This window comes from Diceros bicornis, chromosome 23 (genome assembly GCF_020826845.1).
Source record: "Diceros bicornis minor isolate mBicDic1 chromosome 23, mDicBic1.mat.cur, whole genome shotgun sequence".
Taxonomy (NCBI): Eukaryota; Metazoa; Chordata; class Mammalia; order Perissodactyla; family Rhinocerotidae; genus Diceros; species Diceros bicornis.
In genome coordinates, this window is record NC_080762.1 from 22,314,722 (window position 1) to 22,454,965 (window position 140,244).

The 140,244-nt window shown below is 38.0% G+C and overlaps 1 long non-coding RNA gene across 1 annotated transcript; it reads left to right on the top strand.

The window, feature by feature from the left end:
- Positions 1–10,229: 10,229 nt before the first annotated feature.
- On the top strand, positions 10,230–105,049 carry LOC131420441 (uncharacterized). The gene is made up of 7 exons (XR_009223532.1): positions 10,230–10,263; positions 12,250–12,394; positions 42,018–42,128; positions 43,099–43,302; positions 46,757–46,892; positions 77,076–77,152; positions 104,708–105,049. It is a non-coding gene; the product is annotated as an uncharacterized LOC131420441 (long non-coding RNA).
- The last annotated feature ends 35,195 nt before the right edge of the window (positions 105,050–140,244 follow it).

Consider the following 140,244-nt stretch of genomic DNA (forward strand, 5'->3'; position numbering starts at 1 on the left):
CCAACCTCTTGCCTACATCAGATATATTCATAGGATGTTTTGAAATAGAGGAGGCCAGAACAAAATTGGAGTTGTGAACAGGTGAAAAGAGTATATTTTATAACTTTTACTTGCATAATGACCTTAAGTGACAGACAAAGCAAAGTTAAATTCAGAAATATTACAGTAACTTTGATCTAGGATTTTAAAATCTCTGAATAAAAGAGTAATTTGTTGGATTGAGTGAGTAATCATAGTACGTTATTTTCAAATAACAACTTTACACTTCCTTTGTGTATGTGTGTTTTTTCATATAGTTGAGTAATCACATCCCTTGTTTCCAGGTAGCCTATAGATATTTTCATAATTTAATACTAAAATATGGCTTTCAGAGATCTCTATTTTTATCAGGATTTATTCTTAACTTCTGAAAAGAATTGCTTTAATTTACAATTATCTAATTCAGGTTGTCGTGCCTATATCAATCTATATTTGTTGGGATCCACTGTTGGATTTTTAAGTCACTGCCAATGCAATCATTTTTTAGGAAATGATGGAATATTTTTGTAAGAATGCCATCCTATGGTGACAAAGCTTGGTGAGGTTTTCCTTCCACTCTTTTTCTGATCTGATCTTAAAGTCTCCATTCTTATTAACCTAATGCTGTTATAATTGCCATGAAAAAGATAGTAGAGGAAAAGACCACCATGCATAATTAAGATAGATAATAGCATGGAGGAATAAGTATCTCCTATGAAGTTTGAAAATGCCAACAAATGTTTTATTCACCAGTTAACTGACCCTTTGTATATCAAGATTTCTGAAAATGGAGCTGAGGTTAATTGAGAATAGGCTTTTAGATACGAGTTCTCTGAAAATGATTCTTAAGCCTCAACTCGCTGCTAATTTCATGATTTTGAATAGTATTTGTGCCAGTTGAGGATAATTCAAGTCTACTGTTTATGAGTGTTTGCCATAAAATGTGTACTAAATGAGTAATTTGGATCAACTATTACTATGCATTGTGATTTTTCTCCATGATTTAATTTTTTTTTTTTTTTTTTGTGAGGAAGACTGCCTCTGAGCTAACATCCATTGCCAATCCTCCTCTTTTTGCTAAGGAAGATTAGCTCTGAGCTAACATCTGTGCCAATCTTCCTTTGTTTTGTATATGACATGCCGCCTCAACATGGCTTGATGGACGGTGCATTGGTCTGCGCCCAGGATGCCAACTTGTGAACCCTGGGCCACTGAAGCAAAGTGTGCGAACTTAACCACTATGCCATCGGGCCTGCCCCTTCCATGATTTAATTTTTTAAGCTACTGTGGTATGTGCACTTATTTTGAATGAAATCATAAACATGGATAAGCATTCCACTTACACAGGCTGCTTTAATTCAAGACTCGAGAATATCCATCTGCTGTAAACATTTACATTGTTAAACAGGCCTCCCCCAACATTTGAGAGGCAAGAACAAGAATAAAATTGTATAATAGACATATACCATTATGTTTAAATATTTAAAAGGCACAAACTAAAATATCAAACTTTCAATTAAATTTGTTCAGCCCTACTACTTTGTCAAATACACTTTCATACCAAAAGAGAATTTACGCAAAGCTATGATTTTTATATATTAAAAGTTGAAAGATATCAAAGACAACTGAATTTGTTATTGCACATTTTGGGTATTATATTTATGAACCAGGTATGTTTGATGTGTAATAATAATAATACATAAGTTATTTATTTCAGAACATTTCTGCTCTAATTATGTTGCTATAATTAAAATTCTTACATTATTTTTGTGTATTGAGAGTAATGATCTAAAGAATTAAAAGTACACACATTGAATACATTTTTATCAAGATGTAAATTAAAGTAAATGTAAAATATTAAAAGTAGTTTTCAAGAAAGTGTATTTTTCTTCTAAAATATTAAATTTATCTATTGAAATTAAAGGCAAAATGCAAATTTTAATTTACATGCACCAAATGTTTTAACAAAATTATTTAAATATTTTTAAAATTTATTTTTTAAATTTAATTGAAACTTTAAAAATATTTTTTGTTAAAATAGTCTAGCATTTAGTATCCATCTAGTTGCCAACATAAAGAATCAGTATCATGCCTTAGGCATGTTACTTGACTACATATATACAAATGTAAGAGTAATAGAAATTGTTTATACAAAATGTTCATTAGTTGCCACTTGCAACTTTTGTGTAAAGGAGCCAATTTGCAAGTACTTTCAGAACCACAAACTGAGACACAAAGAGAAGTATAAAAATGGATGCTCTCAGCAGTACTGGGAAATCATATTTCATTATGCAAAAATTTGTTGCATCATGCTATCTGAGAGGAAAGATTTGGTAAGTTAAGTCATTTGTCTATTTTCTTATTTAATGTGTTTGCCTCCCACATTTTCTCTGCCCTTTGAAGCAGTGTCCATCTCCAATGTTGGCAAGGCACAGCTCACAGACGTTTGAGCACAGTGCCCTTTTGTTTTGAGGATATAGGGTGAAAGATGTTATGAAGTGTTTCCCTGGGGCTTGAATGTTGTTGGGCAGGAAAGCAGATGTTTAGGGTTTCAGGTGTAGCTCAGGTTCTAGAACTGAGCTCTGCATCTTAAGTGACATAGGCACCTATATTTTCTTTAATACAGTTTTTTTTTTTTTCTGTTTGTGATAGGCAGAGTCCTTTAAAATACAGGACCCAGGACAGGGGCCCTTCTTGCCCAGGTTTCAGCGCAGATTTTGTTTTTTTCTTGTTTTGTTTTTTATGATGCAAAGCGCTTAAGAAATCGGTTTGGGAATTCAATGTACAACCATATTCAGTCAAGACATATTTTAATCATGCAAAAGCTCGAACTCACTTAAACTTGGATTTCTTTAAAGGAAAAAAAAATTTTGGTCTGCTTCATAGGTATATATTGTATAATTTGCATTTATATAAAGTATAATTTACGTTATTTTGGAGGTAAATGGGGCTCGAGCATAGAACATGTATATTTACAATTAATATTTCTATATCAATACCAGTCACCTTCCCATTAGAGATTACCCTATGTGATCTCAAGAAAATTCTCCTGAAAGAATTCCATGTGTTTTGCAAAATATTTTTACAAAGTCATGTTTCAGTTTAATTATTGATAATTAATATGATACTAATTATATCTATAAATTATAGTTCTGCTGAGGAGAATATATATTTTTATGTAAAGGACAAAAAAAAAAAAGGAAAGTGAAAAGAAAAAAAAAAAAAAGAGAGAAACATGCTAGCGAGCCAATGGCAAAAGCCTGGCAATTTATAATATAAATCTGCCAAATCCATCCTGCTGATTAGCAGTGTGGCCACCTGCCAAATCGCTCTGCATTGCATCCTCAATAGGTTTGACAAGAGGAAGTGAAAAGGGTCTCCACTGTAATGCTATGGCTCAATTAATAAACACTCGTTCAGAACACCTTTAATTGTTTGAGTTGAGTATCCTGTCTGGTAGAACGTGCAGGCTTGTAGCTAACAAGAACAGAGCTAATTCTGATTAGACATTTTAAAATACATGTTTTAAGAACATCTCTTATTTATTAATTATGTGCTTAGGATCCATCTTTTAGATAAAGGGCAAATGAAGTACATGTCCTAGAGGGTTGAGTTAATAATAAATAGAACATAAATATAAACTCCTCCTCTTTTCCACATTTAAAAATTTATGATTTGGGTTTAAACCAAATGAATTTCCCAGGAGTAATGCTTCCATCAGAGTCTAGTGCTCCCATTATTCCTTAAATAAGTTATATATAAAATTGTCTAAATGTCCAAAGTAAACATACCATTCTGTTTTTTTTCATATTCATAAGTTAAGAGAAATGCTAAGTGAGGGGGAATAAAAGCTTTATAGAATTAGGCATTGAAGAAAAACACTCTGCAGAAATAATGCAAAGTATCCAAAGAAATAAGTAGGACAATAGAAATATTTAACCTAGAATTATGGAATATTTGTGATGGATGTTACCTTAGAGATGATCTAATCCAACTGTTAATTTTGTATATGAAGTGAATGAGGGCTTAGTGATTCCAGTCTAGTGCTATTCTTGGGGTAGTTTATAAACTTTGATGCTCATTAGAAACATCTAGAAAGCATGTTAAAATGCTGATTTAGAGTCCCAGTGATTCATGTGTTTGGAGTGGAGAAGCAGAAAGCCATATTTTAAACAGATATCCTAGGTGAACCTCAGGCATGTGGGCCATGGACCTCACTTTTAGAAACCCTTCATGACCCATGTAACTCCTTTGCATAAAAGATAGTACTGAGGGTCATGCAGGCTAGCAGGAAGATGGCTGACTAGCAAAATGATAGAAATGCAAGAAAATAAGCATATTAAGTTTTCTCAATTGCCACAACCCTGGGAAACAGGAGTGAAGGGCAGTAACTCCAAATACGACACTAGTGTTTCCATTTTGACCCTTGAGGTGGGACACTTCCATTTCCAATTTGCATCCAGCATCATTCCCCATTCTCTCCTTTATTTATCACTTGTTTGTGTGTTTGTGAGTGTGTGTTAACATCTGTCTCTCCCTCAACGCCATGAACTCCTTTGAAGGAAGGAACTGTCTCATGTTTTCACTTGCTCTCCACCTCTCCCCCTTCACTCCTAGAACTATTCACATAAAGGTGTTGCATAGACAAAGTACTATGGAGAAAACATGCTCCCAGAATTTGTCTCTGAGAATGTCTTTTTATCAAAAAAATCTTAACATATGCAAGTATCAGATACCTTTTACACTAGAATTCAGCAGAACTAAATACACCCACATTCTGGTGGGAGATAGTTCTAAAAACAAGGATTCATACTTGAAAAGACATCAGTGAGTACTGAGGTAGATGGTCAAGGCTGGAATTACTTGTAGTTGGAGTAAATGCCGCCAGGTAGGACTTGAGGGCAACTGGTGAGGGCTTCTGTCCAAATGTGTAGCCTCTTGCACATTTGCTAGTGCCTAATGCTCATTACGTTGAAGTAAGGCAGTTGTTAAAATCCAAATATGTAGTCTTGGGAGAGAACATACCAAGTCATACTAGTATCACCAGTGATAACAAGATTCCTGTTAGTTCACCAACAGTAGGTAGTCAATAAATATATGCCAAATGAATGATTGAATAAACAAACAAATATTTGCTGAGGGTAATTGAACTTACCCAAGTTATAGAAGACTAAAGATCAAATCCAACAGGCTAGTAAGTTCTTTGGACTCTGTGCCGTAGCCTAAGGGAGTAGATGTTTCAGGAGAGAGAAGTGGAGAAAGGGTTTAGCAAGATGGCATAGAGGAGGGAGTGTGCTGCTCTCAGCACTTGTTCTGCTGGCAAAGAATGAGTGGCATTTACCCAGTTAAGAATATAGATAAATGAATGAAGTCAATTTTGGCTCTTATGTACATTATCTTTGGCAAAATGTCACCCACACAGCAGGTACCTGCACGGTGCTTCCATGGCCTCTAGTAGGAGCCCCAGGTGAGTGTAATTAAGGAGGATGGGTGGCTTTCAATGAAAACAGCTCTGCATTCATTTGAATATCTGCGACTGTGATTTATTTATAGCACCACATCCCTCAGTCATCAGGAAAAGAGCTGACTTAATGCTACTTTTTTTAGGGTAACAGAGAGAGACAACAACAAGAGCAGATATGTTTATATTTTCCTTTTTGTAAAAGTATTCCATTGATGGAATGACCACAGTAAATGATCTCTCTTTACCTAGTTACCACCAAAAATCAATTCTCCATGTATAAAATGTGGATAATGATACTCTCCTAATAGGATTCTTGAGAGAATTAAATGAGGTAATATCTGTAATATTAGCACAGTCCCTGGTCAAGGTAAGGGCTTAATTCATGGTCACTGTGGTTGCAATATATATGCATTGTTAGGAATAAACAATAGCAAAAGCAATACTGGTTGCCCACATTCCATGATGCTTTATTGAGTTCTTTAGACAATAAATGAGGGAAACATGCTTTGGATTCTCTATATGGACAAGATTCTTAGGATTTTCAAATATGTGGGTAATTAAAATATTTGCATTTTAAGCAAACAAAGAATAGAACACGCGAGTATTTGTGTATTTTAAGTGCTATCTAATTAATAGCCGTACTGGGAAAGTGGAAGGCTATGTAAAGAATTCAAACAGCCTTCAGTTGGAATTGCATCTTTAAGTCCACGGGTCATAAGCTGAACCTGAACTCTGCTTTTGGTGGGCAATGAAAACAACTTCTGTTCATCGTCAGGACATGTAATACACGAATACATAAAGTAGACATTTGAATTAAAAATACGTATTCTAAGATAAATATATAGTTAAAATAATTATTATGCAAACCAAAAGAATTATATGTCTTACTTTTAGCTGAGTTTGTTTTTCCCCCCTATAATCAGTAATTAAAAATTTTACAGATAGATCTCATAAATACACTTATTCTTTTCCATAAGCCTTACTTCAATGGAACATATCCATCAAAATCATTACTGTATAATTCCTGAAGCCGGGAAATTTTTTTATTACGTTTGCTATGGTGGGAAGTGCTCTGAGCTCAGGATCACAAAGCTTGTTTTCATTATCATTCTACATCTAATACCAGAAGGCACCAGGTAAGCTTTTTACACTGACTCAATTTTCTTATTTTTAAAATGAAATATATGGTTCCTACCTACTTTGCACAGTCAAATAAGATCATAAATGTGGAATGCTTTGAAAAACCTGCAAATTGTGGTAAAAGGAAAAGTTTACATGAGTGTTGCTATGCTCTTGCTCTGCTCCTGCTGCTTCAACTACTGTTCCAAAAAAACCTAATTAGGCAGAATCATTGCCACCTAATACTCAGGAACTGATTCCTCCAAGCCTAACAAATGTGCCTCAAAGCACAACTCACATTGGGACTCTTGCTGTGCGTTCCACTGAAGAGAGTATTATTTGGTCCGAAGGCTGATTACTGTCGTCTTCTTACCTATCAAAATCTGACCCAGCCAATGAAGGCTTCAATGTGTATTCCAGCCTCAATTATCCCATTTTTCTCTAAGTTCTCTTCACATTACCTAGTGTGACCTGAGAACTAAATTGTTTATCCATTTCTTTGTGTCCAAGCAGACTTCAGATCCTAAGGGTAAAAGATCCGTAACTGATCTAAAATTTTACACCCAACAGAATTGAGCAGAGCGCTAGCGTAGGCACAGCGTAGGCAGGCTATAGTAGTGAGCACGTATTTATTGATCAATGAGGATGTGTTACTGGATTGAAATCTCACCCAGAATACAACTTTTGGTAGCAGCTCGGGAAGCAAGGTAAGGTTGGGGCAATTAGAAGACAGGAGAAGAGCAAAAGGTCAATCGAGAAAACTAGGTTTAGACAAGATGAATGAGAGAGAACTGAAATGGAGGATTAATTTACATCCACAGGTCAAATTCTCAGAAATGTATTGAATAGGAGATTTTTAACCATGAAATAATTATAATTTTATTAAACTTCAATTTAAATCAGTTATCTAGCAATAATATATCACAGATGCAGCAAGATATGTGAAAAAGATGAAGGGAAGGGAATTATTATTTCGCGTGCCTATTATGTGTCAGGGTCTGGAAAAATGCTATATGTAAACTCCAATTTAAGTGAACAGATGTAGTTTTCTGTTAAGCTATAGATAATGTAAGGATAAAAACAACTGTAATGATGATAGATTAGAAAGACGGGGCAATTCTGGGATTTAAGTTTTGTGGTGTTTTTCCTCTCTCAATATAAGCAGTTATAATGGAGGACAAACATATTTGCCAAAGCTCCTTAAAAGAAAGCTTGAGAGTGCTGAAAAGAATGGGCAGTGACAGGGGCCGGCCTGGTGGTGCAGTGGTTAAGTGTGCGCCCTCCACTTCAGGAGTTCACAGGCCCGGATCCTGGGCGCCCCACCGACGCACAACTTGTCAAGCCATGCTGTGGCGGCATCCCATGTAAAGTAGAGGAAGATGGGCACAGATGTTAGCCCAGGGCCAACCTTCCTCAGCAAAAAGAGGAGGATTGGCATCAGATGTTAGCTCAGGGCTAGTCTTCCATAAAAAAAAAAAAAGAAGGGACAGTGACAGTTTCCAGGACATATTTTCTATGATATTGTTGTGAAATTTGCGAGGCATGTGCACAATCTCTGCAACTCATAACAAGTGCAAGTTCTTTTACTTTCTATCAAGTTCATCAGAGAAAGTAGAACAAAATGAATTGCAAAGACATATTTTGGAGATGTTTAAACAATATAGTGAGAAAACAGAACGAAAGTGAAGTTAACAGCCATGATATATTTTTTAGGAAGGGGGAATCAAATAAACAGTCTTTTGTTTTGCTTCTAAGAAAAACTGGAATTCTAATGGATCTGAGACTACATGTCACCTTTTGGGGGCTATTATTTTTTGTACAGAGTGGTTGATAGAATGACATTTCCCTACTGAATCTAGATAAGAATAGGCCAAAACTGTAATTGTTTTCAGAAGTTTGAAGTCACCAAAAACACATTTCAGTAGAGAATGTAAAAGAAAAAGTATGTTTAAGCCGTGGGAACAAAGATACAGAAGCGACATTTTGAAAGGGAATGGGGTGTCATTAAACGTTATTTCATGATAGCGGAAAATTCCATTGGCTTTGATTCTTGTAGCAGATTCTCTTTTTCCTACCAAAGTTAGTATTATCATTGGGTTAGATAATATGCAGGTAAATTCTTGCTGTTTTCGTACTTGAGTTCCAACCAATCTCAGGATTTGTTGTTACATGTACTATAAATCAGTAGAGTAAAAGACACACATTAATAAATAACTTGAACTCTTGGAGATTTGAGCCAGCTTTAAAAAAATGCATAAACCAGTCCAAACTTGGTGGATAGCTCTTTCATTTCCTTAAGTAAATTTTGTCAACTGCCAAATAAAAAAATTCTAATTTATTAATGCTTGAAGGAATAATTCACTCTCAGACATCGAATGAGCCAAAACAAACAAGCTGGTTTGTATATTTAGTTATATGAACTTTTGAATGTATTGCTTCATAAATCTAATACTTTACTGAACTAAAAAAAAAGTGTTGACTCCTAAACGCCCCACCATTAATTATCTCCCCCTGCAGATACTGTGCTTTCCCTTTATTCTTTAGGATTTTTTTCCTCCTTATGGTACTGTAAATATTTTATCTATTTTTTTCCCCATTATGTCTGTGGTGTTTCTCAGTAGGCATCTGATTGACCTTTGGTATGGTCTCAGTAAGTTTTCCTAAGATATTCTGTGGTTTGTGTAAAGATGTTAGTTATTTATTTTCTAATATAAATCTGTGGTGGGTATTAATATATTCACCTCTACTAATGAGAAGATTGAGCTTCAAGCAGGTTGATTCATGGACAACATCATTTTAATCCTGAGTGCTGCACTATTTTGGGGGAGGGAGGGTGCTGTAAGCCCTATTATTTCCCACTGAGAACTCCTTTACTCGGTGAGCATCTAGCAGGCCTGATGATATTCCCTCTGGCTTCTGCCTTAGAGATGACTTGCATGACTCCCCAGTCTAAACTGGGACCTCTTTATGTTCTCTTCTTCACCTTATAGTTTCCCCTCAGTGTTTATAACAATCTGGGATTTTGCATTTGTATGATTACTAATATGCGTCACAGACTATCCTATAAGCTCCATGAGGGAAGGGATTGTCTCTCTTTTACTCTCACTGCTACACCACAAGTGCCCACCCCAGAAACTGATGCAGAGTGGATGCTCAGTAAATATTGTTGAAAGAATGACTTAAGGTGAGATTCCAACCCAAGTCTGTATGACTCTCGAGTCATGGATTTACCCACTGCAGGAGTGGTTGCAGGGTTCCCACGACCAATCCTTGCACATGAGTTTTTAGTCTTGGTGCCTACATGTGCACTATCGTGTATTCTATATCCTATGCTGTCGTATTGAAATGAGATTGGAAACTCACTGAGGGCAGGTTCCATAGGTTACCTTTACAGGAAGTGAAGCATATAGTTGATTGTTCCTCAATGAATACTTACTAGTTGATCAGGAACTGATCCCAAAGCTTAATCTATTACAGAGCACTCTCTATTTCACTAAAGCCATATTCCTATCACAGTTCCCTAGCATGCTTTGTTCTTCTGTTATAATGACTGACAATCATAATCATGATTATGTCAACAGGCTATGCTTGGTGTTAACGTTTAATTATTTCTCCTTTATTCCCACACAGTTGAAGTGATCAGCTTTCAAATCCTTGAAAAGGTGAGCCGTGCTGTCTGTGACAGGCTCCATATTTTTATTATGTACAATTCTAAAAGCTATACAGAAATTCAGGGCACTCAGATTGAAAAACGAACGCTTTCCACATTTAAAAGAGAAAGAGTTGCATATTTTTGGAGTTACGTACGTTCTTCATCCCATTTATAAGATCCAGAACCCATGGCTGGGCACAAGGCAGGAGATTTAATACCATTCTGCTTGTGGGTCTTTGTGGTTTTTTCTCTCCCCTGGTCCTTTTGTTCTTCATAGTTTTGTGCTAACTTCAGAGCTGCAGACACGTCATAGATCAGAGATTTATATATATGAACTAAGAGCAGGAATGCTAAAATAATTTCTTTCTCAGGCCTTAAAGATAGATGGTAGGTCAAGACACTTGAGTTCATAGCCAAACATACAAAGGCACAGAGCAACATGGCAGCAATTTGAGTTGTGAATGCCAAAAGTGCTTGTTCAGCACTAACAAGAAATAGGAGAACAGGATCAGTCTAATCTCATGTTCTTATTAAATAAAAAAAAAAGGCAGAGTAACGCCAAGGTTATGACATGAACTGACAAGATCAAAAAAAAAAAAAAACCCAAAAAACAAAACATACACAACTCAGAGTTTTTCTGTTGGTTCATCCTCTGCTTGCAAGCATATGAAAGAATAAAAATAAGCCCCATGGTATGAGTTACAGATGAAGTATCTGCCTTTAGCTTGGAATTTCCTGGCATTTTTCAGCTTGTGACACAGACTTCATGTGATTAAACAAGGGCTTTTCTCCAAATTTAAAGTTCCTTTTTTTCAAACCTGAATCTAATATGCTCTAACTTTTTTTTTTTAAATGGGAGCAGATGCCTCTGTTCTTTGAGCTGGCTACCAGATTCTGAGAAATCATTGAAGAGTGGAGGCCAGTTCTGGTGGAGGCTAAGAAAACAGTCTGCCATATTTGCCCTTCAGAACCGCGTATTATCCCTGAGCTCCCCAGAGGCAGAGCCCACCTACCTCCACAAGATGAGGCTGTGGCAGCAAGTGGCTTCTCTTGGATTGGATTTCCCTTGGACTCACTTGGAGGAGTCCCCTGAAGAAGCACAGCTTGGGGCCAAACTCACCCACTGAGCCACAGCAACACTCTCCCCGAGAGAAGAAAGAAAGAGGGTCGGGGGCACCTCTAGTAGAGGAGTACAGGGTTGTCACAATTACTATTGTAAGGCGAGCTAGAGAAATGGGGTGAGTTGAACTGAGTAAAGCAGTAAACTGTCCCGGTGATCTCTTGGGTATGCCTGGGTGTGTGTCCTAGGGCACAGGCAGTCAGGATTCTCTGCATCCTTGGTATTTTTGTGGGATGGGTCAGGTAGGGATGGGATACAGGGTTAGCCCCTGGTAAGCCCAACCACCTACCCCTAAGGTAGTGGTTGTCACCATCGCTGAGGGGCAAGAATCGGACTAGGACACCAGGGCCCAAGCAACCAACCACAAATAGTGGGGGGGGGAGGTGAGGATCAGAGACACACCTTCCCCAAGTCCTTCCTTCTGTAGGGAGAGTGAAGGAAGCTGAGGAATTCTCCTTGCTTTCCCTTCAACTGCTGTGGTCTGGAAGTCAGGGTGCGGGGGCTTGAGGAACTTGGGTATTGAGAACTACAGTAAGCTCTCCCCACAGGCAGAGGCTTCATTTCCTCTAGTTGAGGGGAGTCTCTTACCTTGATATTACAGAATTGGTGGTTCTCAGAGGACACATCAGTGTCCTCAGAGAACATAGGCAGTGAAGGTAAGCATGTGGTTTAAATGGCTCTGGAAAAGATCCCCTTCCCCTAAAACTATCCCATTTCTGAAATATCACCACTTAGAGACATATTTGCAATAGTAAATAATTCTTTAATAATAATTAATTAAATATAAATTCAGTAAATAATTCTCGTGAGGATTGGAGAAAGGGGATTCAATCTCAGAGTGGATTCCTTTAATAAAATTATTTTCTCTACCTGTAGATCAACTCTACAAAGGAAGTAAAATATTAATTGATGGAAGGATTGAGGATTTATTTCAGTGGCTTATGGCTGGGAACTTGAAGAATTCTCATCCCAGTGATGTGATATCACCAAACTTCTTGGGGCTGATTTTTTTGTGTGTAAAGTAAGTATGTGCACACGAGTGGATGTGGTGGCCGACTTGGATGCTCTCTGAGGTTCTTTATAGACCCAACATTCTATGATGCTGTAATGGGGAAGTGATTCTGGAGAAGGAGGTAGAGCAGAGGACATCAGGGCCAGCAGGGAAGCTTTGAAACGGCTCTGAGTGTTTAAAATAAGTGGTTTTCTATTGAAAAAGACATTTCCCTAAAAAGATTTTTTGATCGGAATCTATACTTAGTTATCTATGACACATGTTCCTTTGGACTTATTATTTACAAAGAAATACCATCCACACTTTAGGGGGGTTGTGTGTGTGTGTATATGTTGTGTTATTTGGTCATTATCTTGTTGTGGGTCTCCTAACACCTATCCCACTCATGATGTAAATTTTTACTAGTTAGTTCACAGATTCTTGACTTCATATGCTGTAATGGCTACAGTTAAATACATATTAAGTCACGTTAAAACCCTATGTTAAGAAAAGCACAAGGAATTGAAAATTGTTTTGCACAAAAATAATTTTTTTGTAATTGGTTTCACCATTCACTCACTTTTCTGAGTACTTATAAACCATCCGTTCAATAAAGAAATTATGTATAAAAATGTTACATCAGGAACTGCAGGTACTCTGAGAATTTGAGCACCAAAGATCATATGGTCCTTGACACTTACAGTTCCAACAGAATAGTGTGACTGTTGTGCTAAACAGTGCTAAAATTGATTTAAGGCTGTGCTCTAGTATTTGACCTGCGAAAGCATTCAAAAGCCCCTAAAATAAGAAACCTGAAGTCCTCGGAAGAAGCCCAATCTAACATCATCACAGACAATCTTTAACTCTCTAAATGTTGGTAACATTTTGGAAATAGCCATGGAAAAATAATTGCAATTTCCCCTAATAGTTTTGAAAAACAATGGGCCTGGAAGAGTTATAGACTCTGACCCAAAGGAACTGAAGTGGGAAGGTGGTGAAGTTTTGCAGAAAAGCAGAATAACTTGACATGAGTCAGAATCAGTCACTCTCTTTTAATGTTCCTAAAGTGCTTTTTGGGGGGCTTCTTATAGCAATTGCCAGAGATCTCACCGATGATACATTCAGCTGTGGACATAACTGTCTCTCCAGTGCTCTGTTGGCTCTGCAAGGAAGGAAAAATTGTCTTTTATTTCCATCCCCTCCATAACTACTGTTCCGAAGATGAAGATGCTAATCACTGAAACCATTCGTGCCTTTTAGTTTCTAAACTGCTTTGACTGACTACTTAAAATTTTTGCTCACAAGTATAATAATCATCTCAAACTTGACGTAGCAAAACAGAACTATCGCTTACCCTCTCTACCTCTCCCAAGCCTGTTGCTTCCTCATTTCAGTGGTTGGCATAAAACTCCACCCAGTTTCTCAGTCCAAACCCCAAAAGCTATCTTTGATTCTTTTTGCCGTTTACTCTGTCTTCCAATTCTTCAGCGCCACCTGCAAAACTTATCCTGAAACCACCCAATCTTCTGCATTTCCAGTGGTTGCTTTAGTTCAAGCCAGCTTGACCACTGTGATAGCATGTTCCAGCTTCCACACTTACCCTTGTTCCAGCCCAATCATTCTCCACGCAGCAGCCAGAGCAATCTTTTGAAAAGTTAGATGTGAGTACATCACATCTGTGCCATACCCTCCGCTGGATTCCTATTGCACTTAGAATAAAATCCCAAATTATTCCTGAGGTTACAGAGGCCTGCAGGCCCCGGCTTGTCTTACTTCTTTGACCTCTTCCTGTACCACTCTGCCCATCATGCACCATGCTCCAGCCTCACAGGCCTCCTCTCTGCTTTTGCACACAGGACTCAGCCATGCACTTGCTCTTTCTTTAGCAGCAATGCTCTGCTCCACGAACCCCAGGGGCTGGCTCCTCACATCAGTCTGGCGTCAGCCTAAAAGTTTATCTTTCAGCCAGGTCTTACCTTACCACCCTGCCTAAATTAGCATTCAACCTAACACCACTTACCTCTATTACTTCCTTCTGTTTTATTTTATTTGGAACATGTTTTACTAGTAAATATTATGTTTGTCCATTTTTTATGGGCTGGTTCATTGTTTGCTTTATGCCATGTCACTCACGCCTTGCTAGAATGGAAGGTCCATGTGAGCAGGAACTTTGCCTGTTTTGTTCTTCATTGTAATCTTAGTCCTAGAACAGTGCCTAGCACATGGTAGGACTCCAGGACTCATTGATGATGGAATAAATGAATCCACTTCCACATTTCCAGTGCCATTCCTGAACTCTGCACACAATGAGAACCACACAATGACCCTGTTGGTATGGAAATGGATGAGGGTGGTGACGGACATAGGCATAAAACAAAGGCATAAAACGTGGCCTCAGTTCCCTTATGTGTCTTGGCTACCCACCACCAGACACCAGAGCCATCATGATGATGCGGGGAGGTCTGAGCACCCCTTCCTCATTCCACTTTCCTCGGTACCATGGCCTGATAAATGATATTAGAAGTGACACGTTAGAAGTAGAAAATGAAACAGCAAGTTTAAGATCCATGTCCAGAGCTAGTCAGGAGTTGTTGTGCTGGGCTCACCATTCTTATTGGTCTACACCAAACTGAAGGTAGGCTGATCTTATTCCAGGGGTTCTAGGTAGTGGGAAATGGTCCTGGTACATTTAGATGAGTTTCTCTGAATATCTGCAAATCATTTATCCAATAAGGGGTTAATATCCAAAATATATGAAGAATTTATACAACTCAACAACTTGATCAAAACAACTTGATCAAAAAATAGACAGAGGATATGAACAGACATTTTTCCAAAGAAGATGTACAGATGGCCAACCGGCACATGAAAAGATTTTCAACATCACTAATTATTAGGGAATGCAAATCAGAACTACAATAAGATATCACCTCATACCCATCAGAATGGCTATTATTAAAAAGACAAGAAATAACAAGTATTGGAAAGGATGTGGAGAAAAGGGAACCCTCATACACTGCTGGTGGGAATGTAAATTGGTGCAGTCACTATGGAAAATGGTATGGAGATTTCTCAAAACATTAAAAATAGAAATACCATATGATCCAGCTATTAATAGACTAGAAGTAGTCTGGGTATTTATCCAAAGAACACAAAAACACTAATTTGAAAAGATATATGCAGTTCTACGTTCATTGCAGCATTATTCACAATAACCAAGACATGGAAGCAACCTAAGTGACGATCAATGGATGAATGAATAAAGAAGATGTGATATATATACACGATGGAATACTACTCTGCCATAAAAATGATGAAATCATGCCATTTGTGACAACATGGATAGACTTTGACAGTATTATGCTAAATGAAATGTCAGACGGAGAAAGACAATTATTGTATGACTTTACTCATATGTGGAAGATAAATAAACACATAGATACGGAGAACAGATTGGTGGTTACCAGAGGGGAAGGGGGTGGAGAGAGGGTGAAAGGGGTAAAGGGGCACACGTGTATGGTAATGGATGGCAACTAGACTTTTGATGGTGAACACAATGCAGTCTAGACAGAAGTTGAAATATAATGATGTACACCTGAAATTTATATCATGTTATAAACCAATGTGACCTCAATAAAAAATAAATAGATGAATTCCTCTGATCTATAAACACACACACACACACACACACACACACACACACACAGCCTTTGCCTTCAGAGGGCACTTAGATCTATGTGCTTTGGAACATAACCAAGATTCTATCTCTGACATCAAAGGGCTTGAAATATATTTGGGAAGGCACAACATATAGTCAAGGAAAATGAGATAATTATTTAAGGAAAGGACTTAAGAAATGTTACAAAGTAACAATGTATGCAAAAGTGACAAGTAAGGGGTAAAGACACTGATGACTTCAGAAGTAAAAAGAGATGACTATGAGTAAAAGTGATTAGATACGTCTTCATCCACATTTTACCAAGCTGTGTAAAACCGTAGGGGATGCAGCGAGGCTGGAAGAAGATCATTTTCTCAATAAATTGGAACTAAATATTCATCAAAATTTTTTTGCAAGGTACTGTGAGATCCAAAGTTGAACCATGTTCAATTAGCAACAATTAACATAACCAACATATCATTTAAATTTTAAAATAATGGACTAAAGGATAAAATGTTCTTACATTCTTAAATATTAAGATTTTTTTAAGAAAAAAATGATTCCCAGTCCTATTTGCCTATTTGCAGATTTATATTTATTTCTCTATTATTCAGAACCTGTTTGCCAGATACAGATTATACAGTTTCTTTATTCTCCTTTTCACATACCTTGCCCTTCCTTTTCCTTGTAGCAACTCAGAAAGAAAGAGAACCTCCATCTACCCAATTTATTTTCTTTTATTCTAAGTTTAGCAGCTCTAATGAAAATCTTGGAAAGAGAAATTTGAAACTAATTGTTTAAACAAGATTGTGGGGTTATCAGGTGATTTTCATTGTTTTGCTCTTGGTATCCCAAGAGCATCATGCGCACAAATGCACAAAATCATGGGTGCATAACTGTGAATGAGGTCATGACTTGCCCCAGGTTATCAGTCAAGTTTTTGGAATGTGGTAAGGGGTGTTCCCCACAGCTCTTCTGTAAGATGGCTGGCCCTCTTCTAAGAGCTCCCTTTCAAAGCTGCACGGGCTCTTTCAAATCATTACAGAATCTTGCCAGATTTGTATAGCGCCTTCACACAAAACTCTTCAGGACTCTATGCTCTAAACTAACATAATTTCCAAAGAGGAAATCCTTGTGACTTGGGAAAATGCAAAGTAAATGCAGAACAAAGTGACTTGGTTAATATAAGCTCTCCTCTGAAGAAGACAATGAACACCTGCTCCTTGATTATTTAGACAAATTTGATATGTTTCAGTTTCCATTTATTTGCAGTTCTTCAGCAGGGAAATTTTTTATCAAAGACTAACAGGATGAGAGTTTTAGGGTCATCCCTGAATAAGACATTTGCTGGTTGAGTAGCTGTTACAGCTGAATTCTTTATCAGAAGGACTCCACCAGGCAGCTGAATATTTTATTGCTTTTTCTCAGTCTAGTTAACAAGGGAGAATAATCCATTGAGAAATGCATAAATACATATTCAACATATACTGTAGCAATTTAAAAAGTGTTTCTGGAAATGCCATGAGCATTTTATGAATTGTGAACTCTTTCAATTTTCAAATTTAAAATTTATATCATATCCATAAAAGTTTTGAAGACCTTTAGAAAAAAAAAACCTCATTTCTTCCTTAAAACTTACGTCTGAAACCGATTAGCCTCGTGAAACTCCCCTTTATGTAGCAGAAAAAAATTATAAAATCTAGGGCTTACAGTTGAATCAAGACCATTTATTTCTTAAATCATATTTATGTATACCTGGCATATACATCCTGGCTTAGACATATTTTTTATGATTGCCAATTTGTAAATGGTAAGCGTACAGAGATACACAGGAGGGCATCCAATGTTTATGCTTCTCCTGGCACGTTACTCCAGTTGATTTTCCCAGGTAAGGGGAGAGAAGTACCTGAGGCCCCTGCTGGGTGTTTAACCAATCTATTTTGACAGCAGGCAGCCTCTTAAGGCAACCACTAAGATGCATCCTATTAACTCTTATCACAGCTCTGAACAGTTTGCTAGTTTCTGATGTTATTCATTCCATATAATTAACCTTACTCATTTGCATATAATATAATGATATTTCTATTTATTACTACTTCTTGGAGATATTTCATGCAAAAAATTTATTTATATAACAAGAACACTGTTTCATTTTTATATGAGTTTCTTTTCCTTTGTGTGGTCCTTCATATACAAAGTGTGCTTTGCAAATCAAAAATACCCTTGGTACAACAAAGCCATTTACTTTAAACAGAAGCTCAAGAAAAATATCAATTGACTACAATGAGATTTTCTTCCTTTTTTAATATGGCTACTGATACTATTAATATGACTATTTTACTGTGACTACTGAGATATAGCTATGTCTTTTTTTTTGTTTTGTCCTCTGTCCTATAGCAGTGAAAATAACATAGACTTCAACTCAGAATATAGAAAGAAATGCTTGTTATTTATAATTTTACCTGCTAATCTTAAATTGAATTTGCTGGCTAGTCTTCAATTGGTATAAAATGCAGAATCATTATATATCTCTAATCCATGAAAAACATGGATTTATGTCACAAATCAACTGGAAGGTGGAGGGAAGGAACTGTTCGATATAGGACAACTGATGTGACCAGTCTTAATGTTTCTGTATTTAAAAACCCTAAGAGATCCTTTGGTTCGAGTGTTCTTACCTAGTGGCAAGCTTATGTTTGGGTGGGGGATATATGGAGGCATTGTTTCTATTATTTCTATAATGCAAGAGTTTTAGTACCGAAATTTTCCAATTTTTTTAATTGTGAGAAGAAACAGAACTTATATTTTAAACATTTAAAAAAATTCCCATTATGTTTCTAATATCTATTATTGGATATTAGACAATATAGACATATAATAGTACATATATTTAGTAATATAACAGTACATATAATTTCTATTTCAGAGGTGAGAAAACTGGGACGCAGGGAAGCAAAGCAAATGCTCATGGTCACAGTTATTAAGACAAAGCTGGGATTTAAATGTAGGTCTCTCTGATTATAAAAGCCACGTTGTTTCTCTTGTGGGATGCTGCCATTGACCCCAGAACATTTTGCTTTCTTCCATTATTTCTCAGTGCTTTAAATATTTAATCATCCTTTGACATCTCTCTGAATGTGCTCCATATTTTCTAAGATCCCGGTTGAGAGTGGGGCCCGGATTTGTTTAGAGCATAATAGAGGGCAGGTCCATCTCTGGAAGAAGTTCCTACCTGAGGCAGAGAACCTCATATAACACAATTCTCCAAACATTTCAGTGAAATGTGATTAAGATAAATATCAAGGTCAAGCTTAACGTGGAACAGCAAGGCCACGAGGCCTTCTGTGGCCCGAGGAGTGTGGGAACTTTACCTTTTGTCATTGCCTTTGTAACCGTATATGGAGCCACTGGGGTCCAGGCTGGATCTAAGGGAAATGAAGACTCATCTGGATTTGTCTGATGAGGTTGGGGAGTTGGTGGGCCCAAGGTGATTTGCATGTGGGTTTATTTGGCTTAAGGGGTGGGTGGAGGTATTATCATTAGAGTCTTTATGTGGTGGAAATTTCCCCCAGCCTCCCTGTGGTCCAGGGTGCATGGACTGAGGGGTTGGGGTAAAACCTAAGAAGCGGAAGGAAGGTCTCTGTGAGATCATGAGAGAAGGGAAGAAAGGAAATTGCAGCGACTAAGTGTGATGTGGTATGGGGGTGGGGTGATCTCCCCAGCTCTGTGGGGGTACACCATGCTCTGGTACCCTGCGACTGGTAGTACTGGGTGCACCAGGGCCTGTTTCAAGGAGCACTGAAGGCACTATCAGCAATGGTGGTGGAGTGGCATGTTGGAGGGGGATATGAGAGCATGAAGAAGGAATGCCCCAGGACCCACAAACCATTGGAGGGGCATACCTAAGACAGCTTCTCAAACTCCCAGACATAGCCAGGGCAGACTTTGTATGGACTTTATTGGTGTGTGTGTGTGTGGAAGGGAGGACGTCAGATTTGGGTTATTACTTTTAACTCTTAACCTGACCACACCTGCATCCATGATATGGTGAACCAGGGGGACATTTGGGTCATAATTTACGGAGACTGTTAACCCTCTCAAAGCAAAACTTGAGCGTTGCAAAAATTACTGGCTGGAGAATTGGGAAGTTTATTAGGAATTTAAGTAAATTGGAGGATTATGGGTCTCTATGTTGCAAAGGAAGGACCCACCATTTTCTGACCACAGGTTGACATTGGTGATAGAGCGAAATCACAAGTCATGGGGCTTCTAGTACTCTATGCTAAAAGCATGACTCAGCTCCCACTTCCCCACTGTCTTCTATACTCCCTTCAGAGGAGACCCAGTTTCCACCTCTTATGTTGTATTTTTAAGACACTCAGACCAATTGTCTTGTCTGCTCTGTCTTGTGCTTTATGTAACTAGAAGTTATTACTGTGTCAGAATACATTAATGAAGAAAGTACCTCTAAGTCTGCAGTTTTTGCTCTTGATTGCTTTTTGTGCGTGTGTCTCATCGATTTAAAATTCCTCCTATGCAGTTTCTGTGTAGAAGAGTTACTTTCTCATCATCTGTTTTGGACCTTAAATATTTGCTAGAGTATAGCTTCAATCATCTCATTAGAAATTCTGTTGATTGTTTGAGAAGTTTATCCAGCCTATGTCATGCTGACCCACCATCAGTACATCTATTACCTCCACAAAAGATCCAGTATAATTACAGACTCAGTAGAAAACCTAAAATAAAGAGGAAGAGAAAAAGTTGGAATGGGATAGAGTATGTGTGTGTGGAAATCCAAGTTGTATGTCTCCCTTCTCAGTTCCAGACAGTGCGTGGAATCCCCAGTCACATTTTTAACACACATCCCTCCACACCAGACTAAAAGGAATGATGTATACTTAGAGTACCCGAGACCAGGCCTTTAGAAATATGGGCGAAAACCCTGTGGTTAGACAACGGCAAATGATTGTAGGATAAAAATGAAATGGCTGTTTATTTTAGTTATACCTCATGTTGAAAAAAATTTTGTCTCCTTTTTTTGTAAGGCAAGGTACTTAACCCAATATTTTCCAAAGTATATTCTGAGAAATATCAGTTCTGCTAGATGCTAACTGGAAACCAGTTTTTCAGAGTTTCATGGCTAAATAAGTTTGTTGCACAAGGCCAATGACATTTCTCCACTGCTGGAATTCTCTAGACTTTAATAAACTAATAGGTTCTATGACTTCCCCAGTGGGGTAGATCCTCATACACATTCTCCTTTTTCTTTGATGTCATTTTTAGGGCCAGTGAAACCTTTTTGAGAGATGTGGGTTAGCTCACTGGAGAGGCAATTACCAGGTGTGACTCATCCAGGAAGATTACAGGATCAAGACAACTAACAGATGAACTACGTTTTCCCAATGAAATTATTTGCAAATTAAACACTGATGAGATTCTTCATGGCTGTGTCTAGAAGTAATTTATGTCTAAATTAAATGGTTTCCAAAAAGTTATCTAGAACAAATGCCTCTTAAATTTGAGATACTGGTTTTGAGTTCATAACAACTCAAAATCAAGCTTTTAAACTAAAACTTATACAATTGGCCTGAAGAACTTACTGTCCCCTCTTTAGGAGATTTAGGGAACATAGAGGATATTTCCAGACAGTGATGGCAGAAGAGAGAGAGAAATTAGCATCAATGTTAAGTGACATGATTTAGGAGTTCTCTCTCTACATACGAGTCAGTCCTTCTGTTTGAAAGCTCCTAACATTTTCAGATCTCCATGCTGGTGCACATTCCTCTAGGCTGAGATGTGGAATTTCCAAGTTCCTCCTGGTGCTTAGCTAGACAGACTTTCCCACAAGTGCTGTTTGCCAGGCTGGGCTCAAGACTCACCTGCTGGAGAATTTGCAAACATAGCCTTATGGATCAAAGGAACTGCACTTGATGGTGTTGAAAGACAACTGGGGGTGGAAGTTCATTTAAAAAAATCCATTATTTAAGAAATTCTAACTCAAAAGCATGAGAATTAAGAAGTATTAATAAAATCAGGCAAATGTGCTGTTTAAAACAATACTGGAGGGAGAATTCCCCAGGTATCTTCTTCCTGCATCTTTGAGGATAGGACTTTGAGAGGCACAAACACTGCCCAGTTTGGAAAGAGTGTGACAATCCAAGCTAGGAGTGCAGATGGAGTCTATGGAGCTCTTCCCCTGAGCCCTTCAACAGAAAGCTGTAGAGAAACACAATGTTACCCACTGGCTTTCAAGGCCCTGTGTACACCACCAGAAATTCACTGGAGGGAAAGCCAGGAAAATCACCTACATCTTCAGCCTCTCTAATTTCTCATTATGGTTTTCTGCTTTTTCCCTTCCCAGGTCATAAAATATAATGTGAAAACAAGATGGATTGTAGCAAAGAATGATCCAGGTCTGTACCTAATTCCTACAAGTTAAGACCTTTAGACTTCCTAGAAATAGGTCTTTCATTTTATTATATAAAAAATTAAGATCATATAGAAAGTAGGCTTTACAGATAGTTCACAACGAGTTAAAATTGTGACATTTTCAACACTCATATCTGAATAATGTCATTCTTAAAACTACTGAGGCTTTGTCTTATGTTTTCCCAGAGGTAAGTGCTATAAAAAATCACAGGTCACATGGAATTTTAATTTTAATTTTGAATCACGAGGAAGAATATTTGGCTATGATTGAACCATTACTTTGTTTTATGAACACTGGCTAGAAGGAGAAGAAGGGAAGGGAAAGATGTTCAAGTTTTTCATACTGAAACAATTGTGATAAATGTTATGGCTAAAGATTAGAATTCTGTTTAATACTTGTAATAGAAATTAGGAGAACACTTTAATACTTTTGCTTATCATTTTTCATTGATTTTTCTAAATGTAAGGACTTGAAAGGCTATTGACATCTAAGAATAAATAATACAAGTATGTTTGAATTTCTATACATTTCACACCTTAGCAAGTCAGTATATTTCATGTGATGACAGCTCTGGTCAAGGATTAAGTAATACTCAAATTGATGGACAATTTGATTTTAAATGTAAGCATAACATCAAGGAGCATGGAGACATTTTATAATTGTTTTTATATCACTCAAATCATATCAAACTCATATCAAGTCCTGAATGAGGCTTTGGGTAAGTGTACAGGAGACAGAGAAAGGCAAAATTTAAGGTCCTTATGGCTCAGCTGGAGGAAGAAACATAAGTCCATGGAAAGTAAAACTATTAACAAAAAGAGTATATGTAAAAAGCAAGATGAATAATAAGTACATAATTTGTTTATGGAGTTCAGAGGACAGAGAAAGAGGACTTGAACCCCACATTAAAGGATGGGTAAGATCGTATTAGTTGGAGAGGATCTTGCCGACATATAGCACTCGAAGGAGAGTGAAGATGGTATGAAAAAGATTGCAGCAACAGGACATTTTCACTCTGATTCAAGGGCTAGTGAACAGTACAGTTTGGTTGGAACCAAGAATTTCTATAGGTCAAGGAATGGAGAACCACAGAGCTGAAAAGGAAAAATAAGGCTGGATCATGGAGGGTCTTGAGTGCTAGATCAAATCCGAACTTTATAACATAATTCTTGAGAGCAGAGGGATGTGATGACACCAGCTGTTTTTAGTAAGAATGAGAACTATGTGGGAGAGGAAGAGAGGCATGGAAGCAAGGAAAACAGCTATTAGTCAAGCCTCTGGACTCGTGAGCTTGGTAGTGGTAGAGGGAGAATGGGAGAGAAGCAGAGAACAGAGTGTGGTTGGAAGTGAGAGAGAGAAGAGTCAGTGATAACTCTTCCTGAGAGTACCACGAGCCGTTCACCTTTGTGTGTGTGGTTTTTTTTTTGTTTGTCAGTTTGTTTTGTTTTGTTTTTGCCTTTCAATACCTTGGAAATTGAAGTTTCAGTACATTTCAGCCATGAGTTGACACCTTCACTGGATCTTGGGGCTAGAAGATCAAGTAATCTTTGATCAGGTCTTCTGTTTTCAGTGAAGTGAAGTTTGTTTATCCCTATTTTATAGACATAATAATTAGAAACCAGGGAGACTAAGAAGGAGTCATGCTTGCAGCAACGCACAAGAAGCCAGTTCTCTGGGCTCTGAGAGCACTGCCCTGCCGCGCTGCCTTTCCCCAGCAGAGGAGTTGTTACAGATGCGAGCAAAGGTCTTTGGTTGATTTTTTAAATATGTGAATATCGGAATCTGGTATTTTATTACAATAACTTAAAATATGAAATTAAAATCACAGCATGCTCAACTACATAGTTCCATTCCAATGCAATGTTTTTGCACACCAAAAGAACTCGAGGACAGTTTTCTATTTCAAACATATATTTTTTAGCAATTTCATGAAAACTTAGCTTAGTGATGTCTATCTTTATATCTATCTCCCTAAATAAAAAATTTTATAATCACTTCTAAGTGAATTCTGCCTTAAAAAGACAAAACAAATAGCAATCTTATTTAAGAAAGGACTATGTGAAATAAGTTCTGAATTTCTCCAAAAGTTCTTCACTGTGCTGTTATATTATTACAACCTCAATATCCTGTGTTAGCAACACTTATTTAACTAGTCACATTTTAGTTTTATGGGAGAGCAATAAATGTAAAAGACACATAAAAACCACAGCCAAATGGTTGACATCTGACCTTTAATCATCCCTCAGACTGTCCTTCAGTACCACACCACGTCCCCTTCTACACACAGTGAGTATATCAACCACTTCTTAATTTACTAACCAGCATGATGTTGCTTAAGAAAAGAAATTGCTCCCTTTCTTGACCCTGGATGCCTTCCTCACTCCCCTCTTTTTTCGTTTTTATACCATTTATATCATTTTCTGATGTTTAGCCCTGCAAATTGCCACTTCCTTTGTGATTAAAATTAAGCTTGGAGCCTTAAGAAAAGGTGACTTCTTAAACTGTCACAAGACCGAGAGGGAACCAGGAAGTTTGTTTTGAATTTTGAAACTGCATTATCACAAATAATATAGTTCTTAATTTTTACTAATACATAATTATCTGACCTGAATTAAAAAAGAAAAACATGGCAGGATATGAAAGAAATACAGATGGAATTAGTAGGAAGGGACCTTAGAAGTCCACTCATCATTTGACAGGAATGAAGGTTGAGAATTTTGGAGGATGTGACTCATGTCCCATGGCTACTTAGGTTTGAACTGGGATCAGAACAGTCCTGGGATCCAACACTGCTTCCTTACAACGATGCCCTCAAACATAACATCTCTGTCTGAGAGAGAATGCTGGGCCTTAAATGTACAAAGACTGAATAGGAATGTCATACTGCTCATGGTAAAATGGAACTAGATCCCATCTTGGAAGTAAACTTCTTGATTGCTGCCCCTATTTCAAAAACTTGCAATAATGTGTGGCCCCAGACATGCCTACTCTACCTTGTTTTGTCCTCATGGGATGAGAGAGAGTATGAAATATCTGGAAACCAAACCCCACTCAGTCAATAAAAGGGCTTTTGTCTGTGAACCTGACCACAAGTGATTCGTTAATAGCTGATTGAAAGATTTTTGTCAGGAACGCCCCCTCCTCCCTTTTACAGAAATAAACAATTTGAAACAAAACCGAAGTATAAGCTGGAATCAATTCTCACATCAAAACAGTGCTGTCTACTGCACGTAAAGGTGTTTATTTCCTTATAACAAAACATTTGTTGGCTCTTTCATAAGCATCCCCCTGATTAAATTCACCGTTTGTTTTGTCAAAAGTGCAGTAGGAAAAATTCTTTACAAAATGTCTTTAGTGTATCCTAAATTAATAGTTCAATTAGTTAAAAATTAAAAAAAATTAATTTAGGGCCGGCCTCGTGGTATAGTGGTTAAGTTCCGGCACTCCGCTTCAGTGGCCCAGGGTTCTCAGGTTCGGATCCTGGGCATGGACCTATGCACGGCTTGTCAAGCCCATGCTGTGGCAGGCATCCCACGTATAAAGTAGAGGAAGGTGGGCATGAATGTTAGCACAGGGCCAATCTTCCTCAGCAAAAAAGAGGAGAATTGGCAACAGATGTTAGCTCAGGGCTAATCTTCCTCTCCAAAAGCAAAAAAAACAAAGAACACCCCAAACAAAAAAACTTAATTTTGTGTTTCTAGCTGATGAATTATTATACTCCAATTTCAGGCAGTGTTGTATTTTCATTTATTAAAGTTCAAAAAAAATTAGTAATTCAACTTGAGATTTTTATCATTTATTCTTTAATGCTAACTAAAGATAAGTACCTACGTGTGTAGTGTATTTCATTTCCATAGCATTCTTTCCTAAGAATCATTTGTAATGTTTGACCTTTTAATAACTGACTTCAATTCAAATAAGAAAAAGTAGTGGCATTAAACTATATTCAACATTTATTAATATAGCATTTAAAGTCAACGAAAATGCCAGACTCCAAAATTCTGACAATGAAAATTCATCCTAATCAGCTTTGTCTCTGCCCTTTGTAAGAATTTCAGGAAACCAGGACATCGTCTATGTTAAATAATCTGAAATATAGCAAGCAGTGCCCATCTGTGAAGTTAAAAGTCTTTTTGCTATATTTACTTTTTATTTTTTTAAAAAAGATGTGCACCCTCTATCTCTTCAACTCGAGATGTGAGAGGATCAACAGACGAAAACACGCATCATCACTAAGGGCTTGCAATTCTAGAGACAATCTCATTCAGACGGAAATAAAATATAAATTATGTTTGGGGGTGGTGGTGCTGCTGGTGATGGTGGTAGTGGTGCTGTGGTATTCACAACCAGCTTAAAGTCACTCCTGCAGAATCTCCACAGATTTTTCAGTATTAATCCTCAACTCCCTTTATAATTGCTTGTACTCCTTTAAGATTCTACTTCACTTGATTAAAAACAAGACCTAAGCTCTCAACCTTCTGAAAGCAGCTGGGGCAAGTGATTCAGATGAAGGGCTTGATGAACACACTCTCCAGGTCTGCTCTGACAAGTCAAGCATGTCCTGGAAACCCGCCCACAGCCTTTGGGACTATTTTTAGCCGCTCACCTCCCGGTAAACGCAGCTATTAGATATCCAGATATCCCTGCCCCTTTCAGGTGCAGTAAAACAGAACACAAAAGGCTGTAATTGAATGATTATGGCTAAGGAGTGTAACCAGGAGACATCGGGTCTCTCCCTCCTTCTCCTGAGGGCTCTGGGATACGCCCCAGAAGGGCCTCTTCCCTCCCCACTGCCAGGCAGATGAAACCTGTGCACAAAGCAGAGGCCGGTGCCCTGCAAATGCAGTGTAACCTCAAAAAAAAGGCACTGCTGGGGTTGTTTTCTCTTCACACAGGTAGGGTTGAAATGAAGGGAAAGGGAATTTCCGTGTTTGGACAGCTACTGTGTGCCAGGTCCCGTGCATTCATGTAACCATCACCACAGCCCCGTGAGGTAGGTGGGTATCAGCATTACCATGTTATCGTTGAGCAAAGCTTACCAATGAGCCAAGTTTGCTGACTGCTGAGGACACGTGACTAATGAGGGGCAAAACCAGGTTTAAATCCAGCCCTGCTTTCCCCCATACACTCCACTCGTTGAGGGGAAACTGAAAAGCAGGCTGTATAACTAGGGTGGCTGAGTAATTTATTGTCCAAACCAGAATGTGATGAAGAGAGAAAAGGAGTGGCTAATAATAAAAACACCAGGACAACAAAGGTAGCCAGTGAGATCTTGGGCAAACCAGGGTGCCTGTAGTCAGCCTGAATCTAACTCTCCCTTGCTCACACCAGCAGAGCCGAGAGCGGAGTTGAGTTCCCTGAGGAAAGCTCCCTGCCCACAGCTCAGTGTTGGGACAGCTTTCACCAGAATTCTGCCCTAAGTCCCTCAGGCAGTAAGAAATAGAGTTTTAAAAAATATTCTTCTCAAGACTAGGTTTTAAGTGTAAAACATCTTTTTTTTTTTTTTAGCCCTAAGAAGACCAATCATGCAGATGGTGTCTTCACAGTTGTGCCTCTAATTCCTTAGGGGCAGTGGAACAGTATCACTGAGCTGCAAGGCACTTGCATTGTGGATGTATTAAGACTACATAAAAATATCGAACATTGGGGCCGGCCCGGTGGCGCAAGCGGTTAAGTGCGCGCGCTCCGCTGCGGCGGCCCGGGGTTCGCTGGTTCGGATCCCGGGCGCGCACCGACGCACTGCTTGGTAAGCCATGCTGTGGCGGCGTCCCATATAAAGTGGAGGAGGATGGGCACCGATGTTAGCCCAGGGCCGTCTTCCTCAGCGAAAAAAGAGGAGGATTGGCGGATGTTAGCTCAGGGCTGATCTCCTCACAAAAAAAAAAAAAAAAAAAAAAAAAAAAAAATATCGAACATTTACTGACTCCTTGCTCTGTGCCAGGCACTATGCCAAGTGCTTTATGTACATTACCTCATTTAATGTTCTCAAAACCTCTGTCAGGTATGTGCATTTATGGTCTCTATTTCACAGATGAGGAAACTCAAGCACAGAGAAATCTTCTCAAGAACATGCAGGCGGTAAGTGGCTCAACTGTGATTCAGGCTGAGACCTTCTGCCTCCAGAGTCTGCGCTTGTCATTATGATGCTGTGCCGTGTGTGCTGTATTGATCTTGGAAGTCACAGAGCCGCAAAGCAGTGTCACAGGCTTTCTGGCCTCACAAAGCTTGTAGGTGGTATACCAAAGAGAGGCTCCTTCATATTATCATATCTCAACTGACAGCACAGTGTTTATCAGAAGCTGTCATGTGTGTATTTTTGCAAATACTGTTAACTGAGTGACACAGATCACTCTAGCATATCATGTGATGTTTTGTGGATCAAAGGCAAGGTGGCATATACGGGTGGAGTGTATTGATATTTATCTTAAGTATGGATCTCATTCTCTTTCACAGCGAGGAAAGCTTTGCAAGGACCATCGTGCAGTTCTTTAAAGCCCAGTAGACAGCACGGTACCTGGCCCACTGTAGTAACTGTCTTCTTCATGATGACTGAAGTTGTCAGTGGCCCAGCAGGGGAAGTCGCTGGGGTTGCCATGCAGACCTGGAAGCTTTATGGAGGACATGGAATTTGAAGGAGGGGAAAGAAGATTTTGAAAAACTAAAGAAATGAGAGGAAAGGTATTCCGGGGGGAGAAAAAAAATTAAATAAGTGAACTCAGGTGGGAATTTTGAAGGGGAAAGCAAAGAGACCAACAAGCCTGTCTGGATTGAAACGTCTTAGGGAAAGACTGGATTAGAAAGGCAAGATTCTGGTGTCTTTAATGTCAGGCTGCGGAGATGTCAACCAAGCTATGTTTTGTAAAAGAAGTGAACGCCCTGACCTCGTGTTACAAGCAAGGACCCTGCTCTTGGTGCCACATGGAGGCCTAGTGATCCTTCTGGGATCATGACACGGATGAGGAACCTCTTCTGCTCGGACAGGAGGGCACTGTGGTCATTTGACAAAGAACCTTGTAATAGCTGCTGGCCAGTTTTATCTGATTTGAGAGGAAACTGGAAGTCCTTAGGGGGTTCTGAGAAAGAAAGAACATGGTAAAATTAAACTTGATGAAGGTGTTCAAGTAAAATGATGTAGGAAATATTTTCTCATAAGTATGGAAGTCATTGTCTAGGAGGAAGAAAGGAAAGGTGGAACTTATGGGAAATGGGTACTTGAGGGGGATAAGGAAGGTGGTGTTTCAAAACTATTCATGGAGTGCTGCCTATTTGCTCTCCCTCAACACTGTGTACTAGTTTAGACAGTAGGCACTGGAGCAGATAGTGTGATGACAAATGAATTTTCAGTGGCTGTTTACTTCATTAAGCAATGTTTCTTCTGCCTTTCCTCGTACTCTAAACATTTTAATTTGTTTATTTTAGAAGAGAATTTTTTAAACTCAAGCTGAAAAATTTAAGCTTACAAAACTTTACAGGTTTATAAAGGGCAAAGACTATATATTCTTTGAATCCCTACAGCATCTAGCATAAGAATAGTTAACCAAGTATGAGATGATCTCCCAATCAACAGAGCAGGGAAAGCATTGTGGACACCCAATAACTAGCCAACATTAACAGTTCAGTAGGGTAGCAGTTAAGGCACAGTGTGAAGGTTAGAAACCAAGTGCCTGAAATCGATCTGATTGTGGTACACACAGGCCTTCAGAGCTTCGTGAGAAGGGACCACTAGTTTGTGATGACTTCCTGGGATTAAACCCTTTTAGAACCAAAGCTTTGTTGAACATTTTGCACAGAGGTTTTTCTTTTTTTTCCCCTTTATTTATTTATTTTTTTGGTGAGGAAGATTCGCCCCGAGCTAACATCTGTTGCCAATCTTCCTCTTTTTATTTTTTGCTTGAGGAAGATGATCCCTGAACTAACATACATGCCAATCTTCCTCTACTTTGTATATGGGACGCTGCCACAGCATGGCTTGAGGAGCATTGTATGAGTCTGCACCCGGGATCCGAACTCGCGAACCCCGTGCCACCAAAGTGGAGAGCACGAAGTTAACCACTATGCCACCAGGCCAGCCCCAAGGTTTTTCTTTTTCTTTCTTTCTTTTTTTTTTAATACCAGTTTGTGTGTAATAATTAATGTTTCACCCATATGGAAGGCATCCTTCCATTTAAACCCTTAAATATGCCCATGGTTCTGAAAGCAAATGAAAATAATCTATAAGTGGAAAAAAGTTCTCACAAAACCTAAGTGTGTTTTTGTTTTGGACAGAGCCTTTTTCAGGCTCCTAACCCTGGCACTATGTGTGAAATAAGGCAGCAGTTAAAGAAGCCTATACTTTAAAAGGATACATTTAGAGTTAACAGTGCTGGAGGGAATCAAGAGAATGTATCAGCCCAAGAGGTGGTTAGTACTAGGAGAAAATGGATATCTACTTCTTAATGACCCTTGAGGTTATCAGTGTTATTGGAGTCAGTCAACATGGGCTAGCTGCAGCACCAAAATACCCTAGTATCTCAGGGCCTTGGAACAGCACACCTTTACTGCTTGATAGTATCACATGCCAGTTGTGGATTGGCTGGGGCTCTGCTATGCGACATCATAGTCCTCACTCCAGGTGGAGTACCTGGAAACGTGTTAGTGACCACAGCAGAGGGAAAACAAAGGGTAGTAAAGCACAAAATGACTCTTAAAGCTTCTGCATAGAAGTGACCATGTTGGTTCTGTCTACTATTAGCCATTGTAGGTCACATGCCAAGCCACATTTCAAAGGAGCAGGGAAGCATAACCGTCTCCCAATGAGGGAAAGCAGGCATTGGTAACTGGGAATATAATCTATCACAGAGCCCAGGAAATAATTGATGCTTACAAAGTTAAGCAGTCTTAGTAACGAAGAAAAAAAGTTAAATGATTCCATATACACTTCGTTCAACAAATATTTATTAGATTCTTTAAATATTAGGCAGTGTACTAAGTACTGTTTAATAAGGCAGATAAATGGATAACATATATCCAACAAGTGTTTGCACTTAAAGGAATACATTTCATCTGAGAAAAACATAGGCAAGAGTTAGCTCATTTTTCCAAGACAAAGCAAAGGTACACTATGGCCTGTTTTAGTTCTTTATTGCTACATTACAAATTACCATCAGCTTAGTGGCTTATGAAAACACATGTCTATTATCTCACAGTTTCTGTAGGTCAGTTTGGCATAGCGTGACTGGATTCTCTGCTTAGTCTCACCAGGCTGAGATCAAGGTGTCAGTTCGGGCTGTGGTTCTCATCTGGGGCTGCGGTTCCTCACTGGTTATTGGCAGAAGCCGTTTCCTTGAGGTTGTAGGACTGAGGTCCTGGTTTTCCTGCTGGTTGTTGGCCAGGAGTCCCTTTCAGCTCCTAGAAGCCACCCTCAATGCCTTGCCATGTGGCCTCCACAGGTGGCTCACAACATGATGTTGACTTCTTGCCAGGCCAGCGGAAGCATATATCTCTAACTTCCTCTTCCTCTTCCAGCTGGAGAACACGCTCTGCTTTTGAAGCCCCCGTGCCGAAGGGTGGGTGTTAGTATGCCTTGCCTATGTCAGGACCGACGGGATGGGGCCTATTCTAGTGTCATACAGTTCTCCTGAGTAAGAACTGGAATTATTTGGAGGAGTATCTAATTGAGGGCATTCATTGACTAATAAAACCAAGTTCTACGCTTCTGGTTTACTGGTTAGAGCTTGTTTCTCTAAGAGTAACACTGAACTTAATCCCTTAAATTCTAAGAGGGTTGCTGCAGTAGTCAGACTTCTGGCAGGAACCAGTGTTCTCAAACTAGGTAATTGGGGAGAGTTTATTAAAGAAGCTTCTCATTTCCTTCCTTTCCCTTCTCTTCCCTTTTTTATTTTTTTTTTGTGAGGAAGATCAGCCCTGAGCTAACATCCATGCCAATCCTCCTCTTTTTGCTGAGGAAGACCGGCTCTCAGCTAACATCTATTGCCAATCCTCCTCCTTTTTTTTTTCCCCCAAAGCCCCAGTAGATAGCTGTATGTCATAGTTGCACATCCTTCTAGTTGCTGTATGTGGGACGTGGCCCCAGCATGGCCAGAGAAGCGGTGCACCAGTGCACGCCCGGGATCCAAACCCGGGCCACCAGTAGCAGAGCGCGCGCCCCCAACCGCTAAGCCACGGGGCCGGCCCTTCTCTTCCCACCTTTTTCTCATAGGTGCGGGCAGAGTTTAGGGAATGCACCAAGGGGTAGTGCAGAACCTCTCCTAGGCCAGAAGGGACAAGAGGAGAGTGGGTGGGAACCTGGAATGAGGAGATGTGTGGAGAGGGACACCTGACAGGAACTGTGGCCTTTGGTAGAAAGATGCAACCAATCCTGGAAACGGAGCATGGAAATAGTGGAGAATAAATAACTTGACCTCGTTCTCCTCCCATCTTCTTATCTCTAGCCAAGAGGGCAAAAGAGCCTGTTGGTCCAGTCCTCAGAGGTCAGCCTCCTGGGGCAAGGACAGGGTGGAACAAGGTATAGAGGAGACCTAGCAGGACAAACAAGAGATGTGCAGCACAGTTACCAAAGACATATTTCTTGGCTATGGTCAGGGTCAGAGGCTCGGTTGTGATTTGCAGATGAAGTGTTTCTTCCTCATCTGTGCTTCATAGAATGTTTTGGCTAGCTTGGTTATAACCGGCTTCCAATTAAGTGCAATCATTAATATGTATGTCTTTTCTGCTATTTTGAGTTTCCTGAGAGCAAGGGCCATGTCTTATTCATCTTTATACCTACAGTACCTACGTGCTTGGCCCATAGTAGGTGATTAACAGATGCTTGTGGAGTTACGAATATATAGAGTCGATGGTAAACTATTATCGAAGTTCTATAAACCATTTTGGTGATGGGGCATAAACAAAAGCACATTATTCTCATTGCTCTCTAAGCTGTTCTATTACACCTAGGCTGATACAGTTGGAAGATTCACTTACCATTGCTACCTCAAGTCTTACACTTTGACAATTTGATATTCTCCTTTCATTTTCTACTTAAAGGTCATCAATTTCAGGTTATCCTATACATTCCATTCAATAAGCACTAAAATCTGTCAACACAGATGGAACAGCAAATTCAGGGTAAATGAGACAGCTCAGAGTCACTAGTAATCAAATTGCTGTTGGTCATTGGCCTTGGGTTGAGAGGATTGGATGCTCTGCCTTTCTGTCACTGTCACATGTGGTTCTGGCTGCCAACAGGGAATGGAGTGTGCTTAGTATATGAAAACACTGTTTTCTTCTATTTTACTTTTTGACATTTTCAAAACACTAGGTAAGGATAAATGTGGTCAGCTTGATTTATGATCATTGGTTTGATTCATATAGAATCACAGGCTGAAGAATTGCAGGGAGTGATATCCTGGGGAAAAATGTAAATGTCATAATTTTGTCAATTGTTTTAGCATGTGTTTCTTCCACATGTCTGAAAGCAACTGTAATTGAGGGTTGTGGTTTCTAGGGCACAGCCAAAAATATAACTGAGGAAAATATCATGGGATCTCATGTGGTAGAGGATCTTTTATCTTTTTTTCTTCCCTGCCAGAGTGAGTATTTTCCAGTATTTAAGTATGTTACTGGAGTATGAAAAGAAGAAAGATACAAATTGAACCCTTGGATTGGTATTGTTTATCAGATAAAAAATAACATATAAAACGCACTTTTATATTCTGGGGCTATTCCATTCCATCCTGGAGTTTTCTATTTCAAAAATTGGATTTGCAAAAAAAAAACAACTCTTTCAATTCTTTAAACATTTCCATGATGATAAGGGTCTTTCTCAAGCAAACAAATATCAGGAAATTCAAATACTGGTGTGAAACCATAATCTCCCCTCACCTTGTTGCTCCAAAGCATAATAACTCTATTGAGGACTCCTGAAAGAGTGGGTGATCTGACCCTAAGGCTACATATACGATTTCTTATTTTTATTACAGGAATTTTCACGATTTCAAAGCAAGGTTGAAAAACAGTCTATTTCTCCCCTTAAGCAAGTGATCAGGTTGCTGCATGAACAAAGCAGAAAGCTGAGCTCACATGGCCTGGCCAGGAGCGCTCTTGCAAGCTTCCTGGTTTGGGATGGGCTGTAAATGCTATTAGTATATTTCCCGGTATTTCAGTCGTCTGTGAATTGCGCGGTAACTAGATCTTTGAACAGCGAGCATCTGGTAGCCAGAAGCCCACAAAGACTTTCCCATATTATGCAGAACCTTCTGCTCTTTTTGAAGCTGTTCTCTCATTGTTTTATACTATTCCTTCTGTTTCTCTCCCCATGTGTCTGGAATTCACAAATATTTTTGTCGCTTTCAAAACTGACTGTACATAGGTGACTAAACTGATCAACTGTGGGTCCAGCAGGTTATAGGAAGCTGCTGCTGATGTGTATCCTCTTTATTTCCCCTGACACACCCATCTCCCCCGCCCCTCTCCCTACCCACAGCCCCACAGCTGCTGTGAGCTGCAGAAGCAAATGGAAGGTCTGTCCTGCCAGTGGCTGGAGGAAAGCTTCCAAAGTGTTATTGGGAGTAATGTCAGACAGGAAAATCAGATTCCAGAGAGCAGAGGAAGAAAGGAAAGCTAGAAGAGGAGTTCTAGCTTCTTCAGGGAACCCGGTAAGAGCTGTGAATAGCCTGAAACGTTACGTAAATATCTGCCCATACGATCCCATGTACAATTAATTTTTTTTTCTGAAAAGAAAGCCTAAAACTTACCTTATGTGCTCAAAGGGTTTGGGCAACAAAAAATTTTTAAGAGTGATTATTGTCAAGAAAGTAGATTTAGTTAAGTAACTTAAATTTTAAAATCAAGACAGAAGGAGGAAGGAAGGGCAGTAAGAAATAACAAAAGTAGGATAAACAAGAAAAAAATAGGGACAACAGAGAGAATAGCACTTTACCCTTTTATCAGTTACTTAAGACTTGGCTGTTGTGACATGGTATATGAGAGTACCGTTTAAACAGCTAATATGGATCTGTTTTACAGATGAGAAGCGAGGGCACAGAGAGGTTAAGCAATGCCGCTCAGCTAGTTAAGTGTCAACAGTCAGCTTTGTGGGCTGCTCTTAATCACTGTTCTAAACCAACATGCTCTCTTCTCTTTCTTGATATGTCTTATAAAATATATTTTTATAATCTAGAGGATAAAGTTACACACCAAAATGTTATTTCTGGGTGTTGTGAATACGGGTGATTTATATTTATAATTTATAATGAACATGAATTATATAATAAAAAGAAGAAGAATTTAAAATTATTTTCCCATTTCTAAGAAATCTAAGATCAGATTGTTAAATCCCTCATGAACAACCACATTTTGATGGAACAAAGGGCATCAAATAAAGGCTGTGAGCAAGAAACTTAGAAGAATTTGATATTAATTTATAATGACCACTTTGTAGTGAAATGTGGCTTGTTCATAGTAACTAGAGAGATGCTTGATGAAATCAGGGAATAAAACATAATCCTAACAAGGCATAATTTTAATGTAAAGTCATAATATTTGTTCAACGCAATAGCTTACATTCCTCTGACGTATACATTGAGACCCCTTTACCACATTTCCTGGCCGTGTCTCCATAGGCACAATGAAAAGGAGGCCCGGGACCATTTATGAGGTAACTTCTGCTTTGGAAATTTTCAGGTAAAACTCATCTTGATGGAGATCTTCAGGGGTTGAGTCAGCCATTTGCTTATTTGCTAGAACAGACAAAAGACAGATGCTTGAGAAAAATACTTATGTTTCCATCAGTTATGTTTTTAGTCACAGTATGTGTAGATGCTGAACAGTTCTCCTTTGAGGCAGGGGTCTTGGTTAGGCTCCTTTATTTCCACAAAAGGATCTGAACCTGAATAATTGCCCCTTCCTCCAAATCCTAAAGTGTAAGATGCTCCCTCAACCCATCAACTCAGGATATGGACTTCAGACTCTCCCTCTAGACTCTAAATTCTCCCTCCAGACTCCATACTCTCCAAAGAGAATGCAACCTTGGTTTGCCTCCAGCTCTTTTTCCCAAAGCCCTGGCTGAGGAAGTGACCATTTGGAGGGTTGTTGGAAGATGATTCATTGGGCACTCAAAGTTCCACCCATGCATCAGGCCAGATCACTGAAAAGTGGTGCCTCTCAGACCACATTATCTTGACCTCATTCAGAATTATTTTTCTCCAGGGTTTAATAGTATGTCCTCAGTTTTTATCAAAGGGTACTATGAAAGTACCTGCCATCTGACTGTTGCTGGTGTCATCTACTACTTAGCCCAGAGTACGCAATGCAAAACCTTATCTGAGAAATTTTTTAGAATTAGCACTAGGAATTTTTTTTTCCTTGGATGAAGTGATGTGTTTCCTTTTCTCTAATGATAAGAATATTTGTGGAGAGTGAAGACGAGGTTGCGTGTCTCCAGGAGAAGGCAAGATGGCTTTCTACTAAAATTCTCACTGAGTTGTCAGTGTTCCAGAGTTGATCAGACTCAGTGAGGCCAACTTACTCTGATCAAACTTCTAAGAGTGTGATTCTTAATCTGGAATGCCAGTGTCCTCTGTGTGAGGACTGCTTTTCCTGCCATCTTTAAATTTGCTTAGGAAACATAAGAAGCAGAGCCAAGAGACATGGACAGTTTAGAAAAATTTCTTTCAGGGCTTAGGATCTGGTGCATTATCCTGGTCAAAAAAACACTCATCTCTTTTTAAATCAAGGCCAAATGTTTCTGTTTTTCTTTCCAGGATAAAGATAGATAAAATTGGGTCCAGCCCTGGTCGTTAAGTTCGGTGCACTGCACTATAGTGGCCTGGGTTTGGTTCCCGGGTGCAGAGCTACACCACTCGTCAGTGGCCACGCTGTGGTGGCAGCCAACATACAAAATAGAGGAAGATTGGCACAGATGTTAGCTCAGGGTGAATCTTCCTCAGCAAAAAAAAGAGACGAAAGGAAAAAGATAGGTAAAACTGTGTCAGCTTCTCTGGCATTAGTTTTCTCTTAACTTTATGTGGGAGGAACATCCCCTTTCTAGTCACACGGATCTCCAGGGTGAATACAATATAATTTTTTAGGATTCCTCTTAATATATCCAATAACATCATAGGTTTGCCTCATTATGTTAACTTTCAGTTTATCTTAGTTGGAGTTTTGGATATTTCAAAGTCTTGTGTGTGTGTGTGTGTGTGTGTGTGTCTGTGTATCTGTGTGTGTATTTAAAAACCCATATATACACCCACACGCTTTGCACACGTATATAAGTATATATACATACGTAAATATATATGTATATTGTATATATATTTTACAGTATCTCTCACAGGTGACAGATCACACTGTTTGGATTTTACTAACTTAACACTCAGAGGGCAAACTTCTTTCAAAATTGGGGCATTGGGAAGTACGCATCAATATTTTCTTAGTTACTCCCCAAAAAGATTACATAACTCCTTTTATCTCTTGTTACTTCCACTGCCAAAAAAAAAAAAAAAAAAAAACCCTACAAGGAATTAAGGTTAGATCAGGGAACTACATAGGCCCTTAGAGCCTCCATATTTGTGATACTTATCCCAATTTGGCCTTAAATATCTCTTAGTTATGTTTCTAGACCTATAATCTCATTTTTTACTTTCATCTTTTTTATTGTTTTTATTTTTGTAAGTTCTTTCAAATCGTCTGCAGACAGAGGTAAGGAAAGAACCTAACAGACAGACAAATAAGGAAACAAGCCAGCCATTTTCCCAGCCCCTCTATGTGGGAATTTTCTATGTTTTGTGGGTAAAACCAGAAATCCCCACTTATACAAATTTGCCATTGGTGAAATGAAAGATACCACCAAGTTTACAGCAAAATATAATTTAGATTTGAAGAAAATTATTAGAAATCAAATTCTGCTTTCTAGAATGGTCAGTAAATGGAGTAGTCTGGCAACTAAATATTTTGTTTAACAAGAGTTATCTTTAATTTTAGGCATAAATCATATATATATAGAGAGGATATATATAGTGTATATATGTATATGTATGTATGCAATAGAAGTAGCTCTTATACTAAGATCTACGCAGATTTTTGCAGTTGCTCCAGATAATCAAGTATCATAGGCAAGAGCTGGGAGGGAACTAATCCTCTGAACTTTTACATTCTGGTTTCAGTTCTAGATAATCAGAGATTTAAAATATTAAGCACAGAGGCATACGATATACTATGTTCTGCACAAAGTAAGTAAATAAAACAGTTACTATGTGTGTCTACACACACATAAATTACTACATTCCCTGTTTTGTTACCAATTAAACATGAAATAGGATGGCTTTCTTAGGCCATGCATGTAAATGTCAAGTTCCTCTTGGTGTTTCATTTCCCTCAGAGTCTCAAGTTTCTGATTATTTCTAGAAGCTCCTTGAAGAAGGCATTAGGAATAGATAATTCATCACATCCTTTCCCAAGTACGAATCTGTGAAACAGGGAAGGGCTCGATGTCCTAATACTGTTAACAAAAACACCACCACACATTTGATCTCATCTTTTCCTCCATCGCAGGAAACTGGGAAGGAAATCTTGTTCCAACAGTGAATAACAAAGGCAATTTTTGGGGGGATTGACATATATCACCCCCTACAAGTTTTTTTTCTGGAAGACTATAATCAAGACACAAAAATGAACAATAGGTAGAGTGGGTGAGCAAATTTGTGTCATTAATTACATATTTCAATACAGTTTAATTTTGGAAATAGTTTTATGGATGCAGTAGATAAATTACAACTGGAATAAATTACACTGAGGATGCAAAGAACTTTGAAAATAAATATAAGTGTGATCAGCTACTTGAAAAAGGAACGAAACAGATTAAAGATGAATGACAAAACATGATGGCAGAAGGTCTTGTCCTGATGCTCTATTCAAAAGCCATTCAAACCACTAAGGACCAATGAACACTAGTCCAGCCGCCAGGGATGATGCTCGATCCCCTTTCCTGAAAAATTCATTTCATAGTTTGACAACTTGGATTAATGGAACAATGATATCAATGAAGAACATTGCATTTTTTTCTTTTCTCATAGGTAGGACTAGTGATTATGGCCATTTAGAGGATTTTCAGGGCTGATGACTGTCCTTAGATGTTTGTGGCCCATTCATATCCTTTGTGCTTTCCCCACTAGCAAAGTACATACTTTTACATTTGACCAACAAAGGCAGCCTTTTGGAGGAAAAGAGTGACAGAATGGTGAGGATGTTGGTAGGAGAGGATCATGCGTGGACAGCATGGCCAAAGTTGTCCATCTCTAAAATCAGATAGACATAGGTTCATATTCCAGCTCTGCCATTTACAAGCTGTGTGATTTTGGCAAGACTCTTTTTTTAACGCTATTTTTTCCCCTAACTAAGCTTTAGACTTTTAAAATGCAGAAAGAAGAACTATTTCTTTCTCCTGAGTCATTAACCAGCTACCCTAGACTGAGTCAGAATGCAGGATTTGCTCGATGTTTACTTTATCTGTTGCAGAAAAGCTTCTCTGGTATGGCAACTCCTTTACTGAAACTATTCAGGAAAATATCGCTAATCAAAGGAACTCAAGAAATCATCACCACACTGTCCTCATCCATGCGTTAAGGAGCCTATTAGCATTTGCTAAGGTATCTGTCTTCCTGGATTTAACACAAGCCACTTTGGCACTGGAAAAAATAGAAAACACCCAGATAACTGAAGGGGCATGGACAAGTACAGTTATACACGATCCTTCCTAACTCTCTGAGATAGAGCCACTTGTATATTACTTTACATACCCGTAATGACATAAATAATAATTAACACTAATTTACAAGGTAAGAGGAATCTTCCTGGGGCAATGCCTGAAGAGGGATCTGTGAAGTTTCCCCAAACTGAGTTTGTGGTCATCACCACTTATGAAGATGCAAGAGTTCACCAAGGGCTCAGAATAACCCCATACTGATCCAGAGATGGAACTGTGGCAAAAAGCACAGCATTTTCTTCTGAAAAAAGAGTTGAAGGCTAAATTTTTTTTCTTTCAGTTGATAAAACTGAGCATTTAATGTGTTCAAAGTACAATGTTAAACCATCAGTGTGGTAGAGTTCTGTAAAACTCAATCCTTTTTCTCAAGGAACTTATACTTAATGGTGGAAATGAGAGAGCTCTAAATAACTTTGATTTCAGGTAAAATGGGGGTAAGCATTAGTGATTGATTAGAAGTTCAAAGGAGAGGATGACCTTTTAGATTACTCTTATAAGCATGGGGAACCTTGAGGAAGTAAGTGGCATTTGAACCAGGACTTGAAAGATGACAAAATTTGGAGAGAGGGGTGGAAGAGGGAAGAAAAAATAGGCACATTCTCGGATGGAGGGGACAGCGTAAACAAAAGCACAGGGGCAAGGAAATTTGGGGTATGGTTAAGAAATGACGAGCTTAGTTCTCTTGAACAAGAGGGTTATATGATGGGCCTGAAAGAAAAAGCTAAAAAGGTAGATTGTTTCAAAAGCATAGGGTGCCTTGGATGTTAGGCCAATGGGTTTGTTCTTTAATTTAATAGGGAATTGTGTCTAATAGGGAAACACTGAGGGTTTTGAATTGGGAAAAGATGTGATAACAACCAGTGTGGTTGTAGTAGTTATAATTTGGGGGAGGGGGGGTTGTATGCTGGTGTTCCTCAACCTTTTCTTAATTCTTGTCTTTGGAGACCCTTTTTATTTTTTATTTTATTTTTGTGTGTGTGAGGAACATTAGCCCTGAGCTAACATCAATTGCCAACCCTCCTCTTTTTGCTGAGGAAGATTGGCCCTGGGCTAACATTTGTGCCCATCTTCCTCTACTTTATATGTGATGCCGCCACAGCATGGCTTGACAAGCAGTGCATTGGTGCGCGCCTGGGATCTGAACCTGTGAACCCTGAGCTGCCAAAGCAGAGTGCGTGAATTTAACTGCTACACCACCAGGGCTGCTCTAGCTAAAAAGCTAGAACGGCTTTTCAGACATCTCTGCCTCATTATTCCACAGGTGTCCTATACAGTCATGTTCATTGAGAGGTGATCTATTACATCTTGTTTCCATCATTGGCCAGGATATTCTCTTTTCTTATCTTCTTTAATTTCCTTTGGTGTGTTTGAGCCTTGAGTAGCTGTTGAGATAAAGCAATCCAACATCATTAGGTATTTGGTGGCTATTTATCACAGGAATAAAATTGCAGAAAGATAACTTTCCTAGTATTGAACCCAATGAAGAGCTGTACAATACTTGAATCAGATTTTTGTTAAGGAAGTTACATTATCACAAAAAAATCATAACAAACAGCAGGTTGCCAGCATATTTAGATCATTCTTACTGAACAGAATAAACATTTATTGCCAACTGTGAAAGGGCAGATTTGATGACTGATGGAAAAAATCACACTGCTTTGTCAGTTCACATAAATAATAATTCATCAAAGAAGCACATGTTGATGAGTGCAGTCTGGTTTGAATTTAAACCACAAGACATTCTTGGGAAACGGCTGAAGTACCTGAGCCTCATTAAAAAATCTCCAGCACATTATCCAAGCATATAAACAATCCTTCCTAGGTCACGTAATGAATCTTATCAAAAACAGCAAGAATATTTATGCTCAGGGATGAATGGAGGCTGCCTGTATTTACCTTGAGAAAAATACGTCTGGGTGCCCAGGAAAGTCTGGTGAGTACTTAAGACATATGATCTCAGTTCACTTTTGCAATAAATGCTCAACAAAGAGGTTTGGGAGCAGATAAGTATTTACCAGACACTAAGAAAAATAACAAGAGTTGGCTGATCAACTTTCTCTGATAATCATCGTTCAGTGAAAACGAATAAAATGTGATGTTTTCTCTGGTAAGCATTCCACCCTCTGGCCACCCCAATCAGAAGACCCTCTGTGATGTTGATGAACTGACGGGATTTGACAAGCTGCTGTGTGAATCTGGCGGCCAGGTGTCTTGGTGTGGGTGAGACAGGAGCTAACAGATTTGACGTGTGGGAATATTACTCCCAGATGCTCCCCAAGGGGAAAGAACAACTTTCTTTCAGTGACCTGTTTTTTCAAGATGAGTCCTGTGGCATATGCACTGCGATTAGTTAGCTTTGTGGGAGGAAGCAATGCATCATGGGTGCCGTTTTGACAGAAAAAATAAGCATTTCTAATGGGTTCTGCCTGATTCCTTAGTCAAAACCAGTGGTCTGTGTCTGGAGGTCATCCAAGGCAAATCAAAGAAAGAAATCTTCAGATGTAGAGGAGATAAGGAAGAAAGAACACACTAAGGATGTATGGTGTTGATTTTAAACTGAAGAGAAACCTAACCAGGCTAAGACCTGTCATAGATTGTTATGGTCTTGCTGCAAAAGTCTGTATGGAAAAACACAGGCAAAAGTTGATGTCCATTATGCCAATGCTGTGATATCCATAGCCTCATTGCCTGTCAGGTCTCAAATACTATCACCATGTTAATTGGAAACAAATATCTGTCTGACAATATTTTTGCATTTATACTTAAGAAACTTGGATATTCAATATGAGTTGCATTAAGAAAGCTTTCTCAATTTGTCAGTTCAACAGATTTCTCAGCATTCTTCCCATCTTCCGAACTCTAGAATGCAATGATTGTCTTCATAATTGATTTCATGTTTCTAGATTACAGATCCTGAAAATGAAACACACAATATGCAGAACTTCACTCACAATATCTGAATCCATGTTGGAAATGGAACAATTTAGGGAAAATACCACAGATATTGGACAGACACAGTTTATACTACCCAGATGTCAAGGGAACCAGCCCATGTTGTGACTCTACGGTCCTCTAGTAGTCTCCTTCCTATACCCAGGGTTGAATAGGTAAGTTTGATTTGTCTCTTTTTATGATATAAATTTTATTTTATTCCTTCATTCTATTAAATGAAATTATCATTGCTTAGCTACCAAAAATTAAACAGATTGGTATGTTTCTATTTCCCATCATTGTTTTTCGTGCTCTATCTCCTCTTACTACTCTAAAGCAGAGGAAAGAAGTAACTCCATTCTATGAAAAATATTTTCTATTGAGTGTTCTGTTAAGGTAGTCTAGGACAATTATGATAATAATTCAAATACTCCAAACTTATCATTTCAGGTTATAAAGACCAGTCTTTTTATTTTTGACACTAGAACTTGAAAAAAAAAAAAAAGAAATTTGTCTAACTCCTGGGATTTAGAAACCTGTAATCAACTGAACCCAAGCAGTATTACTTTTGCAAGATTCTATATTAAAACTTTTGTTGATTTATAAAAAAAATTAAAAAGGTATTTACAGTTTTCTTTCAAGAATGAAGTATGATGGATTAACTGCCCATAGCACCTCTGTATTATATTAATTTTATATTATGTATTAATTTCCCTCATTTGATTTTGCTTTGAAACTTGAGTCAGTTATCAATTTATTATCTTTTAGTTCTAAATCCACCTTTCCCTGCCCTACTTTGTGAAAATAGAACTGGACCCTGTAAACATTTTTCCTTTGCTAGCTGTCATGATGCTTTGTTGCTAGTGTTGTCCAGTCAATTCCAACTCTTAGCGACCCCATGTACAGCAGAGTGGAACCTTGCCTGGTCTTTTTGGGCCATCCTCTCACCTTCCGGCACTGTGTCAGTCAATGTTCTGGTGCTATTCATAGGGTTTTCATGGGCAATTTTTTTGAAAGTGAGTGGCCAGGTCCTTCTTCCTAGTCTGTCTGAGTCTGGAAGCTCTGATGAAACCTGTCCACCATTGGTGACCCTGCTGGTATTTGAAATCCTGGTGGTGTAGCTTTCAGCATCACAGCAACATGCAGCCAGCACAGTGTGACAATGGATAGATGGGTGGTGTGGTTCCCTGACCAGGAAATGAACCTGGGCTGCGGCAGTGAGAGGCAAATCTTAACCACTAGACCACTGGGGCTGGCATGTCATGATGCTAGGCTTTGCCAATCGAGAGCACTAGAGGGACACTGCAAGATGATAGCGGCAGGCAGATATTTTCATTTTGGTTCCAGTCCTCCATTTGTTAATTCCGTGTGGGAGTCCACCAATTTAAGCCACGGTCTCAGGCCTCATTTTCCTCAACCAGGGGCTGCTTCTGAGCACCTCTTGTGGGCCACATCTGTGCGAGCTTTGGTTGAGCCCTCAGACCACACCTCTTTGAAGAGATCTAATCTTAGCCTTGGGGAGGCCCTCTCCTAAGTCTTGGGTCCCTTTATTATACACTTGCCCTCGACTGAGAGGTAGTAGCTGCTTTTTTGCATCTGTGAATTCTAGACTGCTTAGACTTCTCTGTTAGTAGCTTCCTTTTAGTAGCTAATCTCCTTTTGTGAATTAACAATTCTTTATATTACTTTTTTCTACTCAAAGTACTGATGTGGTCTCTGTCTCCTGATGGGACCCTGACTGATATAAAGTTGTTTATAAGTATTCTTAATGTATCCATACCTAACCCACCTAAATAATTTTTAAATACCCTTGCTTCTGCATTTTTAAATTTTTAAATTCCCTTCAGGACTTTATACAATGCTTCACATTTATTAAATGCTTCTGACCAACAATAATGGATAACATGTGGACATCAAGAATCTCACTGTTTAGTAGGAAAGAAAGACAGACAAATAAGTAACTTCTACTACTAGAGCGTGATAGATATGGCTATAGAAGAATGTATAAGATGTGGTGGTGGTACCCCCGTGTTGGGTGGGGCTGGCAGTAGGGATGGAATAAACTTCACAGAGCAGCTGTCATTGAGCTGAGTTTTCAAGGATGAAAAGAGGGATGGTCCACATAGATCAGGAAGAAAATGGCAATTCAGACAGAGGAAAAAAGTTATGAAATGTCAAGAATATATGAAATAGGGCCGGCCCCGTGGCTTAGTGGTTAAGTGCTCACACTCTGCTACCGGCGGCCCAGGGTTCGGATCCCCGGCGTGCACAGACGCACCACTTCTCCGGCCATGCTGAGGCCGAGTCCCACATACAGCAACTAGAAGGATGTGCAACTATGACATACAACTATCTACTGGGGCTTTGGGGAAAAAAAAGAGGAGGATTGGCAATAGATGTTAGCTCAGAGCCGGTCTTCCTCAGCAAAAAGAGGAAGATTAGCATGGATGTTAGATCAGGGCTGATCTTCCTCACAAAAAAAAATATATATATATACGAAATAAAATGAGGCAAATTTGAGGAATGTCAAGTAGTTCAGCGCTGTTCTAACCCTAGGAATGTACGTGTGTTTGTGGGATGACAGTGTGAGTAGAGGGGGAGGCCGCATCAAGAACATTGCAAAATGAGGCTGGGGGAAAGTTCTGTTCTCCAGACCAGAAAGGACTTTGGGTATCACGCTAAAAAGATTGGGTCTTATTTCATGGGAAACTACAAACTCAAAGAACTAAAAACATATGAAGACTTTAAAGAAAAAGTTAATCACTAGTTTTATGCACCAAGTATATTTAATCCTTCACTGTGTGGAATGTGGTATTGAAGAATTTAAATAAATTCAAATCCTTAACTTCATCATGGAGTTAAAAGAGGAGAGATTGTCATATGTGAAATATTTAAGTATTAGGAAGTAACAAGAAGCGCTCAATTGAAAAGAAAAGACCAAAATGTGCGTTGGGGTTTACTGACAGGAGAGGCTGGAGTAATTAAGCAGAGGATAGAAGTCTAGAAGAGCCTTAGAGCACTAGATGGACTGAATTTTAGGAAAACAGCAGAATGAACAACCTTCTAGGAAGGGGGAAGCATGATCACAGAGCGTTTTCGGCAGCAAGAGGGAGACTGAGCTGACAGGGAGTGATGAGAGAGAAGGTTGAAAATATAGGGCGAACTTCCGGAATGACAAATCTGTGGCATGTGCCTCTACTTACCCATTTCACAGCCATGCCACCTATCTTGTTCCTGCTGAGCTCAGAGCAGCTCCAGATTCTTTCTCAATCCAGTGCTCAGTGAGCCATTTCTGATTGGGAATTTACTCTTTAGGATACCATTAAAAGTTTTTGACTGGTGGATTGTTGATTATTAAGATTTTTCTGATTATGTTGTTATAGATAATGAATGGAAGGGAGGATCCCAAAGATGGAAACTAGAAGCTGTTGAAATTTTCTCTTAGACGCAAATTACTTTTCAAGTGTTAAAAGGCTACATGTTTCAGCTGTTGTTTGCAAGATATGCGTGTTTGTATTGAATTTACATTGATGCTATCTCCAAAAGAAACAAAGCCATAACACACCAAATGTCATAAATCAGAATGTCATGCTGAAAAACCATTGTTTCACATTTCCATTTCTCCCTTAGGATATGGTTGACCTCAGAATAGGAATTCAGAAATCTCCCTGCCTGCCTCTTTGCCACCAAGAAAACAGATACTGGTTCCCCAAACCCCTGATTAAGAAAGAAGCTGGAAGAACATGCAGAAGAATTTTTCAAGACTGTGAGTGCCCTTGCCAAAACCCAGTGGAAGGGTCTCTAGAGAAACAGAGGTCATAGAAGTTTAAAAGCTTGATTGTTTTTTAAATTTTTTACTACTTCCTCAGTAAATGTTGCCTTAATTCTTCATTCTTACTAGCAAATTGTCGTTTAGCACCCAGTAATTCTCTTATTAAAGCCTAGAGAGTTATTATTTTCAGGGATGGGTGAATTTAACTGCCTTGCTCTCTCCCACAACTTTGCAAAGTATTTCAGGGGACAACATTCATCTCATTTTTTTCCCAGAATATATTCCCCTTTTATTGTGAAACATAACACCTTACCTACTGAGAATCAGATGTACAAGAAGAGAAAAATGCTAATGGTGAAGTGATCGCTCAGGGGGACAACCTTAGACCTCAGTTCTAGCTTGGCTCTGTGTAGGACTCACTAATTCTCCAACCCTCAGAAAGTTATTTAACCTCTTTGTCTTGTTTTTTAATTAGTAAATGTGGATAATAAAATATTTATCTGACTCCTTATAGGTCTGTTGTCAAGATAAAATGAAATGATAAATGTTGAGAGTGATTTTGAAAAATGTAGTGTTACAGAAATATAAGAAATCCTTCTGTTGTCCTAATTACAGTTACCCTCATGATCAAGAAATGTAGATGGTGGTGTTGGGAAATATTTGCCCAGTGTAATGAGATGCATCACAGTATGTGCAGTGGACTGTATGTTTTAGTTCTTTTTGTGCATGTGCAGTGGCATCTCAGCCAGCAGACCAATGATTTCCTGCATGGCTGCATCTTCATCTTCACTTATTCATTCACTCAGAAAATATTTATTGAATGCCTACCACATACTAGTAATTGTTCTAGGTACTGGAGATACTGCATAAAGAAAAGAGACAATGTGCCTACCCTCATGTAGCTTATATTCTAATTAGAGAACAAAATAAACAAGTAAAGTAATAGTATGTCAGATGGTGTTAAGTGCAATGGAGAAAAATAAAGCAGGAATGGGGAATTTTAAACAGGAATTGGTAAACTATGGCCAACTAGCCAAATCTTGCCCACTTCCTGCTTGTAAATAAAGTTTTATTGGAACACAGCCATGACCATGCATTTACGTTTGTCTGCTGCAGCTTTGAGTTAAGTAGTTGCGATGGAGACCATCTGGCCCACAAAATGTAAAATATTTACTCTCTGGCCTTGTACAGAAAAAGTTCGAAGCTCCATTGTAGCCAGTTTTAAAGACTTTGACTTTGACCCTGAGTGAAATGGGATGCCAATGAAGGGTTTGTGGAGTAACATGATCTGGCTTATGTTTTAAAAAAATTGTCCTGGTGACTGTGATGAGAATTGACTCTGGGGGCAAGAGTGGAGGCGTGGACACCAGTTAGTGACTGCAGTAGAGGAGAGATTCCTCTAAGGTAGAAAGGATAAGCATAAGGGGATAAGAAACAAATCAGTTTCTGGATCTATTTTTAAGATAACACAGTGAAAGATTTTGGCCTGAACAACTAGAAGGATGGAATTGCGTCCTTTGGAATTCATTCCTTTTCAATGAATCAACTGAAATACAGAGGCCACCAGAGGAGTAGTTTTGGAGTTGAGAATGAGGAGTTTGGCTTGTACCTAGTAATTTTGAGATACCGTGAATTGAAGTAGACGTGCTAGTGAGGCGAGTGACTGGATGAGCCTGGAATTCAGGAGAGAGGTCTGGGCTGGGGATAAAAATCTCAGAGTTATCAATGTATCCTTGAGGTTTAATGGCATGAGAGAAAAAAATTACCAGGATACCACTTCCTCAGCTTTATTGCTCCATTTCATTTCGTCCATTAGTGCCCAGATGGCCTCTGTATTTGCTGGACTGATAGAGCTTAATGTTGTGGTGCATTGTATGATCCTTGCATATTTCTTAATAGCTATATAAGTCATTGTCTTGATCCTACTTTTAACTTGAAGGAAATGGGAAAGGGAGAATTTGGGAATTGAAAACTGATACACTGGGTTTAGTTTTGAAAAGCAAAAATTCTGCAAGTTGTGTGTCTGCTTCAAGAGGATAGGATAATTTGTCCCATGTGCACTTTTTCACAGAATAGGTAAACAAGAGAATAGGAGAAGTTACATTTAGTTAAAACCTACTGGATTCCAGGGGGTTGACAAACAATAGCCCATTCCACAGCTCAGCTCTTGAATTTGCAAAATTGGGCTGGAGGTACTCCAAAATTTCTATCATTTTATTCTTCCAGGTGGATATTCAATGAAGACAGTTTCTGGCTCTTACTGTTTCAACATCTTTTGTATCAGAAAGAAATTGAAAATAAAATCCCAAATTCATGCAAACCCATTCCTGACTTTCAAAAGAGTTCACTTTCAGGTCACTTCTAAATTAACATTCTATTTAATCAGAACAGGTTGGTTCATCCTACTAATTGCTGTTCTCTTTCTAAGGCTAAACACAATTCTGTAAAGCATCAACTTGAAGAATATCAGTCATGCAAATTCCCTGGCACTGTAATGATTATTTTCATTTAAAGTAGGCATATTTGTAACCATGGACTATGCAAGATCGGGGGACAGAGTGTAAATTGTTCAGCTCTCTAGATGAAAGTGCATAGATATTACACATAGCTGAGAATAGAAAGAGAAGCAATCCACTGACTGAGTCATCAATCTGGAATCGCTCCCTATTACCTACAGTCAGGTTTCTCAACTGTGGCATTATGGACACTTTGGATCAGATAATTCTTTGCTTTGGAGGGCTGTGCATTATGGGATGTTCAGCGACATCCCCGGCCTCTACCCCACAGCTGCCAATAACAACACTCCTCCCCTAGTTGTGACAATCAAAAATGTCTCCAGAGATTGCCAAATGCTTTTAGGGAGTGTAGACAAATGTTGAGAATCACTGACTTAGAGGGTGAGTTCTATTTCCTTAGTCTGGCATTGGAAATCCTCTATGATTTATATTCAAACTTTTTCAAACTTTCCCTCCATAAATCTGCCTTAAGATGCCTGGTCTACTTATTATTCCCCCTAAAAGTTTTTCTCCTTTTGGAGTTTGTGCTTTTGTAAACACCCACTCACTCCCCTCCTATGGAATTCCATCCCTGTCTTCTAGCCAAATGCTATTAATGCTTATAAACCCGATGAAGTCCTTCCTGTTTCATGAAATTATAGCATCGAGTCACAGAAATTGGATGGGGCTTGTCTAGTTCTTATTTTGCAGTTGAAGACAATGAGATCAGAGCGGTCATTTTTTACCAAGGTCATAGGGGCTACACAGAGAGCAAGTGGTAGAACCCCAGAGCCTGTCTCTAAATCCACTGTTTTCCATCCCACCTGCTTCCCAGATGTCCCTGTCCCATTTTATTTTCATCCTTCTATGAAACTCTTAGCGATTTTGTTCTTATGATTCATTTCAATAATCAGAGTCCTTCCACACAGTAAGATAAACATGTCTTTTAACACATTTTTGAGGTACAAGGTTAAATACAAAGACAGGACAGAAGGAAATAATCAGCCAACTTCATAGATTTATCATAATTCAGTAATAGGAATTATATTTTTGGAGAATTTTTTTCCTTACATCAGCATTGTCCAATAGAATTATTATATGAGACACATATGTAAATTTAACTGCATCTAGTAGCGACATTAAAAAAGTAAAAAGAAACAAGTCAATTTAATTTTGGTAAAATATTTTATTTAGCTCATTACTTCTAAAATATTATCAACATGTAATCACCATCAAAATTGTTAATGAAGCATTTTACATTCATTTTTTCTGTATCAAGGCTTTGAAATCCAGTGTGTATTTTACATTTACACACATCTCAGTACAGAGTACCACATTTTGATAATGTGCTAGTGGCTGCCCTGTTATACAGTGAGTGTTGTACTTATGTGTATCTCTTCACCTCATGGATTCTATTGTATACAAACTATTTGATCCTCAAACCAAGTTCAGTCTTCTCCCCATACACCTGCTTCTGGCAGCTCCCCATCTGGACAGCAGCTTCTGTACCATCTTGGCTCAGTCCTCATCTCAGCGTTTCTTCACACACCCACAACTGACAGGTCTCCAACCGCTGTCAACCTTGACACAAAAAGTTCTCAAGTCTGTCTCTCTTCTATAATCCCACGTTTACCAACCCACTGCAGGTTCCAAACGCTTCCTACTCCTTTGCCCTATCTGCAGCCTCTCGCCCTGTCCACTCCTCTGCCCTGCTGTCCACGTGGTATGGAAACACAGATCTGATAGGTCATTCCCCAGATCTCCCACGGATTTCAGGATTCCGTCCCAACTCCCAGCCCAGGACTCAGTGAAGCAACGAACCGCTGTGCAGTCAGCCTTCTCTTTCGGCTTCCCACGTGGACCTTGTTTCCAGCGCCACAGGTCCCTCTGTGTTCCCTGAAGATACTGTACATTTTCCTCCCCGTTGCCTGTGGGTTGTCCCTTAGTCTGGGATGCCCTTTATCCTCCTTACCCCTTCCTTTCTTAACTTTTATAACTTGAGTCAACTAGACGTTCCTCCGGGAGGCCCCTCAGGATTGTTCTCCCTCTCTCCCCTCCCTCTCCTCTGTGTCTCGCTGTGTCTCAGGGTCCGTGTGCGCGCGCGCATGCGCGCACACTGAAAACCATTGGTACTCAATTGCTGATGTTCTGGGAGATACGTCTGGGTCCCTTTCTTCTGCTCTAACACTTGCAAAACAAATCATTCGTCTTCCTAAATGAATTAATTACGGTGGAATTGTTAATTTATTCAGCAAATGTCCCTTAAGTATAAAAGGGCTCCAAAATTGCCTCAGTACATGCCGCCACAAATAAAGCACGTCCATTTCATTTCCTTAATACAGATAGAATAGCAGATTGAATTATAATCACGTGTGGTTGCACGTCTGTTTTTGTCAATAGGTTATAAACCCCATGAGTGCTGATTTTATGTTTATTCATCTTCATAACGCAGGACCCAGAACCCGGAAGGGGGACTGGCCCATAATAACAACTCCACAAATGTTTCTTTTTAGTTGAAATCACTATTTCTGTCCTGTGAAATTCCACGAGTCATGGTCTGTGGGCTTCCTCTTCATCCTTGAGTCGCAGCACCTCTCTCGCCCTCACACACCCACATGCCCTTGCACATACAGGAGGACACACAGAGACAGGACACAGGCACCACTGGCATGTGCTCAGGCACAGAGGGAGGCAATTTGTTAAAAAATAAACCAACCTTAATCAACCCTCTGTAACTCTGGCTAGTAAGGAACTGCTCAGCTCTCCAACACTGAGTTTTAGCTAATATTGTGAACCATATTTTTTGTAAAACCTTTCGAACATAGTTACTGATTAATCCAAATATTGACTCTTTGGGGGTCTTGCCTTTTCTAATTTCCCAGGCCCAAATTTTGGTGCTCGCCAACGAAGAGGGAGATAACATAAAGTTGACTAGAAAAAGAGGGAGTCAGGGTTCCTTGAAAAATATCACGCACACTCATAAATTCCTAATTAGTTATTAAATTTTAGTAACAATTTCTGTGTTCCAGTACCAATGATGATATTTTTATTATTTAATTAAAGTTAATGCTATTTGTAAATATTGGGTTTAGGAACTGGCAGTGTCAGGTAGTATATCTTTAAGGAGAAATAGGATTAAGTGGCTTGCAGCTTGCTTCCAGGTAGTTTGGTGATGGAAGGTGTTGATGACATCTAGCTGGTTACATCAACTAGAGTGAAAACAAGACACAAAGGTAAAATTGTGAACTGTAAAGGATATTTTCATTCTTCAAACACATTTTTGTGGCTAAGGCTAAAATGGACCCATTTGAGGTTTTCTTTAAATAGAAATTCTTAATAATATTTGAGCAGCTGGTACAGTAGATGCCAATACATGTCATGACTTCATATTATTATTTTCTAATTTATTTTATTTTTTCTTTTTACCTTTTGACTCCTTTTATATTATTTTTAAGAGCTAAATCTAAAGTAAGGCTTTTTTTAATGAAAAAGAAAAGGGATCTAATACTCAGTTATTAGTGATTTTTATACATTCAGTGCATAAATTTACATTTGTTATTTAAAAATTTTTTATGTTAAATATCAGCCTGTTGTCTTATGCTTGAAATTATTAAAAGTCAAGAATAGATATATGAAAGACGTTCTCAGTTTGAGTCGTGGATTCTCTTTTGATGTGTTAGCATTTTCAAGATTCTTTTTTCTCACACATACCTACAACCCAGACACAACATTTCACTTGACCCAGATCTAAGACCCAGTGCTTACAAAAGATTCAGGGAAGGTTGTTTCTTATCTGCCCACTGGTTTAAGGGCTGCTTCACTTAAATGGTAATTGCTCCTGTTATGGCACCAATTCTAGGTAATTCTAGTTACCTGCTTTTGGCTGGAAAACAAAGACACACGAAAGACACAATCTGGATGAGGTTACCTGGTTCAAGGACTTTTCTTTATCAGGCCCAAAAGGGTATTGTTGTTTGGCTCCTTGGTTAATTTATTTTTCCTTTAGACACTGTAAAGACCAAAAAGGATAAGGGAGAGAAGGGGGAGGGTGGTACTAAAATTATTGAATTCATATGTTGTGTTAGGCGTCATGTCAAATTCTTTACATGAATTATTTTGATTTATAAAAAGTTTATTAGGTATTATTTTTAGCTCCCCATCCTCAGTTGTAAAGATGAAAACAATAAGGCTGGGAAAAGTTATGTCATTTGTCTGAGGTCCCAGAGTTAGCACATCTTAGAGCTGGGTTTCAGCTCGTTTTCCCTACTGCAGCATATGACCTCCCACCATGGCAAGACTGAGTCCCACATAATGGAAGAAACAGTGTGTAGTTTACTAAGGGTTAAGCCAAGCTAAGTAGACACGTACTTAAGACATAGTGTGTGCTGGAGCTGGCTTGTACCAGCTCACAAGGGCTAACGATTACATTTTCAGATGTCAGGTGTTATGCATAGACTTTAATAAAAATTAAGTTCTATAAATTTAAAATCTAATAAATTAAATTAAAACCAAAGGTAATAAAACTCAAAATTCATCACATATTAATTAGTTTTCTACTGTTTGCCATTATTTGTGCTGTTGAGGTTTTTTATGTCTATTGTGTCTATACAATGGAAATACTATATGATGGTGTGCTCCTGGACATGTCTTCTCAACGCCACATTCAATGACCTCACATTGGTAGCTTGTAATTGGCCATGGTAGGGGTGTTTACACCATGGAAATCAGCAAACACTGCAAATCAACACCCCCCACCCCAGGAGAGCCATTTGTTAATATTTGCCAGCATACCACTGTGTATAGCTTTTACAAATAATATGCACACTTCAATTCTCTTATGCTTTCTATTTGTATAAATTCATGAACGTTCAACCCATGTTTACTTAGCACTCACTATGTGCCAGATATTACAGTATACACTTCCACGAGCATTATCTCGTTTACATCTTTTAGAATAGCTATAAGGTATCATTACTCCCATTTTCTAGATAAAAAACTCAGGTTTAAAGTAGAGTAACTTTCTTAAAGTCACATAGCAGGTAAGTAGCGAAGCTCAAGCTTGATCCCACGTTTTGTGAATCTACATTTCACAACACCACCACTGCAGTGACTTATTGTGGGGATAGCCCAAGACAGGATTGTAGTCAAGGAAAAGTATTTTATTAAAGCCATGGCTACTTCTTAGTCTATTTTACTACTGCTATAGTCATTTGAATGCATAATCAGCACGTCTGTTTGAATGCAACATGACAGGCTGTAATGTTGAATAGAAAAATGAAGGTTAGAACAGAGGCTAAGAGGAGCTGAGGGAAAGGGGACAAAACAAGTGGCAGTCCAGACTAGTTGTCTCATACAAGGAAAATATTTGTGATGTTCTTGCACTACAAACTGGGCAACGCGCTCACGCCATGCTGAGCACACGGCATTCCAAGTGGTAACTTTACCAGGGACAAAAAGAGCTGATGACACCTATTCTTGAGTTGGTTACGCCATGAGATGCCCACCTGATACTTCTTTCAAAGAGGAAATTGTAGAAGGGCTTAATGGAAAACCTTAGTTTTCATTATTTTCAACAAGCAATTTTATAGGTCAGTAGCACAATCGCCAGATTCTCAGTGGTTTAATACAACACCGTCAAGTAGGCAGTTGACTTCTTGCTCGCATCATAATCTGGTGCAGGGCTGGTGTTGGTGGCTCAGTGGCTCTCCAGTGATGTTTCAGGGAGTCAGCTGCTTCCATTTTCTTTTTTTTTTAATTTTATTTATTTATTTTTTTTCCCCAAAGCCCCAGTAGATAGTTGTATGTCATAGCTGCACATCCTTCTAGTTGCTGTATGTGGGATGCGGCCTCAGCATGGCCGGAGACGTGGTGCGTCGGTACGCGCCTGGGATCCGAACCCGGGCCGCCAGTAGCGGAGCGGGTGCACTTAACCACTAAGACATGGGGCCGGTCCTGCTGCTTCCATTTTCAATGACTGTTGCAGAGTTCTTCACTTCCAGCCAAGGAGTCAGTGGAGAATTCGCATCTGTCTTAGCTGCCTGAGGCTGGGCTTCCATTCACATCCTTATCAGTGAGCCACCAGCCACATGGCCACAACCTAACTACAAGGAACACTGAAATGCAGGGGTGTACATGAACAGTTGGTGACAGAGACGGTCTCCTCCACATTCCCTATAGCCTACAAAAGCTTTCCCCGTTCCACCTGCTCATAGTTTGCCCTCTAGTGAAAGTAGATTTCTGTCTGCCAAACACACCAGAAGAAATGAAGAATGACTCATTAAGAATATATCTGTTCTATTTCCTAATGGCAAGATTTAGAAAACACAATGTGAAGTCAGGCTGACAGAGAATAGTCGGGGTAGCTGTGGAGCTGCTTCGCTTGCAGAGCCTTCTCTAACAAAAAGACTATCAGATTTCTCATTGTATTTGCTCCTTGGCATTTAGATTCAGGAATTCTAGAACAATATTGGAGAAATCTATCATGGCATTTTTATATTTTAGCCAATAAACCACTCAGTTGCTAAAGCTTAACTTCCTTCTTTGTGTATTTTATGTAAATTTGTTGTTTCTTTAACTGGCAATTTAAAAAAATGTTTTATGGACATATTTAACTTTTACTCATTTTAGTGGGCTCTTGTACATTGTTTCTTTGAAACTCCCAGGGCCCAGTGTAAATTTTGCCCTTAGAGATTAATGTGCAATCTTCAACAGGTACTCCTCCAAAGTAGCTAAATAATCATTGAGTATTCACGCGGGGATTACATGACCCATTTCTAATCTCTGCCTCAAATCTCACACCAAACACAAAGGATAGAGACTGGTTTGCTGAAAACTAAGGAGGTTCCTGGGACAGTTAAAGCTAAAACTGGGAAAGTTCCAGGCAAACTGCAATGAGTTGGTCAACCTATGTGTGTTCCTCCTTGAAAATACACATTTGGTCCTTGTAAGTGACTGTCCACTCCCTGTCCTATGAATGGGAAAGAGATTCTATGAAGTAGTATCTTAAGCATATACAGGGGAAGAAAATGAAATTTCATCCAAATGGATTCATGACAAATGTGTTTGGGGCAAGGGGTGTTCATCCTGAGAGAGAAGATTCACCATAAATAGTCTCAGTGGACAAAGTATGCAATTTCACAATCAGGCCTTTATACCTCAATAGTTTCTCCCTCGATTTGAAATTAAGATAATGTATGGAATTATTCTCCACCACTTATTCCAATTTGGCTTTCAAACTAGTAATTTTTTTTTTTCGCAACAAAGAATGAAAACAAATAACACAGAGAGGGAGGGAGGAACTTTTGACCTGATAACCAAAGTTTATGCCATTCAAACTTCTCCCCTTTCCTTGTGATGGTAGCTGGCATATTTTAATTTTCTTTTTCAGTGACCTCAACAAATGAGACGAAAAAGTGAACCTGCTGGTATGGCATTTAGAGTTATGACTTCAGCAAGTTTGCTTAAGAAAAATAAACTTTGGATTTTGTTTGTTTGTTTTTTTTGGTGAGGAAGACTGGCCCCAAGCTAACATCTGATGCCAATCTCCCTCTTTTTGCTGAGGAAGATCGGCCCTGAGCTAGCATCTGTGCCAATCTCCCTGTATTTTGCATGTGGGATGCCTCCACAGCATGGCTTGACAAGCGGTGCCTTGGTCCGTGCCTGGGATTCGAACTCGTGAACTCTGGGTCACGGAAGTGGAGTGCAAGAACCTAACCACTTACCACTAGACCAGCCCCCATGAACTTTGTTTTTAAAATGACCTCTTTCCCCCCTTATTTTAGTAAAAATTTGAATCACCCTAAAATATTCTGTTCCTTACATGGAATTAAGGTTTTGTTGTTTTACCAGCCCTCCCCGGAAGTGCTCTGTAGAAATTCACTGGCATATTATTTTCCCTCTGCCTACATGTGGCCCCAAGTTACAAAGATAAAATAAAATGTCATAAGAAATCATGAGAAAGTCTGATGCACCCCCAAACAGTGAATGGAGGAACGAAAAGTTAGATTTTATAGAGTGGTTTTTGGTCCCTTAGGTATAGTTAAGTCAGACTGAGAATAAAGCCAACCTAGGAGAAAGCAGAGTTGAGACAGATAGAAATAAAGAGAATGTGAAATAGTGGACAGCATATGGAGGAAAAGCGTGACCCAGTCACGATGACATCCTTTGTGACCCTGGATCTAGCCATGTCTAATCTACCCCTTGAACTTTTCAGATAATGTGAACCCGCAGTATTTCCTTCTTGTTTTCAAGCCAGTTTGCTTTCAAACAAAAGAGTTCTGACTGACAAGCTCTCTCAGGAAAGGTTGCATTTTAATTTTTTACATTTGTATGCCTCCCCCCAGACTGGGGACTCTGTTGAGTGACACCATCTCAATTTTGTTCCTTTGCAATGCAAATTCTTATTTATTCATTTACTCAAACAACAAATACACATATTTTCTGAGCACTTGGAAGAGATGAGGATGAAGGGTGGTGGGGATGAAGGGCACCGGCCCTGGGGTAGACTGACTGCCTAAATCTTCAGTCCCACCACTTCAGTGATGTCGTGACTGACCCATCCCTCAGTCACCTAACTCAGAAGATTGTTTTAAGGATTAAATAGAGTGACATTTGTAAAATGTAAAATATTGAGACTAGCAGACGCTTTATAACTTTTAGCAATGATTATAACTGGTGTTAATATTACTGATATTGTTATTTTTGATATGTATAAAGCATTCTGCTAGGTGCTCCGTGATATAAGTAGTAAAGGGTAGGTGATAGGTAACTTTACAACAAAGAGCTGCCAGTGTGCACTGTAAAATAAACACACACATACTATATGGGTCATAGTAATATCTAGGGTATTTAAAAAATATATTTAGGGTACTTTTTTAAAAATAAAAATTTCCAAAATGTATTCAGATATGAGCTGTGTAAGTAAAAAAGGAAAAACAAGCAACACATAATGCTGGACCTTTAAAAATAATCGTACGCCCTTTTTTCCTCCTCACTTTACATAAAAGGTAGCATGTGATATCCATTGTTCTATAGCTTTCCTTTTTCACTTAATATCCACAGCATGGCAGAAAGGTGCTGCAATTTGTATTTTACAGTTGCATTGTATTTAATTGGTTGGAAGTAACTTAATTTGTATAATCTATGTGCTATGAATGGCCATGTGGGTTGTAGCTGAACTTGGGCTATTACAGACAATGCGACAATAAGTCACTTTCTATACATGTCATTTACACACACACAAATACAGCTCTTGAAAGTGATATTCAAGAAAGTGTCTAAGAGTACACACGTTTGTAATATAGATAATTATTGTCCACTTGTCCTGTGGGTACAGTAATGTATAAGGTACAGTACAGTACAGTAATGTATAAGGGGTACAGTAATGTATAAGGATGTTTGCTGATAACACCTCCAAAAGTACTAATCAAAATTTCAAATACTTTCCATTTTGATAGGTGAAAAATGATAAGATATTGTAGATTTAATCTTCATTTCTCTCTTTGCAAGTGAAGTTGAGCAGCTTTTGATGTTTAGGAGCCATTGTATTTCCTTTACTGTGAGCTGTACTCTGACTATTTTTCCACTGGGTTATTAATTTTGTCCTTTTTTAGGAGCTCTTTACACATTTGGGAGATCAGCACTTAGTCTATGACAAAATGGCATACAGATTTTTGTTTGTTTGGTTGTCTTTTGAATTTGCTTTTTTTTTTTTTTTACCATGTAGTAGTTTTTTATTTTGTAATATCAAATTTATAAATCTTTCCTTTTGTGGTTTATGGATTATTTCAAGTCAGTTAGAAGGTCCTTTACCTCTGTAGGCTGATGAAGGCATTTTCCCATGTTTTCTTCTAGTTTTCTTGTGATTTACTGTTTTTTCACAATCAAATTCTGATGCATTAGGAGTTGAACCTAATGTGTAGTGAGAAGGACAGATCCATCATTTATTGAATTGCTATATTTATTATATAATGAATTACCATTTATATTTGGGTCTATTTCAGGACTTTCTATTTTTGTATCATTTGTCTTTCTTTGTCCATGTGTCAATATCAAACTGTTTTAAATATTAAATATTTATAGTCTAGTTAAATAGTTTGTCTAGTCCCTGCTTATTCTCTTTCAGAGGTTTTCTGTCCACTCTTTTTTGTCTAATTTTCCATGGAAACTTTAAAATCATTTTGCTTATTCACACCCTCTCCAAAAAAGTTAATATTTTGGGGGGGATCATGTTAAATTTAGAAATTAACTTTGGAAAAAATCTATATCTTTATGAAAAAAAAGGTATTCTATCCAAGAACACAGTATGTCTTTCTATTGGCTTAAGTCTATATTGAGGTCCCTCAATGTTTCAAAATTTTGCTTCATATATGTGTTAAGCATTTCTTGTCAAATTTCTTCCTTGGTATTTTTTCCTTTGTGTTACTTTTATAAATTGGAGTAATGTCTCCTTGGGTTTTCTAAGCATATAATCGTATATCTACAAATAGAGTTTGAGTCTTTGTATGTTGAAAAATAGACTATTTAAAAAATTGTATACTTCTAAATTCTTTCTGTTTGTGTTGGTCAGTGTCTCTAGCACAGTGCTAAATAATAGAGGGGTCAAGGGAATCTTTGTCCTGTTTTTAACCATTAGCAAGTTGTATATAAATGAGCTGGTTAAACATCTCTGTAAGACTGTCTTTGTGTCTAATGCTAGAGTTTGAAGTTCACAAAGTGAGCAGTCAGGAAGGTAAGATGGATGTAAAGAAGGGAGAGCAGAACAAGCTGGAACACACAAGCATGACCTGGAATCCATGAGGATGGTTTGAAACAAATGTCAATTCTAGGAAATGTTGGCACCCTTCAGCTCTGAGCTAAACACATATCTGGCCTAGGACTCGGAGAAACTGAAGGACAATCCAGGAGAAGGTAGAAGAGTTGCAATTCTGGCTACTGCCCTATGCCAGTGAGGTGAGCCAGTGCAGCAGCACAATGTCTGTGAGCTACAAAATGGCTGCTGCTTCATTCCTTCCCTTTAAATCTTAGACAAAAATCTCCCTGTGGCCCACCTTAACTGGAAACCTATGGGAAAAGGAATTATGGGAAATTGGTTCAGTCTACACGAGATGATATGTTATGAAGCTGCTGCACTTAGTGAGCCTGTTCTAGTATTTTTCTTTAAGCATGGTACTTCCTGCTTATTACTTTTTAAAAGTGAATAAAAAATTGTTGCCTTTTTTTTTGGTCAAATGTCTCTTTCACATTTATTGAGATAATAATAATGTATTTATCTTTGATTATTTAATGTGATGAACTATGTGAATAGATTTCCAATATTGAACCATCCTTGGATTCCTGGAATAAACCCTACTTATCATGTAAATTATGATTTTAAATGTGCTACTGATTTCTGTTTGCTGATAATTTTATAAATTTAAAGAAGTTTAAAAAAAGTTTAATTATAATATTAATAAGCAAAAATTTTCTATTTTCTATCTTTTCTGAGGTCAATTTTAGTAAATGTTTGTAACCATTTCATCCAAATTTATTTATATAGAGTTGACCCACGTAGTCTTATATTTCTCTTAATATTCTTTATTTCTATGATTATTTTCCCCTTATTTCTTATTTTGTTTATTTGTACTTTTGTCCTGTGTCCTTTTTTGGCTTGATTAATTTGGATAGGGATTTTTGTCTTTTTTTCCTTTCCTATTCTTGGTTTGTTTTCTAATAAGCCTCCTTAGAATTTATTTACTAGTTCCACTATTTTTCTGACTTTTGTTTGTTTGACTTCATTTATTTTTAATAATTTAGTCCCTCTGCCTTCATTCATTTTTTTCCCCTCAACTTTTTGGGTTGAACTCTTCTTTCCTTTGTTTTTATTTTTTTTCCTTTTTTTTTTTTTTTTGAGGAAATATTTAAGCCTATAAATTTCCCTCTGAATTTTTTTTTTCTGTGTCCCTTGGTTTGTTTGTTTATTTGTTTTTTTGTGAGGAAGATAAGCCCTAACATCTGTTGCCAATCCTTCTCTTTTTGCTGAGGAAGATTGCCCTGGGCTAACATCCATGCCCATCTTCCTCTATTTTATATGTGGGATGCCTGCCACAGTGTGGCTTGATAAGTGATGGGTAGGTCCACACCTGGGATCTGAACCTGCAAGCCCTGGGCCACCAAAGTGGAGCTTGAGAACTTAGCCGCTACGCCATTGGGCTGGACCTTGTCCGTTGGTTTTTATTATGTAGTGTTTATTAATTATCATGTTTTCTAAAACTACTGAAATTTCAGTTTGTGGTTTCTCCTGAGAAAATTTTTCAAATGTGCACATGAAATGGCCTTTTGGTTTTCTGATTGTCTTATTAGTCTCTTTTTTGTTTGCATTGTAGTTGAAGAATGTTGTCTGTTCTATTTCTACTTCTATAAATTATTGATTTTTTTGTGTCCTGATTTTTGTTAATATTGTGATTGTTCCCTGGACTTTTGAGAAGATGACATATTCTCTATTTTCAGGTTGGAGTTTGAACTATATCAATAAGATATACCATTTTAATTATGCAATTTAGGTTTTTGTATAACTTTTCTTATTTTTGGTTCAGGTGATTGTTGACGACTTACAAGTACATGAATCAAAAACCTCTTATTAGTTTTTAAAAGTCTATTTTCTTGTTTTCTTCTGTAATTTCTGTTTCATGAGTATTGCTAATATGTTACTTGGTGAAATGTCATATCTCCCCTTTAAATTATACACTTTAGCGTCATAACATGCCATTAATTATTGTGTTTATCTTTTTTAGCCTAAATTCAATCTTGTCATATATTAATATTTTAACTCTTGCTTCTTTTGTTCTTGTCAAATTTTTGTCAATTTTATTTTTTATTGAGTCACTTTGTTTTAGGTGTATTTTTTTCAGTCACTTAATTGGGCACCTCTTCTCAATCCTACTAACAAATGAATAAGTCCGTTACATGTGCAATTTGTTTTTCATAGAAATATCCACTGAGAATGCAACACTTCAACTAGCCCCAGGTATTGTATGTGTCACACAGTGGTTTTTAACCTTGAACATGCATCGGAATCATCTGGCAACATGTTAAAACACAGATTGCTGTGCTGCACCCCTAGAGTCTCTGATTCAGTAGGACTGGGGCATTTGTAACAAGTTCACAGTAGTGCTGAGGCTGCTGCTTCTGGGCCAGATTTTGAGGCTCATTGGTGCAGTAAAGTGGAAAAACTAATTCTGTGGTTCCATACCAAATTCAGAGACGCTTCTTGCTCCTCAAAACATCAACAGCTTGAAGAAATGAGTCAGAGTTCATTTTGTCAAAATCTACTTTGTTGGGAGGACCAGAGCCAAAAAAGTCATAAGATTTATGTGTGTGATTGCCTCGAAGTGTAGGAAAGAATTATTTCTTTTTGTTGAGAGCTCCTGTTGTCTTCTTGTTTCTGAGGGCAGTCTTTAGCTCCTACTGGATTTTAGGTGTCATACTGGCAGGTAGGCCCAGCTTCACGGGCACATGACCTGTGCAGTCACACTTGGTTTAATACTCTGCTGTAGCTTTCTTATGCATCTTAATTTCTGAACAAGGGGTCCCCACAATTTTATTTTGCCCTAGGCCCCACAAATCATGTAATGTGTCCTATGAGCAGAAACTGTTTATTTCACTGCTGTATTCACAGTGCCTAGAAGACTACCTGGTATGTATTCAGTGCTCAATAAATATCTGTTCACTGATGAATGAATGCTGTACCCATGCCTTCCTAAGAAATTGTATAAATCATTTGGATAGTGAACTGGAGTTCTTAAACTTTACTTAAACTTGAATTCTTTAAATAAAACTGAGAGAAAATGGAAGGCTCCATTCCTTTTTATGGACCCTGAAAACAAAGCCAACTGTTGTATACAAGAATCCACTAGGCCAATTTAGTCTTGTTAAAGTGCAGATTCTAGGCTCCAGCCTACAAAATTCAAAAGTCAGGCGGAGTGAGATGAGGCCTGAATGAAGTTGTATTTTTAAGCTTATTTATTTATTTTTTTGCTGAGGAATATTCACCCTGAGCTAACATCTGTGGCCAGTCTTCCTCTATTTTGCTATTTTGTGTGTGGGTCGCCACTACAGCATGGTTACTGACAAGCGGTGTAGGTCCGCGCCCAGGAACCGGACCCCAGCAGCCGAAGCGGAGTGTGCTGAACTTAACCACGACGCCACCGGGCCAGCCCCCTGAAGTTGTATTTTTAAAGAAGCATCCTCTGTGATATTGATGTGGGCAGTCCTTGATGCACATTTAAAGGAAAACCCATAGGGAAACAGAGCTAGATCATTTTAATCTTGATGACCTTACCTAATAGTTTTTACCTACCTTTTACCGCTAGGGTAAGGAGGGGGCACATTCATCTAGTTCATCTAGCTAGTCTTACTTGTCATTCAAGATTCAGCTCAGGAATTATTATAGTAACAAATTTTTCTTGACATTGAATTCTCTCCTTCCCTCCATTATTCTTCCTCTCCACTTCCACCATTTGTGGACATCCATTTTTTATTATGCTGCTCAGCATTTGTTCTCCCTTCTGCTGGTAATTGTACCCAATTTTCATCTGTGTACCACCTCCTCTCCCTCTCTCAGTCCCTGTACTTCAGGTGACATTGATTGCTCCCCCGAATCAGGATGGGAACATGACTCATATCTGGTCAATCAGAGCATCGCCTCCCCCTGGCCACAGCAATTTGATCCAAGATGAGCAAATGACCTAATCAGAGCCAATGCAATATAATGACCTTTTACTAGAAATTCTTGAGGAATATACTTTCAGTTACATTGGAAATAAAACTGAGAGAAAATGGAAGCCATCATTCCTTTTTATGGAGCCTGAAAACAAAGCCAACTGTTGGAAGAGAGCAGAGATGAAAAGACTAGGATCTTTTGATATTATTTGAGCCCTAAATCTGGCTACATGTGAAACTAGATCCACCAATGAGCCTTTCAGTTATAGAAGTCAATAAATTTTCACTTTCCTCAATCTATTTTGAGTTAGGTTTTCTATCACTTTTAACCCAAGCAATCCTAATATACATGGAACCATTAACCTGCAGATACTCTAGCACTTGAACTGAGTATAATTGTGACTCCTTTTTTCATGGTCATACCTGCTCCATATAGACCACCCTCTAGCCTTATTATTCTGTGAACACTTTACAGCAAGCAGTGTATTCTTTAATTTCATATCCTCAGAAATGATTATCAATATATATTATAAATATCAGGCACACAAATAATGTTTGTTGAATAAAAGAAAAAATAAGTTAAATGTTCTATTTGCCCAGTGAATTTTCTGAGCCTAGTAAATAATTAAGGCACCTGCCATTTTCATGTTTAGCTGTGTTCTCATCCTTTCTCCTTCGGGTATATTTGCTTTTTAGTGTCTTTTATCATTCTCTTCAGTGAAAAAGTCCCTGATTCTGTATCCTTTTATTTTTACCTTTACAAGCTAGCCCTTGTCTTTTTGATTTGTATCACACAGCCACCTGTGTTATTACTTATTCAGTTTTTTAGTCTTTGATTACATTATGTATTTTGTTTTCTTTTTTGACAGCAATTCAGAGTCATTCAGGCTGTTTTCTATAAGCATTTCCACCCACTTACAGGATCTCATACTGAATGTACTTCCTGACACCTGGGAATAGATATTTACCATCTATCTTTTAATGTGCATCTAAGACTGTTTCTTTACCAAATCCAGATGACAATTGTAAAACTATTCTCTATGAATCTTTTTAGTGATGAGGGAAATAGACTGCCTCTCATTCTGGAATTATTTAATCATTGAAAATATGTCAAATGGGCATTATGTGCTTCATTCTAAGCTAGATGTTATAAGGTATATTTGTATGAAATATGAAATATGAAAAACACAGGGCCCTGCTCTTTGGGAACCATGGTGGTAGAGAGGAACAGAGTAAATATAATACAAGGAAAGTGAAAAAATGGCTACACGAGTGTGTAAGAACTCAATGAAGAAGAGAGAGAGGGGCTAGCCCTGATGGCCTAGTGGTTAAGTTCGGCACACTCTGCTTCGGCAGCCCGGGTTCGGTTCCTGAGCGCGGACCTACATCATTCATCTGTCAGTGGCCATGCTGTGGTGGCGGCTCACATACAAAAAGAGGAAGATTGGCAGCAGATGTTAGTTCAAGTTGATTCTTCCTCAGCAAAAAAAAAGAAAAGTGAGAGAGGAGTGAATACATTTGCCTTGGGACTCAGGGATGATTCAACCTGGGCCATGAATGATGGGTGAGAATTTTAAAGGGGAGAACATGATACTCAATGTAAGGAACAGTAAGAGTAAAGGTATGGAAGTCTCTGTTCTTAATCCAGTTCTCTATTTTTGGTATAGTGAGTGGACAGAAGAGCTATTAGAATAAAATGCATAGAAGGACATAGTATGGAGTGATGTCAGAACAGGCAGTGCCTTAGTTTTCTACGGCTGCTGTAACAAATAACCACAAATTTAGTGGCTTGAAACAATACAAACATTATTTTATGGTTCTGTAGCTCAGAAGCCTGACATGGATCTTATTGAGCTAAAATCAAGGTGCCGGCCAGGCTGTGCTTCTTTCTAGAGAAGAACTCGTTTCTTTGCCTCTTCCAGCTTCTAGAGGCCCTCTACCTCCATCTTCACATCTCTCGGAACACTCTTCCATAGTTGCATTTCTCCCCGATCAAAGCAGGGAAAGGTCTCTGCTTTTAAAGGTCCATGTAATTAGACTGGGCCCACCTGAATATTCTTCCCATCTCAAGGTCCTTAACTTAATCACATCTGCAAAGTCTCTTTTGTCACATAAGGTAACATTCACCGGTTTTAAGGGTTAGGATGTAGACATTTTAGGGAGCCATTTTTTTTTGCCTACAACAGGTGATTCAAACCAGATCTTAACAGGAATTTGCCGAATATGCTCTAGCAACATATTTCAGTCTTGGTCACGTGAAGTAGTATCCTAATAACAGCAGATGCAGTGAAAACAGGGCAGAGGGAAGAGTGTGAAATAATCAAACCTAAATATCCCTGGAAGCTGTGACCTCACAGACAATCAAATTGTATTCAACATGCTCAGCTCTTGCCTTCATCTGTGTATTTACTACCACTGTTTGCAAGCAAATCAATGAGTAAGATTTTCAATTTGTACGTTAATTTGAGTCTTTGTTTTCCTTTTCTCCCTCTAATGTCATTAGTGCTACAAATACCACTCTGAGTATCTTTGAATTGTTTATTTTAGATATAGGTATCAAAACCCCAGTAGAGGAGCCGGCCCGGTGGCGCAAGCGGTTAAGTGCGCGCGCTCCGCTGCGGCGGCCCGGGGTTCGCTGGTTCGGCTCCCGGGCGCGCACCGACGCACTGCTTGGCAAGCCATGCTGTGGCGGCGTCCCATATAAAGTGGAGGAAGATGGGCACAGATGTTAGCCCAGGGCCGTCTTCCTCAGCAAAAAAGAGGAGGATTGGCGGATGTTAGCACAGGGCTGATCTCCTCACAAAAAAAAAAAAAAAAAAAACCCCAGTAGACATATGTAACACTACTAAACATTTATCAAAGAACTTTTCACAAATAAATAGAAATTTGTGTGCATTTAATTTGGTTCATTCACTCAACAAAGTCACTTTTAAGTAAATAATTTGTAAGCGCCTAAGACATACAAGGAATTTACATGTCTTTGTTCTTTAATTAAGTAGACAGACATTTATTAAGGATCTACTATGTGCCAGGTACTGCTTAGCCAGTGGGAAGAAAGTATTATACTTTATTTTTTTATTTTTTTTGGTGAGGAAGATTAGCCCTGAGCTAACATCTGTTACCAATCTTCCTGTTTTTGCTGTAGAAGATTGGCCCTGGGCTAACATCTGTGCCCATCTTTCTCCACTTTATATGTGGGATGCCTGCCATAGCATGGGTTGATAAGTGGTGCGCAGGTCCCTGTCCAGATCTGAACCTATTAACCCCAGGCCGCTGAAGCGGAGTGTGCGAACTTAACCACTACAACCGCAGCGGCCTGAAAGTGTTATACTTTTAAAACAGGCAAAAATCCCTGCCTTGGTGGCACTTATATTCCAATGGGGCTGTGGACACTGACCAAGATAACGAAGTGGGCTAAGCAGTATTTTCGACAGTGATTAAGTCTCAGGGAACAAAATAAAGCAGAGAAGGGTCATATGAAATGAAAGGGTTGAAATTTCTAATGATGGAAGTCACTGAGAAGGTGATTTTCAAATAACGACCTGTAGGAAATGAGGTAGATCTAATCAGCCTCAATTTTCCCGGCTGGATTCTGAAGCTTGGCAGGGCTCCGCTTGGCTGGGGCCCGCTCTGACCGCTGGGCGCTTCCTCTTCTGCTGTAGCTGCCGGCTACTCGCAGGAATGCTGGGGAGGCCGACGTGGATCCGAGGCTGACTGCCCTCCAGGAGCTTACGGGGAGGGAAGACAGGGCTTGGATAATTGCAGTCTAAGGTACACAACCATTACTAAAGCTCCACTGGGGATCGGGGAAACGGAGAAGTGCTGAAGTCGGAGTTGCGTTTATCACCAAGGATGGCAAAGAGCCAGAAAAGCATTTGATCCTATCGAATTGTAAAAACAGCGCCTCGGAGGACTAGCTGGTCACAGTCGTTTTTTGAATTTTCTTTCTTTTTTTTTATATTATGAATATGAAGCAAGAACTAAAGCAAATGAGAGAAAAGACAACCTTCCACGTCGCATCTTGCGGTACCTGCATTATTTGGGGCGTGTGAGTGAAGGGGAGCCTGGTTTTTCACTACTTTGAGGTGCAAGTCCCGCCACGTGCAGCAGGCTCCGCATGCGCACTGGCAGCCAGAAGCTGCCGTTTGGAGACACAGGGCCCTTGTCTGGCGTCTTATTCCTGACGTCCTTGCCTGTCAGTCAGCCTTCAGCCACCTGGGTTCTTTCTATTGTGTTTTTGTTCCTTGTAATAAAGTGGATTTTCTTTGCAAATGAGCATAAAGATACCCAGAAAATAAAACCAGGTGCCCGTTCGCAAGGCTCCAGCAGGCAAGCACGCAGATGAGGCGTCTCCGCCTCTCCTGTAGGTTTCCCAAGAGGAAAATGCTGGGGCTGACATGAATAGCAGAGGCCAGACAATGATTCTTAGGGAAGATAAACAGGCCTGTGATTCCCTCCTGACGGCTCCCTCCTCTCTCCTCATTGACCGATCCTCGAGGAAAAGGTCACGGGGATAATTCTGCACCTGCAGCCTGGGAAGGCCAGGCTCAGTCTTCGCAAAGACCTCTGCTGTAATTGATGCTAATTATTATTGAGCCAAATGCAGCCTTTCATGGAGGGGCAGGTGGGAGGCTCTGTCACTGTCAGGGCGATTCTATCAAGAGCAAGTTTAGAATTCTTTGCACAGATGTACCTATACCCAAGAAGCCCCCAGTGTTGCATACAGGCTGTTCATAAAGAATATATCATTAGAAATTTCTGCAGCTCTATAACAAGATGTTCAGGACCCAGGTGAATGGCAAATGCTCCTCGGTACCCAAGGCCAGAATATTGAGAAAAGGAGCATGATTTATTCATAGGGGCTTGAACTCCACTGCTGGGCCTCTGGGCCACTTATGAGGTTTTGCACCCTGCCATCTGTACTCTGAGACAGGTTAACAACAACTTTGGAGACCTTGGAACACTCTGGGGATTTGCTTCCGTGGACATCCATCTGCTTTCTGGTGACTTTAATGGGAAGACAGGCCCAGTAAGAAAAATGAAGAACAGAGAGGAAATGAAAGAGAATTCACCCAGCTGTAGGTAGTGCAGGACTGGATTTAGCCAAATGCCAGAGTGGACGTGGGGTCTTTCCCTTGACATTAACCACCCTCTGTTTTGGAGATGAGTTTAAAAGAATGTTATGTTTTCCTGCTTCCATCCATCATTTCTACTTCTTTCCCCCTTGGATTATAACTCAGTGGTATTCAAGATTGCTTTTACATAGCAAAATAGCATTGCAAACTTTACAAAGTGATAAATTGTGCTCAAATTTACAATTTTGTTCATGATTCTGATTGTTTTATTTGTCAAAACACTATACCCCATAAGTTAACTATTGATTGGAGGAAAAAGTCTACATATTCACTCATTCATCAGAGAATTATTGCACCCAGACTATACTCTGGGCATTTATTCTGAATTCTGACACAAAGATGAGGAAGTCTTTATCCTTCTCATTATTTTTCTCTCAGTACTTGAAAGATGTTTCTCCACTGTTTTCTAGCTTGCCTTGTTTCCAATGAGACATCTCTGTCATTCTTATCTTTGTGCCTTTGTAGGCAATGCGTCTTTTTTTCATGGCGGCTTTTATGATTTTCTCTTTATTAAGGTTGTCAGCAATTTAATTATGTTAGGCCTTGGTATAATTTTCTTCAGGTTTCTTGTGCCTGGGTTCATTGAGCTTCTTAGATCTGTGGGTTTATTGTTTTAATCAAATTTGGAAAATTTTTCTCCACTAATTCTTCAAATATATTTCTGCCCCCCAACCGCTAGGGACCCCAATTACACAGATATGCTCAGAGGTGGTCCACAGTTTGCTGATGGTCTATTCATTCCTTTGTCTTTTTTTCTCTCTATTTTTCATTTTTTGATAGTTTATATTGCTACGTCTTTAAGTTCACTAATTTATTTTTCTACAATGTTTAATCCATTGTTAATCCTATCCTTCAGACACTGTATTTTTCATCTCTAGAAGTTCTATTTGTCTTTTTAATATCTTCCATGTCTCTTTTAACATGCTCATGCTTCCCTCTACCTTTCTGAATATATTAGTTATAATAACTGTTTTTTTGTCCTTGCCTACTAATTTTATCACCTGTGTGATTTCTGACTCTGTTTCCATTAATTAATTTTTCTCCTCATTATCGGCCTGCTTCTTTGCATGTCTGCTGGTAATTTTTAATTTAATATTATGAGTTTACCTTGTTGAGTAAGGAATATTTCTTTAAATTTTCATGAGCCCTCTTTTGGGATGCAGCTAACTTACTTGGAGACATTTTGATCCTTTCAAGGCTTTCTCTTTTTCTTTGTTAGATGGAACGAGAATGCCGTTGGTGCTAGGGCTAATTCAGCTCCCCTACTGAGGCGGTGCCCTTCCGAGTGCTCTGCTTAATGCCCTCTGTATTATGAAAATCCTCCATTCTAGCTGGTGGGAACATGATCTATTCCTGGTCTTGTGTGATCTTCAGAAATTGCTTTGGTGTTTCTTTCCCCAGACTGATGTGGTTTCCTCACAGGCAGGTACTGATAAATTCTTAGCTGAAGACTTGAGTAGAACGTTCTGTAGGTCTCTGGAGCTGTCCCTCTATTCTGGTACTCTGCCCTGAGAATTCTAGCTACCTTGGCCTCTCTATATCCTGAACTCTGTCCTCTCAATTTTGAACCTGCTTCTGAATTACCTGGGGTGCCTGTTAAAATGTAGATTCTGAAGCCACCCACACTAACTGAATTGTAATTTCTAGAAATGAGGCCCAGAATTCTGCAGGTTCATAAGCTCCCAAGGTGACTATATAATTCTGTTGACTTCTGAGAACCACAGCCCCGATGAAACATTTCTCAAAGTTTATCCATTGCCAAATCCAGCAGCCTTCTCTGGGTCTTCAGTCTCCTTGACTTTGCCTGAGATTCAGCCATGGTCATGCTCTCCTCTTGGATGTCCTCAGCATTACAATGTATTAAAAAAGGTGTTTCCCAGTTATCCCAGCTCAACAATCACCCAATTTCTTGGCAAGGGAGAGGAAGAACTTGGCCTGTGACTTAAGAGACCCAAGTCCTAGACTGGGCAGTGCCACTGACTTGCTCCATTACACTGTGTCAGGATTTTTGTTTCCCTATCTGCAAAATGAAGAATAATAATTAAAATCTACCTTACCAGGTGGCTATAATGATCAAATTAAAATGCATATAGTGTATATACTTAGTCTAAAGCTGTCTCGACTTTTGTTCCATGTGTTCCATCTCTTTGTCCTTTCACTCTACATTCTAAGAGTATCCCTTGGAGAGATATTCCAGCCTACTTATTCTATGTTCTGCTATTTCCAGTGTAGCACTCAGCACACTTATTGAGTTGTTTTTATTTTTATAAGATCTCTAGTTGTTTCTTTTTCATAGAATCTTGTTATTGTCTTATGGATGTGCTATCAACTAAAAGCTCTCTGAGGATATTAATTATACTTATATATTGTGTATAAGTTGGCTTCTGTTTGTTCTTCTTTTTCAGTTGCTTTGGTATTCTTTTATTTGGTGAATATTGTGCCTCTTTTTTATGGTGCTGGTTTTCCTCAAATCTTCAGCAAATCTTCATTGTTCCTATTTGCACATGGTAATCCATGTTTAATTGTTTGTGAACACGTGTTCCAGTTAAAGTAGGCTTCTCTGGAAATTGTGTGAAAGGATAGGTGTGTGGTCTGCCAAATTGTGAGAATTCCTTCAGAATGTGGGAACTCCCTATTCCTTCCATAGTCTTAAATTAGTTGAGGTACAGTTCTGCTTCTCTAGGCCCAATATATATTCTGGGAGTCTTTTATACAAAAATACACACTCTAAAGTCCTGTATTTATGGCTGTAATGTGGGAAGCTGAAGTCTACTGCTCTCCTTGTTTATTTCTTTGTCTGGTTTGTTATGGAGGGTGAAGTTTCTTTAGGCTTTCCTCTATTTTTCTCTATACTTCCATCACAATGCTAAGAACCTCATCCTGGAAGATCACTCCCTTTTTTAAGGCCCCAGATTTTCTTTGGAGGGAATTAAAGAAAGAACATTTGGAGAAATCGTAGCTACTGCCTGTTACTTAGTATAAGTGGGCCTAAGAGGGGTCAACCTGGCCTAGTTATTCAGAATATGGTACTTCAATTACTCTGATTATTTCCTAAGGTCCTCTTGTTTGTTGAGTCTGAGCTTTGATTATATGTGAAATTACTTTTAACAGTAATTTTCTCATCTGTGTGTTTTGGACTGTTGTTTTCTCTGATTTTGTTTGTCTGACATTCTGACTCCATCTGCTTCCTATCTTTCAGGAATTCCTCAAAATTTCCCAGGGGCTGGTGGCGTTCTTTCTGTTTGTCACTGTTACTGCGGATTTGCTCCTTTAAAAACATTCGAAGATGTATGTGCTCAGGCTCCATCTTGAAATAATCTTTACCATAGTACCTCTAGCGATTTCAATATATTCTCAGAGAATAGGTTTTCTAGATGTGTCCCCGAATTTTCAATGTGCAGCTTATTTGGAACTTGTAACTATGTTTACATGGTTGCCTTATAGAAGTCCTCTCATCTAATCTCATAAATGGCTGATAGATTGAAAAGTTGGTTGAAACAGAGAATCGTAAAAATGATACACGGATGTATTTTATTTCAATGTAAATATATACATGTGCATTCTTGTGTCAATCTTTTGATTAAGGGCTATTTTCTTTTTGAGGATAGATACCAATGTTTATAATTCAATTCATCTGTCTTGCATAGGCCGTGCCCATAGGCATCGTCTGTGTTTTCCAGTTTCAGTTTTTCTACAGTGGACAAGAACTTAAAGCCATCTGAGTGGAAGATTCCTCTGTATCTTTATAATTTTTATCCCCTTGTCCCAATCATTCATAGTTGCCTAGCCCACACTTATTTTGTAATAATTATTATAACAGTTCTCCTTATCACAATCCTTCAAAATAGCTTTTACTGAAACAACTCTTTTTGTACTCCCATTGCATTTGTTTATGTAATATTTAAATTATATAGTTGCAATAATAAGTACAGTAGGCATAAACAGTTTTGGATCTAAGATACCTAATTCTTATGAGCGTGCAGTTTAACTGGTGGGTACAGTAGTTCAAGGGCACATAATGGAATCTCAGCTGTGAGTGTTCAGAGACTGTGAGCATCAGGCTATGTTTAAAATGGGAAGAGAACTCTGGTTGATCTGGCAATTAAGTGGACACTGGTTAAAAAGGCTTTATTATGAATAGGTTATCATCATTTATTACAAAAAATAATTCTAGGCATTCTGCTAGGTTCTGAGGGTATAGAGATCAATATGATGAATAAGAACAGGTAAGAAAAAAAGAAAAAGAAATATACTAAAAAGGCTCAGAGACAGGCTAATGTGTACATATACAATAAAGAGAGTGTAAATAACAGGGAAAGGACTGGTTGTTTTCTAGATGATGTTGGGAAAATTATTTACTGTATGGAGAAAAATAGGACTGGATTCCTGTCTATTGCCGCATACAATGGTAGACTCCAGATGGATTAAATACTTAAATGTGAAAGACAAAATTAGAAAGTTAATAAAAGGACATATAGGAGAATGTCTTTATGATTCAGATATGGGATGGGGAAGGACTTCTTAAATAAAACAAAGTACAAATCGTGAGTTAAATGTTGATTATTTTTACATCAATATTAAGCATTTCTGTTTGGTAAGGGATTTAATGGACAGAGTAATGGACAGATAGCAAAATGGGAGAATATATTTTAAATGCCTAAGCCTGGGAATGGATTCATATGTAGAATACACAAAAAACACCTGAAAATAATCAACAATAACAAAAAGACTGCAATTTCAAAAGAAATATGGACAGTGATGTAGAGAAGAGGAATCTCCAAAAGGCTAAGTGTGTAAAGTGATTCTCAAACACATTAGTAATCAGAGAAATACAAATTAAAAACCAAAATATAATTTTACATTGCTAGAAAGGCAACGTTTAGGAGGTAAGTAATGCCAGGTGTTGGAGAGGATGTGAGTTACTGATATTCTCATGTGCTGCTGGTAGACAGATGAAGCCATTTTGGAAAGAATAATTTGCACGACTTAGTCAATTAAGTATGTGAGCTTCCTGTGACCCAGCAATTCAGCTCTTAGGAGATATTTATATTTATGCACATGCATACACACACATATGCATATATTTAACATATGTATATATACATGCATACATTACACATATATGTGTATATACATATATAAAATGTATACATGTATATATACATATGTAAGAATACACACACACATATATACATATTATACACACATTATACATATATACATACACATTATACACACAAACACGCTAAAGAAATTCTCACAAGATCTAAAGGGGGCTCATAAATGAATGCTTATTGCTACATTATTGTGGTGATGAAGATTTGGAAGCAACTAGTAAATATCTTGGGAGAACAAATAGGTAAATTGTGGCAGCTGTATACCAGAGAACATTATGTCCCAGTCAGAAGCAATTGATTAAATGTAGACATGGCACCATGGATGGATTTTAAAAATATGTTGTTCAGTAAACAAATCAAAACACAGAATAAGTGCAATTAACAAATTAAAACATACGGTATAACACAGTACCATTTATAAAAATTTTAAAAATGTATGTGCATAAAACAGGAAACAATTTACAAGAACATATACAAATACAGGAGTGTGCAGTACCACATTACACAGGTTGCCTATGGGATGGCCAAGAGGAATTGGAATGTTATATAGAGATTAAGGGATTAAGTAAATGAGTAAATAAATGGCTAAAACTAGGTGGTGGGTGGTCTTGCAAGGAACAAGTGTGACAGTGTGCAATGAACTCAGAAGCAAGATTAACTTAGCCCTCCTCACGTGAGGTGCAACTTATTTAGAGGGAAAGAAACCCTCGTAAAACATAAATCCAGTTCTCTGAGGGCTAATAGAATGATGAAGTAATGAATATAATAGAATTTAGCAAGGATCATTCCAGAGGGAATTGCAGTGTGCTAAAGGAGAATTTGGGAGAGATACCAAACTCTTAGAAGACCCTGGAAGGGTTGACACATAAATTGAATTCTGAAAGATAAATTTGAATTATGCAGGTGAGGTGGATGAAAAGTAAATAAAAGAAAAAAAATGGGATGATATTTTCTGTAAGAAAAATTATTTATAAATTTCAATATGGTTACATTTATAGCTTATCACCATATAAAGTGGTTTAGAAAAGATTTTATGTCCTGATTGTAGATACTAACATTAGAACATGTTTGCTGAGAGTTTATCACATGAAAATGATGTTTGAAATTCTAAAATATTTGAGGGAAGTCGAGATATTCAAGTGTGATTATAGTCACTATATCAGTTGGAAATTGCATTTAGCTGTAAAAGAACTGGAAAACAGTGGGTTAAATAAGGTGGAGATTTATTCTTCCTTCACATAAAAGAAGTCTGGAGGCTTGCTGTCTAGGGCAGGTATGTGATGGACAAATGTCACTGTGATAGTTAATTTTATGTGTCAACTTGACTGGGCCAAGAGGTGCTCAGATATTTGATCAAACAGTTTTCTGAGCGTGTCTGTGGGGTATTTATGGATGAGAGTAACATTTGAATCAGTAGACTGAGTAAAGCAGATTGCCTTCCCTAATATGGGTGGGCCACATCCAATCAGTTGAAGGCCTGAATAGAACCAAAAGGCTGAGTAAGAGAGAACTCTTCCTGCCTGACTGCCTTCAAACTGAGACATTGTTTTTTTCCAGCGTTTGGACTTGAACTGAAACATCAGCTTTCCTGGGTTTCCACCTTGCTGACTGCAGATATTGGGCCTTCATAATCACAGGAGCCAATTCCTTATAATAAATCTCTTTATATATATATTTACATCTTATTGGTTCTGTTTCTCTGGAGAACCATAACTAATACAGTCAACACTGTCCCATGGTCCTTCTCTTGTTCAGCTTTGGCCTTTTGAATGCTGGCTTCTATCCTGGAGCTCTAGCCTTCGTGTTTGTGTTCCAGGCAAAAAGCCAAAGAAAGATGCAAGGGCTAATATCCAGCCAAGTCAGCTCACCCTACAACCTCTGCTACATGCTACTGGCCAGTCACGTGGCCAGGGAAATGTAGTTTCCCTGGGAAAGGAAGGCAACAAAGGAAGGAAGGAAGCTGGGAAACGTAGTTTCATGGCGTGGCACACTGCCATGCCCATATCCAACAGAAAGCAGGGCTTTGCTATTTAGGAAGAAGTAGAGATTGAATAGTGGATAGTTACCTAGTCCTTGTCACAGCAACCAATGCCCTTTCCACATAGTGGACATTCCATAAATATTAGCTGAATCAAAAATTATAATTTTCATAAAATTATCCTTTTATCATAGAATTGTAGAGAAACAAAATATTGATCTCTGAGCCTTATTACTCTCCTCCATTTTTGGATAATTCTTGCATGAAGTAGTGTAAAATATGAATTCTTAAAAAATGCTGTTGAATGACTTTTATCCACCATGAATTTTTCAATTAAGCTAATGAATTATTGTAGAAGAATCTTTAGCGAACAACAGATAAAATTTTATCAGGTAGATAAAAATGATATATACATTTAATTATTTAAGTGTAAACCAATGCTTTTAAATTGTTCGACTATGTTCAAAAAATATATATTTTTAAAAGTTTAAACATGGTATTGTGATACTATTAATTTGCTAAGAAAAATTTTCTTTGTTGCAAATAAAAGCTAAATTTCAGCCTAGGCTCTGAGTAATCATAAAATATGAACAGATGAATCCTATCTCATGGAAATTTTACCTGAATAGATATATTTACTCCCAACCCTAAAACAAAATACACACATTTCATACATTTTAAATATAATATGTGTTTTCAGTACTAATTGGTGATTCATTATTTTGAATATTTTATGCTTTTTTTTTTTTTTTTAGGTTTTTCACAGTGGGACAGAATGGCAGAGCCCTTGACTTAATCATATAAATCTTAACATTCTACGCTCGGAGAAGAGGTGGGTCAATACAGTAATTCATTTGTCATATTGATGCATTAGAAGTCAGTTATACATAAAACACACACATACAGCACTTAATGGCAATAAGTTAAATGCAAAAATGATCAAATTAAATAGCTCACTCGTGGAAAAGAGAAAACTTACTTAACCACTGCAGAAATGACACTTTCTGATTTTGAAAAGAGGTCATGGGTGGACCACTCCAGCTCCTGCCCTGGGAGAGTTCCCAGTGTGAGTGACGCTGTTGCTGGTGCTGCAGGCTCTGGTAGAAGGGTCTCCAGGGCAATAGAATCCCATGGCAACCGGCAGACAAAAATGACTCAGCCCTTTGCTGCCAAAGTCCTTTGCCAGGCTGTGAAGAGCAAGGATGTACGAACTGTGATTAGTCCTCAGTATTAATAGCTGGGAAATGTGTGGCTCATCTGTAAACGCCATCTGTCCAACCTGCATATTCACTGGTCTGCATTCTTTGTCCCTATTCGCCAACCATTGCCACCCTTTACCAACCATCCCACAGAGAGTATGAGAATCTGTGATGTAAGATTAGTCACTGCAATCAGATGAATGCTAAAATCAAACACCATGGCATGTCACATTCAGAAAGAAGTGATATAGTTATCTGAAAAGTTGCTAATTTCTCAAATTTTGGAGGGCCAACTTTCTGATTTAAACATTGAACAATTGCAAATAGATATTAGCTTTTGGTAATACTAGGTGATTTATTTTTCTTCTTTGTAATGTGTTTAACATTGGGAATAATATTTTAGTCTAAATAAAATTCTAGTGTTTTGAGCCCACATTATTTTGATTCAACTCATAGAATCAAATTTCTAAAACAGCATATATTAATAGTATTCTCTTTGTCTTTATTACCCTTTTGGAAAATAATTGGCATGACAAAAGCTACATGTAAGTGACAATAGTAGAAGAAAACTCACAGTTCCTTACTATTCTATAATTCAGATCAATGTGATTACACTATTTTTGAAACTACCTGTATACAAAATTTGTAGTAAGAACTATGATTCGACATGATAAAAAATATTGTATGATAGCTACTACCTGGTATTTTCTTTCACCATTTGGTCCACAATTCTGGAAGTAAAATAACTAAAATCCAACTTCATGAGTGAGTTTGGAGCAAAGATTTCCTATTATTTTTCATGAGAACGTGATATATTTTAAAACAACCCCTAGCAAAGGAGGGTAATATTTAGTGCTACCTTTCAAAGAGTCAAGTTCCACAAGAATGAATCCAAATGGACATTGAAGAGACCACATAGAAAAGTTGAACTTGTTTTTGCGGAATATCCCTGGCATCCAGGCTGTTAAGCTGTAAGGTTTTTTAACGCCTCTTTTGAGGTCCTCAATAACCTGTATGTGACTTTGCCATCTGAGTGTTCCAGACCTAAGCCTTGACCTTCAAATATTTATCTTGCAGCCAATTGCTAAAAACAGCTAAAGAATCACTACTGTAGTTGAAAAGTGAGTTATTTTGGATACTTGTCATCCAATTAAGTCAGATCTGTTGAGGACAGTGGCTCTATCCAAACCGGGGTGCCCAAGGTCTCTAGCACTGCCCTCTGGTGGCAAGCTTTGTAGCCCGGTCTCGCAGGTGTGGTTGGTTGCTCCTTTGTCAAGGTCCGTTGAGCTAAGCTGTTAGAACGTCTTCTTCAAATTGGTATCCCCATTCAGTAGCTCTTGGGCAGTGGATCTCAAAGTGTGGTCTCCAGACCAGCAGCATCAGCATGACCTGGAACTTGTTAAAAATGCACATTTTGGGGGCCCTATCCCACACCCTGTGAATCAGAAATTCTAGAGATGGGGATCAGTGATCTGGATCGTGTTTTAACAAGCCCAGCAGGTGATTCTGACCCACTGAAGCTTGAGAACCACTGTCCTGTTCTGGCTAGCGGTTAGAACTCTTCAGAAACACCCACACCTGTGCTTTGCTAGAGCTCCGACGTCATTCTCTTAGTCAAGCCTTGCTTCTCAGCCTCCACGAACACCAGAATCGCATACGTTGGTTAATAGCAATTTTGAGCAGTTGCAAGCAGTGCTGTGCTGAGCACTTGTGTTTACATATCTCCGCTTATGTGTGCATTTCTACAGTATAAATTCCTAGATGGTAAATTGCCGAGTCAAAGAGTATACATGTATGTATCAATTTTCTTATTTCCTGTATTCTTGATGCTCTGGCATCTGGGGCCTTGCTGATCCTGGAGAGACTACCCCTCCCAGGGTTAGCTCATTCTAAGAGACAGCAAACAGTTTGCCTGCAAACACACCTTTGATATACAAATCAACCAATCCAGAGGCCATACTGTGAACTCTATCTGGTTCTTATGCTCCAGGAGGCCATATTCCTCTGCCCTAATTATGCCATAGCCTAGAGCCTGCCGAAATTATTTAAACTATCCAATCCTAAATCTGCTTGGCTTACTCACCCTGCCTTGCCCCTTCCTTCCTGCAAAACCCACAATAAAGGCTCTTGCTCATGCTTTCCTCTTGCTTCTTCCGCCTCTTGACTGACCCTGGTGCTTCCCCATGAGTCTCTGCATGGCACGGCATCCCCCCTCTTCTTGGGAACTGTGAGTAACATACTATCTTCTCATTGGCAGTCATCTCCTGATATGTTGGCCTCACCATCTCTGAATAAAAACAAAATCCCAGATACATTTTAAACAATATATGTAATACCATGAGGTGGTATTACAGGGAGGTTAAGGCCATGAACTTTGGTGCCAGAGTACCGGGGTTTGAATTCCAGCATCTCTGCTTCCTAGGTATGTGAACTTTTTCCTAGGTAAATTATTTGATGTGTCCATGTCTTGATTTTCTCATCTGTAAAATGGGAGATAATAATAGTACCTACCTCACAGAGTTATTGTAAAGATTAAGTGTTAATAAACATAGAGTACGTATAACAATACATAGCACATAATAACTACTTGCCATTATTATTGTTATTGGTAAACTTGCCTAATCAACCTCTAAAAAGTTGAAACAATTTAGTCTTCATTAAGAACATTTGTGAAAGCCTATTTGCCTACATTCCCAACAGCACTGGATAATTGAGTAATATCAATTTATTGAAATTGAATTTTACTGCAATTGGATAATATTTTTAGTTTTTTACCACCTAATAAATTTTTAAAAATGAGCCCTATTAGCATTGTTTCACTACTAGAGTAATTGAAAATTTTTAGGGTGTATTGAGCCTTTGATATTTTTCTGCTGTGAATTATCTATTCTCTTCACATTATTTGTTTGTCATTTGACAGGTGAATATTAGTCCAATATTTAAAATCAAAGACGTTTTTGTGACTGCATCTTAACACTTTTATACCATGTTTAGTCAAAAAAACACTTTAAATTTTATATGGCCAACTGGTCATACTTTTCTTTTACGGCTCCTGGGCTTTATTGATTTAAAAATTCTCATGTATTTTCTTCTAGTACTTTTATAGTAACATACCTTCATTTACAGTTCAATCCTTTAGAGCTGGATTTCGAGCATCTTAAGAAAGACAGTTTCTTATATTCAGGCACACCAATGTCAGTACAGTCATAAAAATTCCCTGAAGTTTTCCTAGTTTACTTGTTCCCAGTCTCACCCCGCGCCCTCTTAGCACTCCCTCATAGGTGAAGTATGGGACAGAAACTCTTACAACAGGAATATCTCAATAGAACATTCCTGTTTAAGGAATATACCCATCTTGACCATTGACACAGTAAATTTGTTTGGAAATTAAATTCTCCACAGTGACAAAGGCCAAATCAGTGTATATCCTGGCCCTCACCCACCAGACTAAATAGGTAAGTGCCTTCTCAGGCTCTTTTCCGAAGTCCCCAATTGTACTAACCATTTCCACAGACCATAGGCAACCCGCTCACAAATGGGACCTCTCCACTTGGCTTTGTCTTGTCCTCCTGTTTTCTTTCACTGATGCAAATACTGTTGCTTTACTGAAAAGTCATTCCTAGACTCACTGGGGATTCTTTCTGATCACTATCCAAATCCCCTTCTCTATTTCATATTTGTACTAATTTATTCATTAATTTAAAAAATTATATTTCTAATTAGTTATAAAGGGCCTACTGGTGGCAGGCACTTGGGATACATCAGTGACACAAATCTCAATGGCAGAGACTCCTGTCCTCATGAAGCTTTTCTCTCAGAACTTTTTATGGCGTCTGGAATACTGTGTGTATATGTGTGTACATGTGTGTGTGAAGAATAATGAACTGTTTGTAAATAATTGGTTGGAAGTGTTAATTGGTTAATTTATATATGTATATATATATTTGCTTTTCAATTAAATTAATAGGCCTAATATTTTAGAACAGTTTTAGGTTTGCAGATAAATTGAGCAGGTAGTACAGAGTATACTTTTTCTCACCTCCTTCCTCTGACTGCCACACAATTTCCCCTATTATTAACATCTTGCATTAGTGTGGTGAATTTGTTACAACTGATTAACCAATATTGATATATTATCATTAACTAAAATCCGTAGTTTATGTTAGGGTTCACTCTTTGTGTTGTATAGTTCTATGGGTTTTGAGAAATGCATACTGTGATGTATCTACAATTTCAGTATCATACATAATAATTTCACTGCTCTAAAAATCCCTTTTGCTTTACCTACTTAACCTTTCTTTTATTCCCCACACCTGAACCCTGAACCCATGGAAACCACTGATCTTTTTACTGTTTCTAGTCTTGCCTTTTTCAGAATGTCATATAGTTGGAATCAGATAGTATGTAGGCTTTTCAGATTGACTTCTTTCTTTTAGAAGTGTGCAATTAAGTTTCCTCGATGTCTTTTTGTGACTTGATAGTTTATCAAGTTTAACAATTTGTTTATCCATTCTCCTATTGAGGGACATCCTGGTTGCTCCCAATTTTTGACAATTATGAGTAAAGCTGCTATAAACATTCATAAGCAGTTTTTTGTGTCTATGTTAGTTTTTTATCTCATTTGAGAAAACACCTAGGAGTGTGATTGCTGTACCGTATGATAAGACTATGTTTAACTTTGTAAGAAACTGCCAGACTGTCTTCCAAAGGGGCTGTAGCGTTTTGCATTCCCACCAGCAAATGCATATGAGTTCCTGTTGCTTCATATCTTCTCCAGCATTTGGTATTGTCAGTTTTTTAGATTTTAACCATTCTAACAGTTGTATAGTGGTATCTTTTTGTTTTAATCTTGCAATTACCTAATGATATAACATATTCTTTTAAAATGCAAAAATTGTAGAAAGGATAATATATTAAGCTGACATCGGTCATTAACATCACACTTTCAATTAAGGAGACAAACATTATGTCACTTCCTCTCTTCTCCACTCAAATATTTTCAAGGGCTCCCATCACCTATAAGATGATATATATTATTAAAATGAATTAAAAGACCCTTAGTTGTCTAATACTAGTTCTTTAGCCCAAGTTTCAGCCCTTTTCTTTCTGTTTTGCTAAAAGGAATACGTTATTCTTTCAAATTTTTGAAATATAGTCTATATTCTATCAAAATTCTATCCCTTTGCGCAGATGAATCCTTCTGCTAGAAATGCCCCCTTGCCCTCTGTTTCCTTAGCCTGGCGAAGCATCTACCCCTTATTCTGTATTTGGCTTCCGTCTTTCTTTGATCCTTCCTTGATTTATTCAAATGGGCCAGCACCCTGCAGAATTCTGAACGGCTTTCTAGGTTAGTACCTAATGACTGTGTGGTAAATGTTCTCCTGGCTGGGAAAAAATGTTTGTGAGGGCGGAAATTATTTCTTATTGCCAATTCCTAAAAAGTATTCTTTGCTGACTGAATGAGGTGATGGGAGTAAGAAAGCAAATCAGAGAAGCTAGTGTTAAGGTCTTTGTTTTAGAAAAGGTTTTAGGAAAGCAAAGATTAGATGTGTGGGTGGATGTGGCTGGAGCCATATAGGCCAAATTACTAGGATATGTGTACATATGGGGTTGGGAGGTGGCAGGAAAGTTGGGTGCCAAGAGGTAAATACCCAGCCCTTGGCAACTAAATAGAAACTTGGCAGAAAGAAGAACTTGTTTAAAGGCGATTTTAGCACATGGGTAGATAATTTATTAAGATTTTAATTTGTGTATTTAGTTCCACTTAGGTAGACAGAAGCTTCAATTGTTTTTAAAGCGCTAATTGGAATTGGAGGACTAGGTGGAGAACTTCCACCATGCTTGTCCATGGGGAACTGTGGCAGCAGCTTGAGAGAAAGCGAGATCTCAGAGGAGATGGCTGCATGTGGGGCCTATAGAGGCTGGGCCTGGGCCTACCAGGATTGGCAAAGATTTCTGTACCTCAAGAGTGGCACAGAAACAGCAAAGCCACCAGCCCTGAAGGGGCTCTGGAGATACATGGAGATACAATACTTGGAGAGTATTATATCAGTGGTAGCTAGTGTGGGCCTTTAACTGTTGACCGGTGGAGCCTCCCTGACTCTTTGGTGATGGAGAGGATCCTGGGCCATGGCTAACCTTGGGTGTGTGAGTGTGAGGGGCGATGACTTCTAACGACTGAGGTAGAATTTCCCATCACTCTGGCAGGATGGGGTCTCAGAGTCAGATTTCAGTCAATTTGAAGAAAATGAGGGAATGTTCACTCCAGCAGGATGGGGTCTCAGAGTCAGATTTCAGTGAATTAGAAGAAAATAAGAGAATGTAAAACAAAATTGTCATTATCTGCTTATTGTATATTTGTCTACAAAGAAAATACTGGATAATATACAGAAAAATTATAGAATTGATGAATATTCAGCAAGATTTATGATTAATATTTAGAAATCAGTTGTGTTTCTATATAACAGCAAGTATTTTTGAATACTATTTACAATAGCAACCAAAATATGTATGGTACCTAGGAATAAATGTAACAAAAGATATACAAAACTTCATGGAGAAAGGGATGAAATTTTATGGAAATATATTAAAAATTGAAGTACAGAAATTCAGGGAATCACCATGTCATGTATAGGAAGACTAAATATTGCCAATATGTACGCTTCTGATAATTTCATATATATATATATATATATATATATATATATACATATACACAATGCTATTCCATCAAAATCTCAAGTTTTTTTGTGAAAATTTAAAAGTTGACTTTAAATTAAACTCGTGTTTTGGAAGAACAAGATGGTGGGGACACAGTTTTCCAGACACCAAGATTTTAGTAATTAGGTCAAGCTTTAAAATACAACTGTAGTAATTAGTAGGCATGCTATTGGTGCAAGAATAGTCATAGAGATTAATGACTAATAGAGAAGAAATGCAAGAGACCATGAATTTATGGAAATTTAGTCTATAATAGAGGAAACATTAAAAAATATGTGTGTAGGGAAATATACCACTTATACAAAAACACTATGGGAAAATTGACTATCTTTTGGGAAAAAAAGAAAATATTTCCTCTCTCATGCCATGCACAAAAATAAATTCAAGAGAGATAAAATACCTAAGTGTGAAAAAGCAAAAATTTGAAACATTTAGGAGAAAATATAGGGGGCTATCCTTATGACAATGAGCTAGGTAAAAATCTCTCAAACAAGATACCAAAAGCATAAATCATAAAGAAAAAGAGTGATAAAATTTGCTACATTGAATCTTCAAACTTTTGTACCACAAATTTTGATAAACAAAGTAAAAAGATAAGCTACAGGAGCATGTATTTGCCATACATATGACCTTTAAATAATTAATTCCAAATACATAGAGAACTTCTATAAATAACAGAAAGAGGTAACATAATAGGAAAGTGGAAAAGATATGAATAGGCAATTCACAGGAAATAAAACCTCAAATCACAAAGAAAGATTCTCAGCCTCCTTAATCATCAAGGATGTGCAAATTAAAAATAATGAAATACAATCTCACAACATTAGATTTGCAAAAACTGAAAAGTCTAGCAATACCAAGTGTTGGTGAAAATAGGAGTGATGGGAACTCTTAGATAAGGTTGGTAGAATTGTGAAATGGTCCAACTTTGGAGAGCCATTCAGAATTTTAGAACACAATCCCTATGACTCAGGAATTTCACTCACACATGAACAAAATGTGTGGTATGTTCTTCATAAGCATTGCATGCAATAGCAAAAATTTGGAAACAATGTCAATTGATAGGAGAGAGTATTTGGAGGTCCCAAGACCACCCTCAGGTTTAATGTTTTGCTAGAGGGGCTCACAGAGCTCAGCAAAGCTGTTATACTCATCGCTACGGTTTATTACAGTGAAAGCATACAGATTGAAATCAGCAACAGAAAAAAGGCACATAGGGAGGAGTCCAAGAAACACCAGGCGTGAGCTCCCAGTTGTTCTCTCCCAGTGGAGTAGTACAGACAGCACCTATTTCTCCTAGCAATAATGTGTGACAACACACACAAAGTATTGCCAACTAGGGAAGCTCACCTGAGTCTCAATGTCCAAGATTTTTATTGGGTTTGTTCACCCAGGCTTGGCTGACCTCCTGTGTGGCTGATCTTAGGCTGACCTTATTCTCTAGCCCCTCCAGGGGTCAAGCTGATACGGCATGGTCCAGGTCCTCTACCATGAATCCCATTGTTAGCATAGACTGCCTAGCACCGCCCAAGGTTCCTAGGTAACAAGGACATTCTTATCAGGCAGGAAACTCCAAGGTCTTAGGGGTTACCTCCCAGGAGCTGGGCAAGGGCCAATCTTTCTTTGGACTATGCTGGGTGTGGACAACCCAGAATTGCTTAGTTAGTCCTTCACTGCACAGTACGTAAATAAATTGTGTTATATTCATACAAAGGATGAACTACATCTACAAGTATCAGTACAGACAAATCTTGCAAACTTAGTGTTGAAAGAAAAAGCAAGCTAGAGGAGAATAGGCACAATGCAAACTCATTTATATAAAGTTTAAAACCATGTAAAATATTGTTTTATATTGTAAATGGATACATGAAATGGAGAAAGGATATTAAAATGTTAGTGGGAATGATAAACACCAAGTACAGGCTAGTTTTTAACCCTGGGGACAGAAGCTGGGAAGATCTTCTAGGATTTAATTATTATCTAATGATATGCCTAGACCACTTCAAATTTTAAAAAATCAAATAGCAGGGGCCGGCCTGGTGGCACAGCGGTTAAGTGCACGCACTCCACTGCGGCGGCCTGACGTTCGCCGGTTCGGATCCCGGGCGCGCACCGACGCACTGCTTGTCATGCCATGCTGTGGCAGCGTCCCATATAAAGTGGAGAAAGATGGTCATGGATGTTAGCCCAAGGCCAGTCTTCCTCAGCAAAAAGAGGAGGATTGGCAGATGTTAGCTCAGGGCCAATCTTCCTCACAAAAAATAAAAAAAACTCAAATAGTAAATTTTTCATATAACTTGAGTTTGTTTACTAAGTGTATACCTGCTATAGTTATTTGCTACAAAACTTTTGTTATAATATTAATTTGTTATGATGTTCTGAGGAGTTGGATCTATTTTGAGGATTCCTCAAAGCACTGAATCCTGCTCCAAGATAGAGAGAAATAAGGCAGGACGGAAGTTGCCAAGTTAATCTAGTCACCTCCTTTCATGTATCTTCTTTGTCTGAACTTCTCAAGGACAGGGTCTATGCCTCACATGTTTTCTTCTGGCACATTATAATTACGCAATAGATGGATATTGAATGGATAAATGCATTAATGAAAAATTAATAAGTGAATTTCTCTGAAGATAACTAATCAAAGTAGAGTCCTAAGGGAAGGGCCATTATGAGAGAAATTGGTGGTGAGTTGATTTGGGGGGGTTGTTCTCTGAGTCTCAATGTTGCTGACAGCGAACACTTAAAGGATCTGAAGACAGGGCTTGTTCACGACCATAGAAATATGTACTAGAATGGAGGTGAGAAGAGAGGCTGTTAAACGAATTTCATCGACTTCACAAGTGTTCTGGAGCTAGTCCTGGCTTATGCTGAAAATGAAAGGGCTAATAAATAAGACACATTTTCATTGGTGCTGCCAAATCACAGAAATTAAAGGAGTATTATATAGAGATAATTGTCCTAGGATTAAATTTAAAATCCACTTAGAACTCTCTAGACTAAAACCCCCAGTGAATTATAATTGGCTGAGAGCCTAATTGGCAGACGCACATGGAGAGGGAAACTTCCAGTTTGCAATGGAGCCTTGGGGAATGCTTTCCAGTGGATGTCCTGGAAAACAGATCATTTCTACTAATTCTGGAGTAGGGGACAATGAGGTGTGATTTTGGGGTTATTGGAAAAGCAGAGTTACATAGCACCAATCAACCATGTAAAAAATCAGACATTGTCCTGAAAGTTGAAGCCAGAGAGAATGCGTTTATGCTAGTCACACAAGGTATGATGTCAATAAATCATGGGCTTTCCTGCCAATCAAGAGTGGTACACTTTCCCCTATTGAGGGATGCCATGCTACAGTTTTAACTAATTTGGTGGTAACAAAAAATGGTGGATTATAAAATCATATACACAGTGGCATCTAGGATACCTCAATTCCATTCCTTAAGCTACAATAGTGTGTGTGTGTGTGCACGCGTGCACGCGTGTGTACATGATCTCAATTTTAATTTTCCTGTCACAAAGGCTATATTATATGGCTGCGAAAAAGGCTGGTCAAATTTTCTAAGTCCAGGTTACCTTAGCATCATGACTGGGGAGAATTTAGGATGCTGCCTGGTAATGATGATAAAAACGAAGACATATTGAACATTGTCGATGTGTCAGGCACCCTGTTAACCACTTTACTTGTACTTTGTGATTTTCTTCTCAAAATAGCTTCTGAGGAAACACTGAGAAGTTGAATAGCGTAACCAAGGAAACACGGGTTGTGAAGCTTTGAACCCATACCTCGCTGACTGTAAAGCTCAGACTGCTCTTAACCATGATGCCATGATGACGTTTTTCTCTTCTTAGTCAACTTTGCCTTTAGTGTACAGGGCAATTTAGTTTGCTAAATGTGCCTATTGGGAAATAAGAACATTCACGTTGGCCTACCTACTTCACAAAAACTCTGTGAGAATGAATTCAGTTGGGACATATTTTACGTTTTTCAGGAAATGCAAAAAAAAAAAATAACAATGGGAGAAATATGACTATTATCATTAGTCTCCCTATTGAGCCTCCACCCCACGCCCTATCGGACACTGAGCTGATCTCATGAATGCTGGAAGAGTAACCATCTCTCGCAGCATTTCCTTTCAAAGTACTTAATTTAAATAGCCAGAGGTATAAAATTTCCAGAATTTTGCATTAGGATGAGGAGAAAGAAGATTGATGGTACCGACCTGTAAGAGTTAAACTTAATTTATCATTTACAAGGACCTAGCTCTCTGCCAAGTGTTATCCATGGATTCTCACATTTGATTCTCACTATAACACTATAGGGTGGTATTGTTTTAATTGCACCATTGATTAAACCGAGGCACAGAGAGGAAAAATGCCTTACCCAAGGTCATTTCCCAGTAGTACGACTCAAGAAGACAGGCTCCTACCCACGTGTAACACAGCCTCTGTTTAATCAGGATGACCAAACTAAGAAACTCTCCAAACATACCTCCATGATGTAATAAAAGTCCCATATTAAAAAGACAAAACTAATGAATTAATTGGTGATGTTGAATTAATCTCTTCATAATCTAAATTAATAAGAACCATGGTTATCTCAGAAGCTGGGGAGGCAGGCAAAGGGCTGTCCACATCACAAGAAGGTCCAGAGAAGCACTTCCTGGTAGAAAAACAGACAGCAGAGACTGAGCTCTTGGGTTACTGGGTAAGCAACAATGAGGGACCCCAGGCTTAATTAACTAAGAAAGAAAGGAAACAAATATCTTGAAAAGGACCTCGCCCTCTCTTCCTAATTGATCTATGTAATAGACCCTTAGTGTTTTTATTTCCTTTCATTCCTAAGGCTGTGTTGCCTTTATGACCTATTCATAACGATATGGGTTTGACAGAGAAATGATGGTTTTAAGAAAAGTAAAATTCCTGTTTTGCCATCCATCATTATAGTTTCTACATTTACTGATGCACTCAGCCACTATTTATTAAGCCCCTACTGTATGCCAGGCTGTCCTCTGAGCACTAGGGGTATCGAAGTGAACAAGACAAAGTTCCTGCCCACTTGGAGGGCACCTCTAATAGGGAAGACAGGAAATGCAAATCAAAGATAGAGCTCCAGATAGAGACAAGTGCTGTGAAGGAAATAAAACACGTCTATAAGATCATGGTATTTATCACGTTATATCTTGATTATTTACTTACATGGCTAAGTAGAATATTAGAACATCCTTCTTGTTCATTTCTTATTCTTAGTGGCTAGCACAGAGTTTGGGATGTGCTTGGCTCCCAACCTATATTTAACAAAAAAATGAGTGCACTGAAATTCTTTTTCTAGAAGCTATTGACGTAAAGTTTTGTTAGCTATTTAAAAGCAACATGAATAATCTTCTTACCCAGCACTCAGTGTATTTACTGAAATACACTACATTTTCAACATTTTTTTGATCTTTTTTGCTCAACATGTTAAAGTGATGATAAATGTGTCCATGCTCACTGAGACAACATTCTGACAATAATTTTGTTATATATTTTAATTTATTAGATAAGCTTAAGATATTAAATCCACTTCATTTAGAAGTGTTATTAAATACCATGTTAGGATCATGTAGATTTTCTAATAAAAATTTTCTGGAGTTTAGATGCTAGGATTAATTTGAATAAAATGACTCTGTGAAAATGAATCTTTACATCTGATCAAATTTTTATTGTTGTATTTTAAAATAAATTTTAAAGTGTTTTTGACATTAAGTATCACTAAAATGAATTATAACATTAAATATGTATATTCTGAAAGTGTGCATTTTTAAATTTCAATACTCAATTTTGACATCATTAGTGTATTTAGAACAACCAGTACTCTCTAGAATGATGATAAAACAAATTTAGAGGATCTGAAAGCTTACAATATTTTACAGTGTACTATTTGGGATTTTAAAAGCAGTTGGGTTTGGCCTGAGAAACTGGTGTGCTGATAGTTTCCACATGGAAACACAAATGTTGATAGTTCCAGAGCATCAATGACAACACTGCTGTTACATCAGAAAAAAACAAAATGAAAATTCTATCAGAATGGGGCAGATCTTTAAGAGACATAAATGTATTGATTAATGACAGACTAAAATGTTTGTTTCTTTCTGCCTTTGCCTTCGTGATACAAAACTGGCCATCTAGTAAATACTCAGTAATATATACAAGTCTGGGGTTTTGGTTTTAAGTCAACTTAATTATTTTCCTTCTGTTTTCTAAATTGGCTTTAGTGATTGCCGACTGAAGTCTTTGCTTTGTGAGCCTCCCATATTTCACAAAACCTGACAGCATGGACATCTGTAACCACCCTTCCCATGGGGAGCTCTCTCTTCTAGAACAAGGACCCAAAAGATGAGTCTGCTTCACATTCCCTTCCTTGCCTCTTCTTGCTCTCTTAGCAGAGATTGACAAAAAGGGGAGAGCCAATCACAGGATAACATTTCTACTCTAAACATATTCAAATCTTAAAGGATTGAGCTTCATTTAAAACATTAATTCTACTTTTTCTGTTTTTTTTTTTAAGCTTTTCCTTTCCCATCTAAAAAAAAATGTATGAATAGATATCATTAAGACAGAATTTCAAGTGAAAAGCTGTTATCGTAGAGTGCCAACTAGATGACCAAGACTCAAATGGTTTTGAGAAACCCTTTCGATAGATCTTATAGTAGCAAGCTCCTGAGGGAGCATCCTCAATTAGAGGTAAGTTCTGTTACTGTGCTTAAGTCCTGCATTGTTTCCACGTATCTACTTGCAGAACTTCATGCTCCCAAATTCCTCTGGGCCTTGGACTCTATTTTTATCTGTTCTACAATATGGTACATGGAAAACTCATTATTTTTTTTTACAGGCCTCCACTGCTAGTAATTATTTTAGTGGTTTCATAGATAAAGATGCATGAACACAATTCTCTTTATGGATAAAAATTACCTTTTCATATTCCCAAATCTCCAGAGAGATTGATCTGTATTTGTTTTTTGGTACATGATTGTAGTCTAACTGCTCAGGATTCATGAAAACAAAACATTGTCTTCATAGATGGTAATTTGGAAGGAAATTTTCATGTTTATGTCATATTTTGCAGAACCAAATAAGCTAGTAAGCAAAAAGTCATAAAATAAGCTTAATAAACCCTCACATTGATGCAAAGTTAACATTGGTCACTTGGCAATTGGTTAAAAATTCAACTCACAAAACAGCATTTTGGCTGCAATCAATGCTTATGAAAACCACACGCGGTTTGTGCAAACCCTGCTGATTTGGCAACGCTGGGAGTCAGCTGTGTTTCCTGAGCATAATAAATGCATTGGTTTGAATTCTCCTGTCTGTTGTATGTGAGGTTTGTCTGGAGCTCATTCAGATTCAAGATGCACTTTAAGATGGAATTAAGAGGGGAATTGAGGGAAAGAAGAAACTCTCCATTTGAAATCCTTTTATTGGAGTATGGACCTTCTAGCTGATTGCTGCACTGGACATAGATAATTTTCAGAAACAAAAGTAACGTTGCTTGCCTCAGTTCAGATTTCACCCACAGAAACTACTAAATTCTTATCAGACGGCATCAGCACTGGCTGAAATCTTAGTCCTTTATGGAAAGGGAGTCATCTGGCCTCCTGTTTCTAAAATAGACTAGAGATTACTCATGTACTTCTCTGCAGTTATAGCCATCTGATCCTTTGAAAATGTGGAAGGGTGAGAGGATGACATGACTGTAACACAAATCCATATCGAAGAGCCCAGTGTTTTAAAATTCCCTACGTTCACGCACCAAAGGGTTACTTATAAGCTGATGCGCATCAATGATGACGGTAAAATATGGTTATCGACTTGGTGTCTGGACAAAGAGTGAAAACAGGAAATGCAGTCTATTGTTAGCTTCCAGGCTTTGCATATAGGGGACACAATAGAACACAAGCAAATACAGTGGAGCACCTCCAAAGGAGCCCTTTCTAGTCAGATGAAAAGGTCATTATTTTTTTACAAATGAGAGTTTGGAAAATTCAAGGCAAATCAGCCAGGTAGAGTTTTAGCCTGAAACTCTGAAGACAGGAATGGCACTGCTCCTCCCCATTTCCCTCTACGGCCAGACCCCCTTCTGGCCTCTCTTGCCTTTCAGCTGCAAAGCCCCAGCATGGTGAAGTGGAGGTTGATGAAGATATGCCCAAGGGCCAGAATTGCCCCTGTTAAATTTGGATACTTCTCCTCTAAAAGGGATCTAAAATATAATTTCAGACACCCTCACTGTGTAAAAAAAATTTAATGTGTGATGAGTAAAAAGCACTGAAACAGGATTTAGGAGATGGTTCCAATATCGTCTCTGCTGTATATGTCCTCATCACTAAGCTTTTTAACTAGTCTGAGCTTTAGTTTCTTCTTCTTAAAAAAGGAGATACCTGCTGGCCCATGTCAAGAAGTTGTTAGGTGATTCAATATGAGATCATACCTTGTGAATTGAAAAGTGCTATATAACATGCATTTTTATAACTGTCTATATCTAATCAATAGACCAGCAAACATGTATCGTATGATTCAGCAATATTAAACTTCCTTTGTGCTTTCATTCTCTACTTCCTTGAATATCCTAACCAATTTTCCCCCTTTCCATTTCAATTTTATCCATCCATGTGATTTTTTCCTCAAATGCTTTACTCCATATTGATCATGCAACTTTTTAAAATTGTACTGTCCCATGCTGATCACTCCTGCCCCTTTTGTACTTTATTATTTGGCATTTGAGTAAATATTGCCTTGCGTCATTCAAAAGGTTCTTTGGTCATAAATGTAGCTTCTCCAATAATTTTGTAAATTCTCAGCTACTTCATTTCTATTCTGCTGATGTGCATATGGACTTAAAATAGTACTGGGCAAATTTGATTTCTCAAATTTAATGATTTCTATAAGCTTGGCTACTATGATCTAGAACCCTATGTATCAGCTACTAGGATCTAGAACTCTGTGTATTGGCCACTATGGTCTAGAACCCTATGTATTAATGATTATGATCTAGAAATCTATATATTGGCTACCATGATCTAGAACCCTATGCTTTGACCTCTCCATACTGTGTTTCTTACTCTACGTTTGGTTCACAGTGACCCAAATATCTTTCCTCTTTGGCTAACCATATACTTGTCACCTCGTTTCTGTCTCTAGGACCTTGACTCTTTTAACTTAGTCAACTAAGATGGATTTGAATGAGAATAACTCTTTCATGGTGTGTAAGCAGAAGAAATTGGAATAACAGGAAAGATACTCATGAGTGGGAAGTAGCTTATACAAAGAGAAAAACACGAATGCCTGCCCCTATTACTTTTTATTCAAGCTTATGCTGTAAAATTGGTTTGGATGGAGGGATTGCCTTCAGTTACCAAAAAATGACACATTGTCATAGCAAAAATAAATAAATAGAGTTCTGTGTCCATTAAGCAGCAAAGTGCTGCATGTAGAGCAATATTATAGGAAAGAATTCACTGAGAGGATTTTGATGCATTTGTCAGTGTGGTTGTGGTTGCTCAGAGGTCTGTATTCAAATGGTTCCCTGGAAATTAAAAAAAAATATTGAACTGAAATTACCATTTTTCAGCAGGATCCCCAGGCGCAAATTCTGTTACTGCCATCTAGCAGCCAGTATCCCTCTTCAAGCTTCCGTGCAGAATTGCAAACATCGTACAGTTGCCTCTTTTGGTAATTATAGATCCTCAAAGTGCTGGAAAGAGGTGGTACTTAATAACATACATTACAAAAGCATGGTAACTAGGCAATAAATACAGTGCTTAAGGGACACCATTGTAATGGGAGCTGCACAGTGGGATGCCCATAATAATCAGAATAGATTTAATGTACATATTTATGCCAAGTGTAAAAAGGTTGCAAACAACAGCAGGAGAGGCAATATGTTACACAGGGTGAAACACTGAAATAGAGAACAAAACATATTCTTAACATATTCAGCTACAATTTTGTCTCTTAAAGGCTGGTCTAACACCATGAGTCTATCAACAGAATCAGCTATTTGTTTTCAATTCTAGTGTGTTTTGGTTATGAACCATGAAAAAAGTTATTCCTATAACTAAATTTTAATTGAATTCCAAAACATCAATATGGTTGAATGTATAAAACCCCATTCCAACTCTTTAACTGTCTTGAACAAATAGATGCAATTTATGTTTTTTAAAAAATCATTTTTATTCCTCTTATCCCAAGAACTGCTCAAGGCAATACTCCTACCGCTTAAGTAAAACTCATCTAATCGTTGAACATTATTGCATTGGATGTACAAGAATATGAATTTAGATGGTGGGGAATTTCCTGGTACACCAACAATACAGTTTTGCAATGCTGAACAATAGGAATATTCAACTGTCTTTCAAAAAGCCACAGGCTGAATATTTATGAGTGCTGATAAGAAATTTAGTAATTTCTGCTTGTTTTATGAAACAAGTGTTTGTAACAATCTCAGAAATGTATACCAAGAAAAGATTTTTGTTAGTAGGGCCTTGATATTCATTTAATAAAATTACAGTCTTTAAGAGGTCTCCAAAATTAGCTAACTTATGAATGACTTCTCAATGTCTTTTTTTTTTAATGGAACAACTGTCTCTTATTATAGCTGTAAGAGTTATAGCCTTTGCAATAGTTAACTCTCGATTCTTCATCATGTTTTTTAAATCTTTGTAATGTCCTTGTCTCTGTGTACTCCAGTCATTAGCAGTAGGAATTCCATTTAAGGCCGAATAACGCTAATCCATGTTCTCTCCTTCCACACCACAAAAAAGTACAGTCAACTACAATACAATATGTGGTAATCCCCAGCAATGTTAACATATTCCACAAATCAATACTGGTGCCATTATCGTCCCACCAGCTACGTAGGCCACACTACTTCTGTTCCAAAGCCTTGAGGTCATATTTTGTTGTCTTCCAAGATGCTTCGTGAGGCAGCTACTTGTCCATCCCGTACTGCTTTGCCTCAAATGCAGACACAATACCTTTCTCAATTTTCTAAAGCATGGTTAACTACAGGATATAACATTTTTCAACAGCTTTATTGAGATATATTTTGTATACCATAAAATTCATCTATTTTAATTGTACAAGTCAATGAGTTTTAGTATATTTATAGAGTTCTACAACCATCACCACAATTTAATTTTAGAACATTTTCATCATCCTAAAAAGAAACCTCCTGCCTATTTACAGATATTCCCCATTTACACCCCAGCTCTATCAACTGCTAATCTGCTTTTTGTCTCTCTATATTTTCCTTTTCTGGACATTTTTTATAAATGAACTTATACAATATATATATTTTTTGTATCTGACTTCTTTTGCTTAGCATAATGTTTTCAAGCTTCATCCATGTTGTAGCATCTATCAGTACTTCTTTCCTTTTTATTAGTGAATATTGCTCCATTGTAGTGTATACTATATTTTGTTTATTCACAGGAAGTAGCTTTTTTTTTTGGTGGGGAAGATTTGCTCAGAGCTAACATCCGTTACCAATCTTCCTCTTTTTTTGCTTGAGGAAGATTAACCCTGAGCTGACAACTATGCCAATCTTCCTCTATTTTGTATGTGGATCGCCGTTGCCACAACATGGCTTGATGAGTGGTGTAGGACTGTGTCCAGGATCCGGAGTGCACTGGACTTAACCACTACACCACAGGGCCGGCCCCAGGTGTAGCATTTTAAAACTTTGCTGAAGAGGGACTTCTGCTTGTGCCATGTCGGAATATTAGTACCAAACTTGCCTCTCCAGTAGGAAAACAGGACAAAATATAGGAGACTACTACTACTATTTTCAGACGTTGGACAATAGGCTTCCAGGACTGTGATACCTGAGAAAAGGGAAAGGTGAGCTCCGTGATGGCCCTAGTTTTCTATGTGGAAGCACTTTTCAAACTGTGGCCAAGTAAGGGCAACTCAAATTCAGGATAATAGTCTCTCTGAATTGAAGAGCTAGAGATCATAGAAAAGCAAGCTGAGGCTGCTGGAATTTATAGGAAAGAATACTAGAAAGAGACGGCTGTGTAGAAAAAGCAACAGTATTCTTCCTAAAAGAACCCTTGAATAGTTTGCTAAAGGTAAGCATGGAAACTCTATGAGGGAAGGCAAAAAAGTGTATGGGAGCTGTAAGTGGAACATTTCTCAGAGTTGATATAGAGCTGGGATATGCTTAAATTTTTACCAGCCAGAGTTGAGAGAACTCACTAAAGACCACATATACTCAACAAAGACTCAAAAAGGCCATACCTGAGGAATAGGGCTAAACTACCCCTAATGTAAAGGCTATTCTGGACCTTCCCTAACAAAGCTTGTAAACAAGCCTTGAAAGGATCAATATGATCTGAAAGTACATCAACTGCCAGCCCAAACAAAATTCAACAGTCTTTAAGGGAATATAACTGAATCTAGACGCTCAACCTTGTAACTAGCAATGATAAGAATCCAATTAATAATTACTAAACATAAAAAGGAGAAAAATGTGATTCATAATCAAGAAAAACATTAGCCAATAGAAACAACTAGGAATTTAAGAGATGAGGAAATTAGTAAACAAGAACTTTAGAACAATTATTGGAAATATGCTCAATGCTTTAGAGAAAACTCGAAAATAATGAGAAATGACAAGTATAAATAAAAAATAAATAGATGCTCTAAAGCTGAAAATACAGTATGATAAAGTAAAATTTGGTGCATGGACGAAATGACAGATTAGACACTGCAGAAGAAATTATTGCTGAATTCAGGGCATTAACAATAGAAAGTATAAAACTGAAGTACAGAGATTAAAAAAAAAACACTAAAAAAAAAATAGCCACAGTGATCTATGTGACAACATTAAAATATCTAATAGTTGTATTTAGCTGCAATCTTTCCAGAAGGAGAGGGCAGAAACATATTTAAAGAAATAATTATCAAACATTTTTGAATTTAGTGAAAATTATAAGCCACAGATCAAAAAAATCTCAATGAAGCCCAAGCAGGATAAACACAAAGAAAACAGATCAAAGTATGTGATAATCAAACTGCTGGAAACCAGTAACGAAGAGCAAGTCTCAAAGGTAGCCACAGACAAAAGGGGCATGACATATAGGGGAGAAAAAAATGTCTTTGTTAAAAAACATTGAAAGAAATAGTCTGATATCTGGGAGGAAATGTTGCAAGACAGAAAACAATAGAACAATATGTTTAAAGTTGTGGAAAGGAAAAATGTCAGCCTAGAATTCTATAGCCAGCACAACTATCTTTCAAAGTGGAAAAAAAAAAAATAAAAGAAAGAAACATACTTTCATGCAAACAAAATTGTCACTGTGATATCTGTACTACAAGGAAGGAAATTCTTCAGATGAAAGAAATGATGTCAAATGGAAACTTGGATCTACACAGAGAATAAAAAGTGCCCAAAATGGTAAATATATGAATAAATATAAAATCTTTTTCCTCATTTTAAAATTTCTTTAAAAGAAAATTGACTGTTTAAAGAAAAATAGTAAGAATGGACTTTGGTTTTCAAAGCCTAGTTAGAAGTATAATGTATGACAACATTAGCAAAAAGGATGGGGGAAGATATAAGTTTCTGATATATACAGTAGTAAAATATAATATGAAGATAGACTGTGAAAAATAAAAGAAATATATTGTGAACCTTAAAGCAATCACAAGTCAATCAATTAATCAATCAAAGCTGTATGCTAATAAGCCAATAAAGAAGATAAAATGGAATACTAAAAATTACTCAATTAACCAAAATAAGGCAGCAAAAGAAGAAAAGGGGGACAAAGAGCAGATGAAACAAATAACGAACATCTAGCAAGATAGTGGACTTAAATTCAACCGTGTTGATAATCACATCAAATGTTATGGTCCAAATACTCTAATTAAAAGGAATAACTTATCAAACTGGAAGAAAAACAAGGCCCAATTATATGCTATGTAAAAAAAACCCACTTTATAAAAAGACACAGATAAATTAAAAGTAAAAGAATGAGAAAAGGTACGCCATTCAAACACTAATCTAAAGTAAAGTGGAATGACTATATTAACACCAAACAAAGTAGACTTCAGAATAAGAACTATTTCCAATAATAAAGGAAAAAAAGCCTGATAAAAATGATTTCATCAAAAAGTGTAACTATCCTAAATATATATGTACCTAATAACAGAGCTTCAAAATTCATGTAGTAAAACTGACATACAGTCATGAACCGCATAATGATGTTTTGGTCAACAGTGGACCACATACACATATAACAGTGGTCCCATAAGGTTAGTACTATATAGCCTAGGTGTTTAGTAGGCTATACCATCTAAGTTTGTGTAAGTACACTCTATGATATTCACACAATAGCAAAATCACCTAGCGATGAATTTCTCAGAATGTATCCCCATCACTAAGTGACACATGACTGGAATTGAAAGGGCAGAGAGACAAATCCATTATTATGGTTGGAGATTTTCACACTCCTCTCTCAGAAATTGATAAAATAGTAAATTGAAAATCAATAAGAATGTAGTAAACAATACTATCAACCAACTTTATGTAATTAACCTTTCTAGAATGCCAAACAGCATACTAAACATTCTTTTCCAGTACTCAAGGAAAATTTAGTGAGATAGACCATATCTTAGAACATAAACAAGTCTCGATAAATTCAAAATGTCTGAAAACATAGAAAACACATTCTCTAATAAAGTGGAGTTAAATTGGAATTATATGACAGAAAGACATCCAGAAAATTGACAAATAAATAGAAATTAATCAACAGTCTTCTAAGTAATCCATAGGTGAAAGAGAAAATAACAAAGAAAATTAAAAAGATTTTGTAATTGATAATGAAAACATAAGATTTCAAAATATGTGGGACAAAGCTAAAGAAATGCTTAAAAGGAAATTTGTGGACTTACATGCTTGTCATGCTCATGTTACAAAATAAGATAGATCTAAAAATCAGTGACCTAAATTTCCACCTCAAGAAATGAGAAAAAGAAGAATAAATTAAATAGAAATTTAATTTAAAAAAATGAAATAAAAGGTAAGAGCAGAAATCAATGAAATAAAAAGTGAAAAATAAATAATAATAATAAACTCAAAACCTTGTTGTTTGAAAAGATCAATAACATTAATAAACATCTAGCTAGATTGAGAGAGTGAGAGAGAAATTACCAATATCAAGCATGAAAGAGGGGATGTACCTATTGATTCTGCATATATTACAAACATAATAAAGAAATATTATGAATAACTTTATACTAATACATTTGGCAGCTTACATGAAATTAACAAATGCCTTTAAAGACACAAATTTTAAAACAAACTCAAGGAGATGTAGAAAATCTGGACAGTGTTTACCTATTTAAAATGTTTAATTTGTTTTAAAAAATATTTACATAAACAGCAACCCAGGCGCCAATAAGTTTACTGCTGAATTGTATCAAGTATTAAAGGAGAAAAATAATACCAATTCTATGCAAACATTTTTTAGAAAATGGAAGAGGGACAATACTTCCTAACTCTTTATTTGAGGCTAGCATTTCTCCAATACCACGATCAGACCTACACATTATAAGAAAGCAAACTATAATCTAATATTTCTCAGGAATACAGAAGAAAAAGTCTTTGATAGTAATAAATTAAACTCAGCAGCATCTAAAAGTAATAATAAATTGTGACAGGGTATGGTTTGTGTCTAGATTACAGGGTTGATTTAACATTTGAATATCGCTTTTTTTAATTAACCTATTAACAGAATAAAGATGAAAAACCATATGATCATCTCAATAGATGCAGAAAAGAACATCTGACAAAATCCAATTCCCATTCATGATAAAAATTTCTGAACAAGCTAGGAATAGAATGAAACTTCCTTATTCTGATAAAGGGCACTTAAAAAAATGTCGGCTTTGGGCCAGCCCTGGTTCAATGTACTCTGGTTCAGGGGCCCAGGTTCAGTGCCCAGGCACGGACCTACACCACTCATCTATCAGTGGCCATGCTGTGGTGGTGGCTCACATACAAAATAGAAGATGATTGGCAACAGATGTTAGCTCAGGGCGAATCTTTCTCAGAAAAAAAAAATGTCAGCTAACAACATACTTAGTGATGAAAACTGGAATGCTTTCCCCTAGAATTGGGGCCAAGGCAGGGATGTCTGCTCTCACAACCTCTATTCAACGTTATACTTGTATTCCTAGCCACTACAATAAAGTAAGAAAAATAAAAGACATACAGGTTGGAAAAGAAAAAGTAATGTCTTTATTCCAGATGACATGGTCATGTAATACAGAAAATCTACAGAAAATCTTCTAAAAAATCTACAGAAGAGCTGCTAAAATTAGTAATGGAATTTAGCAAGGTCTCAGCACACAAGATCAATACACCAAAAACAATTGTATTTCTATATATTAACAACGAATAGTTAGAAAATAAAATTTAAAAGATTTCATTTATAATAACGTCAAAAATATGAAATATTTAAAGATAAGTTTAATAAAGCAGGTGATAAACCTATGCACTGAAAACTATGCAACATTGCTGAGAGAACCTAATGAGAATCTAAATAAATGTAGAGATATATCATGTTCATAGTTTAGCAGACTTGATATTAAGATGTTAATTCTCCCTAAACTCATTTATAGAATTAACACAATTGCAATTAAAACCTTAGCAAAACAAAAATTTTTTTTTTTTTTTAGAAATTGACAAAATAATTCTAAAATTTATTTGGAATCACATTGTAAACCACTTTGCTATATGATCTCCCTAATATTTCCTTAAGCCTACACCATGCCAAAGAGCTACTCCAGCCAAAGTAAATCTCTGCCCTCAGCACAGCCACCCTCAATTAGGTATTAACCAGGCAGCAATCCTCTGATGGAATTAATCCACATGAATAGTGAAAGAGAGATTCACAAGGATACCAGATATATTTACATTTCATAATGAGATGAATTGGTGGAATTTTAAGAATGTAACACTAACTTAAAAATTCTGGCAGTGTGCCTTTGATCTGTTTACCCAGGAGGTGCCACCATCCATTCAGGACATTGTAAGTTGAGAATATGCCACAAGGGCAACCTCTCTTCCTACGTTTCACAGCAATTTTGCTTTCTCCTGAGACCACAGATGCTCCAATGCCTCCCTTGGCACTAGTGGCTGGTTCTGAGGATTGTAAGAGGGATGTTTGTAAGAGGGAGAACTGCTTACATTACAAAAATTTCTGTACAATATTTCATCATTAATAACTGCGGTTTCTTTCTACAGCAACAACTGCTTATAAAAAGGCAGACTTCATTAACATTCCTCAGTCCTGCTGAGTCTCCCCTACAGCTCTCAGCAGTCATTCACATTTCCAAAAAGCTTGAAGGTCAAAATTCTGCCTCTCCATGTGTCAGAATCTCTTCATGCCTTCAACTTACATTCAGACCACATGGGTCTTCATTCTTGCTTCAGAAACAGAAACCCAGCAAGGACTGACTCGGGTTAGACCAGCCATATTGGTAGAGCAATGAATAGTAAGTCTTCAGTCGTTCAGTCCAATTAAAAGGGTTTGTGGCGTGAAGAGCTAACCAGACAACGTACCAGGATGTGATTATGGGCATAACTTTATTTAATTTGTAATTTATGGTTAAAACCTAATTCCAAAAAGGATTCTAGGCAAAATGTGTTAGGAAACTTCTTGAGGACTTGAAACTGAACATATAAATAAGAGGTCAAACCTCAGAATGGCCCAATTATTTAAATAAATTTTTAATTTATTTAATTTATTAGATTTACAGAAAAATTGTGAGAATAGTACAGTGTTTGCATGTACCCTGTACCAGTTTCCCTTATTATTAGCATCTAACGTCAGTGTGGTACATTAATTTCTATGCCACGACCCCATCCAGAATACCATGTTACTTTTAGTTGTCATGACTCCCTAAGCTCCTCTAGATTGTGACAGTTTTTTAGACTTTCCTTGTTTTCGATGACCTTGAAAGTTTTGAGGAGTGCTGGATACATATTTTGTAGAATCTCTATCATGTGGGAATTTTCGATTTTTTTTTCATGATTAAACTGGGGTTATGGATTTACTGAGGTAAAGTGCCCTTTTCATCACATATCAAGGTACATGCTGTCAACATGACGTCACTATTGATGGGAACCTTGATCACCTGGCTCAGGCCATGTTCATTAGGTTTCTCCACTCTAAAGTTACCAGATACTGTAACTTTTCCAAACTGCACTCTTTGTAAGGAAGTGACTGTGCACAGTCTATACTTAAAGGTTGAGGAGTTATGCTCCACCTCCCTGAGGGCAGAGTATATATATTTTATTTGGAATTCTTCTCTCTAGGAGACTTGTCTCTTCTCTCTCGCTTACTTATTCATTCAATCATTTATCTCAGTATGAACTCATGTATATTTATTTTATACTTTGGGTTATAACCTAATACTACATTATTTGTTTTGTTACTCAAATTCTTCCAGTCTTGGCCATCGGGAGCTCTCTCAGTTGTCTCCTGTGTCCCTTTGACATGTCCCCATTGTCTTGTGTTTGATCACTTCCTTACTTTCTGACACTATAAGATACTCCAGGCTCATCTTGTATACTGCCTGCCCCAGTCCTAGAATCAGTCATTTTGCCAAGGACCTTTGGTTCCTTTTAGTGGAGAATGTTATTAGAAATCAAGATCTGGGTGCTGGGAAGACTGCCCAATTTTTATAATACTAATTTTCTCTATGTAACTGAAAGGACTTTGTATGCTTCTGTTTTACCAGTGGATTTCTGGGTCATTTAAAAGTGTTTTGAATATGGTACTTGAAGGACAGTGTCAGACTAAGTAATATTATATTGTTTCCACTGAATAATTGATGCAAACGATGCAACATGGAGTTTAAATATATCCAGATTATAGAAATTTAGAATTGATCAACAGCTTAGAGAAGTGTTTCTCAAACTTTAATGTAAATACTAACCACCTGGGTATCATTTAAAATGCGGTTTCTCATTCAGTGGGTCTGGAGTGGGATCTGAGATTCTGCATTTCTAACAAGTTTTTTGGTGATACTACACTTTTGATAGCAAAATCTTAGAGCAGGAGTTGGCAGATGTTTTCTGTAAGGGGCCAGATATTAAATATTTTAGGGTTTGTGGGCCATACCCTCTCAACAACTACTTAACTCCACTGTTGTAATGTTGTAGACAAAACATAAAGAATGAGCATGGTTGTGTTCTGATAAAACTTTATTTATGGATGCTGACATTTGGATTTCATGTAATTTTCACGTGTCACAAAATATTAAGGTAAAAGCTATTCTTAACTCTAGGGCCATATAAAACAGGTGGCCGGCCATAGTTGGCTGACTCTGTCTTAGAGCAATGGCTTCCAAACTTGGTCTATATCAGAATCTCCAGTAAGGAAGTTTAAAGTACAGTTGTCCAGATTCCATGCCAGAGGTGTGCCACAGCATGTGTACTTTCCAAGCTCTATAGGTGATTCTGATGCACAGCCAGGTTGGAGAACCACTGCTGCAGAGGACCTTGCATAGCTGCTTCCTAGTCATAGCCATCCTCTCTGTGCTTGCACACTTACAGTGAAAGGAAGCTCACCACCTGGCAAGTAGATCATTCCATTTATGGACACCTCTAATAACTGCGAGTTTTTTTTCCTACTACTGTGCTTAAATTTGCCTCCTTGTACCTTCTACTTATGAGCTCCCTCTTCCTTCCAAAGCCGTGGGAGTACATCTAATCTGATTTCTATGTAACATTGCTTCTAATATATTTGAAGAATGTTATCATCACACTACCTTCAACTCTTAAATCTTTTGCACCCGGGACATCACATCCTTTAAAGGATTTGTATTTCTAGCTTCTTATCACTCAGATTGCACTCCTTGGGAACATTTTGTGTTCCACTTTCTCTTGTCATTTATTGTCCCCAGAATGGTAAGGTATGACCACCGCAAAATCCTAGGAGACTATTGACTCCATTGGTTTGACGTCTCTACTTCCAATAATGCCACTTACGATTACATTAGCTGTTCTCTTTCCTTTGATAGTCAGTTCACATTGCTGTTTTATATTGAATTTGTTACCAACCAAATTTCTAAGATTTTTTCAATGGGACTGAGCTTAAATCAGATCTCCTTCATTCTCTACCTATATGGAGGTGTTCTGAATACAAGTGCTATATTTTTTATTTATCCCTATGAGATTTCTCCTTGTATTTTTGGTCCACCACTCTTGCCAATTTAAAAATTCTTATTTATCATCTGTGTTAGATTGTGGCAGTAATGGCTCCAAATTTATTTATACTTCCCTTTATCCCCACACTTTTCTAGTCCATCTTATACTGACTCAGGGATTGGCCACGTGACTCTTCTTAGCCAACGGAACAATAGTAAATGTGCCACAGCAGAGACTGAGAAGTGATTGCCTTAGGGACTTGTATTCTCTTTTGCAGCTCTGGGAAGCATGAGACCACAAAGTGAACAAGCTCAAGCTAGCCTGCTGGAGGGTGAAAGGTCGTGTGGAGACTGGGGCGCTCCATCCCACAGTTCGCCAGTCCAAGCCAACTTGCAATTGATTGAAGACCCATAAATGAGCCTCAGCCAAAACGTGTTAAGCTCAGCCCAGGTCAACAGAACTGCACTCAGCCTAAACCACTGAGCCATAGCACTATGAGCTAATAAATGCCTGTTTTAAGCCACAAAGTTTTAGCTGATTCTTTGTATAGCAAAAGTAATTTATACAACATCTAATATAGTACCTATTCTTTCCACTTGTATATCGCTCACAAATTTGGCATGCTCCTATATCCAAATTATTAAGTAGATTCTGACCAAATAAAGAGCTCCGAGATACAACTCTAATGTTGACATCAACCAAGTCTCTGTTCAGCCAGTTACTAAATTCTTTAACTACTTTACATGCAGCCTAAATTTGCAAAGGAAAAATTGCATTGGAATAAAGGGTGGAATTAGATTGCAATTTTAACATACTTCTGCCTTCTGATTAGTCTGGAAGATTATGTTCTGCTTTCTAATGTCACAGTATTATTTGTGGTCAGATGTTTGAAGTATCTGAAAATAAATTATCTTCATAAAAGTAAAACAAAGCTTTTCTGAGAATACTGGTCAAATTGTTTCATTATGGAAATCAAAAGGAAGAAGCTATTTGACATTTGAAAAATTCCTTAAAACCTTCTCATATCGGTGAATTTTTTAAGCTTTCTAAATGCAATGAGAAGAGTTTCTTTCTTTTTTCACTTTAAATTTGTATTTTGATTTTCCTCCTGAGACCCCTAACTGTTGCCTTCAATCTGAAATAGAAGTGCAAAAGTCTTGAGTGTCAGTGTTGAGGAAAAGAATGAAAAAGACATTTCCTGCAGAATTTGTAGCAGGAAATACCAGAAATCTCGTCCAAAATATTTTTTTCCCAACAGATTTCATTTTGTTCCATTTATTATTTTTATTTTTGTTTTTAAAAAGCAACATATTATCTGCTTCAGTGCATTTATTCCCTTTATACTAGGTACAATTACTATATTTAAACAAGAAATAAAACCTCACAATAACTTTGGGATAATCAGAAACAGCAATGATCATATGATAAGACAAAATAACGTAGTGGAAAGAACACTCAGTTGGGAATCAGATAGTCTTGATAGAATTGTATCATAAGCCAATTACTAGCTCTATGACTTTGGGCATCTTTCAGAATTTTTATTTCCTTATATATAACAAGAGTATGATAATACTACCTAACATTGGATTCTTGTGAGGGTTGTACGTGTGAAGTGTCTAGTACGCTGTAATTAATTAATAAATAATAGGTATTATAAAACTAAGAATAGAAAATGTCTAATGAGCACCTATTTTGTGTCTGGCACTATGCTGAGGGGTTGGCTTGAATGGCATGGTAAGACGTGGCATAAGGAATCAAGGCTTATTAGTTCTGTTCTTATTAGTCTTATGCAGACGGTCTGCGGTCTGTATATTTTGTTGTCCACCATACGCAGCTTCCATTCCTGGTCCAAGATGGCTGCTGGGAATTAAATTATAACATCTCTGCTCATAACAGCATCTAAAAAGGGGGAAACTTTTTCCCCCCTTTCAGAACACTTTTATCTTCCTCATGTGGCAACATTTAGCTATAAAAGAGGCTGGAAAATGTAGCCTTTATTCTAAGCAGCTATGTGCCCAGTTAAAAGTTGGGGATTTCACTACTGAGAGGAGAATGGATATTGGGGGGATGAACTAGAATTCTCTGTTATAGATGTTTAGTATATTAATTCTTCAGTGCATTGGTGTGAATATGTTTTTCAAACCCCTTCTGTCATTTTAGTAGGTGAAGTGGAAGCAAAAGTAATTAGGGGTACCACTAAAAAATTTGCTATTCCCTGTTTTACCTGGGGCTAGGCCAGAGGAGATACCTGATTAGAAAATGGTTTTCTTGGCAGCCTGAATAGTAACACGTTAACACACTATGATACTTCCTTCCTTTTTCTTTTCCTTCTTCCCTTACTTCCTTGTTTCCTTCTCCTTCTTTCCTTCTTCTTTCTCTCTTTTTCTTTCTTTCTTTCTTTTATCCTTTCTTTCTTTTATCCTTCCTTCCTTCCTTTCTTTCTTTCTTTTCTTTCTCTCTCTCTCTTTCTTTCTTTTCTTTCTTTCTCTTTCTCTCTCTCTCTCCCTCCGTCTCTCCCTCCCTCCCTCTCTCTCTCTTTCTCTCTCTCTCCTTCCTTCCTTCTCTTTCTTTCATTATTTTCTTTCTTTCTTTCTCTCTTTCTTTCTTTCTCCTTTTGCTTTATTCTTCTAAGTCAGGACAAGAATTAACTTCTAAAGAAACTTAAACTTACATGAAGTCCAAATCTTATTTACCTTTGCATTTTAAAGCCCCTACACAAAATTTGACTTTTTAAATAAAATCATGTCATTCATCTGTAAGAAACAAAACTAAATTAAGCCTTCTTTCATGATAGATCAGTTAATTAGATTTGAAAGGCAGCCTCAGGGAAGACTGGAGGAAATGACATAACAACCTATTTCTACTTTCATTAAGAACTATGCTTTAAAAATCCTAATTAATTTTTATATATTTTTTTCTTCCCAGATCTTCATATTTTGTTTCTTGAAACTTTCTAATTTCCTGATCTCATTACTTGATTTCTCTATCCTGGTTTATTTCTTTTGTAATTCATGGTAGTAAATACTATAGCCTTGGTATTCTAATGACAAAAGTCCGCACATTTATAAGAAGAATGACTGTCTTAAGAATTCATAATATGTGCTGTAAATAGCTGTATTAGTTTTCTAGGGCTGCCATAACAAGTTACCACAAACTTGTTGGCTTAAAACAATGGAAATTTCTTCTTTTATAGTTCTGGAGACCGGAAGTTCGAAATCAAGGTGTTGGCAGGATTGATTCCTTCTGGAGATTCTGAGAGAGAATTCTATGCTTCTCTCCTGGCTTTAGTGGCTGCTGGCAATCCTTGGCTTGTGGCTATATCAGTGCGATCTCTGCCTCCATTTTCACATTGGCTTATCCTCCGTGTGTCTAATCTCCCTTTGCCTCGCTCCTATAAGGACATTTATGATGTCATTTAGAGTCCACCTGGATAATCCAAAGTAATCTCCTCATCTCAAGATCCTTAACTTAATTACATCTGCAAAGATCTCTTTTCAAAATAAGGTCACATTTACCAGTTCCAAGGATAAGGACTTGATGTCGTTGGGTGGCCATTATACAACTAAACTACAATAATTTATAAATGTTGTTTAACCCTTAATGTTCTATGATGTTAAAATACTCAGTAGTAACAGAGTTCAACACTTTATAGTGAATGTAACAAGGTTTACAGTTGGTAGACTTTGTCATTTTATGAAAATTTTGAGTAAAATGTGTTTTTCATAAAATAAATCAAATTCTTTGTGAGAAGGCACCTTTTGAGTTAATCATCTGACAGCTCATTCCGGAAGTAGAAAAAGACTCCTAAGTAACAAATCTGCAAGAATATAAGCTCTCTTCACTCTCTCTTTCACCTTCTCTTGCAAGTCCTTTAGCAAAGCTTAGGGTGTTGTAAATAATAGAAAGTGGCAAACATCGTGTTGCCAAGGACTGCTTAGTTTTCACCAGGCATTCACCAGCCGTGGGTGAGAGGCATTCATTCAGCCTCTCTCTCTTGCTAAAAGGGTAAACCTCTCCCACTGAACTCAAGGACACTTTGCTTTGTTGAGAGGGGCTAGTATTTTTTATCAACATATGTGTCAGGGATGTGCACTAAAGTCCTTATACAGACTGTCTGCAAACAGGAACCAGCTCCTCGAGTGGCAGATGACAAGTCTGGTTAATATCCTGAAGTAACCATGTATTTTAAAGACAAAATTTAAAAATGCAAATTCAATTCAATTCTAATTGTTTTAACAATAAGCTATTTGATTAAATTTGCTTTAGTTTTTTCCTATTGGTTTATATGCATAGACTCAGCTGATGCATAATTCTGTATCGGTGAATATTTTGACTGCAAAGTCTCTGAGAGGTGGCAGAGAAGATTCTTCACATGCATAATATATTCAATTGCACTTCTTTCAAGTCAAGTGTTTTATTAATTTTCCTATAGCTCTTCTCTTAAAATGCTTCTATTCATATTCAAAGATGATGATGAAACTCTAGTTTTTAACAGGGATTATCATCTTTGTGGTGACAAGTTTGATTGACTAGACAAAAAAAAAGGAAAGAAGCAAAGAGTTCAATGAGAAAGATGTGATAATTTAGCAAGAGATGGCCCAGGATGAACCAGTCTTTTCACTACAGATTGAGGGGAAAGGGCATACTTTGGAGATAAAGTGGAAGGAGGAAAAATGAAATATACTGAACACCTGTGATAAGGGTAAAGAGAGATTACATGGAGGGAGGGATAGATTAATTTGTATTTTTTTAGTTCATTTGTCCTTGTTACAGGCCAGACTTAATATTTGACTCTCTTCTGCCAAGAGTTTGAATCAGGTCAAGCTGCCAGGCTTGCAATACTCAAACTTAATGGCTGCTCGTAGCACTGTTTTTCCTTCCAAACAACGTAGTGAAAGTAACTCACCTTGATAAGAGCAGCAATTAACAATATTATCGCTTAAGAATCAATCCAGCAATACTTACTATTTTAATCGTGTTCTATGAATAGATTTCCTTAAAGACCACAAACTGAGAATAATGATGCTAAGTTTAAATGGATAAGATGTTGCTGATCGTTACCCTGGAAGTATGATTTTCTGTGACTCTGATTTAAAGTGAAACCAGTGTTATCAGCCATCAAGAGTTTGGGGTATCTACTTGGCAATGGGACCAACATCTTGCAGAGCATTTTCCTTAGGAGAGACAGCAAGAATTAAGGACTGGACTGGCATATAAATAATTTATTGACACAATATCCCCTGTCATTACCCATTTATTTTCACACATTTGATATTTCTTATTATAAAGTAAGAGATTTCAATTTCTAGTTTACTTTCATCATGTTAAAGGAAAGTCTGGTGAATTGATTTAGTTATTCTTCTAACAACCTCATTTCAGAAGCCCTATTTGAAAATGGAATTCCCATACAGAGCAATTCACCAGACTGGCCTAGTCATTGATAATATGTCTTTACTTCCATATGACAGGTAGAAATGATCTATGAGGAAAGCATCTTGTTTTATATGCTATATCCTTTGGAAATCAGCATGCCATTAGATTAAGAGAAATATTGTAGCCTCTTTGAGCAGCAAACTCTTCTAAAGTATAGGACTCGGAGCAGTAAAATAGGAATCTGGAATTCTGGATTTTAATTTTGACTCTGTTACTAATTAACCGTGGTCCTAGGCAAATTATTTTCTTTTTTCACATTTACAAAATAAAGATAATAATAAATATATTAATTACTTTATAGAGTATCTGAGAAGCATATATGTCTGTTTGTGTACATGTATAAGCACTTTGAAAATCATAAAAATTATGCATATGGAAGACTTTTAAAATAATATTAATTAGTACTTGTTTGGAGAGAATAATGTGTTCATATATATATGTATACATATATGCATATATATATATTTAAGACACACATATATGGGAACAGTGTTGTTTATTTTTCTTTCTCCCGGCCTCTGTTCCATGCACATCAGGCTATGACTTCATTTAAGTGGTTCCATCTGGAACAAAAAGTAAAGTCGAGGAAGTAATATCATGCCTTCTCAATCTTCCAGACCACAGCTCCCTAGAGTTCTGAGTCTGGTATGCCTGGGAATAGTTTACAACATTCCGTACTTAAAGAAAAAATTCCTTGCTCCAACAATACGAATTCCTTTGGAAAAGGCACCCAGAGCCGATATTCAGTATGTTTAGAAAAACACCTAATGCACGTCTCTATTACTGGAATGGCCAGCAGGAACTCCGCTCTGCTGGAGTATTTATGGGAAACACATGCAAAGAAGATGTCAATTACAGAACCCTCACAGAGTAGTGAAACTTTGAATTTTTATTTTCCCCGGATTAGTCATTGAGAAGCAGTAGAGTAAATTTAACTCATGGGCTCCCTAGGCAGAAATTTTACCTGTATTGGGTGCAAACAAAATTTCCAGCAGAAAGGACCTCCCTCCTTTGGTGGTCACTTCTACTGAGTGAGCTCTCTTTGCTGCTCTCTGAGCAGTGGTAGCGTCCATTCTGAAGGCTCTTTTCGGAATGTTAGTTGTGTCTACGGTACTTGAAGACGTTTTTAATGGAAAGTGAGACTTTTGTCAGTCATTCAGGTATGTAATGTACATGATGCGCGACATTGTTTTTGATAGTTTCTAAATGGCGTAAAGAATATCCTAAATGTCACCATTAGGGTAAACGATACATACAGTTCATGAGCACATCTATTACATGACAGAGATGAGAGAGAGAAAACGAAACAAAAAAGATGAAGGGGAATGAGGGCAAGGAAAAGAGAAAATTACGAGTCTTCATCAAGGGCCCAAGTGGCTCTCTGTGGAGTCCACGCCATCGGCAGCCTGTGCTTGGTGTTGACAGGGCCTCATGCAGATCTGTGGAAATGACCCTGGCTCTAGAATGCTGCTCGAGTAGGTTCTACTCACTCAGAAGTATGAACTATGTTTACAACTTAGCAAGTGAATGGAGAATAAAGTTAATATTCTTGTTATATGCAACATTTCTTCAGCTGCTAACTAATGCCAGAACTAACACTGTTTCATAACTGAAAATGTGTACCTCGAATAAAAATTAGGGGACTCAGGCAGCAGGAAATGGTACCAGCCAATCAAGAAACTCTAATGGGACTCTAATGGGATTGTTAAGCATGATTAATTGAACATTTTAAAAGTAAAAAGGAGATGGCAAATATTCTCTAAAAGGTCAGTAGCATGTTTCCCCATATGTAATCATTATATCATTTAATGTGAAATTTTTCTAGAATCCCATTCTCTAGCAACAGAATAGACACATACATGGTGTCAAAATTCCATTCTGATTTAAATTTTATAACAAATTAGTAATTTGCATTCTATACTTTTCTGATAAAACATAAATTTTAGAGCATGCTTGAATTCTTTTAACCATTTCCATTTTTCTGAGAAACTATAGAATCTCATTCTGAAGTTCCTAAAGTGTGATCATTCACGACCTTCTGTGGAATATCTTTTGGTTAATTATACCACTCCAAATGCCCTGGCAGTTAAATATTATAGATAGCAAGTCTAAATAATACATATTTTAATTTTTATCTTGAAAGCTGCCCATCTCTTTATTTCATTAGCCACTAATAACTGCTATAGCAAGTACTCATCTTAAGCTATGAACTCTTAGTTTTTCTATAATTGAACTTAATCTTTGTTTTGAGCCTTCATACTTCCAGATAATGGACATTTTTCTTAAAATTACGCCTCCACTGTAGGAGGCTTACAGGGTGCCAAGGTATTACAAATTGGCCTGAGCCAATTTCTTCTCTGTAGATAATGACAGCCTCCCAAGAAATTTAATTCCAAGGTTAAAAACAAAGTAAGTCTGGGGCCTGCCCGGTGGCATAGAGGTTAAGTTCGCATGCTCCATGTCGGTGGCCTGGGGTTCACAGTTTTGGATCCCGGGCGCAGACCTATACACCGCTTATCAAGCCATGCTGTGGTGGCGTCCCATATAAAGTAGAGGAAGATGGGAATGGATGTTAGCTCAGGGCCAATCTTCCACAGCAAAAAAGAGGAGGATTGGCAACAGGTGTTAGCTCAGGGCTAATCTTCCTCAAAAAAAAAAAAAAAGAAAAGAAAAAGAAAGTAAGTCTCAGACCAAATTCCACCATATATATACACCTCAGAGAGAGAGAGAAGTCTATTAAGCAAACCTTTATTAGTTAGCTGGTACAAACAGTTCATAAACCTGTTTTGCAATCTCCACAGAGTCCCAGTTCTCTGTTCTCTGTTCTTTAATGTGTTCCAGCCACCACCTTACATGAAAAGTGCCCTAAAGCAGAAGTGATCATCTTCCAGAGGTAGGATTTCATGATCTTTTCTGATGTCAATAGGTGTCAAGAATCGTGAAAAATTATCTTATTTGCAAGCTCACATGTTAATCTACCACAGTTTTGTAATACTGGCAGAAGACATGAGACTCTTGGATCAGAGACAAAGGACAATTATTACTCACGACAATAGGAATAGCCAGAGTATCAGCATGTATACTGGTTCTCTGAGCCCCAATTCCCACAGGGCAATGTGTAGAGGGCCAGATTACAACTGCGTACTCACTCAGGTACGTTACGGGAGAGTAAACCTGAGCTTAGAGAACTCTGAGTCTTTTCTACTGAATAGTAAGCCTGACTACTATACGCTCTGTAGAGAGACACTATCTTTATCTTTCGAAGTTGTAAGCCAAGGACTGGCAAACTTTTTTGTAAAGGGCCAGATAGTAAGTATTTTAGGCTTTGTTGGCCCAATACAGTCTCTGTTGCACATGCTTCCTCATTTTTTTGCTTGTTTTATAACTCTAACAATGTTAAAACCACTTTTAACTCATAAGACATGCAAAAATAGGCTGCAGGCTGAGTTAGGCCCACTGGTTATTGTTTGCCAACTCTTGCTATGAAAAAAACCCTGCAAACTGACCAAGGGGGAACCCTGTCTATCTTTCTAGGCTATACACCACACAATAAGCCTTGAAAAGGTAGTCCAGAACAACGACAGTCAGTGCCTCTGCTCAAAGACGTGTGGAAACCTGACAGATTCACGGAAAATTATCTCCAAATACTCTCCACCCCTCATTTCTACATTGTCTTGGTTTTTGGTGAATTTTCCCATGAGTTTGCCACTTCATCAGCAACTGATTAATCTAACCTACAGAAGCTGGGACCAAATTTGTTCCGATGTCCTGTGTAACATTTAATTCAGCCAGCAAAACGCCACACAAATGACTCCAAGCAGGCAAGGATAAGAGTGTATCTAAAATATTTTATTCAATTCCCATTCTGTAATAGGTTTACTGTCACCAAAAAAAGTATATTTCTAACATTATTCATGCTATTAATAAACCATTAATTTTATTAATGAAAACCCATTTTTGACAGTGTACTAATTAGCTAAATAGCTGATGTGATCAGAGATAACAATAACTGAAGTGCCTATAATAACCACCTCTGGATAGTGGCTTTTCTGATATATTGCTAGCTGACCACTCCTGGGGTAAAGATTCTTTTTTTTTTTTCTGTGAGGAAGATCAACCCTGAGCTAACATCTGCCAATCCTCCTCTTTTTGCTGAGGAAGACTGGGCCTGAGCTAACATCCGTGCCCATCTTCCTCCACTTTATATGGGATGCCGCCACAGCATGGCCTGACAAGCTGGGTGTTAGTGCGCGTCCGGGATCTGAACCCGGGCTGCAAGCAGGGGAGCGTGCACACTTAACAGCTACGCCACAGGGCCGGCCCCTGGGGTAAAGATTCTTAATTAGAATGCTGGATGCACATGAAATATCAAAATGTTCATGCTTAACTATTCTAATGAAAATTACAGGTGTCCTATCACTAGGTTCAAAGGTGGTACCTGGTTTTTGTTATTATCACCTGTCTATGCAGGCATTTGCTGAGTTATCTGATGCCAAGCAATCCTCAGTTATTTGTTCCTATGGATACATCCTTTTTCCCCAACCACAAAATCTCTCAAAGTCTACCTTCTCTCAATTACTTTGGTGTCCTTTTGGAGTGGCAGGAAACTCTTAACTATGTCTGTTCTACTTTTGGCCCTAGAAGAAATAACTTTTGACTATTGCCTTGGCCATACTAATACACATGCGAACTCCATGACATCATCCCAGGTCCATCTGCCAAGAAAACACACTCAGTCATTGCTATTCTAGTGCCTCTGTGCTGTGCTGAGTCATGGAAAGTTCTGGAATTTTGCTGTTTTCTTAGAGACTACTTGTGACTGCAGTATAGGACCCCTCAGTTTTCAGTTCAATTGTCTACTCCCATGATGGGGGGAGGTGTTCACAGGGCTAAAGCATTTTCTCAGGGACACATACTAAGACCTCACTTTGTTATTAAATCTCTATTTCTCTCCTCTCTTTTTCAACCTCATCTCAGTCCCTAGAGAAGTGTTGTCCAGTAGAATTTTTTGTGATGATGGAAGTGTTCTATATCTGTGCTACCCAATATAGTATCCACTAGCCACATTTGGCTATTGAGCAGTTAAAATGTGTGACTAAGTAACTGAATTTGAATTTTATTAATTTTAATTAATTTAAAATTAAATAACCACAAGTGACTAGTGGCTATCATATTGGATAGTTCAGCTCTAGAATCTTTATATAATCTGGGATGGATGATGATTAATAGGAAGGGAGGAAATTTTCTAATATACATTGTCTATTATTCAAAACCTTTTTATGTCCTAAATTATTTTGAAATTTTTAAGTCAAGTGTTGGCTTTGTTCAAAAACAGAAAGCACCAGGCCCAGATGTGTACACTGGTGAATTCTACAAAACATGCAAGGAAGAAATTATACCAATTCTCTACAATCTCTTTCAGAGGATAGAAGCAGAGGGAATCCTTTCTAACTCATTCTTATTTTTTTTTTTTTTTTGCTTGAGGGAGATTTGCCATGAACTAACATCTGTGCCAGTCCTCCTCTATTTTTTTGTGTGTGGGTCGCCATCACAGCATGGCTGCTGCTAAGTGTTGTAGGTTCGTGCCCAGAAACTGAACCTAGGCTGCCAAAGTGTAGGGCACTGAACTTAATCACTAGGCCACGGGGCCAGCCCCTCTAACTCACTCTATAAGGCCAGCATTACCTAATATTAAAACCAGACAGAGATATTACAAAAAAAAAAACTACATGCCAATATCTTTCGTGAGCATAGATGCAAATAAGATATTAGCAAATAGAATTGAAAAAACAAGTATTAAAAGAATTATACGCCACAACCAAGTATGATTTATCCCAGGTATGCAAGGCTGGTTCAACATTTGAAAATCAATTGATGTAATCCATCACATCAACAGACCAAAAAAGAAAATCACATGATCATATCAATAGATGCAGAAAAAGCATTTGACAAAATCCAACACTCATTCATGATAAGAACTCTCAGTGAACTAGGAATAGAGGGGAATTTTCTCAATTTGATAAAGACTACCTACAAAAATCCTAAAGGTAACATTATACTTAATGGTGATAAATTCAAAGCTTTCCCACTAAGATCAGGCACAAGGCAAGGATGTCCCTCTTGCCACTCCTTTTCAACCTCATACTGGAAGTCTTACTAATGCAATAAGACAACAAAAGAAAATAAAAGATATACAGATTGGGAAAGAGGTGTAAAACTGTCTTTGTTCTCAAATCACGTGATTGTCTATGTAGAAAATCCGAAAGAATTGACAAATAAACTCCTGGAACCAGTAAGCAATTATAACAAAGTTGCAGGATACAACATTGATATACAAAAACCACTTGCTTTCCTATATATTAACAATGAGCAAGTGGAATTTGAAATTAAAAACACAATACCATTTACTTTAGTACCCCCCAAAATTAAACACTTAGATATAAATCTAACAAAATATGTACAAGATCTGTATGAAGAAAACTACAAAACTCTGATGAATGAATTCAAAGAACTAAATAAATGGAGAGATATTCCATGTTTATGGATAGGAAGACTCAATATTTTCAAGATGTCAGTTCCTTCCAACTTGATCTGTAGATTCAATGTGATCCAAATCAAAATCCTAGCAAGTTATTGTATGTATATCAGCAAACTTATTCTAAAGTTTATATGGAGAGGCAAAAGACCCAGAATAGCCAACATGATATTGAAGCAGAAGAAGAAAATTGGAGGACTGATGTTACCCAACTTCGTCACTTACTATAAAAAAGCTACGGTAATCAAGACAGTGGTATTGGTAAAAGAATAGACAAATAGATCAATGAAACAGAATAGAAAGCTCAGAAATAGACTCCTATAAATACAGTCAACAAAGGATCAAAGGCAATACAATGGAGCAAAGATAGACTCTTCAACAAATGGTGCTGGAACAACTGGACATTCACATGCAAAAAAATGAATCTAGACACAGACCTTACATCCTTTACCAAAATTAATTCAAAATGGATCATAGACTTAGAAGTAAAACATAAAACTATAAAACTCCTAGAAGGTAACATAGAAGAAAACGTAGATGACCTTAGGTAAGGCGATGCTTTTTTAGATACAATACCAAAGACATGGTCCATGAAAGAAATATTTGATAAGCTGGGCTTCATTAAAATTTAACACTTCTGCTCAATGAAAGACAATATCAAGAGAATTAGAAGATAAGCCACAAACTGAGAGAAAATATTTTCAAAAGACACATCTGATAAAGGACTGTTATTCAAAATATACAAAGAACACTTAAACTCGACAAGAAAAAAACAAACAACCTGATTAAAAAATGGGCAAAGACCTTAATGTAAACCTCACCAAAAAAGATATGCAGATGGAAAATAAGCATATGAAAAAACGCTCCATATCATATGTCATCAAGGAAATGCAAATTAAGATACTACCTCACACCTACTAGAATGGCCAAAATCTGGAACACTGACAACACCAAATGCTGGCAAGGATGTAAAGCAACAGAAACTCATATATTGCAAAATGGTACAGACACTTTGGAAGACAATTTGGTGGTTTCTTACAAAACTAAAAATACTCTTACCATATGATTCAGCAATTGTAATCCTTATTACTTACTCAAAGGAGTTGAAAACTTAACTCCACACAAAAACTTGCGCAAGGATATTTATAGTAGCTTTATTCGTAATTGCCAAAACTTGGAAGCAACTGAAATGTCCTTTAGTAGCGAATGGATAAATAAACTCTGGTACATCCAGACAATGGAATATTATTCAGTGCTAAAAAGAAATGAGCTATCAAGCCATGAAAAGACATGGAGGAAACTTGAGTGTGTATTACTAAGTGAAAGAAGCCAATCTGAAAAGTCTACATGCTGTATGAGTCAAACTACACGACAATCTGGAAAAGGCCAAACTATGGAGACAATAAAATGATCAGTGGCTGCCAGGGTTTGGGGGAAGAGATTAATAGGCAGAGCACAGAAGATTTTGGGGGCAGTAAAAATACTCTGTATGATATCGTAATGATGGATTTAGGTTATACATTTTTCCAAACCTATAGAATGTACAGCACCAAGATAAGGTAAACTATGGACTTTGGGTGATTATGATGTGTCACTGTAGGTTCATCCTTTGTAAAAAAAAGTATCACTCTGGTGAGTGATGTTGATAATGGGGGAGGCTATGCATTTGTGGGGACGGGGTTATATGGGAAATCTCTGTACCCTCCTCTCAGTTTTGCTGTGCACCTAAAACTGCTCTAAAAAAATAAAATTGAGAAAAAAAAATAGCATTAAAAAAAACCCAAAGAATTGGCCTTTGTATTCTCCTGAGTCCCTCCTTTCCTTAGACAATAAATGCTGCTACCTGAATGTGGAAGGACATACATGAGTGAGTAAAGGGCAATCTTGATTGTGAACTTGAAATGTAATTCTTCCAGATTGTTATATTAACTGAACTTTTCTTAGGTCTCAGTTTAGGAAAAATCAATTTTTTGATTTTTGGAACATTCACTTCTGAGGCAGAAAAGCATAGAAGAAATAGCACAGGTGCTTAAATTGAAGCCACCTTTTACTACTCATTCACAGTGTGAACTTAGGAAAATCACCTAAGTTTTCAGAACGATAATTTATCAACTTATAAAGTAGCAGCAAATCGAATTTTTCTAAGATGATTGCAATGTTTCAAACTGAATAAGATCATGCTTATAAAACACTGTGACATGTCAAAAAATACTGTGTAAAGTTTAGATGTCATTAGCCATTCTTTCTCTATTTTTGAAAGCAGATGTGTTCAATAATTGCTTGGTTTTCATTGGACTCTCTATTTGTTCAAATGTAGCTTCTAAGAACTATATAATTTTATATATATATAAAATAATATTTCACTAAATCATTGATAATTTTATTCTCCAAATATTATTTATCAGAATTATTATCAATATACCACTTTCTGACTGCTACTTATTTTTAACAGTTATATATTTCTATGGATGATATCAGCCCAAACTTTACCTGGAGATTATATAAATAACATTTATGTTATACTATTAAATATTTTTGAGAACCTATGAGTATATAACATATATTCTCATATGTGGACACACTGCTCAAGCACTTTCCCTTTTCAAAAAAACTTAATTTATTTGGCAGTTCTGAAAAAAAAAGAAAAACAAGGAAATCAAATCCGTATCCCGATTTTCAAGTCAGTTAGTGAAACTGGTTGTTTTCAGAGAGTGATACAATAAACTTTATTATAACCACAAGACAACATGGTTGAAAGCTTTTACACTCTTGAGAACAAAGACATTAAATGGAAGAAATTCATAAAAAGATGTTATGAACTAACTTCACCTGTAGTAACAGATAAAAAGGCCATTTCACCTTTGCTTAACGCTGTTGAAAGAATATACATCAAACTCACAGTTGTGTATAGGAGTAGAAGATGGCTCTAGTGAGTGAAACATGAAACACTGCCTCATGAAACATTGCCAGGAGATACTAAAGGGGAAATTACAGGGAGCAAGAGCTAGGGTCATGCATTCATTTACGCACTCAGCTAACCCATATTTATTGTTGTCTATATTGTGCTAGATCAGTGTTTGTCAACCTTTTTTCATTATCAACAATTCCCGCACCCCAGTGGTACTCCTGTCCATGAAATTTTAGTACCATAGATATACAGTGTCTCTGTGAATTTTGACCCTTTGGAGGGTAATAAGCTATTGAATTGTCTAAGATTTTTTTTTTGATATCACCCCCATTAAGAATGCATGTACTGTTTGCCAGAAATAATGGCGAACAAAGCAGATGAAGTTTCTGTCCTCAGAGCGCTGACAGTTTAGTAGGAGAGACAGACACAAAGAGACAATTATGCAGCATGACAAGTGCTAGAATAGGTGCAGCAAAGGACCAGCTGGCTTACGTTAACTGGTGAAGCAATCTCCCTGTCCCCACACTCAGGACAGGAGCCTTCCTTCAACTGTGTCTACTAGTGGGATGCTATGAGAGACTGAACTACTAAGGCTTCAGTTTGAGCCAGTTTGATTTCGAATAATTTCAAAATCAAAATACTAATATTATTATTAAACATAAAACCACTAAATGCAGTTCAAGATTTCCGCCATGAAGCTTGGGGGACACAGTAGACTTATGTTTAATGCCTGAAAATGGTAAGAGGCTGCCTGAAGAGGCCCGCTAGCAGAGAGAGTTGCTTGGGGAACTGACTGTACTCCCACTGAGAGATGATCAAAGGCACTTGATTCTTTAAAACCAGATGTGGAACTTGCAGGAGAAACGTTGGCCTGGAGCTATTTTTAAAGGGATAATGCCCAGGAGAGCCTCTGCCGGAGGGCATGACGTCTGCGGCAGAAAGAACTACAGATGAACTGGTGGATGCTGGAGCCAAGGCGAAGCTGACGGCGGAGGGGCCCTGCCTGGGTTCAGAGAGGCCAGCAGAAGAGTCAGGAAGACCAAGGTGCCCACAGAGGCATTCAGCAGCTGCTTTGGCCAGAGGACCAGAGAACATCAGCACCAGCCAGGTAACACCTGTCCTGCCCTTCCTTTCTCTTCCCCTTCCTTCCTTCCACAGCCCGGTGAGTGGAAGGAGAGAAAGGAGGCTAAGATAAGGAAATAAAGAAAGTAACCAACTACACACCTCTTTCCCTCTGCAGGTATCCAGCCTGCTATAGGCCCAAACTGGAGGAAGAAAGAAAATCCAACCTTAAGTAAATTCTGGAGATTAAACCTTTTTTCTCCCTGTCTTGGACATATTAATTACTGAAATGACACTTTTGTACTAGAATCAACTGGAGGAACTTTTATTACCTGAGAGTAAGTAGTGAATTATGAAAGTTGCCCAAGATTTTATGAGAGGCTGGAAAACCAGCTCCACGGGGAGAAGCTAGTTCAGAACGGGCTGTGTAGGGAGAGGATGAGGTTGCTTTTAATTGCCCTTCAGGAGACTCCTGTGTTCAACTCACCAGTTATACACAGTTGAGAGCCAGCAAACCTGCTGTGGGCCCTGCTGGGGCAGGAAAAGGGTGACTCTGTTTCAGAAGCTGGGGTGAGACCAACCAGGCCTACTGGGGCATGTGGCAGAGACTCAGTAGGAGCCAAGGGGAGACTAAGTCTGCAGAGTGAGACCACCGATTGAGTAGATTCCAGATAAAAAGAGACAGATATCATCGCAGAGGGGGCATGTAAACTCAGGGATGTGGTTGAGCCAGCCACACTTCAGTGATGCGAACACTGCAGCCAGAACCATCAAGAACCTTGGTGATGCTTGTGTAGACCAGCAGACTCTTCCCTCCCCCCAAAATTTATACTAACCCCCTCCCTACATACCCTCCATCCCCCAGACTCCATCTTAGAGAGAAGGGTACAGAACTAAGAGAGCCTGAGCAATGGTCCCCAAAATTGATCATTACCTAAAGGGACTGTTTATTTTATTACACTAATTTATAAACCAGATTGGACATTTGTTATTTTTTTTCCCTGTCATCTAGACAGTGGGAATGCCTGAGGAAAATCAGAGCAGTTTTAGGCAAAATAAATAAACATTTCTCTTGCCCTCGGGATTGCAATTAAGTACATTCTGTGGTGCCTCCCCTAAACATTTAGCCTGGGCACTTAAGTAACATAATTAAAATGTGAGGGAAACAGTGTAATTCTTATTTACTTTCCCCCTTTTCCAGGGATCAGTACATTTTTCTATCATCCATGACTAGAAGTAGGGACAGTCCTGGCTCCAGTTCTCATCTTTAATGTGGTCTTTTCCGTGAGAATCATCCTTCTTTCCACAAGGCTTGATATGCAGTGGTAATCAATATGTGCTGAATGAACAAGCAGAGCATCTTCTATTACAACAATGTGTTTAAAACACGATGGTTGCAGGCCTTTGCAGATACCCTGGCACTTCCTGAAGTCTGGTTCCTAGCATATTAAGCTGAACATCTTACCTGCAGCGTCTGCTTTTACTCTTTCTGAAATTCTTTTTTATTTCATCTGGCTTTGTCTCTGCACATTTGCACTCTTGTGTTTTGCGTTTGGCTTCTGAATGGGAGATATTTCTCTGTCTACTCATGAAAATCTTTAGTGCATTTACCTAGAGCTCTGCATTAATCTTTGCTAGGATTGGTTTTCTTAAGTATCACTAGCTTCTGGGTTTTCATCTGTGCTGCTCTTTGCAACCTACTTCTCTCGGAAGTCTTCTAGAGAAGGACCCTATAGATAAGATGACCACAAGGTCCATAATCTCAGAGGTCTCATCTTCTTTCTGATCTTGCTGACATCGACCACAATGACCATTTGCTGTACCTACCTGTGGACCCTATGATGGTCACAACTTTGTGGTCTGTTAAAACACTTGGACCTCAGTAGTTCCTACCATTTCCCTTTGGTCTCAACCCTCTGGAAAAGACTGTAATCTTCTCACCATAATTTTGGGCATGAATAACTTCTGGGAAGTGGGTGGCTATGAAAACAATATTTCTAGGAACTATACATCTTTTCCTTGTTCCTGGTATTTGCACCTTTATTAAATCCTCTCCCGTACTGAGAAGGACTGACCTGTGTAACCAATAGGATATTGCCGAAGTGAAGATGTATGACTTCTGAGCTAGGCATAAAAGATATGTGGCTTCTACCTTGCCTGGTCTTATATCACTTTCTCTAGGCGAAGCCAGCCACTGTGTCATGAGGACATTCAAGTAGCCCTCTAGGCAGGTTCATGTGGTAAAGAACTGAGGCCTCCTGCCAATAGCATGTACCAACCTGCCAACCATGTGGATGAACCATCTTGGAAGCGGATCCTCCAGTCCCTATCAAGTCTTCAGATTAATCAGTTCCAGTTGACATCTTTACTACAATTTCATGAGAGACTCTGAGCCAGAACCACTTAGGTAAGCCACTCTCCTATTCTCAACCCACAGAAATCATGTGAGATAGTAAATTTATATTGTTTTAAGCTGCTATGTTTTAGAATAATTTGTTATGCAGGAATAGATAACTGTCACCTTAGACAGGTCTGTACTGAATTTGATGTGAAAAGCATGATAGAACATAGTGTTGACTTGAGGAAAAACAATTTGAAAAGTAGTAGCAAAGTTACCCTTTAAAACAATCCAACAAGGGGCCAGCCAGGTGGTGTAGCGGTTGTGTTCACGCGTTCCGCTTTGGTGGCCCAGGCATCACGAGTTTGGATCCTGGGCGCGGACCTACTCACCGCTCCTCAAGCCGTGCTGAGGTGGTGTCCCACATAGAAGAACTGGAAGGACCTAAAACTGGGATATACAACCATGTACTGGGGCTTTGGGGGGAAAAAAGAAAAAGAGGAAGATTGGCATCAGATGTTAGCTCAGGGCCAATCTTCCTCAAAAAAAAAAAAAATTCCAACAAAAGGCAGTGACTTATGATCTTGGAATATAAAACACAATGGTGGTAACACCAAGGCCATACCATGAGTCAGAAGAAGCAGCCACAGTTAAGGCTGCCAGGCAGAGAAGAAAATATGATGAAGTGAAATAAAAGAGTTCCATTGGTCTTTAAAGAGAAGGAGTACATCTCCATTACTTTGCCCATGGAAAGCAAAAGGTCTTGGAGGAGCTAGAAGGGCACTCATTATCATATAAAATTGCTTTTATCATTGCAAGAGTTATCAATGACTTTTTATTTCAAATCCCTGACAATGACTCAGACAGCATTCGTGAACCACAGTAAATAATATGATATAAACAAACATATTACTTTTGTCCAGAAAAATAAGCAACACATGTCACGTGAAAGATATTTATCAGTTGATAAAACATTTGATTACAAATAAGGGCGTACATTTTGGCAGAGATTATTATATGGTGATTTAGCTTGGTCAGAGCTGATAAAGCCATGTTGTACTCGTAGGCAGACTCTAGAGCAAGTTCAGTTTTATCAAGTTGACTCAGCAATGCTGGAGTACATCATAAAATACTTGAAAGCAGCTGTTACAACATACTTTCAATCTCCTGGAAATCTCTCCCCACTCAAAAGGCCACATGTTATCTAAAAACTATTCTATTCCACTGAAGGTATTCAAGAAACGTATATACCTGGGTTATACACCAAAGAACCTGAAAAATGTATTTCATCAGCACAGGGCTAACAATCGATTAAATTAAAACTAGAACTTTATACCAGCCAATATAGGACATTTTAATATTAAAAATCAAAAGATACAGTAACAAAGGTCCCCTTCTCTGATTACTAAAAACATATGCCTTCTCTGTAGAGAGATATTTACAAGGTCACAGGCTAGGCTACAGATGGACCGGGGGCATAATGTTACCATAGGAATCAACTAAAATAGATTTCTTGGCAGGGAATCTTGACAACAGCGTAATTAAAAGCAATACCTCCTCTAGAGCCATTTAGTATCACAATTTTGCTCACATATGAGACCCTTCAGAGTGACAAAAATGCAAGGAATAGACTTTTTCCCTTCTTGGTGCAAATGCTGAAATAGGCTTACCCGATATTTCTACAGTCAATGGTGTAATACCAAGACAGCCTCAATCAATGAACTTTCTGCTGGTTTGGGCTAAGGGCTTGAGGGGTGTGGCCAACGTAATTCAATATTTGTGTTGAGTTTTCTGAGTTCTGTTTTGTACTTTGTTCTCCTTTATCTTCCTACAGTCGTTTGCTGCTGCAGGGAGTAATGGCGGGGTTTACCTGTCACAGAGTTTGTATTTAATAAACAGCTTTATTTGGAGGCTTGTTCATCTCCACTTGGTTTCTAATTATTATTTCAAGAAAATATCCGTTTATAGGGGAAACCAATTTGATGAAGGGATACTGTATAGTGTATCCACTTAAGGGGATCTGGGGAAGTGGGGGCCTAAACCAGTGGTTTACCTTTAGTGTGCATCAGAATTATCTGTGGGCTTGTTAAAATACCGATGCTCAAGACCTCCTCAAGCTTATTCAGTCAGGCTTCCTCCTGGGATGTGTCCTGGCATGTATATATTTTTTTAACGAACCACCATATAATTCTGAAATGTACCAATGTTAGAGAACCAGTAGCTAGTGTGGAGAGAAGGGCAACCAGGGAGCAGAGCCATTGGTCAGTGTCCCTCACTTCCCACATTCATTTCCCAAGAAAGGGCTTCTCTGCTCTCTAGGCAGCAGATATTTGATGGCCAAGGGGGCCTGTGTAGTCTTCCTTATTCAGTCCCAGAACCAACCTTGTTGTCTCCCAGAGGGGAATGAGAATCAAGTCTCATAGAGCAGTACCTTTTAAAAAAAGATTATCCTTTGACTTACTTTTAGCATCACTTTTCAGATGAAAGAGGTATCCACTGTACATCTTACAAAGAAGGAATAAAATTGTTAATGACAGTCATAAAATTTCAGAAAATTTATAATGGAGCTATCTGGGAGTAAGACTTCTGACCTTCCAAAAAACATAGTTAAATCTTTCTGGTGGCAAATTTCTAACAGGTTCTACAGTAAAGCAGGCAGTAATAGACATTCTACAACATGAAAGGAACAGATTTCCTCATCCAGTCCTACAGATTTCTCATTCTTGTAGTCAGTTTTGTGATTTCAGTCAGATGAGCTACCATCTTTCAGATTGTGGTTTGAAGGAGGCTTAAGGTATACTATTTTGTAAAACACAAGAAACCAACTAATTCTCTCTCTCTCTGACTCTAACTTTGCTTTCTAGTGGTTGATTAATAATGAAAAGAGAATAACTCCAATCTCTCATATCTGGAAACACATAGGATTTGGTTGAAGCCAACAACAGAAACCCACCCACTAGTGCCTCTACTGTCTTCTGACAGCATTGGCAGGGTAGCATCAGGATGCTTCTGATGACTTACAAGCCATAGGCAGAGGGACGATTGTAAATCTAAGATCTGACATTACTTTAGCCCTGTGCAAAAGCAGTGGCTGTAAACGGGTTCTGCTTTAGCTTTTCCTTTGCTTCACTGTATGAAAAATACAGCTTCAATCCAACTGCTTCACTAATATCCTGGATCACAGAGGACGTAACAAAGCCCCACGGGAAATGAGCATAGGAGCTTCTATAGGATCGGGCCTTTGAGTGCGTGCATTTTGTTTCTAAGCAAATTTTGCCACTAGAGATGGACGAAGTATGAAGATACCATCAAGATAGGCATCCCTATATTTTTTTTGCAAGTGCCTAGATGTGCTGATTAGGGTTTGATCTTTGTTTCAGGATTTCTGCGCTGGTTGCCCATTGTCTCAAACAAATGAATGAGAGGCATATTTGCATTTTCCAAATTAAAACTCAGTCAATAATTGCTTCTGCCAGATACTGGCACAACAGAGCTAGTCAGATATCAAATTCAGGGGGCAGGCATGCCAGGTTAGCGATAGGAACGTGAGGCCAAGAGGTAAGTTTTCTCCAAGACCTTGGAGGCATCAGGGGAGGGAAGCGTAAAGAATAACCAGGGTCAGTAACAAACAGCATTCCACAGAAAGTAGCAAAAGCCATTGTGAAAGGCTATGGGAATACAAAGTCCAGACTGTACTGCGGGGTCAGATGCCAGAGGAGGTAACAGGATATCAAAGATAGGAGTAAAGGGTCAGGTGAGGAAGATAAGGCAAATTTTACCAAATGATTTGTTTGCTGCCTCGCTTAGATTTCCTCTGGCCACTTGTGAATGATGAGGCTCTTGTTCTGGATGACATCTTAAAGGCACCATATAATTCTCCAACACTGCTTTAACATGTCACCAAGAGACTCAGAGATGAAATCATAGAGTGTGGATTCAGACAGTTGTCATTTTTTACATTTATTTTCTAAACTAGCTATTCACTTTGTATGTGGCGGGTGGATACCTTAAGTTATGCAAAGCTCTGGGGAAGACAGACTCTAGATAAAATTCTACTTTGCCTTAGCCATTATGCAAAGTAGTTTTATATAAAAATGCCATCATATGGTTGAAAGGTTTTATTATTACTATTTTATTCAAATGTGAAAAGTCAGAGTGATAAGATGGGAGGATTATTAGAGTGGGAGTTAGAAGACTGGAATTCTAATTCTGGCTAAACAGAGGTGCAAACTTAGGCAAACATTTAACCTTCTTCCACCTCAGTTTCCTCATTTACTAAAAGAAGCTAATAATTTAGTCATTGCCTAGTAGACTTTTAGTGAGAACAAGTGTGATAATGCACATAAATAACTTTGTATTTTTCAAAATCATTATAGTAGAGACTAATTTTAAGTTCTTATGATTGTAATAAATTAGGGCTAATCCTTATATCATTATTTTGTAAATACTCCTGTATCATCACTTTATAAATGAAGAACCTGGGGTCGCCACTTGGATCAATGATGGAGCAGATATTCCTGTCCTCTAGTAACTTACCTTCCAGTAGGGAAAATAATCCTGCGTAGTGATATCTCCCAGTGGCCTCGCCAGCATCCATTTCATCTCCCTTCCTATCATGGTTCTGAATTTCCCAGTTGAATGGATTTGAGTAGGATTAATGCCTCTACTAGTTATTATAATTGGCTTAGGTCTATCACTGGTCTAACGATTGGTTTGTGGGGAAGGGATTGGGAATCAAATCAAGGCTGGTCTAATTAGAATGAATCTCAGACATTTTGCTTGGAATGTTGGAGCATAGACTTCTCTGCTAGGCTTGCTGCTATGAGGATGAGAGACTTGATGGAGCCACAACCACAAAGAGAGCCAGTGAGCTACTTGCAAACAGAAGCAGATCCTAGATATGGATCCTAGTGACATAATTTAGGTCCATGATAATGTTCTTCCCGCCATTCTCTCCCATCTCCCTGAAGATTCTGATACAGTATGTCTGTGATCCAGGACCCCAAGGAATTTTTAAAAACCCTTCAGATGATCCTCATTTGCACCCAGTTTTGATTATTAAGGGATAGAACCTAGAGCGCTAGAGTAGCGTTAACTCCAGAATGAAGGGTTTCTTCTGAGCATGCAGTTCTATAAGCCACAGTTATTCACAAGTCTTTATTTGGAATCAATTTGTCCTTTTGATGCTCTATAGTTGCACATTATTTATAATCCATCTATTCACTTATTCCATTATTTATCTAGTATTGATTGAGTGTCTATTTAGTGCTAAGTGTGGCCATGGGTAGTGGTATCATGCAGGAGGAAGGCGGGGAGGGGTGTGTTCCCCACTGGGATCTGATAGGTAGAGCTAGGTAACTTACCGTGCAGTGTTGCAGGACTTGCCTCAGGAACATGGGGGACTGGTTATAAACCACATTTACACACAAAAGATGATGGGTTTAAATATAATGGGTGAACTTCTTTTTATATCTTTATGAGGTAAATGAGGTTTTCTAAGTGAAAAGAGGAAGCAGTCCTTTCCAACTGGGTCTGGGAAGACTTCGAGAAGGAAGAGGAACTTTCATCAACCTTGAAAAATAGAATTTGCATAGAGAAGGAAAGTCATAAAAAAGGGAAAGGGGTAGGGAAAGTATGTTTTGGGTATAGTCAGTAGACTGGCTAGACTGTTTTAGCTGAAGGTGTAAATTTACGAATAGCCATGTTTATCTTCCCAGCATAGAATGCTGATACACAGTTCTACACTTGTTCTTTCATAAAAATGAAGACTATAAAAAGATTTTTAAATGCTGTTGACACCTCACCTGTTCACGTGGGCAACAAGCTTATATCTGAAGGTAGTATGGTTATAACGTAGCAATGTTGGTACCCTAATAAGTTTGTTGAAAAGGGGTTCTACCTGTCAGGTATAGTCAGCCTGCTGCAGCCAGCTCTTAAATCAACATTTAAATAAGGAAACCAGGAGACCCAAGGGACAAAAAGTCCTTGCCATGAGGTGTACCTAAGGGTTTTCCTTAAAAGAAGTGGAAAAATAAACAAACAAATACGTGTTGAAAACTCAGGAAGGTTTAAGGAGTGCAAAGTGCTTGCTTTTTTTGCGTGCTGTTCTTGGACCCAGGCCATTTTCACAGTACCCAGTGGTATTTTATGTTTTCCCTAATTTATTGGTGATTTTATTTCATGACCCTTAATCCAGGAAATGCCACATAAGAAACACACTGAGGAAACTTTCCTATCATAAATTTTAAATATACAAAAAATGGTCATCTCTGGGCACTCCAAGGACCTTGAAAAACTTGTTCCAGAGCTGATCACAGAAAATCATTAAGCCATAAGAAGGCATAGGAAAGAACTTTTTCTTTCATCTGATCTGATTACAACTATTATAATGAGGTTTAATTGGAACACATTATAATGCATTCACATTAGCATAATGTGGCTAAGCAACTCCTTAGCTATGCTAGGAGCAAATGCTAGTTCCGTGGGACCAGCTGGGATGCCCCAGGATTTTTCCTCGAATGAATTTTTTTGATTAGCACATTAAGTGCAACCTGCTTCTAGTATCTTTGATACCTGTGTTACCGAACCAAGTGGGCTCACCTCCTGGTGAGTTAAATAAGACTCTACACCAGTGGAAGTTGTCTCACAAAGTAAAGTGTATTTGCAGCAAACAGGAGCCCATGAGGAATCATTTCCAAAGTCATGGCGTCCCGTCCCGGAACAAAGAGAAGCAGGAACTTTTATTTCGGTTGGGGAATGAATATTCAAAAGGCAGAGGCGGGTATTCACTTGCACAGGCTCAGTTGGAGAACATGCTTCCACATAATGAGGCCTAAGCTCCTCCTGGAGAGATCTTTGCATTAAAAATAAGGCAAAGGTCATGGACATAGCTATTGTGGTGAGGCTTGGTCAGTTTCAGGATGGCTAGTGGTTATATCTCCCTTGAGTGTCTGGCTTGGTCGGTTTCAGGATGGCTGGTGGTTACATCTCTTTAACATACAAAAGAGAAAGAAACAACTGGGAAAAACAGCTAATTGCTTCCAAACCCCCCGTTGAGTTTCTCGAGGCACCTAGTAGGTGACACCTGGTGCTGCTTTGACCTTCTCTGATCCTGTCCCTTGAGCAGGCCCTGCTCAACACTCCAACTGACATTGGCTCCCATCTGGAGGTTGCTCTTAATTCTGGCTCCTGGTGTAGTGCCTCCTAGTTTCTCATCTAATCCAGCCCTGCCTGAGATTCAGCTTCCCTCTTGACCCCTAGATTCCAAGATACCTGCTTTGGTCCCCAGTGAGTTGGGGCTCTTGTCTGTCCCTTTACATGGAACTCTGCTTCCAGGTGACAGAAATGGCTGCCTCCTAATGGAACTTCAACTCTGATTTAACCATTTGAGATGGAGGAAGATTTAATGCCTCTGATTCTGGAAAATACTCCTTTTTCTCCCCCCTTTCATCTAGAATTTGTCGCTATCAAAATTCGTGAAGGGCATTTCTTTTAAAGCAAAACAAAATTTCTTGATGTAATCTTCCTGGAATATATCAACATGGAGGGCCAAATGCAAGCAACTGCATACAATCTTAGTAGCTTTGTTTCTCTATCACAACAGCTTATGATTTGGAGTTATAGTTGCCACATCATCAAAATGTATTCTGCAGCAAAGTTAAATGGTACTTCTATAAAAATCCATCCATATATTTTAAAAATATTCTTGAATTATCAGGGAATTATGTAGTTGGTTAAGATGTTCAATATCATTGGCTTGCCACTTAGATTGCAGGCGTCTGTATTTTTATAAACATAAGTGATTCTTATGTGCAGTCTAGTCTTTTTCTTGAATGTGTTCATGAACCACCTGAGGACCCTGTTAAATGCAGGCTCTGATTCAGGAGGCCAGAGTTAGAGCCTGGTTAAAGCCTGAGAGTTTACATCTTTAACAAGCTTCGAGGTGTTGCTAATGCTGCTGATACGTTGGTTATCAAGGCTCTAGACAATGACTTCATCTATATTTTTATAATCCTGACGAAACAACTAACACAACCTCTCCTCAATATATGCTAGCTGAAGGAAGGAGTGAAAGAAAAAAAACCAAATGTTGATAATTTGGGGAGGTTAAAGGTTTATTGCAATAGAAGACTCAGAGCCCTGGAAAATGAATATGGACATAGGTCATTGTCCAAAATGTATTCAGTGTTATGACTTTTTTTTAAATTAATTAATTAATTTATTTATTTAGTGTGTTTGTGAGTGTGTGAGGAAAATCAGCCCTGAGCTAACATCCTCGCCAATCCTCCTCTTTCTGCTGAGGAAGACAGGCCCTGAGCCAACATCCGTGCCCATCTTCCTCCACTTTACATGGGACGCCACCACAGCATGGCCCAACAAGCAGTGTGTCCATTCACACCCGTGATCCGAACCCAGGCTGCCAGCAGTGGAGCCTGCGCACTTAACCATCACACCACGGGGCCGGCCCCAGTGTTATGACTTTTTAAATGATGCTATGTCGTGATCCTGATATATTTAGCTACAGTCAGCACTTATGTGTTGAGACCAACTACATGCCAGAGACTTTGCTAGGTAATACACAGGTGACAAATGAGTTAGACAGTCATGTCTGCAAAGAACTCATTTTGTACTCCAGTTCATGGAAACTAACGTTATTTGGAAAATGATACCTAAAGATAGCTTGGTTGTCACATCTATTGCTAGAATGGTTCCAGCTATTGTAGCTACTCAGTCATATCCACTTACTCAATATCACATGCAATTCTACCCTGAAGCTGGGTGCGTCATGAAGAAGAGTAAAGGTTCTTAGGTAGGGTAGGACTACAGCATAAAATAAGTCATATCTTATTTTGAAAAATGATGAGGATGATGTTGGTGAATGAATAAGGATAATAAAAGCTAACCTTTAATCAGTACGTAGAATATACTAAGTACTTTACAAGAATTATTCTTTTTAGTGTAGTCCTCCCAACATTTCTATGAAGTAGATACTATAGTTTTTCCATTTTATGTCTGAGAAACCAAGACACAAAAAGATAAATCAATTCACTTAATGTCACATGGCTTAGTAGGTGGTGGAGTCAGGATATGAATCCAAGTAGTCTGGCCCTGCTGGAGTTCATTCGCGTAACCCCCATCGTGTGCTGCAGTAAGAGAGGGATAAACAAATATGATGGAGATTCCAAGGAAAAAGAGGCCATATTTGACTGAAGGGATTAAGCCTTGAAAGATGGGGGGTATAGTAATAGGTACGATAAGGTATGAAGGCAGTCTAGCGAGATGTAATAGCCTGAACAAAGGCTCTGAGACCGAAAAGACCATGAATTTGAAAGTTTAATCTGGAATAAACAAGAAAATGATGATGCAACATTAAGACGAATGGGAAATCAAAAGAAAAATGAGGTTTCTTGAGTTTATTTATCAATAGATCACACCAATCATTAGAAAATTGAAAACCATGTTCTCGAATTCTAGGGGAAGACAAATCTCAGGCTGAAAATACTGACTTGAGAATTAGCCACACATTTAACAAGAAATTTCTTGAATGTACACTTTGTCTTGAAAGTGAAAATAATTAGACAGGAGATGGCAAAATTCCAAGTGCTTTCATATGTCTCATAAGACAAACGTTTATTTTTGAAGTGATTTTGACTGTTTAATATCCTGAATTATACCCCCAATACAATGGAATTCTACATTGAGCAGGATATGTACAATTATTAAAATTTGGCAAAAACCACTTCTTTGGTGTACTAATATAATCAAACCTACTTGGAACCATTTGTTAATAGAAGAATATGTAATTACTCAATAAAATGAATGAGTGCTTACTTTATTCTGTCTCAAACAATGTCCCTTAAGTACACGCTATATTGATAAACTTAACTAGAACGGTGACTAAAAAGGATGGTGTGTCTTGTTGTACATCTTCAGTTTGAACCTGGAGCCAGAATGGCAGAGTGGTTAAGAGCCCAGACCTAGGTCTGAATCCTGGTTTGTGAAGTTATCAGCGTCCTCATCTATAGAATGGAGGTAATAATAATAATACCTACCTTTCAGAACTCTTGGGGAGAATAGTTGAATTGATACATGTAAATTTCTTGGACAAATATCGGATATATAATAATGGTAGCTAACGTCTATTGAGCATTTGTTATCTGTCAAGAACTATTTTTAATAAGAAATTAAGAAATGTTAGATATTATTATTGTCATAGCTTTTACAGTATTATTTTATGCCAGGAATATGCCCTGTTAAAATAATCATATATCATCTGAAAGAGATGGCCATGTCAGTTGCGTATGCTTTTTTGTTTTCTTATCTCTCTTCAGAGAGATACTATGTTCAGAGAGATAAGAAAACTGCAGGGGTCCGGCCTGGTGGTGTAGCAGTTAAGTTTGCGCGTTCCGCTTCTGCAGCCCAGGGTTCACCGGGTCGGATCCTGGGCGCGAACCTACACACCGCTCATCAAGCCATGCTGAGGTGATATCCCGCATAGAACAACTAGAAGGATGCACAACTATGGCATACAACTGTCTAGTGGGGCTTTGGGGAGAAAAAAAAGGAAAAAAGGAGGAAGGTTGGCAACAGATGTTAGCTCAGGGCCAATCTCCTCAAAAAAAAAAAAAAAATATATATATATAAACAAAAAGAAAACTGCAACAAAATCAAAGTTGATATTTTAAGATGAATTTACTCCCCCCTAAAAGTTGTAGCAGAGTAGATATTTCCCCCAAAGAGGTACAGTGTACCTTTGGTGATGATGGTGTTCATAGTTGAAGTGATGACGCACTTGCTTGGTATTTTAGTGACACAAGATGACATGAGAGCTTGAGATTCATAAATTCAGTTCTGTGGTAAGAATTGTGAAAGTTTTTATTTTTGAAAAAATTCTGAACAAATTGAGTTCTGCTCAAAATCTATCATATTCCAACTCTCGGAGAAAAATCTATAGAAATGGTGACACTCTTCGCACACCTCCTATTATTACCGCCAGTAACTGGCCGGTGCCTCAAAGTCCTGAAGCACAGCGTGCAGAAAGATTTCCTCACCCGAATGCTGTTTTATTGGTGACATTTTCTTTATTTACATTCCTGTGTTTTGCATAGAAATAATATTTGTTTCCTAGAGTTCAAGGACTTCTTTTTTACCATCATCTATTTGCATTTCTAGTCCCTTATTTCAGAATGCCTTTAATTCCACAATCAAAGGACTATTATTTCATGCTGAGAGAACAGATCAGAGAAGCCAATTTTTTTCCCCAAGAATTCATGGTGCTTAAAGAATTAGGGAGCCACGTAAGAAAAAAAAATTGTGCCCATAACGTGTAATATACTAATCAAAACATAAAGTTTTTTCTATAAATGTAACCTAAGTAGTCATGCTTTATTATATGTGCAGAAGCAAATGCACTATATCCAATATTAATACAAGTTCTCATATTCTATTCCATCTATGTGAACATTGCTTTGTTTTAGAAATGTAACTTGTATTTCTAAAAGTTTATAAGATTAACTGAAACTTAAAGAAAGAAATTTGATAAAACACTTGGGGGAAAAAGTAGATTGGTCTTTTTCATAGTTTCATGACAAAATTACAGTAGAGGGGCTGGCCCCAAATTCAAATTCCCCAAGAGGCCAAGAGGTGACCATAAACTTGTGTCAAAAGGCCTGGTGTCAATCAGCTGGGGGGTGCTAGGGCTTGAAGATGGCAGCCTGCATGCCACACCTGAAGGCATTCTAGAAACATTATGAGCCAAGCCAACCACCTGTGGTTTGGCTATATTTTTATTCACTGACTTGTAATTTGCTGCCCCTTATTTTAGGGGATTTGATTTATGCTAGTTTTAAATACCATTTCCTAGCCTCACTGATCCACATCTGTTTGCCTATTTCTATTCCAGAAGTAGAATAATAATTTATATCATTAAATTATGGTAGATGTTAGAAGACAATAATAATTTGAATTAATTCAAGGAACATATGTTGAATATAAAGTATATGCCATATACAGTCTGCTGAGCATGACTTTTAGGCAAATAACTTCTTATGAAAATTCAATGTAATGTCTTACATTAGTTACAGGAATAAGCTTCAGGTAGGCCAGAGGAAGAGAGGGTTAATCCATCCTTCCCTTTTCTTACTCATGTGAATGGTTTCACCCAGTTACACATACACCTTTGTCACCTTTATGATTTTCAGTTTAACAAATCATGAGCGTGAATTACGTTCCTAGCTTTGAGGGTTGTGGAGAGGAAAGCAATGAGGCGAAGCAGCAGCAAAAAGGAAAAGAAATCCACTTTCTTGCTTATGAGGAACTCGGGGTATATGAAATACACAATGTGACAAGGGCTCTGATAGAGCCAATGATGCCGAGGAGAGGAAATTACCCTTTACAGAGAAGGTGGCTTTGGTTGTGGGTTCAATTAGTTCTCTCCGCAGAGTGAAGAAGTCAGGAAATTCTAGATAGAAGCAACAGCAGGTATATAGATCGGAAGATGGCCAAAAGCAGAGTATACTTATAAGTGATGTGTCCACTTCCTGCTTCCAAAAATCATGGTCAACAGTAAGATAATGACATGCAAAACATTTGGCGTTATTTTTGGTGATGATGGTGATAATCCACTGTAAAGCAGCTTGAAGAAAAAGGAAATCATTAGATAAAAATGATGTTGGAGATTCAGTACTCAGTGACATCCAAAAAATACCCAGTTGTTGTGGATTGTATAGGACTGTAACACAACATAGAGAGCATATTAAGTCATATCAAGTAATCTTAAATTCGGCCCATTGTCTTACTACCTATAACATATTTATCACCTCACTCTTGTTGTCCTTTCAAATGCCTCTCCTATCTTTTCCATTCCTATTGCTCTACACTTTATTTGTAATATAAGGAGAGGAATGGTGTGTGAATTCTATAGGGTCTTGAAAGGATTAAAAGATACAATTTACATAAAGCACTTAGCACCGTGAGCTTATAGACGCTGGCAGGAGCGATAATAGTGGGTACAGTGGGTAGTGGGAGAGGTTGTATCACCTAACCTTGGACTCTATCAGTGGCCTCTTGGCTGATCTTCCTATACCCAGAATCTGCCATCACCTCTTACCTCTCATTCCTTAAGTGTCTGGAATCAGAATGTCTTTCAGAACATCTTTGTCGTGTGTGTGTGAGGAAGATCAGCCCTGAGCTAACATCCATGCCAATCCTCCTCTTTTTTTCCTGAGGAAGACCAGCCCTGAGCTAACATCTATTGCCAATCCTCCTTTTCTTTCCCTTTTTCTCCCCAAAGCCCCAATAGATAGTTGTATGTCATAGTTGCACATCCCTCTAGTTGCTGTATGTGGGTTGCTGCCTCAGCATGGCCGGACAAGCAGTGCGTGGGTGCACACCTGGGATCCGAACCCGGACCACCAGCACACTTAACCGCTAAGCCATGTGGCTGGCCCCCAGAACATCTGTTTTATGCACGCTTTTTTTTGTAACAGGACCCATAAATACAAGACCCTTTGAACTAATAATGGGGAGTTTGCACCTTCTAAGTCACTCCCTGCTGTGTTAAGTTAAATTGAATCCTTATATATTTCTCCCTTTGAGTGAAATTCCCCTCCTATGCTTTCTACTCATTGGTTCTATAACTATCCCCTATAATTTTCATGTCTTGATTACATTTAATTAGGCTGCTTTTTTTAAATCATATCTGATCAAAATCTTCAAGCAATTTCCATTTTCCCAAAGAATAAATTCCAAATTTCCCTACTACCATTGAGAGCCCTTCATGACTTAACCTCAATGTACCTATTTTGCCTTGTCTCCTATTATAATATTTGTAATATAAACCCTAGGTTAGTCAACCCAGTCTAGTCGCAATTCTTCTGTGGCATTTCGTTTATTCACACCCTCTACACTGCTTCTGCTTTTCCGTCAAATGGCCAAACTCATCTCTTCCTCTCTATATCCCAAAGGTCTGTGACTCCCTTAGGTGTCATTTCTCCAAGAAAAACCTCATCAGTTTCTATTGACCTTTCCCTTTCTAATCTGTAGCAAACTATCCCATGGGCAAGCTTTATTCAATTCCAATCTTTTTATGATCTCTGCTAGCTTCAAGACTCATGTTTTTCTTCTCTTTCTATTATATTTATATGTCTAATTATATACCATCTGATATTTTTCTAACTTAGGATTATAATTATTAAAGTTAGAAGATAACTTCTATTGACTATTTATTGGTATTACACCTTGATTTGTTGTCATTTGATAATTTCATATTTGCAAGTCTGGTTTCCCAAATAAGACAATAATATCTCTAAGGGTAATACTTGTGTCTTATATTCCCTTTGGAGTTCAACAGCACCTAATACATTCTTATATAGCACACGCTTAACAGTGATTTAAGGGCTGGCCCAGTGGCGCAAGCCGGTAAGTGCGCTCACTCTGCTGTGGCGGCCCGGAGTTTGCAGGTTCGGACCCCGGGCGCGCACCGACGCACCACTTGTCAAGCCATGCTGTGGCAGCGTCCCACATAAAGTAGAGGAAGATGGGCACAGATGTTAGCTCAGGGCCAATCTTCCTCAGTAGAAAAATGAGGAGGATTGGCATCAATGTTAGCTCGGGGCTGATCTGCCTCACAAATAAATAAATAAATAAAACAGTGATTTAATTGAAATCACCAGATACTTGGTAATTGCCTACTCCATACCTGGTTATTCATACTGGGTACTGTGAAGAATACAAAGATAAGGCATGAACCTTTCCCTCAAGGAAGTTCGTGTTTGGAGTAGACTGTTCTTCCAAAGATTTTATCCTGTTATTTGAAAATTTAATCAAATTATACACCAATGCATTTAAAGAGAAAGGAGTTTGTTTAGTTCATTTTCATCACATGCATGTCTCTATCTAGTTATAAAGTCAAATCAAAGGTAATCTTGAAAGAAAATTTTATTTGCAACTTCTAGAAGGTCAAGATGTCAATGTCCTAGGAGATCTTGGCAGCACCTCATAGAATTCTTTTTTGTTAGAAGTAATTTTTTTCTTGATTCTGACCTTCTGTACAATTCTAAGAACTGACTTATCTTGCAAAAGCCCATGTAAGTCAACAGTCTTATCTTGAATATTTAAGCCAATATAATATTTATTTCAAACTAGCGGCTAACAGTAATTTCTGCAAACCATCTGGAAGGACAGTTTATCAGATTGCATGCTCTCTCCTCCCAACTTGCCCCAGATAACAGGCAGTCTGCTGAATGGAAGATTGTCCCTATACTTCCCAAAGGAGCCATTTTGGACTCAAACTTCTAAATTAGTTGATAAAGCAGAGTTTGGCTTGGCAATCTCAGCAAAAATTAACAATATTTATGAGTGTAACTATTGAAAAAGGAGAATGTTCAGGCTGTTGTTTCTATTCGTTTGTTAGTCTTTTGCTGATTTTGCAGAAAGTCAGAAGTACTAAGTCATAGGTTTCACAGTCAATGTTTCTGGGCTTTGTTATTGGAGAGCAACAGTGTTTGCAACGTGGAATATCTTCTGAGAATGTAGCATTTAGACAGCATCACTGAGTCATAACATCTATTTGGACAGTTTATTTTTCTGAACGTGGTCAAAAGGAGCACCATGCAAAGGGTTTTCTCAACTACAAATGACATCCAAATTTTGGAAAAACTAGAAAATGCACTTATAGAAGGAGGTTTTGTTTTGAGGAAGATTGCCTTCAGTGAATACAAAATCAGCTATTTCTGTTACAGAAACTTTGAAAGAATTATACCAGAAGTTAAAAGACAAGAAAAAGAATTCATTCTTCAGTGGATTGGACTAAATTAAATTGGCATTTAAGAGAATTAAGTTTCGAATTTTGAAAAGTGACTGGAGATGGTTTCAATGACCCTCCAAGCTGGACTTGCCTCCTGCCGGCTAATTATCTGATCCCTGCTTAACAATTTCCACTAAAGCCTCAGATGGTTTGGATCTGCTTTGCATCTTATGGACAGTAACAACTGTGATACATTACCATCTTGGCCCGTGATTAGATTCATGTCTGCTCCAAAATACTTTTCTGTGCCACTGTAGATTACTCAAGAATAGGGGTGCTGGAAAGAATAAATACAGTAACAACATCTTTTATTAATTTCCTTAGAAGGTAAAGTAAAACTGATGTGTGTGTGTGTGTGTGTGTGTGTGTGCATGTATTTATTTCCTATGAAGACTTTTATTTGTAATTTTATTTAGAATAGTAAAGTTGTGGTCAGATATTGTATTCTGGTCAGAGAAATTCAATTTACTCTAAATTTTAAGAAATTATTTTCCCTAAAATCAACAAGTTTATTTTTTATAGCAAGGGTACATTTAATTTAGACATCGAGTTTAAAATTCTACTTTGATTGTTATTACTTTTATGACTTTTGCATGACTAGTAAATCTGTAAGAGGTTGGGGATAGAATGCTTCTCAGCTATCTAAGGACATCTTAATTCGTTATTTATTCATTTATTCGACAAACATGTATTGGACACTTAGTATGTGACAGGTACTTTAATAAGTACTGGTGAACAGAAATGAAAAATGTGGCCTCTACATTCAAGGAGCTCTCAACTCAGGAAAGAAGACCCACAACTTTCACAGCAGACAAAAATGCAAATGAGAAATATGCAGCATGTTATTACAGCACAGAGAAGAGAATGAGTAATTTCTCCAGGTTTGGTGTATGTGGGAGGAGGGACGTTTCGACATAGTAAACCTTTCTCTGGGAAGATGTCAACGGTTCAGAAGAGAGGGTGGATTGAAATGCACTTAAACTTGTCATAGGGCAGCTGTGGACTCCAATGAAAATGACACAAGCCCCTTATATGTTACAACCTTTTACAGCTTCAGAGAACTTCATAACCACCTCCTTATTTGATTCTCAAACTGGTGAGATGGGCATTGTTGCCAAATGGCTGCAAGCCAATAAGCTTTTGTGCAAGAGGAATGGAGCATCTTTCCTGAGCCTCTGTGCAGAAGTCCAGGCTGGAGAGGTGATGTGGTTGTGACCTTCATTGGAACCACTTTGTGTTGATGTTCCTGATGTAGGAAGCAGTCAGGAGTTGAGCAACTCCTGAGAGTTTTAAGGTAAATTAATAATTGCAAAGTATTCTCTGTCTTCATCGCATCTAATAATATGATTTAAGTTATTTAATTTTAGGAGTCTTGGTTATGTGTTGACTCCTAGAATTGAAAGAGAAAAGTGGGTACAACTCTACTGAAACTGACAAACAGTATCATTCTGTCCAATTTATACTCTCTACCGCATTCTTGTGAAAAAGAGAATTGAGAATGAGATTGATTCTCTTCCATCTTCTAGGGGATAGTGAGTTCTTCCTAACCTTGGAAGGGAAAATCAGTGCTGAATGCATGTTACTTGCTTTCCTTCAAAAATACATAACTGGAAAGAAGGGAATACTATATAATTTTGCTAATCACATGTTCTACTGAGTAAACAAAGAATACTTTGGGATAGATTTTATTTAAAGTCATCACCTTTCATAATTATTTCATTCTGCATCATAAT